This window comes from Saimiri boliviensis, chromosome 15 (assembly GCF_048565385.1).
Source record: "Saimiri boliviensis isolate mSaiBol1 chromosome 15, mSaiBol1.pri, whole genome shotgun sequence".
Classification (NCBI taxonomy): domain Eukaryota; kingdom Metazoa; phylum Chordata; class Mammalia; order Primates; family Cebidae; genus Saimiri; species Saimiri boliviensis.
This window is the reverse complement of record NC_133463.1, coordinates 9,746,347-9,881,976: the sequence shown is the minus strand read 5'-3', so window position 1 is coordinate 9,881,976 and position 135,630 is coordinate 9,746,347. Positions and strand designations below refer to the sequence as shown.

At 40.3% G+C, this 135,630-nt stretch overlaps 2 protein-coding genes, 1 non-coding gene and 1 pseudogene across 6 annotated transcripts; 3 read left to right on the top strand and 1 right to left on the bottom strand.

The window, feature by feature from the left end:
- Positions 1–37,065: 37,065 nt before the first annotated feature.
- Positions 37,066–43,119, bottom strand: CHCHD7 (coiled-coil-helix-coiled-coil-helix domain containing 7). Of its 2 annotated transcripts, none has more exons than XM_010346032.3 (4): positions 43,016–43,119; positions 39,848–39,917; positions 38,034–38,132; positions 37,066–37,245 (listed from the first exon to the last, which is right to left on the bottom strand). In XM_010346032.3, exons 2-4 carry the CDS (start codon positions 39,887–39,889, stop codon positions 37,141–37,143), a joined length of 246 nt encoding a protein of 81 aa, XP_010344334.1. In that variant the 5' UTR covers positions 39,890–39,917; positions 43,016–43,119; the 3' UTR covers positions 37,066–37,140. The 2 variants fall into 2 exon arrangements, with proteins under 2 accessions (XP_010344334.1, XP_074242764.1); XM_074386663.1 differs by lacking the exon at positions 43,016–43,119 and adding an exon at positions 41,949–42,372.
- A 431-nt stretch (positions 43,120–43,550) lies between these two features.
- Positions 43,551–93,982, top strand: PLAG1 (PLAG1 zinc finger). 3 transcript variants are annotated; one of them, XM_003935503.4, is made up of 5 exons: positions 43,551–43,731; positions 76,105–76,208; positions 85,960–86,058; positions 88,872–89,230; positions 89,755–93,982. In XM_003935503.4, exons 4-5 carry the CDS (start codon positions 88,989–88,991, stop codon positions 91,013–91,015), a joined length of 1,503 nt encoding a protein of 500 aa, XP_003935552.2. In that variant the 5' UTR covers positions 43,551–43,731; positions 76,105–76,208; positions 85,960–86,058; positions 88,872–88,988; the 3' UTR covers positions 91,016–93,982. The 3 variants fall into 3 exon arrangements, with proteins under 3 accessions (XP_003935552.2, XP_003935553.2, XP_010344333.2); XM_003935504.4 differs by lacking the exon at positions 76,105–76,208; XM_010346031.3 differs by lacking the exons at positions 76,105–76,208; positions 88,872–89,230.
- Positions 93,983–107,958: 13,976 nt separating this feature from the next.
- Positions 107,959–109,221, top strand: LOC101028642 (nucleosome assembly protein 1-like 1 pseudogene; annotated as a pseudogene).
- An 18,252-nt stretch (positions 109,222–127,473) lies between these two features.
- On the top strand, positions 127,474–127,584 carry LOC120362430 (small nucleolar RNA SNORA3/SNORA45 family). Its single transcript, XR_005578337.1, has one exon. It is a non-coding gene; the product is annotated as a small nucleolar RNA SNORA3/SNORA45 family (small nucleolar RNA).
- The last annotated feature ends 8,046 nt before the right edge of the window (positions 127,585–135,630 follow it).

Here is a 135,630-nt window from a genome sequence, read left to right as displayed (position 1 = left end):
TGTGAGGCCCAGAAAAAGCAGCTCAGTAGCAATGAATATTCCAAGTTCCCGGAATGTGGTCTTAAAATACCATTCACCTAGTTACTAAAGGAAACAAGGGTTTCTTGAAGCTGATTGCAAGACTGGAACATGAAATACACAATATGTGCCTGGAAAAGTTATCATACCAGATAGCAAGGAAGCTATCTATCAAAGACTGCTAGAGTTGTGTCAAAGGACTTGGGTGACAACTTGAAGAGGTTCCCACTGGCCAGATTGAATTTGAGCCTTTTGAAGCTCAAATTTATCAAATAAAAATTTATCAATTAATAATTCATCAATAATTTATCAATTAATAACTAATAGTTTAAACCCATAGGTTGATGATAACTTTTTTCAAATATATCATTTCTCTAAGAACAACACATTTATTCAAAAAAAGTTATCATACCCTTTTGTTACCATCCCCAGTTAGCCCATCCCTCTTCCCCATTCCTAGGCAATAACCAATGTACGTTCTATCTCTGTATACGTTCCTATTCTGGACATTTTCATATAAATGGGATCATATCATTCATGGTCATTTGTGACTGGCTTCTTTCCTTTAATATAATGTTTTTAAGTTTCGTATGTGTGGTAGTATGTATCAATACTTCCTTTCTTTTTAAGGCTGCATAGTATTCCACATTTTGCTTATCTGTTCATCATCTGATAGACTTTCAGTTGTTTCCACTTTTCAGCTATTATGAATACTGCTGCTATGAACATTCAGGTACAAGTTTTTATGTAATATATGTTTTTATTTTTCTATTTGGGTATATAGCTATAATAATATTTCTGTGCTGAATTGTAACTCTATGTTTAATCATTTGAGGAAATGCCAGACTGTTTTTCAAATCAGCTGTATCATTTTACATTACGTTTACATTAACAATGTATTACTGTTCCAATTTCTCCACATCCTAACCAACACTTATTACCTCACTTTTTTATTATAGCTACCCCGGTGGGTATGAAGTGGTATTTCACTATGGTTTTTATTTGTATTTTTATTAAGATTAACAACATTGAACATGTTTTCACATGCTTATGGTCATTTGTGTTGTCTCCTCTGGAAAAATATCTATTCAGATCTTTTACCATGTTTTAACTGGATTACTATTTTTCTTGTTATTATTGAATTATAAGAGTTTGTCTTCAGAGCTAGTCCATAAAGAGGAAGTTCTCTATATAATCTAAATGCAGGTTGCTTCTCAGATATATGATTTGCAAATACTTTCCCCCTTTTGTGACTTGTCTTCTCACTTTATTAATAATGCCCTTTGAAATACAGAAGTTTTTCAATTTTGGTGAAGTTTAATTATTTTTCTTTTGTTGTTTGTGTTTTTGATGTCATGTATAAGAATACTTTACCTATTCCAAGGTCACAAAGATTTATGTTTTCTTTTCAGAGTTTTATACTTTTAGTTCGTACATTTAAGTCTTTCATCCATTTTGAATTCGTTTTTGTATTTGGGATGAGATAAGGGTCCAACTTCATTTTCTTGCATTTGGATATCCAATTGTCACAACATTCATTGAACTGATTATTCTTTCCCCCGTTGAATGTTCATAGCGTCCTTGTCTAAAATTAATTGACCATAAACACATATGTTTATTTCTGGACTCTCAATTATTTCAATAATAGATACGCCTATCTTTTATACTATTACCACGTCGCCTTGATTAGCTTTTTGGTAAATTTTGAAATTCGAAATTGTGCATCTTCCAAATTCGTTCTACCTTTTCGGATTGTTTTGGCAATTCTGGAGCCCTTGAGTTATATGGATTTCAATGTCAGCTTGTCAATTTCTATAAAGAATACAAAGAGCCAGAAACGATGGCAGGCAACCGTAATCCTAGCTATTAGGGGCTGAGGTGAGGGAATAACTTGAGGCCAGGAGTTCAAGACTAACCTAAGCAACATAGCAAGACCTCATCTCTACGGAAAAAAAAAAAAAAAGAAAAGAAAAGAAAAGAAAGCAAGAATGCAAGTAGGTTTCTGACAGGGATTGCATTGAATCTACAGATCAACTGGAGATGTATTTCCATCCTGACTATATTGAGTTTTTTGACCTGTTAGCATGAGATAGAGAAATTATAAGAAAATGAAGAAGTTTCTTTTCTACAATGTCTTGCAGCTTTCCTGGTACAAGTGTTGCACTCTTTTGTTAACTCTGTTCCTATTTTATTTATTTTTATGCTATTGCAAATTTTTTAAATTCATTTTTAGATTGTTCATTGCTAGTGTATAGAAATACAATTGATTTTATATCCTTGACTTCTATATTGCAACATTACTGAACTTATTTATAAATTAGTTCTGATAGTTTTTTGTGACTTTTATTCCATTTTCTTGCCGAATTGTCCTCGATAGAACCTTCAGTACAATATTGAATAGAAGCAGTAAGAGTGGGCCTCTTGTCTTGTTCCTGATCTCAGAGGAAACCATCCATTCTTTCACCATTAGGTAAAATGTTAACAGTGAGATTTTTGTAGATGCCCTTCATCAGGTTAAGAATGTTTTGTCTTTTCTGAGTTTGTCGGGCATTTTATCATAAAATGTTGTAGGCTCATCTATGGCGCAAGGCAGCATTCACTGTCCTTCACATAGTTCTTCCTGCTGTTGCAGCTGTGGAGCCAAAGGAAGTTGGGGAGGCTGGGGTACCTCCACAGAGGCCCGGAGAGGCATCCTTTCAAACTGGAAGGAAAAGCCACCCACAGCAGCCTGGCACGCTTCAGAAGTGATGCAGGTTTCAAACATGTCTTGACAGGACTGGAGCCCACCAAGGTGGCCCTGGATATGCAGCACTTCCTGGATATGGAGCGCTTCTGGAGTGGGCAGTGGTGCTGGCGGACACTGTGGTCGCCAGTGCAGATGCTATCAGGAGGTGGCAGTGACGCATTCAGAGTAGTTTCACATAGAATGGCAGGTGTGGACACACCCCAGGACAGCTGCACTGGTGTTGATGATGGTTCCTGAGTGTTGACCTATGGACCGCTCAAGTAGCTCACCGTGTTGACCAACAACAAAGCCCCAGGTAAGAGTACTGGGTAGCCAGAGCAGGTGGGGCTGCTGCTGGAGTGTGAGGCCCAGAAGCTAATCCTGGTGCTTGGGAGCCGGGTCTCTATGGTCCGCATGCTACAGATCTCCAGGGTCCAATGGTGTCTGCCTTTGCTCTTTAGGATGGAGAGCTGTTGACCCATTCAGGGCTCGAGGCATCCGAGGACCTCTAGTATGTCCATGACTGGAGTCCCTAATCATGCTCATTTATAAACGAACTCATTTATAAATTAGTTCTGATGGTTTTGGTTTGGTGGACCCTTCATTGTATTGAAGGTTCTATAGATACATAAATTAGTTCTAATCACGCTCTTGACCAGCCACCTTTTGAAAGTGTCAGAAGCCTTTTTACTTTTTCCCCAAGCAACCTCTAGCTCCACAATCCAGTGTCAGGTCCTCTGTGCAATATACTAGTCATCTCCCTCTCTACCACCCTGTGAAATTAGGGGTATAGCCAGGCCCTCCTTCCGTCGTTTCCCAACTGCTGCCAATTTCCTAGGCTATGATGAGTGTATCTTCCCTGATGTGCTTCCTTCGGTTCCTCTGCCCAGGCCTTTCTCAGAGCGTGTTCAGTCCTGGGGTCTTATCCTCCATCTTTATTTGAATTTATTCATTACTGTGATATCTCTTCCACCTTTTGTCCGCATGTAACTTGCTTGTTCTTGGAGCTTTACCAAATCTAGCAGTTTGTCAATTTGTTGATAGTTTCAAAGATCCAACTTTTGGTCTCGTTAATTGTGATTTTATTGGATAAATGTTTCTTCAGTTGTAGTATACCCTTAGGATCATTTTAAGAGATTGTAGTTGGAGTTTTTATTACAATTTTCATTCGTTTCACTGGAAAGTTGGTCTACAGAGCTCCTCACGCTGTCATGCCAGAAGCAGACGTCCCTCAGTCTATTCATGACTTAATATTGAAGTGATGTGCTGTTTTGCCATATTGCCGTACTCGTACTCATAGAAGTAAGTCACTAAGTCCAGCTCACACTTAAGGAGAAGGGATTACACAAGGGTATGAATACGAGGTGGGGGTTATTGGGAGCTATCTTAGAGGCTGGGGAACTTACATAAATTTTGAGTATCACGAAACATTTCTGAAAATTTTCCACCAGCTACACCATAAATTTAAGATTCAACATATTTCAAAAGATTGGGTCTTACATAAATCATATTCTCGAACCCAAGGTAATTAGGTTAGAGATAATAACAGAAACATTGCAAGGAAAACTTTGTTTGAAAATTATAAAACATATTTATAAATAATATGTGGGTCAAAGACAATTATAATAGGAATAAGAAACTGTCTATACCTGAATATTAATGAAAATATAAATATTGCAACCTATATATGTAACCAGAGCAAGTCCTGGATGGAAATGCATAGACATGTGTAATTATAATAGAAAAGAGAAAAATTAATAAGATAATTCTCTAACTTAACAAGTTAGAAAATAATTTATAGAATAATCCTAAAAACAGCAAAGGAAGAAAATTATAAGGATAAAAGCAGAAATTCAAGAAACAGAAAACAAAATTGAGAGGATAAAAAGTGCCAGGAGTTGGTTATTCAGAAAGTCTAGTACAAAGTGGAATATAACTGCCAGGTCCTGCAAAGACATATGAATTACTCAGAGAATATTTTGAGCAACCTTATGCCAATAAACTTGAAAACTTAGATGAGACAGCCAAACAATTAGGAAAACATAACTTGCCAAACTGTACTTCAAGATAAAATAGAAATCTTAAATGTACCTAGAACCCTTAAGGGAAATAAATGAGCTAAAAATTTGCCCATAAAGCAAACATTAAGCACGCATGGTTTCACAGGTGAGCTTGACTCATCATTCAAGAAATATAAAAGGAAAGAATATTCCATAACTCATTCTTGAGGTTAACATAACTTTTGTAACAAAACTGACAAGTACAGTTTGAAAAAGAAAAATTATAGGCCATTATCACCGATTAGCGTAGATGCAAAAATCCTAAATAAAATGATGGCAAACTGCATCCAGCAATACATATTTCAAAAAAGGAGAAGAATCAATCAAGACCAATGTTAGCTTCCCAGGAAAGAAAATTTAAAGGATTTAAAATTATATGGTTGTCTCAATCTATGCAGAAAAAGTATTTAATGATAATAAAATATCAAAGAAACTCAGCAAACTATGGACAAAATCATTTGTCATATTTCTGTTTCCTCCAAACAAGTTTAGAGCTCTTTAAAGGCAAAGACCATAATTCATGCATCTTTACATCCTCTGAGCTTTACAGAGCCTAGAATATAGTAGGTACTGATTGAATGATTGTTGGTTGATTATTATGTTGCCGTTACTTTTAATAGTAAAAACTGCAATCACTTTTGCACCAACCTAATAAATGAATGAATGAAAAAGTGAATGGCTTGATCTTCTTGATAAAATAGTAGATGGGTCGTCTGTCTCGAGTAAGAGATCTAGTGAGTTAGCATGCTGGAAATAAGAGAATATTTAGGAATGCGGCTGCAAGTCATCAAGGGATAGATGAAAGAATCAAATTTCGCAAATGCTAAAGTGAAATACAGGGGTAAACCTCTTTACTGTAGTTGAAATATTGACTTACCCATGAAATTCATTGTTTGTGCAAGGTATGGTAGGTGCTGTTTAGGGCTGCAATTAATTAACTAACTACCAAAAAGGATTTAGTAACTGTTTTAATGGATTATCAACCCTTTACACCTTAGTGTAAATAAAAGCTCTGAAGGTAGGGGAAGGGTGCCATCTACTGAGAAAATGGAGCATAACAGAGCAGTGAAAGCTGAAATTTCCGATTTTTACATTGTTTCTAGGAGTTGTCCTATGTAAATTCTTCCTCTTTCCACCATATATTTTATTAAGTAGTTATTTCAGATTATTTTAAAGCATTAATGTTTAAGAAGACTTTACATCTCTTCAATATTTCATGCCCATTTGCAAATACTTCATACTTTGTTTATATCTTAAAATTTGTAAAGTGCTTTGTCTAGATATCTTTAATTAAAATTTCAAAAATAAAAACCAGTGGATAATGCATCTCCAAAGTGCAGACTATTGTTTATTAACAAACAAAACTACCACGTGTTTTGTTAATAAATTCAGAAAAGTTTTTGTTAATGCAAGGAAAAAAACTGTGATTATGATTTTGCCGTTACTTTTAATAGCAAAAAAAAAAAAAAAAAAAAAAAAAAAGTGAGCCGAAAAGCAAGCAAGGTGCAATTATTAACAAACGCAGAGGTGGAGGCTGTGACAAGCAGGCATCTCTGGCATTGCACTAGACACAGGAAAGCAGATGAAATCACCAGATCAGATCAATGAGTTGTCAGTCTGAACAGACAAATAAAGAATGCCACCTAAAACACAGTTTCATTCTTGAGGGCGCAATACTCTCTGTAAGTCGCGTGAGATATTTTGTCAAGATCCTTCCGTATACACAGCAACTCTGTTATTATTCAGCTAGGGCTGAGCCAAACACACGGACTTGGCTCTGTGGCATTCCTGCTGAGTTCCCATGAACGTCCAAACCTAGCAGAAATGACGTGTCTTGAGCACTTCCTATAAGCCAGTCACTCCGCTTTTTGCCTTGTATATGGTGTGTCATTTACTCACGCCGCCATATGAGGCAGGTTTTACATTGAATTTGATGATGAAGAGACTCAAAGAAACTGAAGAAACTTATCCAGTTCTTACATTTAGAAAATGGGTGAAATTCCAAAGCCAACCTCTTTGATTCTAAAACCTCTAACATTTTTTTTTTGCACTTGTCCAAGCTGCTTAATAAGAGAAAAGTAGACCATCTAGCTGAGAAAAGTACAGTGGGCAGCATCAAAGTAGACACTCTTAATTCTTACATTGAAGAGATAGCTGAGTGAATCCCCATTCACTGGAACTCTGCAATCCGTACAAGGTAGTGTTTCTCAAAGAGTTTGCATTGAAATGCTAATCCCTCACGGTGCCCCATGAAAAAGGGATTCTGCATGTGCATCTGGTTATCCCCTCTTAAGGAACCAAAGTGGGGCTATACTGGGCACACAGCCTGTGGGGTAGCTCTGCTCTGTGAGGAGCAGTACAAAAAGAAAACAGCCAAATGTACTTTCGTATATTAAGAGGTCCGAGAGGTAGAGAACTCTGTCTAAATGGGTTTACGCAAAGTTTCATGCAGAATTTCCTGCGGCACATCTAACATCCCAGTGATCACCAAATAGAAAATGCTGCCCTGGCCAGAAAGGAGTCACCGATGAGTTGAAAGTAGGAGAGTGCCAAGGTTAGATGTGCATATTTTCTTAAGAGACAGGTTTTTACTCTGTCTCCCAAGCTGGAGTGCAGTGGCACAACCATAGCTCAATGCAGCCTCGAATTCCCAGGCTCAAGCAGTCCTCTCACCCAAGCCTCCCAAGCAGCTGCGACCACAGGTGCACACTATCATGGCCAGCCTAGCTTTTCATGTTTGACATAGGATTCTGGCAGCTGGGGTTTGAGGATAGAAGAGATTGAGTGTGAAGGGAAGCCAGCACCTGAAATAGGAATATTTAAGGGAACAGGGACAGGGAGACAGGGACTAATGAAGAAATACTTAAGAGGTGGCATCAATAGCCCTTGGAGATGGATCAGATGTAAGAGAGAAAGCAATGCATTCACAGCTTTCTAGACTGGGCGACTGAATACATGTTGTAATATATGAAATAGAGAAATTGGTTAACTTTTTTTTTTAGATGGAGTTTTGCTCTGTCGCCAAGGCTGGAGTGCAGCGGGGCAATCTTGGCTCACGGAAACCTCCATCTCCCGGGTTCAAGTGATTCTCCTGTGTCACCCACTCAAGTTAGCTGGGATTACAGGCACCTGCCACCACATCCAGCTAATTTTTGTATTATTTGCAGAGACGGGGTTTTCATCATGTTAGCCAGGCTGATCTCGACCTCCTGACCTCAGGTGATCCGCCCACCTCGGCCTCCCAAAGTCCTGAGGTTACAACCATGAACCACCACGCCCAGCCTGCTTTAACTTTTTAAACCCATTGTTTTCCAAATGTATTTATCCCTTTTTTTCCATCAGACATCCCATGGAACTAGTATTCTATTGAATACACTTCTGGAAGCACTGCTGTGGGAGAAGCATGCATCAGAAAGCCGAATGCACGATATCATCCAACTCCTACTGGGAAAGTCCTAAGAAAAACTGTGTGGCGACAAAGGAATTTTGCTATGAAAGGAACGATGTAAACTTGATTTAAAGGGATATATACAGCCATCCCTTAGTATTCGTGAAGGATTGGGTCCAGGACTGCCCAAGATAACAAAATTTCTACATACTCAAGTCCTAAGGTGGAACTTAAGTACATAAAGTATCTATACGCAGGTTTCAGATCCTACAAATGCTGTTATTTTACATCCACAACATTTGGTTGTGGATGTGGAACTCACTGATAAGAAGGGCCAACTTTATTTGTTGAAAACAATCCATATATAAGTAGGCCCTTGTGGTTAAAACCCCTGTCGTTCAAGAACCAACTGTACATCTAACTTAAAAACTTTCTTTTTTTTTTTTTTTTTTTTTTGAGACAGAGTCTCACTCTGATACCCAGACTGAAGTGCAGTCGTGTGATCATAGTTCACTGCTGCCTCAAATCCTTCGTCAGCCTCTCAAATAGCTGGGACTACAGGTGGGCACCACCATATCTAGCTAATTTTTTATTTTTGTGTTTTAGAGATGAGGTCTCACTATGTTACCCAGGCTGGTCTCAAACTCCTACTCTCAAGCCATCTTCCCACCTCAGCCTCCCAAAGTGCTGGAATTACAGGTGTGAGCTACCACACCCAACCCTAACTTTGTATGTGTGTGTGTTTGTGTCATTATAAGATAGATCTGGAGCAAAGGGTTGGCAAAATGTAGTTCTCGCACCAAATCCAGGATGAGGGCTGTTTTTTGTCTGCTTTTGACTGTACATATTGTCTGTGGTTGCTTTCACGGAGCAATGACAGTGTTGAGTGGCTGAGGCAGAGAACGAATGGCCAGCAGAGCCCAAAGTATTTACTGTCTAGTCTTTTATAGAAAAAGTTTGCCAAACCCTGATCTAGTGAACTGTTAAGCACACAGTGGATTCTTGTAAAGAAATCAGCTGACCGGGCGTGGTGGCTCACGCCTGTAATCTCAACATTTTAGGAGGCCGAGGCGGGTAGATCACCTGAGGTCAGAAGTTCGAGACCAGCCTGGCCAATATGGTGAGACCCCTGTCTCTACTAAAAATACAAAAATTAGCCAGGCGTGGTGGCATATCCCTATAGTCCCAGCTACTTGGGAGGCTGAGGCAGGAGAATCCCTTGAACCCAGGAGGCGGAGATTGCATTGAGCTGAGATTGTGCCACTGCACTCCAGCCTGAGTGATGAGACTCCGTCTCAAAAGAAAAAAATGAGCTAATTGATATATTAAAATTTATAAATGTGAATATTAAAAAATTTGCAACCCAAGTTTTCTCAGGCTACACCAGCTGATGAGTACAAAGAAATCCCAACAACAACAAAACCCAGCGTGTAAATCTCGGGTTCAGCCTCCCACTCCATTTGCAGAAACTATGAAGTCCATCCCTATTAATCCTACTGAAGTTTCTAATTATGGCCCTTCTGGTGGCTAATTCTCAATTCTCCCCACTACCACTTCCAACGTTGCCTCCCGAATCCCCAAAGTCGGCTAGTCCAACACCACCCTGGTGTTCATCAGCAACCACTTAGGTTTCTCAGTGCCTTCATGAGTTAGAAATGCATTCAGTGGCAAATATCAGAAATTCCTACTGAAGATGCTTAAACAAAATAGGTGTTTGTTTATCCATTCAAAAAGAAGTCTAGTCATAGGTGTCCAGGGATGGTTCCAAGCAGGAAGGATAAAGAAGGAAGGGCAAAGTGGTGAAGGAAGCATTCCAGCCGAAGCTGCCTTTTTTCAAAAACTTCCCTGGTAGCCCAATCTAATGGCTTCCACTTCAACCTCGTTGTCCAGAACCAGCTCACATGGCAACCTCGGTCTGCAAGAGCATCTGGAAAAGTGGGTGTGTGAGCTTTCCAGACCCCCAGTAGAGGATGGGGAAGGACATTGGAAATGGCTTTTGACACAGCCAAATTGGAATACGTGCCTCAGAGCCTTTGCTGCGTTCTCCGCTATGCCCTCACCATTGCGTGGCCACGTGAAGACAACGCCTCCAACCCTCGTTGCTTCCCCACTTGGATATGGACCCCATCTAGCCCTGTTGGCTGTGTTCCGTGGCTCAGTGAGATGTGGAGGCTGTGGACTCGTGTGTGTCACAGCCTCGATTCATCTCAGAGCTAGACATGGGACATAGCACACTATGGCATACTTGAAGCAATGCCACCTTACCAGACCAACTTTGCCATGCTCTCTCTCCTCTCTTATTCGGGAGCTGGTCATTGAAATGAAGTCTGTAGGTATGCCAGGTATCTTAAAGAAAATTACTTCCCATGCATTTCGTGTTAGTTCATGTCTGAGAGGTCTTCTGTATCTCTCCAGAAGCGCCTGCAGAGTGCTTCCAGCTTGGGATCCCACTCTGGAATCTTCACAAATTTAAAAGCGGGAAAAAAGTGGAAGGAAATAGGGTTTCAGAAATGCCAGTGCTCAGGGCTTAGGTGGGGCCACAGAAGGGAGTACTGATGGAGCACCTACCCTTGCCACAAGCTTAAATTCTACATTATAATTACAAATGTGGTGTCTAGTTATAAAACAGATCCAAAAAAAATTCCTGGAAATACAGTGACTAGTACAACATTATGTTCATAAGTTTCATAAGAATTGATATTTGATTGGTTAGATATTGGTTTGTTGGTTGACTATTATTTTTACTTAAATTATATACTAAGAAATAAAATAAAATATGTAATTTTTATTGAGTATTCTAGAAATAGCCTCACTTTAAAATCAATCATACAGAGTTCTGTTTTCCAAATCAGAGAACTTGTACCCAACTCAAATGTATCATAAAAAGAATACTTACCTGTCTACTGAATATATTAAATTGGTCATGTGTGAATATTAACTAGGAATATAGTCAACATTATTGCATAGTAATGATTTAGGTGCAAAACATCCAAATCTAATTCACGTGCATTCTCATTTGACTTTTACAATCACTAACTCATTCTAATTTTTCTAGATTTGTCAGCTACCTCAGAAAAGTGACTGCCTTAATTATAGACAGATTTTAAGGGGCACTGGTTGAGGGCCCCACATATCACAAAAATATTTTTGCAACCTTCTCACTAAGAGATAAACTTTCATTCCACAATTAGAAGTAAGACCAAACAAAATTGCCATGGGCTCAACCATATATTATTCAGTGTCACACGGAGGTCCAAAGACAATGTAGTGATAAGGAATTCAAGCTCTAGAGAGACCAGACAGTCATCATCACCGGCTCAACTATTATTAACTATGTAAATTGAAAAATAATTCTCTCTTCTGTTTCCAGGATGGAAGAAAATAATATTTAGAAAGCACTCAGTGACTCTGACAGCCAGGTGGATTCAATAAATGTTAGTCATTTCTTGTTTTTCTTTTTGTTTTTTCTTTTTGTTGTTGCTGCTGTTATTGTTTGATGGTGAACGATGATACAAAAGGCACCAAGTTATCTGAAGGGAAGGGGATTAGATTCCACAGAGGAGGAGAGAAAAGGACACCGAAAGAGAAGGGAAACTCCCGTGGCTCATCATAAACCAGCAACCCAAACTTCCAGTTTTTCTCTTTGGTCCACAGGGGCCAGCCAAGAGCCCATGAGCTGGAGGCTAGGACTCGCTGGGGGAGGCAATGCAGCAGTATACCACCAGATGGCAGCATGGAGCCACTGCTGTTTCACTCTTCCGCAGCATTGCTGCTTCATCACGCTGAATTCCACAAGATTCCAAGGAATTGGTGGTTCACAGTAATGGTGATAGCAAACGTCCCAGCCAAATGTCCCAGACGGTCCCTTGCACCGTCTAAGCCCTCAATATTGGTGTTCCTGAAATGCTATTTCCATCCACTTTCCATCACTCAATCTTCTTGTTCGTGGGAATGTAAAATGTCTGGTAAATCTGATTTACTGCACGCTATCTTAAAAGAGAATCATTTCACACCGAAAGGAAAGAATTGCAAGGTCCACTCTGCGGCAAGCGTTTGGTCTGTTTCTTTGGAATCCATAGTGGTTCCGTTATGGCTAAAATGTTATTAAAACAAAAAAGTTCACATGCTTACAGGCAAATCACACTTTGACATGATTAGTTCAAAAGCAAAGATGCCAGAGAGATCCAATGGCCTTGTTGTAGAAAAATCAAGCATTAGCCTATCAACATCTTCGAAGACAAATTTTCAGATACTGAGTAGCTTATAAATGGATTCATACAAATAAAGTATATTTCTTCCAAAAACTCAAAAGGTTTTGTGAAATTTCAGCATGAATCTAAAGAAATTGATCATTTTTCTTTATAGTTACCAATAGGAATGACTATGAAGTGATCCATTATACATTGAAGTAGTATAGAATCATTTTGAATATATTCTTTTGTAACTTTTTAATTTAATATTTTTAATTGATAGATAATAATTGTACATATTCTTGGGGTACCTAGTGATGTTTTGAGACATATAATGTATTGTGCTCAGATGAAGGGATTTTGCATATCCATCACTTCAAAGATTCATCATTTCTTTGTGTTAAGAACACTCAATATCCTCCTTTCAGCTCTTGAAACTATATAATTAACACAATATTATTTACAACAATCACCCTACAGTGGTACAGAACACTAGAATTTATTCCTCCTATCTAGCTGTAATTTTATAACCTTTAACAAATCTCTCCCTATCCTTCCCTTCCTTCTACCCTTCTCAGCCTTTAGCATCCTCTGTTCTACTTTTCACTTCTGTGAGATCAACCATTCTTTGGTTTCCACATATAAATGAGAACATGAAATATTCAACTTTCCACTCTTGGCTTATTTCACTTAAAATGACGTTATCCAGGCTCATCCTTGTTGCTGCAGAAGGCAGGATTCATTCTTTGTATGGCTGAATGGTATTCCATGGCATATATGTCCATATTTTCCTTATCCATTTATCTGTTGGTGGACATCTAGGTTGATTCTTTATCTTGGCTATTGTGAATAGTGCTGCAATAAACATAGAAATACAGATGTTTCTTCAATATACAGATTTCCTTTTCTTTGGATAAGTTTCCAGTAGTGAGATGGCTGGATCATATGGTAGTCCCATTTGTAGTTTTTTGAGGAACCTTCATATTGTTCTTCATAGTGACTGTACTAGTTTGCATCCCCGTCAACAGTGGATAAGAGTTCCCTTTTCTTTGCATCCTTGCCGAAGTTTGTTATTTCTTGTCTTTTTTATTAGGAGAAGGTTGAAAGCGTACATAATGTCCCCGAATGCTACAACTTACATTTGGCTCAGAGATTTAGTCAACAGATGAGAAAAACATGCAAATAACTCCCTAGAAAATAAGCATATCCAGAATCTGAAAACAAGTTATCCAGCTTATGTCAGCATTGACTTATACTTGACCTGCTTTTGTATTTTAATAACCTGGTCTGACATAGCAATTATGTGCACACCCCTTTTCTCTGGAGGTATGTATAACGTAACGTGGAGTAAATGTGAGCCCACATTAATTTAAATAAGTAATTTAAAAACTACTCTGAGCCAAAGAAAACAAAAAGAATCTACCATTTAAAATATGTAGTCTTACCTTAAAATTAGTACCACCAGTAATTATCGGTGATATTAACAAACCACATCATGTGCCTGTGCATACAATGCACTGGGAAGGACACGACAGCACTTAGATAGTACCATGGCCAAAAAGTCCATATTAAATAACTCTAGATCCAATAACGAGGAAATCACAGATAAACTCAAATTAACAGAAATTCTACAAATAAATGGCCTGTATGCTGCAGAATTGCCAGACATAAAATAAAAATAAAAAAAAAAAATAAAATAAAAAAAGAGAAACTGATCCAGATTAAAGGAAATGAAAGAGACATGAAAACTAAATGTAACATGTGATCCTGAACTAGCTCTTTGACCATAAAAACAAAGAAGGTTATACAGGACATTATTGAGACAGCTGGCAAAATTCTCATAAAGACTATATTTAGACAATACTAATGTATTAATGCAAAAATTTCTGATTTTGCCAATTGTACATAGTCACAGAAGCCAAGTGTCCTAAGAAATATATGCTTAAAGTATTTAGGCCTAAAAGGCAATGTACTCTCAAGTGGTCCAGAAAAAATAGATAATTATATGTGTAGGAGGAGAGGAAAAAAAGAAAAAGAATGTGCAAATGTAACAAAATGTTAACAACTGGTGGATCACAGCAGAGCATTTATGAAAGTCCTCTGCACTAGTCTTGCAACCTTTCTATAAATTTAAAATTATTTCAAAACAGAAAATAATCCATTAAAAAATGGTAGCAAGATCATCATTCCAGGTAAAACCCAGTTATTACTTTATTAACAAAACACAATTGTGCACAAAAAAAAAACAAGGAAATTTTTAAAAGGAAGTGAAATCACCCATAATCTTCCTCCCTGTTCTCCGGGTGTCACCTGTTTACGGGTTTCTTCCCTTATCTCTAAGTCACATGTCTTTTGCACCCTCTGCTCCAAGCCTCCATCATCTCTGGACCACAGACCGGGTTCTCCGGTTTTTCTTGTCCCCTCCCCATCTGATCTTGGCAGATGTGTTCCCCTTGTGCTTGGCACTTGGTAGGGGCTCAACAAACACTTGCTGAATGAATGACTGAATGAATCATAGTAAAAACGTTCTGTCATTTGCTTTTTTAGGTAAAGTAAATTGAAATGATGTTGTATACGTTCACATTTTTTTTAAATAACAGAAGTAGAGAGGTGGGTAAAATGCATCCTAAAGTGCCTGCCTGAATATTTTAGCATTTGCAAAACATCCAAATATTTAATCTCAGTTAAATTCCTTCTACTGTAGCTCATTCCTAGAGTAACAAAGTCCCCCGACTTTACCTTTACGCTCCCTTTTCTACACCATCTTTAGGGGGCTGCCCACATTCTGTTAACACTGTGATTCTCTACCTGGGCCTTATAAGTTCAGCTGACTATATCCAAATCTCTCAAATCACACTAGATTGGGTTTGCCTTCTGGTTAAGCCAGAACCTCCCGGGCCTCACTGAAATTGTGAGGTTATGGAAATCTGCAGGCATTTCCATAACCTGAAGGGTTGGGCACCTGATCGTGAGCATGACTCCATCACTCACCAGCTGTAAGCCTTTCTAAATTTTTTAATCTTTCCTGTTCTCAATTTTCAATTGAGAAGAAGGGAGGTGAGATTGAACAACATCTAAAATCACCTTTAGTTCTGAAACACTATTGATTCTATGATTCTAACGCCAGGAAAAGTAGAAATCAGGTCACAGAAAATCGGGAGTGGAAAACTGTTTAAACTCAACAGAATGTAAGTAAGATAATCATGATTTATTTTAGGGTTTAGATGCAGAGGACAAAAGAATGAGACTCCCTTCACACAAACTGGTGGAATAGAATTAGGTAATTACAGACTGGTAGTTACTGACGACGACAAATGACTTAATAAAACAGTTGACCATGACTCTTAATAGCTATGGTTGAATGATACATCCCCAAATGCTATAATTAAATTCCTCTGTAACCAAATTCTAGCAGTGAGTAAGCTTTTCTTTCTTTATACTTTCAATGGCTTGGGAAGTTAAATACGGTCAGTTTTTTTTTTAGGCTGCTAGATCAATGGTTCCCAAAGCATAGTTCCACAAATCTATTTGATAGACTAGAACAGAGATCAGAGCACTTCAGAGTGAGTCGGGAAAGGTTGATGAACAAGTCCCACTTAGAAAAGTAAGGGCCAGACTAGTTAAGTGGCTTGTCAAAGGTCACGTGAAATGACACAATAGACTCACTTCCTGGATGTCTGATTGGGTAAATCACCACCATGCATCTCATCCATAAAACGCTTCTAACCAGTCATTCATGAGCTGATGTCTGGTGCTCTTATTGAAGCCATGGGCATATTTCACTTCTGACATTGATTCACACACTTCATCTTTGTTCATACCTCTGAGGCTGCCTGTCAGCTTAGGTAGGTCTTGTACAATAAGTCCTGGAATCATTGCACCACCCTGGATCGGGAGCCAAAATGCTCCCCTGATGTGCATCCCTCCCTAAAGTGCCTGGTGAATACAATCTCAGATAACAATTCAGGCACAATCATTCTATTCAACTGTTTTTGCAATGGTAGTAGGAGAACAGGACTACATATTCTTCTGGGGGCTTATAGCTCCAGAAGAGTTTCTGGAAATTTGGAGAGTTAAAAAGCCATTCCATTATAGCACCTTGCACATGTTTTGAATTCAAACTAATACGTTAAATTAAAAAGCCAGTTCTTTTCTGTGGACACTCAGCATATCTCTTCTCTAGAGTTGCCCAGATATAGAAGATGGAATTAAGGGGTACTCTCATGATGGAAAATAATTTTCTTCATTGTAACTATTGGCAAGAATAAAGATCACCTTTGCTATCTGACACGGTGATAGTAGTTTGCACTTTACCATGCAGTGGAGCAGAATGAACATATAATCATACCTGTGCCAGCCTTGCAGTGAGCCACCTTCAGCACCTAGCTAATCCCTATGCCCTGCCAAAGCTAGAAGAGAGTCAGCTCTTGCAGGTCCTCCCTGCTCTGTATAGAGACGCCTCTCTTCAAAGGCTTGGGATCCAGGCAGACAGCAACAGAATCAGTCACAGAGCCCTTTGCTGTATTTTCTCAAAACAACAATATGAGGTTTCTACAATCAGGTCTGAAGCATCCTTAGGACAAACAAGAATGTGATTTCCTGAATCTCGTGGTCTCAGGTCTCTGCACCATAAGCCTTCCGTAACCACTGGGAAGTTTCCATATATGTGGCTCCAGCCTTTCCAGGTCTCTCAAGCTCTTCTATCCTTCTTAATAGTCCCATGAAATGAAAGTGATTCCTTGTCGGCTCAAAAGTTTGAGCATTCCTGAACAGGAAATTCGGATTTGGGACGATATAATGTCTGAGTCACTTTTTCTTGAGAATTGAAACCTGTAATTTAATTTGTGAAATCATTCACAGGAAGGGGAAGTGATTGAATTGTGGGGTTCCACTCCCCCTTTTTAAGAACCAGACTGTATGACTCTGTATCCCTATTCATTGTTGTTGGTTTTATTCACATAAAGAAAATGTTCTTTTCTTCATCTTTCCAGTGGATGGAGAAGAAAAAGAATTTCCAGAAAACGTAAAATTACCAATAGGCTCCCACTATCAACATTTCCCTAAAAATTAATAGCCAATAATTCACATTAAATGTTCCCAAATTATTAAAAAGCATATCCCCTCTAGAGAAATGTATTTACAAAGCATTCTTACAGATATAGTTCTAAAGAACATATGTTCATAATCAAAAGATACGAAACGCAAACAGAACAGAACACCACTGCATGCAAAACATATGAAACAACAGGCAAGAGAATATGATCTGCAGAAATACTAGATACTGGGACCGTCATACATGGAATCACATATATAATATATGTGTGACTCATAGATTTAAATAAAGATCTATGTGATGTTCTATCTAAACAGTGGTCCTCGACCTTTACGGCACTAGGAATCGGTTTCATGGAAGACAATTTTTCCATGCACCAGGGTAGGGGATGGTCTCAGAATGATCCAAGCACATTACATTTATTGTGAACTTTATTTATATCATTATTACATTGTAATATATAACGAAATAATTATACAACTCACCATTATGTAGAAGTAGGGGAACCCCGAGCTTGTTTTCCTGCAACTAGACAATCCCATCTGGGGGTGATGGAAGACAGTGACAGATCATCCGCCATTAGATTCTTACAAGGAGTGTACAACCGAGATCCCTCGCATAGGCAGCACTCCTATGAGAATCTAATGCCGCCGCTGACCTGACAGGAGGCGGAGCTCAGGAAGTAACGCAAGTGATGGAGAGCAGCTGTAAATAAAGATGAAGCTCTGCCCACTCTCCCTCTACTCACCTCCTGCTGTGTGGCCCAGTTTCTAACAAGGCACGGACCAGTACCAGCCGATGGCACAGAGATTAAGGACCCCGATATACAGAATTGAACATATGAATAAAGAATGGGAGATTATGAAATAATCAAGAATATCAAGCAAAGAATAAAGAAAACTTCTAGTAATTAAAATGTGGAATAATTACAAGTAATACTTAAATGGACAATTCAAAACGCAGATTAGCCACAGATGAAGAAAGAAGCAAATCAGAACGTAAAGTTGAAGAAATACCAAGACTGCATCTCAAGAGAAATATGAGAGGTTAAAACAATTGAAGATACAGAACTTTCTACATTTCTAGAAGCAAAATAAAGACTGAATGAGGGATGGACAATATCTTAAGGGATAACAATGAAGGTTAATTTTTGAAAATGGATGAAAGATATACATTTTCGAATTCAATAAGCCTAAAGAAATACGTACCTAGACAAATTAACATGAAACTAAAAACCCAAAATATATTTTAAAAAAGAGCCTAAATACATCCCAAGAAATAATACAGGCTACCCAAGAAGGAACATCAGCTAGACAGACAAATTTCTCCTAAACAAGAAGAGCAAAATTCCTAAACTACTGAATACCAACTTCACAGTACCAAAACAATAACAAAAACAAAAAGACCTTCAACGTAGAATGATTTATGCAGAATAAGCAGCTTATAAAGAGGAGGATCCCAAAAAAGGGTAATTTTATATAGGTAAAAATGAAGATAATTTCTAAAAATTATAACTAAAGAAAATTATAATGAAAATTCTTTAGAAATACAAAAGATGCAAGAAGAAATTATCATGTTTAAGTACATTCATTTTGTTTTAAAAAATAGATATTAATGTTATATTAAAATATAGAGTTAACAAGATGAATGAAAGACTTAAACATAAGATCTGAAATTATAAAATCCTAGGAAAAAATTTTCTGGACATTAGCCTAAGCAAAGAAGGTATGATGAAGACGCCAAAAGCAAATGCAGCAGAGACAAAAATAGAGAAACGGGACTTCATTAAACTAAAAAGCCTCTGCACGGCAAAAGAAATAACAGAGTAAACAGACAATCTATAGAATGGGAGAAAATATTTGCAGGCTGGACGTGATGGCTCATGTCTGAAATCCCAGCACTTTGGGAGGCCAAGACAGGCAGATCGCTTGAGGTCAAGAGTTCAAGACCAACCTGGCCAACATGGTGAAACTTCACATCTACTAAAAATACAAAAATCAGTTGGGCCTGGTGGCACATGCCTGTAATCCCAGCTACTCTGGGGGCTGAGGCAGGAGAATCGCTTGAACTTGGGAAGAGGAAGTTGCAGTGAGCTGAGATTGCACCACTGAACTCCCGCCTGGGTGACACAGTGAAACCCCCATCTCAAAAAAAAAAAAAAAAAAAGAAAGAAAGAAAGAAAGAAAAAGAAAATATTTGCAAATTATGCCTCTGACAAAAGACTAATATCCAGACTCTACAAAAAACTTAAACAACTCAACAAGAAAAAAACAACTTCATTAAAAATGATGCAAAGAACATGAACAGACATTTCTCATGAGAAGAAATTCAGGCACCCAACAATCATATAAAAAAAATGCTCAACATCATCAGAGAAATGCAAATTAAAACCCAGCAATCCCACTACCTTGTATCTAACCAAAGGAAAAGAAATCACTGTACCAAAGACATCTGTACTCGTATGTTCATCACAGTACTATTCACAAAACGAAGTCATGGAACCAACTTTAGTGTTTATCGTGGTTGGCTGGATGAAGAAAATGTGTATATACATATCATGGAATACTATGCAGCCATAAAAAAGAATTAAATCATGTCCTTTGCTGCGACATGGATCAAGCTGGAGGTCGTTATCTTAAATGAAGTAACTCAGAAATAGCCAAATACTGCACGTTCTCACTTGTAAGTGGGGGCTCAACAATGAGCATGGACCTAAAGATGGAAATAATAGACACTGGGGACTCAAAAAGTGGGGAGGGTGAAAGGAGGTTGAGGGTTGAACAATTACCTGCTGGGTACAATCTTCCCTATTTGAGTAATGGGTATACCAGAAGCCAATTTTGCAATATGCTCATGTAACAAACATACACACATACCCTCAAATATAATTTTTAATAAAATATAGTGTTAAGATACCATATAACAATCATTAAAATTGAATGGTGGATAAAGTATTCTAAATGAATCCCTATTTTCTAACTTATTAGCCATGTGAACTTGAGCAAGTCATTTCACCTCTTCAAATCTCCTTTAGTTTATTTCTGAAAACAAGTTTGATAGCCAGTTTGACAATAAACAATCAATACGTTTCAGCTATTATCATGAGTTCTGCTGGGAAGGTAATGTCACGTTACATTTATGCTTGTGGGTTCTAGAATCATCTTGTTTTGAGTTCAAAGCTTGGCTCCATCCCATACTACTTGTGTGACTCTGGGCAAATTATTTGACCTCTAGTCACAGGTTTTTCTCCTGTAATATGACAATGTGAGTTGTCAAGAAGAATAAATGAGAAGGAAAAGCAATGTATCCACAGAAAGTGGATGACATGATGCTTAATGCATACTAAGCATTTTTTAAATATTGGTAATTGTGGGCAGGTGCAGTGGCTCATACCTGCAATCCCAGCACTTTGGGAGGCCAAGGCCAGTGGATCGCTTGAGTCCAGCCTGACCAACATGGTGAAATCCCATCTCTACTAGAAGTACAAGCCAGGTGTGGTGGCACACGCCTGTAATCCCAGCTGCTTGGGAGGCTGAGGCAGGAGAATCTCTTGAACCCAAGAGATGGAGATAGCAGTGAGCTGAAATCACACCATCACACTCCAGCCTGAGCAACAAGAGTAAAACTGTCTCAGATAGATTAGATAGATAGATAGATAGATAGATAGATAGATAGATAGATAGATAGATAGATTATCAGTAATATTAATGTAGCAGCAGCAGCAACAGTCGTGGTAGCAATATTTCTCTATTTGAGAGACAACTTATAATGATTAACTGTGGAGTATCTTTGAAAAATGTTTTTGGCAGAAGTAATGTTCCCATTCCTGACAGGAGCTCATTATAAATACCCATCTTCCCTGAACAGCGCAAGGACCTTTGAAAAAATGTTCTGAGTGAATTACAAGTGCTCAGCATCCAGGAACATTCTAGATGGGGAAACAATTTTTCCCCCTTGAGGTTCTACTTAATTTATTTAAAATCTTTCTTGTGCTATTTAAACTGACAATTGGGATAATTGAAAACAACAAAACAATAATTCCTGCCAATATTTCTAACATAAAAATTTTCACTGGCCTAATATTATGAATGTTAAAGTATTTTACTTGCAGTGACTTTACTTTTTTTTTTTTTTTTTGAGACAGACTCTCACTCTCTCGCCCAGGCTGAAATGCAGTGATGTGATCGACTCACTGCAACCTCTGCCTCCAAGGTTTAAGCAATTCTCCTGCCTCAGCCTCCCGAGCAGCTGGGATTACAGGTGCCTGCCACCACCAGCTAGTTTTTGTACTCTTAGTAGAGACGGGGTTTCACCATGTTGGCCAGGCTGGTATCAAACTCTTGACCTCATGATCAGCCCACCTGGGCCTTGCCAAGAGTTGAGATTACAGGTGTGACCCACCACCTGGCCGTGAATTTACTTTCAAGAGCTTTTATTTTTTATTTTATTTTTATTTTTATTTTTTATTTTTTATTTGAGACGGAGTTTCACTCTTGTTGCTCAGGCTGGAGTGCAATGGTGTGATCTCTGCTCACCGCAACCTCCACCTCCCAGGTTCAAGCGATTCTCCTGCCACAGCCTCCCAAGTAGCTGGGATTACAGGCATGTGCCACCACACCCAGCTAATTTTTTATATTTTTAGTAGAGATGGGGAAGAGGCTTTATATTATATAATGGATGTGCCCTGGATTTGAAGTTAAAACAAAACCAAACATGCATATTAAATACTCCTTCATCTACTGTATTAGGTAGAATATTGTGGCCCTGGACATTGCTGAATAATATTTAATCTCAATTTTCCTCATCTGTGAAAATAGAAACTTTAGAATCTGCTCTGTTTTACAAAGTTGTTATTGGAGATCAGCTGAGAAAAACTTGGATTAAGTTGTAATTGAAGTCATTGTACAAATTTAAGTTATTCTTATTTCAGAATGTGAGCTCACTCACCCACCCACACAGAGGCTGGTTCTTGAATTTTGTTTGTACTAACTGGACAACAACTTACGTGGTTGGTTAACACATCTACCCCACTGGGGCCTGAATTCAGCTCCCTTTTAGGAGGGGCAGTTTCAGAATGTGCTGTGAGGTGTCTGGGATGTATATCCATGCTCTCTGCAAACAGGAAGCTGCACCTCTGGAGCTGGGTCCTTTTACAGACTCCTTTAAGGAATTTCAACAGGCTTCCGCAGAGCTGTGCACCCTCCAGAATATATATTGACATGATAAACCACAATAGATTTAAGTGTTTGAAGTCAAAAATTCACTTTTAAAAATAAGTTTTTCAGTTGGCCTATGGAGCAGTAATACCTGGATGCTGAATTGAACTTGTTTAGAACCAACCACAGAGTAAACTTTTTCATTTTAGCATTTTGCACTGGAGTAAGGAAAGCCAAAGGGGAAAATACAATTCCATGAAACCCTTCCTTCTTTCTACAATACGAAACAATTGCAACTTGTAGCTGAGTTACGCAGCCAAGCCAACAAACCCTAAAGTCTCCGTAAAAATGTTCAGATTCGAATTAAAATTAAAAATGCTTTCTGTGCCTCCGGCTCTGTCTGCTTCTTTTTGTCTTTCACTTGCTTTTTACATCTCCTGTAATCTCTTTCTGGGGCCCAGAAAATCTGCTGCAAAAGAATCCCCCAAGTTTGAAAAAAAAAAAAAATCGCAAAAACATTCAGGTGCCTATTTTTCACTTATTTATCCTGTATTTGCCTATCAGTGTTAAGAAACTTTCTCATCCTTTGTTTAAGTACAGTTCCTGTTATCATCATCTAGCTGTTTCCATTGTTTTAATTTGGGTGGAATATTGTGCAACATTTTGATGTAAGCAGCTTCTTGTGTGGCTAGGTTGCCCAGGGTGAACGCTAGCGTTCTGTAGTGTGGAGGTGATTTTGTCTCATTCATTCTATTCATTCAGACATCATTGCCCCCAGCATATCCTGAGAAGTGATATATTGTTTTATTATTTTGTAAACATTCAAGCCCCAACTTGGAGCATGAGAGGCTAAAAACCCTGTTTAACTAGATAGGTGGTTCAGAGAATGCTTGCCCCATATCGTTTCTTCCAATCTGTGTAGTGTTCAGAAACCAGGGCCTGAGCTCACCCTGGGGGTCGCGCTGGGAAGGTCTGAGAAATTGGTACAAGGGCCCTTGCTCCTCTCTTTCTCCTGATTTGATTCTCTAATCAAGAGGTGGGAACTGGAGAACAGTACCCCCACTGTGGCAAAAATTTATAACAGAGGAGAGGTTGGCAAATTCTCCCTGTGGCTTAGAGGGACCCTCCACATTTTGAAACATGGACTCATTGTGTTTGCCTCTGTCAGAAATAAGGGTCTTCTAAGCAATGTGATTAGGATAGTGTGGCTTCCAGCAGCCAGGACAACAAATGAAACACTTCCTAAAAGAGGGGAAAGTGTTTCTTCCTTCTACCTAAGATTGCACTACTGCAATCTCACACTAGTATCCTATACCAGACCCTGAGCACAGCTCCAGGCTTGACTCAGGACACAGTGCAATGTCCTGGAGAAGTAAGAAATTGAGGCAATCATCTAGGAGCTTGGCATTAGAACAGCAGAGGACTAACTGAATTTTCTACCTAGGACCTTAGAATCTAGGTCTAAATTTTCCACCTAGGACCGAGGACCTGCGCTAAGGGATTTTACTTCAAAGATGTTTGGCATACTTTTTTTTTTTTTTTTTTTAACCTTGCAAGGATGCAACAGACAACACAACAGAGAAGGAGCTATCTGCCAAAGGTGTTTGGCAGTCTATGCATTCAAAATTCAAAGTAGTTTTGAACTGCACACATAGCCTATATTTATTTTATATACGACAATACACAGACTCACTACCTGCTGTCTGCGGATTCCAAGTTCACTGCACTGTTTTTCTCCAGCCATCCTTAGAGTCCTTCGCTGCCTGAACCTTGGAAAGCTTTGACCCTACTAGTCACTGCTGCATTTTCATTACCCCAATAAACGTTATTTCCAGGTTCCTTAAATGCCCACTCCTGCTCTCACAGGGACACTCCTATGACCTTTCTTATTTGCACCTTCTAAAACCCAGGAGAGTTTCATTAGAAAAACAAAGTCATATAGGATAGCAAGAAGCCAAGTCAGCCATTTGGATGGTGGCCAGGAAGGAACAAGCTTTGCTGCCCCTGCCCCTTGTCATGTTCAGTACAGTCACACTCGCTCCACCCCGCATTCCCCGCCCCTAACCCTCTAGGCACCCACCCCTGGCCTCTCTTATCTTGCCTTAAGGATCCTTTCACTCACAGCGTTTATAACTTCCTGATATTCTATCTAGTTCATTTATTGGGCTTATTGAAAATTGTGTATTTTTATCCACTCTCATATAGGTTCCGTGAGGGAAGGGATTTTTGTCTATTTTGTTCAGTAATGAACCTTCAGTTCCAAGGACAGTGTAACAGGTGCCAAGTACTCAATATTTGTCGTACAAATAAATGAATGCTTAAAAGACAGCTATGTCTTTAATGCTCAAATAATTATACATACCATACTCATCTCTAAATCTTTTCCTTGCTTGCTTTCCTCATTTCTAGGTGCAAAGTCTTGGGGAAAAAAATTTTTTTTGAGACGGAGTCTCACTCTGTTGCCCAAGTTGGAGTGCAGTGGCCTGATCTCAGCTCACGGCAACCACTGCCCCCCAAGTTCAAGCGATACTCCTACTTGGCAAAATTTCAAATTAAACTTTGTCCATGTCATTCATTCTTCAATCTCTCTCTCTCTATCTCTCTCTCTCTCTTGCTTTTTTGAGACAGAGTCTTGCTCTGTCGCCCAGGCTGGAGTGCAATGGCATGATCTCTGCTCACTGCAACCTCCACTTCCTGGGTTCAAGCGATTCTCCTTCCTCAGCCTCCTGAGTAGCTGGGATTACAGGCACCTACACCATACCAAGCTATTTTTTGTATTTTTAGTAGTTATGGGGTTTCACCACGTTGGTCAGGCCGGCCTCGAACACCTGATCTTGTGATCTGCCTGCCTCGGCCTCCCAAAGTGCTGGGATTACAGGCGCAAGCCACTGCGCCCGGCCTCTTCTCCGTTTTGTTACCTTCTTCCCACATTCCCCATTGCCCAGAACTTTTATTTAATCTAAGTACATCCTTTCCTCGTCCCACTCTAGCCCATATTCTTCAAAGTGCCCAATGTTTCATTATACAATGCATTCCCTCTCTTGGTTATTCACCCCTCCTGAGAAAATTTATCCCATCATTTATTTTGTAGTTTGGAGGAGAATCTCCGGGCCATAAACATATCAGGAGGAAGATCTCTATTCCAATTAATTACTATAATATGCTCTGGCTATCTTTGGAAATATGTTACCGTCTTCTTGAAGACTAATGACTTGCCAAACCATACAGTTTTATCCAGCTTGCCCTTTCCCTTAGAGATACCCAGATACAACAACTATAATTAGTTTTGTAATCACTCAGCAAACGAATTCTTACTCAAGACTGGGATGCAATTTTGAGAACATGAGCAGCTCAACAGCACAGCGATTAGGGAGTATTGATCTATTATTTCAGCAGATAAAAAATAAAATGTAACCCCATTGTTTCGATGGGGATTTCATAAGCGTCTTTTTACTTTTCGTTCTATTCAAAAGGTAGCAATAAATAATAAAAGTAGCCAATATTTATTGGTGCCTCCTATAAGCCAGTCAGGGTGCTAAGCTTTTTACAGACATCATCTTACTCAGTATCCATAGTTACTCTCTGAGGTTGACATTTTACAATTACAGAACATGAGACTTTTAAGTCTAAGAATTTATCCAAAGCTCCCGGTTAAAAATAAGTAAGGGGAATTATAAATCCAGCCAGGGAAACAGCAGAGACCACGCCTCTAGTCACCAGTGACACACCTCCCATCCTATATTCTCTTGCCTTACCTTTTCATATCTTTTCTTCCATCCCCATACAACAGCTAAAAATAAATAAGCAAGTGAGAAATGAGACTTTTAAAAGGAAACATAGGCAACTGACCCAAACTCTAGTCTAACATCCTTGTACTATAGGCATGGGAAGTCATAACGCTGAGAAGGCTGGAGAGGTACAGCCTCGGCTTAGCAGGACTGCGGGAGCATTCACCAGCCTGGGTTTTCTGTTGCACTGCTGGTTCTTTGGTTTTGTTTTCCAGAGAGGTAGACAAATGCAGTCTATTAAAGTTATGAACGACGTTCTCCAAAAGTAGGAATTAAATACAGAAGCTGTCAAGGGTTTGGAATTCTCTTCTACAAGATGACATATATGTATCATGAAGTGAAAGAAACAGGAGATGAGAAGATGTTCTGGTTGCCGAGGGTGTGTACCATAAACCCAAAACACCCCACGCCTGTCCACAACTCCCAAATCTTTAAGGAGTCCACGTATGTGTCCGGAAACTCCAGGACAAGAAAATGACAAAACCAGCCTCCTTATCCAGGGGGGAGAAGTCCACTTTGCAGATGATCAAGGCTTTTTGCCTTATTCTTCCTTTCTACGTTATGACAAAGGGCGTGTTATCATCTCTTACCGATGTCATCTCTCACTGCTATCAGAAGATAACAGTGGATGGAGTAAGGATGGGATGAGGCTGACAGGATACACATAATCAAACATTTTGAAAGACTTCTTAGAGTTCATGAGAAAGTTTAGTAGAGAATCAGTTATCCAATCAATGGTATTGATTAATTTACAATTTTCTCCTACAGTATAAATGTCCTCCTTCACTTTTACATCTTTTACAGAAGCATTTTTTGTGTGTGTACCAGCCAGTAAGTATGAAATGATGAAATGAATAGTCATTTAAATAACAGTCACAGTCAGGAGCTGCAAAGGAAATGAAGGACACTGAGCAGGTGGAGTTCACCACAGGACAAACGGGACAGGGGGCAACATAGAACCCCATTCAGTAGGCAGGTCACCTAAACTTTGTGAGTTTCCACCTCGCATCTACAAAGCAGGACAAATACTGACTTCACAGAGTTGTACTGCCTTAAAGGTGATCATGTTTCTGACAATAAACTGAAAGGGCTGTACAAATACGAAGTACCCCAGTGGTCTCTGCTTCTGCATTTTCATGCAGGACGTGACAGGTAAAACCTATGTGTACAATGCGGATAAAATGACAGGCACCAACATATAATCATGAACAGAGCCACCTAGATCTGTACTCAGCACTACAGGTCATAGGGAAGGTGGAGAGTGGGGAAGCTGCAGGTGAAGCTGAAGAGGTGCTTCAGGAACCAGACGAGGAGAGGCAGAATTGGCGCACAGATTTCAGTGGAAGTGAGAAGAGACTAGAGCAGTTCTTGAAAGAAATGCAGCACAGCTTTGGAAGGAAAAGAAAGGAGAGGACTTTTGGTTACGGGTAGTGGGACAATTTAGCTGCCAGCTTTACCTATGTATGTCATGCTCTAAATGTTGATGGACGCTAATAAGTTTCTTCTCAGTGATTTGGTATATAGGTCCAATTCCTTTTATAATCTCCCCGCTTCCCCCCAAGAAAATGTTTTTGTACTCCTTGCTTATTGGAGACTCCAGGTGTACATTAAGGAACTAGGATCATGGTCGGATGTGAGGGAGAAGAAAATTATCAGGAAGAGAACATCCTGGACCAAGCCATATGATAAAACTAAAAGTAAAGGAGTGAAATAAAATAACAAACAATTTGGCTCTTTGTAACTTTTCCTAGGAGATGTGGAGGAGTTTCTAAATTGTCATTTTGGATTTTTGGGGGGGTGGGTGAGGGAGAGGTCTGAGAGGTGACTGAGTAAGAAAATTATAGTAGTCAATATTATGGCTTTTACCAGAGTCGACCAAGAATGAGCTGAGGCTTTTATTTATTACAAACACATCCAGTATCTATGTAGATGCATTTCAAATATTAATAATGTCTACTTGCACAACACATGGAAACCTTCTTCGGGTTTCACAACAGCCCATAGGTTGTTATTTTTTTAAATATATATTTGATAGAAGGAAAGGTGCTGAAGATGAAGCAATCTACTCAAGACCATCCAGGCGGTAAGAGGCAGGGCCAGAACTCACACCCAGATATTTGGACTCTGAGTGCAACGTTCTTTCCACACCCTGCTGTGTTTGACTTCTGTGTGTGCAGCTGGATTTGTGGTTGAGATTCTGGCATGAGGACCTTCATGTTCAGGGTGGATGATCTTTTATTTTCAGGTCTCACTGCGATCCACAGCCCCCGTTCTGCACTCAGTGACCCACTCTCTTCTTCTCACTAGTGCCTCTCTAGTCCCTACCATTTCTTCTCATCCTTCTTAAACTTCCTTATATTATAACTGGCCCCATTTCCCTCAGCCCACCAATCCTGAAGTACAACGCTTTGAAGGGAACCCGATTTTCCTTCAGTTTCCTCAGGAGTCCTACCAGGACGGGTGGGAGGAATCTGAGTCTATCTCAAGCCTATTTATTTGTGGTCACTAAACAATGACAAAAGAAGCAGAAAAACCGAGTGCACAGTCACCTAAAGTTTTTGTAGATGAACAGTTTTTTAAATGAAGTTTAAGAATTTTCCTGGAAAGAAGCCTGTGTTCTGAAACAGACTTTGCATTTCATTGTGCAATAGCACCATCCAGTTGTCAGAGGAAAAGCCCAGCAGCTCTGAGAGAAACCGTGGGCTCTGAACGGGGCAGGCAGCCTGGCTTCAGACCTCATCAACACCACACCTTACACTTGCAGGGGTGTCACGTGCTGACCGACAGAAGCAATGACAGACACCACTCATAATACGGAAGAGGATCAGTGAAACTCGTGTTTGCATTTATAACCGAAAAGCAAAACAAGTCTGTCTCTTTTAGACTCCTTTTCAGAATAAAGCAATTGATGCTTACACTACATTTTGTTCTATTTTTCCTCTGCAGAATAAAAACTGAAGGTGAAAAAATTAGAGTGCATTTTACGTGACTTGATTTGCCTAATTTTACAAATTAATGGTCATGTACATTTAGTAACGTACCCAGCTACCTAGAGTACACAAAGTGAATGTCACAGCAGAGATGAGGGGGAATTAAGAGGAGGCGAGAAGAATTCTGATCGGGCATACCAGGAAGGCTTTAGAGAGACTACACGTGAGCTGAGCCTGAACAGACAGGTGAGATTTTAACTGAAGCAGTCAAGAGATGGTCGTTCAAGTTCAGAAAATAGGATACACTGGGAATGGTAAGTGTGCATGGAAGGAATGTACAGGTTGAGCATCTCGAATTTGAAAATTTGAAATCTAAAATGCGCTGAAATCCCATATGCTCATAGGATATGCTAATTAGAGCATACCGATTTTGTGTTTGCGCTTATAACCGAAAAGCAAAACAAGTCTGTCTCTTTTAGACTTTTTCAGATTTGGGATGCTTAACTGGTAAGTATAACACAAATACTCCAAAATCCAAGAAAATCAAAATAAAAAATATTTCTGGTCCTAAGTATCTCAGATAAGAGATGCTCAGCCATGTAGTTAGAAATTTTCATGTCTGTCTCGCTCACTAAAATCTAAGGTCATTGAGGACAGGGGCTGAGTCTTATGTGTCCAAAACCAAATAACTTTCCAACTTCCCCAAGCTGCTCCCTTCATAAATATGCCAGCTCTCAGAGGATTGTGTAAACCAAGGGAAGAAATGTGAACGTGTGCCTGAGGTGGTGAGCAGATCTTGAGAATTTTTTTTCTTGCAAGCAGAGGAGTTATTTTGTGTTTCAGAAAGATTTGCCTGATCATAGTATAAAGAAGGAATGGCAGTAGAGGGTCAGGAGCAAGAATCGATGAGAAAAAACTGCTGTAGTATGACATGATTCCCAATCACTGTAATAACCTGTCTGTCTCAATGCCTCCAGATTTTTCTAAATACAAACTAGATTTGATCCTCTCTGTCTCAAAACCCTTCATAGCTTTCTTGAACATACAGAATAAGATCTAAAATACCAAGCACAACATTCAAGGCCCCTCATAATCTACACCCACTTTACCTTTCTAGACTTTTTTCTTGCTACCTCCCTTCACATACCCTGGCCCCCATAAGAACTTCTCCTCCAACACGCCATGTGTTTATTGCCACTTTGTGTTTGTTGAGGCTCCCCTCTTAGAAGTTTGCTCGTATTCTAACTATGGTGCTTGCTTCATTCCCCCTTGCAGGAGAGTGGAATTCTTTGAGGGCCAGGATGGTGTTATTCATCCATGCTCCTCCACAATGTTAGCATAGCATTTTGCACATTATAGATACCTGGCAAACATTCGTTGAGTAGAATTGAAAGGTAACAGCAGTATTTGTACTTGGATTCATTTAATATTTATTGAGCTCCAGAAATCATAATCAAAAAATCGATCCACTTAATTATACCAAAATGTAAAACGCTGTACAGAAATATCTTTACAAGCCAAAAATAAAGTTAAAGACAGGCTAGGGAAAACACATAGAATACATAATGACAAAAAGGTTATTTCTTTGATATACCAAGGGTCCCCAAATCATTCACACCAACATTTTTTAAATGGGCAAAGGAAAACCAACACACCTGGAGTTCCATTTTTCACGGATTAGATTGGTAAGGATGAAAGAGTTTAAAAGTATCCAGTGGGACTGAGGGTGTCAGGAAGGAACCACTCACAGGCTTTGTTTATGAGCGTATAAATTGGTGTGGTCCTTTTTTGGAGGGCCATTGATTTGCAGTATCTACAAATTTTCAAATGCAGAAAGCTTTAATCTAGAAATTCCACTCTTAGAAATTTTACAGATAAAAACACGCACAGGCAAAGACCCAAGAACAAAGATGGTTGCTGCAATCTTGTTTATAATAAACATACTCATTGATAGGAAACTGGTTCAATAATGGTATACCATGAAACAGAAACTGAAGCCACTGAAAGAAATAAAGTAAACCTATAATCACAGATAGAAAATTATTCCAAACTATATCATTAAGTGAAAAAGGCAAATATCCTGATAGTCCATGTACTACGATGTTCTTTTTATGTAAAACAAATATATATATAGATAAGCTTTTATATGCATGGAAAACCTTGAAACTTCTTGACACTGGCTACTTCTGGGGAAGATTTATTGTACACTGTATGCCCTTTTGCATTGTTTGAACCGTTGTTTTTCAATGTGGTCAATTTTAAGAGCCACCGCCTCCCCAAACACACATTTGTTGATCATTTATTACAGATTAGAAGCAGGCCAGGCATTATGGCTATAACCGTGAATGATATTATGTCCTCCAGGAGCTTACAAATACCAGATATGATGATCCTCAAAAAGAAAAAAAAATGCTTTTCCATATTCCGGACACAGTACACCATCCTCCTCAAACCACTGAGAATCTGTAACTAGATGGTTCGTACAGGACGCAGATGCACATGAACACAGTAGAATACCTTCTCCACATTTTGTTAGTTGATAATTGATATCAAAGGCTTGCCTGATGCCAAAATTTCTCATGGCGCCCACTAACATCCTGACACGATTAATCAAGTTAATTAGCTTCACCGCTCCCAAAGTAGAATCTTAGAAAGGGAAATACAATAAAGGCAGATTTAACAGTGATGATGAGAAAAACTGTCACTCAAAAGTGTCGCCATGAGATCTTGAACCATCAGGTTATAAGAAGAGTATACTAAAGTTTTCAGGGTAGGTGTAAAGAGGCAAACTAGGAATCCGGGAATTACTGAAGACACATTTTAAATTGAACAGTTTTGCCTGGGCAGAGTCATTACACATAAGTTAAGAATTTGCTGATCAAAAATCCCAAAACAATTAGTTCATAACTGAAAGCACTTCATACAAAACATGCTTACAGAAACCAATCATAGCTGTGCCATTACTACAAAGCCACAGTAATCAGGGCAGTGTGGTGCTGCCATAAGGTTAGACCTATACAGATCAATGGAATAGAATTTAGGCCAGAAATAAAGTCTCACATGTCAAGTATGCCAAGACAATTCAATGAGGAAAAGAATAGTCTTTGTCAATAAATGGGTGTTGGGAACACTGCATAGCTATATGCAAAAGAATGAAGCCTAACTCCAACCTCATAATACACACAAATTAACTCAAAATATACAAAAACCTAAATGTAAGAGTTAAAACCATAACTCTTACTACAAAAAAAAGGTGGAAATCTTTGTGATCTTGGATTAAGCAACGCTTTCTTAGATGTGACACCAAAAGCAACGAAAAAAATAAATAAATTGGATTTCATCAAAATTGAAGACTTTCGTACTTCAAAGTATACCATAAAGTGAAAATACAACCCACAGAATGGGAGGAAAATTTTGCAAACCATTTATCTGATAAGGAACTTTTATCTGGTATATATATAGAGCTTTAAAAACTCAAGTCGGCCGGGTGCGGTGGCTCAAGCCTGTAATCCCAGCACTTTGGGAGGCCGAGGCGGGTGGATAACGAGGTCAAGAGATCGAGACCATCCTGGTCAACATGGTGAAACCCCATCTCTACTAAAAATACAAAAATATTAGCTGGGCATGGTGGCGCGTGCCTGTAATCCCAGCTACTCAGGAGGCTGAGGCAGGAGAATTGACTGAACCCAGGAAGTGGAGGTTGCGGTGAGCCGGGATCGTGCCATTGCAGTCCAGCCTGGGTAACAAGAGCAAAACTCCGTCTCAAAAAATAAAAAAATAAAAAAAAATAAAAACCTCAATAATTAAAACAACCCAATTTAAAAATGGGAAAGGGAGCCAAATAAACATTTCTCCAAAGAAGATACAAAGTGCCAATGTACACATTAAAATTTGGTCAACATCATTAGCCATCAGGGAAATGCAAATCAAAGCGATAAGGAGATAACAGTTCACACCCACTAGGATGGCTGTAATCCAAAGCAGATAGCAAGTGTTAATGAGTATTGAGAAATTTGGAACTCTCATACATACGCTGCTGATGGGATTGGCAAACAGTGCAGCCACCTTGAAAAACTGTTGGTGCCTCAAAAGTTTAAACAGTTACCACCTGACCCAGCAATTCAACTCCTAGGTATGTATTTAAGGAGAAATTGGTGTCCACATAAAAACTTGTGCAAAATGGTCAGGCACGGTGGCTCATGACTGTAATCTCAGAACTTTGGGAGGCTGAGGCAGGCAAATCACAAGGTCAAAAGATCAAGATCATCCTGGCCAACATGGTGAAACCCTGTCTCTACTAAAAATACAAAAATTAGCTGGGTGTGGTGGCACGTGCCTGTAGTCCAGCTACTCAGGAGGCTGAGGCAGGAGAATCAGTTGAACCCGGGAGGCGGAGGTTGCAGTAAGCCAAGATCATGCCACTGCACTCCAGCCTGGCAACAGAGCGAGACTCCGTCTCAAAACAAAACAAAACAAAACACACACACACACACACACACACACACACACACACACAACTTGTACCAAATGCTCAAAAAACAGGATGACTTATAATAGGCAAGTGGAAATTCAAATGCCCATCAGTGATTAATGGATAAAATGTGGTATATCCATATATAATCAATGCTAAAGTACTGACACATGCAACATACATGAACCTTGAAAACATTAGGTTGTCAAACAGGCCAGTCACAAAAGACCATATATTATATTATTCCATTTATATAAATGTCCATAACAGGCAATAAGATAAACAGAAAGTAGATTACCAGTTGCCTGTGTTGGAGGTTGGCACTAGGAGAAAATGGGAGCCAGTTATGCAGACACAACTCCAGCTACTCCAGAGGCTGAGCCAGGAGGATGGCATGAGGCCAGGAGATCAAGGCTGTAGTGGGCTACAATGATGCCACTGCACTGCAGCCTGGGAAACAGAGTGAGACCTCGTCTCTAAAGAATAAAATGAGCCAGGCACAGTGGTTCATGCCTGTCATCCCAACCCTTTGGGAGGCTGAGGTGGGCAGATCACCTGAGATCAGGAGTTCAAAACAGTCTGGTCAAAGTGATGAAACCCTGTGCCTATAGAAAATACAAAAATTAGCTGGGTGTGGTGGCTCATGCCTGTAATCCTAGATACTCGGGAGTCTGAGACAGGAGAATCTCTTTTTTTTTTTTTTAATAATTTTTTTATTGCATTTTAGGTTTTGGGGTACATGTGAAGAACATGCAAGATTGAACCTGGCAGACAGAGGTTGCAGTAAGTCGAGATTGCACCACTGCACTAAAGCCTAGGCGATAGAGCAAGACTCTGTCTCAAAAATAAAAATAAAAAAAAAAAACAAAATAAAATGGGGAGTGAGTGCTAAGGGGTACAGGGTTTCCGTTTGTTTTGTGGTGATGGCTGCACAACTTCTTGAATACACAAGAACACTGAATTGAATACTTTAGTTTCTATACGACTTATATCTCAATAAGGCTGTTATCTTTTTAAAGTCTTCCAGGGAGTCAGGTAAGAGGCCTGTTGTATAGACTCCATGTGCCACGGTACTAGGAGGGAGGCTCTGGTGGTCACTTGAACCCTGCAGGCTAGTCCTGCCCCCACATCCAGCCTTGGACTGAGCTACCCCTTGGTCCTGAGCGTTAAATGTTTCTTCCCTGGACCAGGTGCAGTGGCTCATGCCTGTAATCCCAGCACCTTAGGAGGCCAAGGCAGGTGGATCACTTGAGGCCAGGAGTTTGAGCCAGCCTGGCAACATGGTGAAACCCCATCTGTATTGAAAAAATTAAAATTACCCGGGTGTGGTGGCGGGCTCCTGTAATCCCAGCTACTTGGGAGGCTGAGGCATGAGAATCGCTTCAACCTGGGAGGCAGAGGTTGCTGTGAGCCAAGATCACACCACTGTACTACAGCCTGGGCAAGAGTGAGACTCAGCTCAAAAAAAAGTTTCTTCCTGCATCTCCAAAACTATAGCTTCCTACAGAGCCACAGGTGAGCCAGCTGCAATTCTTGAACCTACCTCAACCTCAACCCAGAGGCCCAGCAGGTAGGAGGGCCTGGTGGGAAGGCTGTCCATTTCTTTACCTGAAGTGCTCAGCAATAAGACAAAAGGTACCGAAAATAAAGATTCAACAAGAGCTGTGTCAGGACAACTAGTTACAGGATGAATGCTGATATTTGTATGTACGAAGAGGTGGCATTAAAATTCCAAGCTCTTTTAACAAGTTGTGCTTAAAAGTACTAACATGCTTCTCACGCAGGTATGTATTCATTCTTTTCAGGTCCTATTTTAATCCATCATATTTACAGTAGTCAATACAAAAGAATTTTGGAAACGATCCATTTTTTATTCAAATAGAACCACATTTAACATTTAACAATCAAGGTCACGTGGCACAGAAACGAGCTTAGTTTTAGACTCAGATAGTTCATTGCCAGCAGCCATTAAAACAATGTTCTTGACCCAAGACCAGATAGATAAAGAGAAGGGACACAAGCAATCCGTTTTCAAGTACACATTAAATTTTATTCAATAATAGTATGTTTTCATAAAACTACTCTGTGAATGAAACAAACTGGATTTTTTTTTTTTTTTTTTTTTTTTTTTGAGACACAATCTTACTCTGTCGCCCAAGCTAGGGTGCAGTGGCACGATCTCGGCTCGCTGCAACCTCCACCTCCCAGATTCAAGCAATTCTCCTGCCTCAGCCTCCTGAGTAGCTGGGATTACAGGCATGTACCACCATGCCCAGTTAGTTTTTGTATTTTTAGTAGAGACAAGGTTTCACCATGTTGGCCAGGACGGTCTCGATCTCTTGACCTTGTGATCCACCTGCCTTGGCCTCCCAAAGTGCTGGGATTACAGGTGTGAGCCACCACCCCAGCCAAGAAACTGGATTTTAAAAGGCAGTGGGCATAAGGAGGGCTGCTTCAAAATCCACCCCAGTCACCATGCTGAATAATCGTATTCTGTTTATATCATAAAGTGAAGTTCTAGTCTCATCCGTGTTGAGTTCACCTGCTGAACCCTGACTCCTTTCCCTGCCCAACTCATCCTGCAAATAGAAATCCTACTTCCAAGGGAATCCATCTGTCTTTCTTCCCGTTACTGTGGTTCAAGAACTGATATTACAGCTGTAGAAAGCTATCCAATATTTAAGGATTTAAATCACAGAATCCTGTAACTAAGGCTTTCTTCAAAGAAAGAAAACCAGTTCTTTTTTATGCCATTTATTTAGGAAAAAAAACCATTTGCCCCTAGTGAATATACTAACCTTATTTAAACAAAGATAAGTGAGGGAAGTAAGAACTGATTTGAGGAATGAGCCTGGGATCTAAGGCCTGCCACACATCCCTGACCCTCAACTTACCTTTCCAGTCTTCCCCCACCACTGCTCTACCCACCTGAGATTCTAGGTGGAGCAGTCCACAGGTAACTCTGAATGTGGTTCCGGCTTCCCTTGCCTCACACTCTTGCTTGTAACATTTCCTTTCCTTGGAAACACTGCCTGCATCTCGGCCCCATTCAGTCTTTACTTGTTTACATCAGATTCTTCTTTCAAAACCCAGTGGAAAAGCTCATTTTCTCATGTAGCCTTACCTAACTCCATACCTCTAGAAAGTCATGCAAACTCATGCCACAGCACAGCTAGCAGCAACATAGGGTTGGCACGGCACTGAGAGCCAGCACAAAGGACACAGGGCCACTTCGCTGTCTCCACTTGAAGAACGTAAGGTTTGTATGGGTGAGGGCTACACAGACTTAACTATTATAGCAACCATTTATTAAAAGTACTCATCTGCTTCTAAGTTCTATAAACAATTTTAATGCAAACATTCAATAAGGCATCTTTCCCATTTCTCCCAAGATTTCATCTCTCTCTGCTGCGGTAGGCATACATGGCTTCACTCCGTTCTGTCTTCTCTGGATCATGATAGAATGCTGTGTATAGGCATTAAAATAAAAAAGAAGAAACCAAAATCAGTCATGTATTAAATGCTAATCGTTTGCCAGTAATTTGCTATTGCTTCCTCAAAGAGGTAATTCTAAAAACCAAGTTTAAAAAAAATCCAAAACCTAATACTAGGACTCCAGATAAACGTTTTAAAAATATTAACAATTAAATAGAAGTAGTCATTCCCATAGGAATGCATTAACAGCAATTGGGATGGGAATATACAAAGTACAAAACACAGAAGCATATACAGTCCATCGAGAGGAGCTACTGAATAACTGTGAAATAAAACCAACAGTCATTTAGCAAAGGTAAAGGAAATAGCTGGATCCAGTGGTTCAAGGAAACAGAAATTATACACCAATGTCTTCAGAAAAATGGACCATTTTAACTACCATGGGTGGCACTGAGAGAGAAAAAGGCAGAAATGGAAGCCTAACATGATGTGTTATGATGAGGGAAGTTCAACATTCTGTTCATCTCCAAGAACACTAAATTTATAATAAAGACATTGTTTTAGGGCTACAGACACTTAAAAGCCTAGGAAGACCCACCTATATTAAAACTGCATTCTTACAGCTTAGTGGATGAGGAGGCAGCTAACAAGAGGTCTCAAGGATCTTTTTGGGCTAAAGCAGCACACAGAGGATAACGCTGAAGTTAGGTTTCCCTGCAGCCATCAGTGAGAAAGCATTGTGGATACTGACTAATTTTCGGCTTCAGTTTCAAGCCCAGGAGATGGGTTTTCACACAAAACTAACCAATCTAGGCTCACCCAGAATTTCCGGCAGTTTCGGTACTTCAGGAAGTAAGTAGAACACTTTTCCTTGTCATAGTTATTCGCATCCAGACATCTGATAGAAGCATCCGATTCCTTACAGACGTAAGAGAGGCATCATTTAAAAGGTAGAATGGGATCTAAATGCAAACAAACAAAAAAAGCTGCTTCCCCAGAAGCAAATAACGTGGGATAGTTCGTTTGTGTTTATTTTTATGGGTAGACCCTAATAAAAACTGGACAATCCCAGTATGCACTGTGCTCAGGCTAACACTTTCCTTTTTTAAATCTGCGCCAGTTTTCTGAATGCATGGTCACAGGAATTTGAGCCAAATAACTGTGATCAATTAATCCAGTAACCATTTTAGTAAGAAACCGAGGCAAGGTGCAATGCGTTAAATCACTACTGCACAGCTAGAATCAGAACCCGTCTCCTGACTCACGGTGCATCTCTCCTGCTTTTCCAGATTTTCACTTCGGCTTGAAAGTTTGATCATAACGTTGGTTTCAAGATTCCAAGGAAATCACTAATAACTGGTCGACATCAAGACAACCTAAATTAACACCATTCATCTCAAATGTATTTTTGGCTACCATTTACTCCATTACACAAAGACGCTATTACATAAGCAATTTTAATAGATATCACTTCAAAACTAAAGTCAACAACACAGGGCTATAAGTTCAAAGGAAAGTAGATGCCACATGGGGATTAAATTTAAGCTGTGTGAACTGGAAGTACATTGGATAACAAACTTAAAAGTGAAAGGCATGATTCTGTGAAGTCATGTAAAGCACGGGTCCCCAACCCCCAGGCCACAAAGGGGTACTGGCCTGTGGCCTGTTAGGAACCTGCCCAGATAGCAGGAGATGAGCAGTGGGCAAGTGAGCCTTACTGCCTGAGCTCCCCTTCCTGTCACATCATGGCAGCATTAGATTCTCAAAGGAGGGTGAACCCTGTTGTGAACTGCATGCGTGTGAGTTGACCTAGGTTGCAAGCCCCTTATGAGAATCTAATGCCTGTTGACACCCGCCCCCTTCCCCATCTGTGGAAAAATTGTCTTCCACAAAACCGGTCCTTGGTGCCAAAAAGGTTGGGGACCACAGATCTAAAGGAAAGCTTTAACTATATGGGTAAATAAATTGCATCACAGATCTAAGAAACATGTTCTACCTAAACAGAACAAAACTAAATTGCTATGCCAAATATTTAATGAATGTATATATTTGGAAAATGTATGTAACAAAAGAGTATAATTTTCATTGTACCAGTATGATAACTACATTATTCAAAGGTAGTGAATCCACAAGTATTGCAAATCATACCAAATAAATGCCAATAAAAGCTTACCCTTAAAACATTTTATGAGATACCTTTGTGAAAACCTTTAGGCTTTAAATAGGCTAATTCTATTATCAGCGCATTACCCTCAGCCAGATTGTCAAGGACATGATGATATTATTACTAGTGAAACAATAAATGTCAGTGACAGTTTAAAAATATCATACCTTCCAGTTTTCCATGTTTGGACTAAATATTCTCAGTGGTACATATTCCTGTCTGGTTTTACAGTGACAACCAAATGCTTGTAAATTATACAAATAAGGAAAACTAAAGAAAAGATGAATGTTTGTTAGAGAAATTATAAACATCTAAAAATGCTCTAGTACAATAGGATATGCTAGCCAGCAATATTTTTTGTAGAAAAAATAACTTTATTCAACAACTGCAGAAAACAAATGCCCACAAAACTAGAAGCCGCCTGTTTTTCCAACTTAACCCTCATGAAAATTAAAGCAAACCATCCTACCAACATGCAAGGATTTATGTCAGGATCTCTCAGTCTCAGCATTTCCAAGGGTATCCTAATAGTCTTCTCACTGAGGATAGACAGAAAAAAATAATTACACAGTAGATGACAGAAAATAAATCAATACCTCTCAACAGCCCTAAAAGTACCTGAAATTTTGATTTTGGCACAATGATCATTTAGTGAGGAATTTCATGTATCCCCTGTATTTTGTGAATAAAAACTTGAACACGTTTTTCCTTTGTATTGCTATGACTTAACACAAAGGCCATATATTGGATTGAAATGTATCAATGGTCCGGGCGTGGTGTCGCGTGCCTGTAATCCCAGCACTTTGCGAGGTGGGGGTGTGAGGGCTGCTTAAGCTCAGGAGTTCGAGATCAACCTGGGCAACACAGCAAAACCCCATCTCCACCAAAAATACAAAAATTAGTTGGGAGTCGTGCCATGTGCCTGTGGTCCCAGCTACTGGGAAGGCTAAGGTGGAAGGATCACTATAGCATGGGAAGTCAAGGCTGCAGTGAGCTGTGATTGCACCAGTGCACTCCAGCCTGGGTGACCTGTCCAAAACAACAAAAAAAGAAAGTTAATTCTATTATAATTCAGTTGTGGCTTACTCTTACTCTTAAGTTTAAGCAACTAAATGTATAATAAAACTGAAGAATACAGTATGCATTCCAACAATTACTTCCTTATTACATACCAATTAGCGTACAAAATAAGAATGGAGTGCAGTACCGTTCAACTTTAAAAAGCATTCATCAACTAAAGTACCAGAGTGCCTATTTCATGGCCAATACTAGGGTAGCCAACACACCAAAAAGTCAAGTTATCCCTTAGCTGACAATTGAAAAGCAATAGTGTTTTAAAAACAAACAAGTTGAAATTTTACTTCCAGTGGCATCTTTTTAAGTGACTATTTCCCTGGGTTGCAGGACATCAGTGATCTTCCAATTCAATTCCTAGAGACACAGCTTTGCAAAAGTCTTTACTGATTAAAGATGAATGTCCGGCCGGGCGCGGTGGCTCAAGCCTGTAATCCCAGCACTTTGGGAGGCCGAGGCGGGTGGATCACGAGGTCGAGAGATCGAGACCATCCTGGGCAACATGGTGAAACCCCGTCTCTACTAAAAATACAAAAATTAGCTGGGCATGGTGGCGCGTGCCTGTAATCCCAGCTACTCAGGAGGCTGAGGCAGGAGAATTGCCTGAACCCAGGAGGCAGAGGTTGCGGTGAGCTGAGATCGTGCCATTGCACTCCAGCCTGGGTAACAAGAACGAAACTCCGTCTCACAAAAAAAAAAAAAAAAAAAAAAAAAAAAAGATGATACCATTCCCTCAGAGCCAATTCATTATTCCAAGTCAAGTCATATACTCATGTAACAGGTATGTCAACTATATCCCAGGATATAGTTGCTTTCTATAATGGAATTCAATTGAAATTGGTATTCCTATTATCTTCGAAGAAATGTTATAGAAAGAAGAAAATTCAAGAACCAATAGTCATAATCATTTCAAAGTGATTTCAGTCATGTAAAAAGAATTGAAGCATATTCAGGAAAAACAAACCCCATATACTCCTGAAAAGTGGAAGTAGACTCAATCAAGAGTAACCCAGCCCAGTTCTACAATGGACATCAGGATGTGACGCCAAAGGAGACCAGCCTTTACAAAAAAAGAATGGGAAAGGGTTTGGTTATTTTGGGGTCCTTTAAGTAATCACTGAATAATAATTTTACAATTTTCACTGAGCAATACAAGAAAATATCCAGTCAACAGAAACAGCTTGGCAAAAAAGAAACCAAGATGCTGTTCAATTATATCTACAAGCCTCTTTCTCTCCTGAAGACAAGTTTTTTTTTTTAGGCTTGACTTCTTCCTAAGAGAGATGATGGTACTAAGTAAATTCATAGCTTTCTTTTTTTACATCTATCCTATGATGTGAGAACACAGAACTCTTCTTAGCTGTTCATACACCTTAGATGCTATAATCTCAACAAGGATCAGACAGACAACCTTTCATTAAAGTTTCGTGCCTTACATGAAAGTATCCTACTCTGTATTTTATTGTCATCAGTCAGAAATTTTTAAAAAATAATACCTAGGTAACATCACATATACCCAGTTCAACTTTGCTGCATGAGTTTCATTTCATTTCCTTTTCCTTCCGGATTCTAAACACAAGACACTCTAAGTTTGGATTTCCGAAAGTCCCCTCCTTGGCTTGAGTTCCTCACGTATTAACTGGAATTGAAGAGGAAATGTCAATTTACAGTGAGGAGCGGGGCTGAAGTGCAAGATCGAGTGCTCCGCTAAAGAGGCCTTATCTATTACTTTTTGAATGTACTAAACAAATGTTACAAGGCTCTACTGCTTGCAGAGGATAGCCAGAAAGAAAAACCAAGCAAAGATTTGAAGGAGGGGCCACAAAACCACAGCACATTCGGGGAATAATTCTAAAATCCACTCCAAAGGGCAAACCGCTTAATAAAGCAGTTCTTGATTTCCCATCCAGTGGTTCACGTCCCCCCTCTCCAAGTAGCTTTGAAAGGACGGGGGGAAGGGAACATTTCTGAACACGTTCATGCCCACACGCCCCGTGGTTGGAGCCCGGGAAGGGGCCGTGGCTCTGCGAAACCCGGAAGCTGCACACGCCGTGCCGGTAACCCACTGCCAGGTGCAGAGGGGCAAGGGCAAGAAGTCAAGGGTGGCCTGCCAGAGGTGGGCAGGCAGGGCGAGGAGAAACGAGGGGCGAACCCGAAGCCTCGGCGCCTTCCGTGGTGCAGCCCGTCAGCGTCTGAGCCTGACCGGCGCGCACAGGTGAACACACCTTGCTGTGCCCTGCGACAGTGCCCAGAGGGGCAGGGGGCGAGGAAAACGCAGGGAACCGGGGGTGGGGCCGGCAACTGCGCTACAAAGGCTGCGGAGGACAGCGGAGGAGGAGCTGGGGTTGCCCGGACTAGGCAGGGGTCACCTTCCTCGCCCCCCGGAGCGAACTGACCAGTGCTGCGGAAGGAAGAGCAACGGGAGGAGGTTCGCCCTGCGGCGGGGCCTGGAGGAGCGCCTCCGCGCCGCAGAAGTGGATTTGGGCCCCGCGACGACCCAGGGGCACCCCTCTCTTTCCGCTTTACTGAGGCCGCCGCGGAGGTAGGGCGGGGGACCACTCACCTCGGGCCTCCGCTTCGCCAGCACCCAGGCCGTCTCCAACTCCAAACACGTCAATGGCTCACGCAGCAGGACCTTAAGTAGAGCGCATCCGAACTTGCTGCCCCCGCTCCCCGGCGACCAACCGCCCAATTGGCGCGCGCCGCCGCCAGACTGACAGCCGCGCCGGGCCCTGTGCCGCAGGGGCGGGCGGGCCTCGCCCCGCCCCCGGCTGGCGAAAGGAGGGCCCAGGCGGGAGGAGTGGGCGGGGCGGCGCGCGCGACCCCGCCCTCTTTCCCCCGCCCCGCCGCGCCCCCAGCCGCGGCCGGTCCCTTAACAACTCCGCTTGACGGGCGGTGCCGCAGCCCAATAGGCGAGACGGCTCCCGGCAGCGACGGCGCCGAGTGGCCGGCCTCGGGGGCGGAGCGCGCGCGAGGGGCGGGGACAGTGGCGGGCGGGGATCGGGGGCGGGCCGACGGGAGGCGGGGGCGGTGGCCTAACAGGCCGGGGGAGGCGGCGGTGGGCGCGACGTCGGCGGCGGCGGCGGCGGCGGCGGCGGCAGCTGCAAGTTGGGCTGCAGGGGCAGCGCATACACTACAATGGCTGCTGGAAAGAGGCGTAAGGAAACAATTTCCAGGCCCGCCGCGTCCAGCCCGAAATATGAGAAAAAAATTATTAGAAATTCCGCGGGCGGTGTAGAGGCGGCGGACGGGCCGGAGGGAGGATGTTAAAGCCCCGCGGTGAGTTCTCCGGGGGTCCGGGGCGGCGGCGAGGCGTTTAGCGGGAGAAATATCAGGGTTATTTAAATTATGGGACTAGCCGAGGGGGCAGAGGAGCAGCGGCGGCGGCAGGAGGAGGAAAAGTTTGTGCTACTCTCAGCCCCTGCTCAGGACCCCAGAGAGAAAAATAATAATAAAAAATAAAATAAAATAATTACGCGGGGCTGCGAGGACTCCCGAAGTCGCTTCTGACAGGGCAGGGGGCGATGCGGCTGGGGACCCGAAGGTGAGGTCGGTGGGAAAAAAAAAAACCCCTTTATTCAGGGTCTGGAAAGTTTGAAAAGTTTTCCTCCTCCTCCTCCTCCTCCTCTCTGGTGCTGTGAATATTGTGACAGCGGCAGCGGCAGCAGCGAGAGCGGAAGACATTAGAGACCCGAAAAATAAGGGAAAAATTAATATAAATTCAGTTTTGAGAGTAAACTCTCCGCATTTTCCACCAAAACATCCCGGGGGAAGGTCCCTTCCCAAAGGGCCTGGCGGAAACCCGCAGTCGGCAATATTTGGGGGGCACTTTGAGTGACTTGGGGTAACTTTGCCCCTTTTTCAAAAGAGGTTTTTCTTTTCTGGAGAAATGAATTTGTTTTTGCCCTTTCCTCAGGTGGGCAAGCCGGAGTCGGGGTGCGGGGTCTGCGGGGAGGTGTGAGCCTGGGGTGTGTGGCTGCGAGGGGGGGTAGGGGGAGGGGGTGCTAAATGAAAGCAGGAGATCGGCACAGAGCAGGGACAGCTTGTTGTCAGTATCATAAACAACCAAAATGGAGGGAGAACTCAGGCATATAACCAAATAAAAATTTTTAAAAAATCGCAAAAAATCCCTAAAAATCCGGGATGCTCCCCCTTTTCTCGCTAAAGGTAAAAGTATGTACCGCCTTTCCCCTGAAGTCCATTTTGACTTTGCAGGGACCAAGGAGTTAATATTTATTTATTTTTTAAAACTTTCGAAGGGCAAAAGCCTTTTATAACTCAACCGACAATGAGAAAACGTGAAAATCCGATGCAAGAGAAGCAGGGGGAGCGAGGGGGGAGGTGGTAGGGCAGAAACTGCTAAACTTATTGGTAATGTGGACTGATCTGAGATAAGATAAACACTATATTTGCTATTTTATAACTCTCTTTTAATGATCTTTGCGGGGTTTTTTTGGGTGGAAAAAAAGTGATGCCATTTTCTTAATAGAGTTAATATGTGTGATTGGAAGAAGAAACCTTTCCGGCTTTAGATTACATTTTCGTCGCATTTATGCTTCAGGTTTTGTTAGTGGCTCCCTCCTTTCTTTAAACTGGGCTCTGCAGAGGAGGGGTAGAGAGGTGATGGTGCTCAGAGAGGCTGGAGTGCAAAGCTGGAGTACCTTTTGGGGAGGGGTGTGGAGTTGCTTGGTTTCCCCCTTCCTGACACGTTTGCTTCACCTGTTTGTCCTTCCTAAAGAATGTTAAGCTGAGGTTTTCTGGTTTTATATATATAAAAGGATGATGTCTCTTGCATCACATTGATGTTAATGGGAAAGTGCTGCTGATGTTGGTTCCACGTGGGATATGGGACAGAGCAGGGCATTTTAAAGGGATAGCTTCTCTTTTCTTATGGTTTTCATCACTTACACAGAATCACTGTCTGAGGACCAAAAGCAGAGGTGCTGGGTGGGTGTGGTGATGGAAGAGCCTTCACTTTCTGTTACTCCAGTGCACCCACCCATAAGAGTGATGGAGGGGCAGGAGGGATAAACAGCCTCAACCGAAGATGGATATGTGTGTAGTTTGTATCCAAGCTGTTCTTTTGTGTAACAAGCCTTCCCAGGAACTTTTCATGTTACATTGCTTTGCTTTGGAAGCTGATTTTGGAAGGAATTGTGGAAAAATGGAAATAGTTTAAGGTGTGTGGTGTAATGGTATAGCATTATTGAACAGTTATGAATTCTGTGCAGTGAGATCAAAGAGCTGTGTATGCCCATAATGTGATTTTACAGCCATTTTGTGAAAGCTGTAAAATACCTGATATTCAATTTGGCTTAAGGTACATTGAGGACTTCTGGTTGAAAATTACAGAGTGGTGAAGATTCTTTAAAACTGTAAGCAGTAGGCATTTCTTTAGGGGAAAAGCGCACACACCAACACCATGGAAAAGTTTACATACCCATTTTTAAAGCCCATCCTGTACATGGGGTGTAACTTTGCGCCTTTGAAGTGAAAAGATTTTTTAAATCCTGATACCTATGAGTTTTCATCTTCTGAATTGGATTTATTTGTGTTATTTAACAAAAAATGTTTACTGACCATAAACTACCATCGGCTCTTATGTTTTAGATTTCCACCATATTTCCAAAATTCAAATTATGTAAATTGTTAGCTGTACTATAATGGGAATTAAGGTTAATCTTCAGTAGAAATTACTTGTGTTCCATTTTCTACAGGTATATGGAGTTTCTCAAATAAATCCCTATTTCCTCCTGTTTTTATGATTTATAGACATGGATTAAAATTAGAGCTGAATATTTAGGCTTTTTATATAGAATGTTTTTTCTTGCCATACTATATAAACAAGTTATTATTTTTGTAATCTATTGTATGTTAACTTGTGTTTACAACTGAATTATTCCAACTTTCTGTAAACACCTCCATAACAACATCACATTGGTAATGTGTTTGAGTACATCATCTTGTGGTTTCTGATTTTGGAAGCAGTTACAGCTTTCTAAGAACTCATTAAAAAATTAATCCCATCACCCACAGTTAAATCAAAATTGATTGGAAAGGGATTAAGCTATCAATAGAGAAGGGAAACTCCCCCCTGCCTGGTGATCTTCTGTCCAGAGGTTTTGGATTGCCATTAATACTTACAAAGCCTTTTCAGTTTATCTTACGTTTTCATTGTATTTTGGCTCAAGACACTTACATTGACTATAAGTAGTCAGAATTATGCTGTGCATTTAAAGTAAATGAGACTTAGATCTTGAATAATTGCCACTTTGACAAACCAGATACTAATATCAATAAATTCAATCTCTATTTAAAAACTGAAGGAATTCAAGTTATATTAGATCATCATGTTATTCAGGTTGTGAGACACTTTAAGTTTAATGATTGTTTTATTGTCAATCTAAACAAAAGTGATGGTATTGTGATTTTTTTTCTTCCTTTCATACAGGGTGGTGTAAAACTTTCTTCATGTTTGTGTTTTATGCAACTAGCTACTTTGTCTAATTTAGAAAATGCACTCAAGAGTGTACAAATCCAAAATCTGTAATCCCTTAGAGAGTCTTATGTAGATGGGGCACAGCACAATATTTAATTTAAATTGATTATACTGAGCTTTTTTGATGCCTTAGAAATAGAACTTGTTGAACATCTTTTTCTGAGGCTGCTATTACATTATACAAATATACCGAAATAATGTGATGATATTGTGTACTCAAAATCTTTATTTCAGTTGGAATCAGAGAAACCTCAGAGATTGATAGCCTTATTTAAAAGTTATATGTCTGATTTTGCTACTTGAAATTCTATAAAGAAGTCAGATGCTGTGGAAGATTTATAAGTGTGGGCTAATATTGACACATTCTATATCTGTGTATTATTACCAAAATATTTTAGTAAATAGTAAATAGACATTTACAGCTAAATAAATTAGTGAATTTGCTTTTATCAATGTGGTTTTAAAATTTGAGGGGTATTATTTGGGTTTTAATATCATGCACAGGTGGGGGTTATTCCTTCATTTTTAATGTAATCCTGGTTGTCACTATGTACATTATGGTTTGGTATTCTTCAAATTTTCCTTTCTAAGGATTAAATTTGTTGTTTCCTAAATTAAATGTAATGCTCCTGTCTTAAGTGAGATTTGAAAAGCCAGATAACTAAAACATATATCTATAGCTATCTTTGAAGTTTTGTTTCAGTAATCATTTGCCTCTTGAGCTGTGTAGTCAAAATGATAATTTAATCTAAGAATGTTTTAATATTTTTTTCTTTAGAATTCTGTTCTTTGGAAAATTAAGATATGTAAAAATTTATCAGTTACACACACCCCCAAGGAAAAAAAAGTTTTACAGAAGAAATTTACTTACATTTCTTGGAATACATATTCTTTTTGGTGTGTTTACAAGTGTATAAGAAATAAATACTAATTTTTCTCTTTATATTGATAACATCTTAGATTCCTTAATTATTTGAGTAAAGAAAGAGTTTCAGAAGGAGAAAACTGAATCTGTTCAACAAAATCCAAGGTAGTGAATATGATCAAGATAAAAGGGCTATAAATCATCCCTTGAGCCATTTTTAAATATCTTGAGAACCTGATAAACACTTTTTCTGAAACACTGAATACTTTGAAAGTATATCAGTCACTTCTGAAAAACAAAGGTGAACCTTTAGTTTCTTTAATTTTAGCAGGAATTAATGTAGGCAGCATATTTAACCAATTAGTGTTTAGATAGTCATGGAAAAGTATTTACAAATAAGTAAAATATGAGGGCAGGGTAAATTGGATTGATTAGCTGTAAAGTTAACCTTATTTTAGAATTCATGCATGGGAATTATTTTGTATTTTACTATAAGAATACTTTGGAGGTAACTAATTTTTGCTTTTTTGTATTTATTTTATTGCCTAAGTTTTTTGAAATGCTCAAACCTGAAATCCACTGTTACTACTTTTCATTTATGTTAGGTTAATTTTTATATCCTATTTGCAAATTTCATTGTAAAATATCATTTGAGAAATTAAATTAAGATTTTTAGATTATAACCTTTTATAAAAAGTATTGAGCTATTAACATTTGAAGTTACGAGAAATGTATGTGTATGAAAGCCTAGTAGAAATTAATACAGGGACATAATTTGATTTTGACTTTTAAATTGATTAGCCTGCTGCCCAGAGGTTTGCATTCTACTCAGTGTTTATAGCTGTCCCTGCCTCCTCTTGACAGGATGGTATTGACAAGGGTATGGTGATATGGCACTCCCAAGGGCATTTGGGCATTTTTGTTTTCTGATTTTGCATAGCTATTGGTGTTTGTTGTTAAGAATTTTGCTCTTTTTAAAAAAAATGCTCATCAGAACATTAAAAAACATGATGAAACAGAAATATCTTGTTTTTTAAAAAAGGTGGTGTGATATTGCATTAAAATTGTTAGTATTTAAAAGTCCCTGGATGTCTTGTAAACAGAGTTACTACAGGATCATGGTATTAAAACTAACCACAGTGTATTTTGGGAATTTGAGATGACTACCTAAAAAAATGTGTGTGTAGGTGTAGAATGAATGAACTTATGCAGTTATGTCCCAGGTTAATAGGACAAGAAATTTTCTTAAAATATTTCCTTGCATTTAAAAGTGAAATCTTCTTATTCTAAAAACATAGAAAACCTAGCAAGGTGAAGATGTTAGGAAGCAAATATTTTTTTTGATGCCTTTTAAAAATAAGAATTTTAAACAATGAAAGCATATAACAATAAGTATGGACTAAAATGTCCAAATTTCATGGCAAAGAATTTAGTAGTTAAGGATTTCAGAGTAAAATAACAGTTGTGGTACATTAAAAATTCATCTTATGTGAATAAATAATAACCAGTTACAAGGCAAAGTTGTAATTTTGCTTTAAAAATTAGGAGGATAATTGGAGAGATCTACTAGAGAATATTTTTAATACAAATTGCTGGTTTCATAATGACCTTTTTTTAAAATAGATCCCCAAAGCCTGCCTTCCTTATCTTCTTAGATTTGAATTAAACTAAATTAAATTCTAAGAATAATTTGTAATGGTTATTTAGAATTTTTTAAATAAGAAAAATTACTTTCTGCTATATTTATAAAAGATTTTAAAGATTATTTTAAATGTGTATCTTCGTGAAGTGTCCTGAGAATGTTAGAAATTATTGAAAATCATTTTCTTCATTGTTCATCAGAAAGCTTAAAACTTTAAGTTAATGAAATAAATTTTAAAACCTCAGTCTAAGAATAGTTTGCTTTATGGACTTTTTTAGAGCAATTTAAATAATTTCTTACAGATTTAGTCACATTGCAAAAGCTTTTCACAAGATAATGATAACATTTCACCAACAAAGCTCTTAATTTCTGGAACATTTTTAGGTCTATGCTGCCGATTAAAGGAATTTTTTCTTTCCCATTTATTAATTAGCAATTTCTTTTCTGAAAGAGAATCTAAACTTTTGGTATTATCTTCTGGGATAGAAGTTGCCTTTAGTATTAGAAAATATTTTGAGAGTGAAGGGGACATCTTTTCTTAAAAGGTGACAGAATCCTTTAAAGATTGTGAAGGATGTGCCATTAGAGAGTCTCGAACTCTTTTAAGAATGAGAGCCTCATTTTAGCCTTTCAGTCATTAAATATTTGAATTATTATTGCAAACCAGTGTTGGAATTACACATATTACATTTTATTATTTCTTATCTTGTTGTTTCTGAATATGATAATATTCTCAGAATAAGTGCTACAGGTAAAGGGCTGCCATCTCAGTTTTTTAAAAATATATCTCTTTAACCAATGGTTAGACATTAGAGCCCTTTAACTTTAAAATACATTTTTGGAGACTGTTAAACTAGAAATCAATTAGCAAATGAGGAATTTAGCCCCTTTGGGTCAAAGGCAAAATTGTAAAGTGCCATAATCAGTTTTATTCCTTTGAAGATACATTAGCAAATATTTACTTAATTTTTCTTGATCATGAGAATTTTAAGAAATTGAACCTGGAAACTTCAGATAGTTCAAGTGTACAGGTTCAAAATAGCACTGGTTGAATTTTAGTCTGCTAGATTTTCTCAGTAACTTGTTTTTTTCTTGTATTGCCTTAATGCTGGAATTACATAGAGCTCACATCATTTTTCATCATACCCTAAAACAGTTATAATAAGTAGGTTTTATTTTTTATCAACTTTGGGCAATAAAGGGAAAATGCTGTTTTATTATATATGTGCACTTTCCTTTTCTTAAGCTATTTTCTGTATTTCCTAAACATAATTTATTTAAGTATTGCATTCCATTGTAGAGAAATTAGCTCCATTATTCTATGTCATACATTTGTAACTTATGGAACAATTGTCACTTTACGTATTTGGATTGTTATGACCTTATAACCTATTATAACCTTAAAAACAAATTAATATGACCAGCATATCCGATTACAAGCTACACCTCAAACATGAATTTACTTCCCTTACACCTTTAAAATTGTTTCTAAATTAATCTGAGAAAATGTTCTTCATGTGTTTTGCTGCTTTATTATTGACTGAGGTAATTTAATTGTATAAATTTCAATCTAGATTTTTCTCTTCTAATCTTAGTAGCATATTTGAAGATTACTATTCAATTTCATAGGATTTTAGCAATAGATGTATAATGAAAAGGGTTAATTATACCAAGAGTGGTGAAAGCAGCCCTGCTAGTTATTTGGAAGATTTTTAAACGTTTCAAAGAAGGAAAGTGTCTGTGATGATTAGGCACACAAAACAGGAGTTAGTGACATTTTATGTTTTTCTTTATCTTGCTTCATAAAATCTGAGCATTCTCAGGGCTACTGTCATGCCAACAAATAATTGATTTAACTATGCTCTATGTAAAGCACATTTATCAGGTCTGGTTTTTAATGTAATTTGCTCAGTTTATTTTTAAGAAAAAGGTATAAGACATACTTTTCAGCAATAACTTGGTATATATTACACTTTGAAAGATGCTTTTTGTAAAATATCTTGTCGTATTTGCTTACCCAAATCAAATGAAAGTAAACTATCAAGTAATAGGCTTAATTAGACATAGAATGAAAGCTTTATTTAACTGAATAATTTGATTTACTGCTGAAATACACATTTGAATTGTAATAGTTGTTTTTGTATCTGAATCTATTTTTTATGCCTAGAAGTTTATAAATAAAGTGAATACATATAAAAGTCTGTAGAAGTTTTTAAGCATCTAGCCTTTAACAGTTAATAAAACTATTTTTTTCAAATATATGGTCAAAATTACTTAGATCATGATATATTCAATTATTTTCATTATTTTTCAAAGAAAAGTAGTGACAAATAGGTTAGTACTTGGTTGAATGTCTGTTGTATTTAAATTCTTAATTATCAAGCATTTAATACTTTTAATGGTATTTCAGTTTTTTAAAGTACTGTTTACAGATGTTTATCTTAAAAACCCTTCTTTTTAAAAAGTATACTCTAATGTCTGTATCTCCTATCTCACACAATTGCTATTGAGAGATTACTGGTAGTCAGTTATTTTAAAACTCTGCTTCTGTAGCTACTTTTATTTAATATGTTCTCAATCATGTTTTTCTTAAATTCTTATCTGGGAGCACTTATACTCATAGCCTGGGTTATCTTTTAAATGTATACTAGAGATACAGTTGTTCTGATTAAACATTGGCTCTGATGTGGTGCTTGAATTTAATCATTCTCAGTTCACCTTTTATCTTGTCAGTGCAGGAAAGGTAGAGAGAGCAGTTTGTTGTGAGAGAAGTGCAATTGATCACATTCAGAGGCTGACTCACAGTAGCCTTTCTGCAATGCGTGATACATCTTCCAGAATTAAAAGGAATTTCTTAATGAAAACCAAAATGCCCGTGTGTCTAAACAGTTTTGTCCTAATCAAATTTCAGGCACACTTGTGTGCTTCCATTGGCCCTTCCAAGTGTTCTTGCTGTTTGCATATGTTTGGTTCTCAGTGCTGCCACCCCGTGTATGGCAGTGCCTTTACTACGTGCACTAGTTTTCTGTGCTTTTTAAACGCAAGCAATAACATCCAAAACCACTTCTGGAAAATGAGCATATGTATTAAAATTAATATAAAAGGCATTGTGGTATACTCTGCTTCTGTGTTTAATGCTGTACAAAATCTAGAATTTTTTTTTAAGTTTCACAGTTAAGAAGTGTGGTCTTCAACTGCTAAATAAGAAATTCAGAAAATGTTAAAGATAAGCAACTTTATCTGTTTCATCCATCATTTCGTTGAAATAAAGTAGAATTAGACTAGTATTTTAAATCTGGCTTGATATTGATCAAATAAGAAAGCAGAGGTTCTGATTTTTTAAAGACGAGATGTTACAAGATTTTTTTATTTAGCCAAGTTTTAGTTGGAAGTTTTTCCTAGTAAAAACAAAACAAAAAATGAGCACAAAAAGAAACTGTCTATGTTTAAAAGAAAAAGAAACTTAACTTGATTGGTTGAATTATTCCCGGAATCATTAGCCAACATGTCTTTTAAATTATAACACCCAAAATATTTTGAGTATTATTACTATGCTTCAGTCATAAAATACTTTGGCTACCTATCAGTCTTTGCTTTTACCTATATTACCTCATTTAGTTTTCATAGCAATCTCAGGAGATAGGAAATGCAGGGATTATGTGTATGTAAGGAGCAATAACAATGTTAGAAATTGGAATTCTGTTATTTTTTATAAGTAAATCTTCAGAGTGGACAGACCTGTAGCAGCTAATTATTATATGTTAATTGGGTAACATAAACCTAAATCATGTCCATATTGAAGTTAATATATTTAAGAAAAAGTGCATTCTTAAACAATGAAAATTCCAGGCATAGGGTTGACAGAGTAATTCAAGTTAGAAAATGCTAAATGTCAACTTATCTTTAAGCTATACATAAGGAGTTGGGGAAATTTATCAACTCACTAAGCTAAAGGAGGTTTTTCTAAAATATAAGCATAAACTTTGTCTTATAATAAGGATCTTAAATAGGTAGTTTTATTAATTTTTGCCAAAAGCTGTTTGATTTCAGAATAATGAATAAACATTTTTTCCCAAATTTTTGAATGGTCTTAGTTCAATAAACAATGTAATTCTACATGATGACAATTTAAAATACTGCTTAGCTTGGTTAGTTTTAGATGTTGGGCCTCCAAGCTAGAAATACCACTGGTGATCTTTCCACCCAGGAGAGTTAAAAGAATTTAACACAGTATATGGTATTATCCCAATTACTATAAAATTCCAAGTTTAACATCTCCATTTTGTTAGTCATGTAATTATCTCCATGGGTTTGGGGGAGTTGGGGGTTTCTCTCTTTCTTCCTTTGCATCTCCCCTACAATAAACACATAAATATTCCTTAAATTTGTTGTAAAATGAAAACATAATTAACATGGGAAATGTGGCTAAATGTTGAATCCAGAAGGAAAGAAAAAAAATTAAAATTTCTCTGCTTTTATGCCTTTGGGTGATGAGATAATGCATGAGGAGATCTCAGAGCATTATATTTTAAAATGCTAAATTAATGGTACAGACAGTAAAAACTATAGGTGCTCAAGGGAAGGAGAGGTGGATCTTGAAATGGGCTTTGAAAGAGGTGTGAGTTAGGAATAGGCAGAAAGAAGCAGTACTGCTGAGAGGAGAGGAATGGTTTCAGCAGAGGTTAGGAGACAGAGAAGACCAGTCTGACTGGAGAGGATGGATGGTTTGTAAGGGGACAGTTCAGGAGCAGCTGGAAAGGCGTGTCGAGATCTGATTGTGAAAATCCTTTATTACCAGCCTCAGGAATGTGCACTATGTGCTGTGGAAGGCGTTGTAGCTTTTTGAGCAGGGGAGGGTGAATTAGGAAAGTTAAGTTGATCCAGAGTCCAGAATAAACTGCCCCCATGGATGTAAGACTAGGGTTACAAAAACGTGAACATATCCCACATTGGAAGAGGGGCCCACTGCACGCAGTGGTCTCAGGTCTTTACCACGAGGTTCGTTCTGCTAGCAATTCAGACTTCAGCAATTCTGTGAATGGCTCTACCATTTTTTTAGGCCCCCAGTCATGGAACCCTTTTTTATATTCAGTTGGAACTTCCTTCGTAGGTGTAATACTTGTGTTATAGAGACATCAACAAAGTGGACACATCAAAGAAGTTAATACCACCTGGGGGAATTAGACTCACAGAGGAGGTAGCTGTAGAGCCAAGAATAGTGGGGAGGCCAGGGGACCCAGGGAAGGATACTTGGGCTCAGCATGTGCAACATGCAACCCATTCTCCTATAATTGAGTGTCAGGGTGTCAGGGGCAAGCAGAATGATGGTGGAGAAAGCTAGAAAGGTAGACTGGGGCCAGGAGGCATCAGGCCCTGAAGGCCACACAGGAGGGGTTTTATTCTGTTGAGAGGGCACCCACTGAGGTTCACAGCTGGATCGTCCATGATGTAAACCCACTCTTTTACCTGAGTCCCCTCTCTCTATCCTTTTGCTCATTCCTCTCACCAGCGATTCTCAGCATCTAATGATCTCCTGTAACCAAATGTCTAGCTTAGCTCCCAGAGAAGGCTGGAGCAGTCAGTGCCCTCTCTACCTCTGGATTCCTCTGTAATGGTGCCCAGCCCTCCTATGGGGGAGGATGGGGGGGTGGGGGAGGTACTGCCTAGTGCCAGGAAGGGTTGGTCTAGTTGGGGAGGCTGGGCCCCAGGGCTGTTTGCTGGGGCTGCTGGAGCCAGCTGGTTACTCCGGGCCCTTCGTAGGTCTTTGTATTGCCACTCACCCCTCCCATCTTGGAGTTTCCCATCTCTTCCTCTCCACTTGCAAAATATGCTCAGATCTTCCCGAATCAAAAAAATAAAATGCACCTTTGGCTTCGTCATCCCCATTCCCTAAGTACCTTTGTCCACCTCAGTGCCAAACTTTCTGGAAGAGTGGTCCATGTGCTGTCTGTTTCTTTCATCTCCCCTTACTCTTTAGCCATCCTCCCCCTTCATTTTGAGTCTGTACTTGAAGGGAACATCCATCAGCAGCCTCCCAGGTACCAACTCTGGTGGCATCATTTTGCTTTTGTCCTCGCTCAGCTTTTCCGCGGGATTCCACGTGTTTTGCAAACTCCCGCATCTCTGACTGGCTCTGCAGTTCCTTCTGTGGCACCTCCTTTGCACTTTGCTTGGATGGCACCCATTTTTCTGCCTTTCCGCCACCCAGCCGCATTTTGGCGTTCCCCAGGGTTCGCAGGGATCCCCAGTCTACTTTTCTCAATGGACGCTTTTCCTGAGCACCGGTTCCCACTCCTGCAGCACCTTTAGCTTACAGCTTCATGCTAATGAAGCCTCGGTCTCTACCTCTCTCTAGAGCCTCCATGTCTCTTTTCTGTTTACACTAACATCTCCACATCTATGTACAGGACACCTTTCCTTTTATATCTTTTCATTCCGCAAATTTTACAAAGTACCTGCCACACAAGTCAAGTACCATGCCGGGTACTAAGCCAGACCCCACCATTGTTGAGCAGAGGACACAGAAGTAAGCAGAGTTCCCTCGGGGCGCAGCAGGCAGCATGGAGGAAGTAAGAAGGAGTTCAGAGGTGAGGAGTCCTGGGGGCTGGGGGAAGAGGGACCCTAAGAGACAGTGATCAGGGGAGACCTCTTAATAAAAGGGCCTTTGTATAGAGGCCTGAATGATGAGAAGGGGCAGGCCAGGACTGACCTGGAGGGACACTCCATACAGAGGCCCTGAGTTCGTATCGGAGGAGCCCTACATGTTGGAGGCAGAGGGAGCGAGATAGGGGACCAGGCAGAAAGCCACCTTTTTGGACTGTCTTGTAGCCTCTGTGGGCACCTCTGGCCAGCAGGGCATTAGTACTCCGGAGCTGAGAGGGGGTTGTCCTTTGCAGGGTGGCTGTCACCTCCAGCCTCATCCTCATATGTGCTGCCCTTTGCACGTGGCTATAGGACCCTGGGTGCCCCCTCAACTCCTTCCTCCGCTGCCCCTTTGAGAGCCATGTGGCTGGGGCCGCAGCCTGCCTGCCTCAACTGCGGTGACCCCTCTGTGCCCGCAGAGCACGTCCTTCTCACTGGCCCTGGAGCACTGCTCCATACCATGCGTGTGTAGGCAGCTTCTTCTTAGAGCTAAGCCCTGGAGGGCAAGGACCACACGCTGTCCTCCCTGCTTTCTCTCTCTCAGAATCGGCACACGGTAAATTCCTGGAGATGAGTGCTCTGTTTTCAGGGGCAGTCCAGAGGTTTGATCGTGGTGAACGGAGGCTAGAGGAAGCCCTGAGCAGCAGTTAGAGGCTGTGTGATATGGGTCATCCATTCCAGAAGGTGTCTGGGACAACATTCAGCCCCACAGAAGGCAGTAAGAAGAGGCCTGGGAGCACTTCCTTGGAGACACCCAGCCCCTTGTTAACTGTGAAGTGTGGAACAGCAAGGTTGGGAGATAGGGGGTGGTTCAGCTTGTCTCTGCTGCTCCCTACCCTCTATGTTCCCTGCTCCCTCCGTGGCTGAACCCTGCCCAGCAAGTACCGACAGACCCTCTGAACGCCACCAGACCAGCCGTCACCGCAGCAAGCCTTGTTACTGTGGGGGCTGCAGAGACAACTACAAATCCCCAAAGAAAGACAGACACAGACACACAGACACATGAGGGGAGAGGATGCACACCCCCCTAGAATACCCAGAGCAGGGGAGTCCCAAAATCCCAGAGAGAGAGAGACCTACATGGACCTAACCACAGTGGGCATGGGAGGCTGTTTCTGTCTGTGCAGGTATGTGTAAATTATGTTTATATTTATGTTTCAGAAGAGAGCCAGTGGGAGAAAGGCAAGCACAGAGAAAGAAGAGAAGCACACCCAGCTCACACCCAGAGAGGGGAAAGAGATGCCCCAGCAACTCTGACTCTGTCTTTCCCCTGCTTAAGGGGAGACCCCAAAGCCGGGAAAGACACTGCACGCTCCCCAGGACAGGCTGGGAAGAGACACTGAGGACAACCGGATTAGGGGAGAGAGTGACACATCCAGAAGGTGGAGGTGGGAAAGACAGATTCCAGGAAGGGCAGGAGAAAGAGTTACACTCACGGCAGGACGTGAGCAGCGACATACTCACTCCCGCGGTGGGAGCAGACACACAGCCCCAGACATGACGGCAGGATACCAGTCCCCCGCACATGCTCAGAAGGGGGAAGACACACAGAAGCATGCAGAGGTGGGGGGGCGACGCAGACACCTGCTCTGCAGCAGGGAGAGAGAAAGACCCCCAGAGAGGGAGAGAGACACACACCCCAAGAGTCAGTGGGAGAGGCAAACACACGCCAGGGTGGGAGGGCCCCAGAGATCCATAAACATACACAGCCCCGGAGGGGAGGGAGGAGCACACACACACGAGGGAGGGAGGGGGTGCCTGCACCGCACATGGGAACGCAAGACCACAGACAGAGCAACTCCAAAGGAACGCGGCGCATGTGTGCACACACATGCACACCCCCATGCGTCTGGATGGGATGAGGGGAGAAAGACACACGCATAAAGGAGGATGCGCATGTGTGTACACATGCCAGGAGGGGAAAGAGAGGTAGGCACGCAGGAGGGAGGCCCATACCCTCGTAGAGGAGTTGAGGCGGGCCAGGCGAAGGATAGCGCACAAAGGGCAGTGAGAGGAGGCACACGGGGTCAAGAGATGTGCACACACTACACATTTATGCCCGTGGTACTTGCACCATCCCCGAGACTCGGGGTGAGAAATGCTCATGGTGCTGCCCAGTTCCAACAGTGACGTGTCCTCATGACCCATTGGGTGTGCCCATAGAGCCAGGTTTGTGACTGGCACTCAGCACTTGGCCCCTGAAAGTACCCGAACCCTGCCTATCTTCCTCAGGTCACCCATATCCAGACAGAAGGTCACACCAACTTCCTTTACCCTGATTAAAATGCCGGAAGTATGCAAGGAGGCATCACACACTCATAGAGCTGATTCTCTTCTCTGAGCATGACGTACATGTGAATCACAGCTGTCTTGAGAGTACAACAGCAGAGTGAAGAAACCCTTGGTTAAACCAACACAGTAAATACTGGTGCATCACCAGGTTCAACAGCGCCTCCCTGGCCAGGCCTGTTTCTTCCATCCCTACCCATGCCTGTCCCCATTCCCTCAGGCTTATTTTCCTGCGGGTGTGAAATTGTTTCATGTCATTTGTATGTTTATGATCATGTGCCTTTGACTCCCCAGCTCCTTCTACTTGAGATTCTCTTTTTTATTTTTATTTTTATTTTTATTTTTATTTTTATTTTTATTTTTATTTTTATTTTTATTTTTATTGAGATGGAGTTTCGCTCTTGTTGCCCAGGCTGGAGTGCAATGGCAGGATCTTGGCTCACCACAACCTCCACCTCCTGGGTTCAAGCAATTCTCCTGTCTCAGCCTCCTGAGTAGCTGGGACTACAGGCATCCGCCACCAGGCCCAGCTAATTTTGTATTTTTTTTTTTTTTTTTTAAGATGGAGTTTCGCTGTTGTTACCCAGACTGGAGTGCAATGGCACGATCTCGGCTCACTGCAACCTCCGCTTCCTGGGTTCAAGCAATTCTCCTGCCTCAGCTTCCCGAGTAGCTGGGGACTACAGGCGTGCACCACCACGCCCGGCTAATTTTTGTATTTTTAGTAGAGACAGGGTTTCACCTTGTTGACCAAGATGGTCTCGATCTCTTGACCTCATGATCCACCTGCCTCGGCCTTCCAAAGTGCTGGGATTATAGGCGTGAGCCACCGCGCCCAGCCTCTAATTTTGTATTTTTTACTAGAGACGGGTTTTACCCATGTTGGCCAGGCTGGTCTTGAACTCCCAACCTCAGGTGATCCACCTGCTTCAGCCTCCCATAGTGCTGGGATTACAGGTGTGAGCCACCGTACCCAGCTGGGATTCCCTTTTTTCCTGCTCCCCAGGCAACACCTTTCCTGCCAACTCTGTGTTTCCAGGGTGCTTCTATGCTCTCCAAAGCCCCCTGTGGTCCCCATGTTAAAGCAGTGAGCACACACGAAGCTGCCTTGCCTTGCAGTTACGTGTGTCCTGCCACACCCCCGGGACTGGGTCGATCATCTTGGTATCACCTCTCACCTGCACACAGCAAGCACTTGGGAGGTTTTGTGAGACAGGTGCCCCGAGCTATTACAGCTCAAAGGAGAGACTCGTTGCCCATCTTGGGCCCTGTCTTCTCACCAACCCAGGGCTCCCTGGCCACTGGCTCCCTCCCTGCTTGCACTGTCTGCTGTTGTCCCACAAGAAGCCAGGCCCCTTGAGCTTCAGGATCTCCTGCTTCCTTGGGGTTGGGTTGAGGTGGCCTCGAGCAAGGGAACCTGCTCAGTGCTGTCTCCAGCTGCTGGCTATGGACTTTATGCCTCCTCGCGCCTGTCTCACCACCTGCAGCCTTCACCAGGCCTGAATGCTGGCTCTCTGGGTCATGGCTCCACCGCCACCCTACCCCAGCCTCTCTGACACTTGTCCCCTGTATGTTCTCCCCTGCTGGCCCAAGGAGGCTGGTTAGCTTCCGTGAAGAGTGCAGGTGGTGGGCCAGCTGGCTGTGTAACTGACCCCGTATGCTGGGAAGTGACTCTTTTGTCTGGAGTAATACTGCGGTCTGACTGAAGTGCTTGCCCTGTGCTGACTGTATGGCACCTACACATGTTGATGCCTTTTATCCTGGTAGTAGCTCCCTAACATGGGTATTGTCCTGATTCCCAATTCACAGAGGAAGAAAATGAGCAGAGAGAATTTAAGTCACCAAGTATTAAATAAAATAATGCATGAAAAAAATTCTCAGCATAATAGCTGGTTCATTCAAGGTCAGATGCATTCTGTTTGTTCTGAACAAGGCTGTTCACTCTATTTCATGAAATTTTAGCTAATAGTGACAATAATAGTCTCTGATAGAACTAGAAATCTCTGAGGCCGGGTGTGGTGGCTCACACCTGTAAATCCCAGCACTTTGGGAGCCCAAGGCACGTAGATTATCTGAGGTCAAGGGTTCGAGACCAGCCCGATCAACATGGAGAAACCCCATCTCTACTAAAAAAATTCAAAATTAGCTGGCTGTGGCAGCACATGCCTATAATCCCTGCTACTTGGGAGGCTGAGACACGAGAATCACTTGAACCCAGGAGGCAGAGGTTGTGTTGAACTAAGATTATGCCATTATACTCCAGCCTAGCCAACAAGGCTCAGGCTCAAAGAAAAAAAAAAAAAAAAAAAACTAGAAATTTCTCGTAGTCATTGGATAACTTTACCCCCCAAGTTCACTGAGAAAATTTAATCTGTCAGATGTGCACCCTCCTCAGCCTCTTCTCTCACCACCCACCTTATTTGCATTCTATCCCTCCTTTTCCTGGCTACAGAGAAGCTCTGTTCTGCCCAAGGCTTATCCACTGTTTCCCTGTCCCATTGACTAAGGGATCACATTTAGTCCCACTGACTCTTTCCCTTCAGCCAGTGGAGGTGGTCAAGATCCTCCAGACCAGAACAGTTCAGAGTCGTCACTTGTCTCTGCCATCTCCATTCGCTTTCTCCTGCAGGCATTCACATCTTTCTCGAACCACACCCAGCAGACTCCTGCCTCACCGCTCCCCCGAAGCAACTTTGGCAAAGGTTTCATGATGGCCCCCTGCTGCACACACATACTGCACCACATACACACATCACACACATATCTCACTTTCTCTCTCTCTCTCTCTCTCTCTCTATCTCTGTCTCTCTCCCTCTCTCCCAGTGCCCAGTCCAGCAAATGCTTTCCTGGTTGCTCCACCTGCCTGCTCCATGACCCAAGTCTCTCCCTCTGTAGTGCACCCACTGCTTCCATGAGCCCCCATTTTCTACCACCTTGGCCTGATACAGCTCCTTGATCTTGCTATGCTCATTTATTCTCCACCTTTATTAGTTAAAAATTACCTAGTCATCATAATGCTGAATAGTTGCTTGCTAATAGCAAAATTTTTTTCTTTTTCTTTTTTTTTTTTTTTGAGACAGTTGTGCTCTGTCACCCACAGTGGCACGATCTCAGCTCACTGCAACCTTCACCTCTTGGGTTCGAGTGATTCTCCTGCCTCTCCCAAGTAGCTGGGACTACAGGCATGCGCCACCACACCCAGCACATTTTTTTGTGTTTTAGTAGAGATGAGATTTTGCTATGTTGGCCAGACTGGTCTCAAACTGCTAGCCTAAAGTGATCCAACAGCCTTAGCTTCTCAAAGTGCTGGGATTACAGGAATATTTATTTCTAAAAAATAGTTTACCTAATGAAAACATTTTATACTGTGTTATATGTACATCTGTCTTGAATGCCTAGAAATAACTGTTTAGCCTCAGTAGAGGAGAATATCAGTCGATTGGTCTGGTGGCCTTCGTAGCAGGGTCAAGGGCGCAAAAATGATCATGTGCATTCCTTAGTTTGCAGAAGATGTAAACATCATAAACTGTAAATCATTTCTGACTTTTCTGACTTGTCAATGTCAACCAGCTTTTATTATGCACCCAGAACTTGTGGTACATGTACGTATAGATTCACTGCACAGGGTGAAGTCTCGTGCTGCCTTTAGAGAATTTGTTTTTAAACTTTTTGTGATAGAATATCTTAAAGATATACAGAAGTACAGAGAACAACAGAATGAATCCTCATACCAGTCACCAGTTTCAAGTTACCACACCTCCGCCCCCAGTCTTCTTTCCTCCGTCCCCTACCCACACCCATTGCCTCTCTTGCAGACTTTTTTGATACAGTTATTTCATATCATTTGTATATTTCTTGGTGTTTCCAAAAAGTATAGACTCTTTTTAAAGGTATAATCACAATGCAGTTTCCACACTCCAAAAGAACAAATAATTCCTTAATATCACTTACTATGTAGTGAGTGTTCAAATCTGCCTAGTTATCTCTTAATTGTTTTTAAAGATTTCCATGATCCAAATCCAGTAAGGTCCATACCTACTGTTAGTTGATATGTCTCTTAAGTCTTTTTTGACCCACAGCTTATTCATTTTTTTTCTTCCTTCAAAGTTATTTGTTGAAGAAATGGTGGTTTTGTTTTGTCTTTTGTTTTTGTATCTGTCTGTGCTGTAGCGTTTCCCCCCGAGTCTGAGTTCTGCAGATTACTTCCCTGTTGTATCCTTTCCATGCTCTGTAAGGTTCGGGTTCTGCTTTTTGCCTTCAAACACATTACTGTCTCTTAAAATGGAAAGTTGGAAAGACTGAATGTGGAAGAAATGCATATTGAATTAAGTACCATAAGCAATCAGGATAACATTGCTACCAATATAGTAAATATAGCTATTTACCATAGCTATAGTATTATGTTATAGAATTAGTGTTCCCATCATTTAAAAAAATGAATTAAATACTCACAAATAATTCCTTCTGGAATGTTCTTCTTCAAAAGTATGTAAAACTTTAAAAAATTGAATTGGGATCTTCTTTGTTTTATATCTTTTAAAAAACCGAAACAATATCAAGATTTTTTCCCTATGTACTTATATGTTACTTCGGTGTATTCCTCGAAAGCTAGACCACTTGAGAATGAATGACCACAGTTTATTTGGCCCAGTTGTTGATGAATAGCTAGTTTCCAGTCCAGTCTTTAAATAATGCTGTAATGAAGGCCTCAGGCATGAATCTTCATGGGTGTCTCAGGTTATTTCTTAAGTGCTTAGGTGTGAAATGAGTGGGCAGAAAGATAGTGCCCACATTTCTTTGGCTTGGCAATTGTATGGCGGGTTTGACCTCCAGGGAAGACTTCCAGTCGCTGTCGCTGGTGGTACACAGGAGTCCCCATTTTCTTCACCTTCCCCACCAGGGGCCACAGCCACTTACAGCAACTTTGTCTCTCTCTACACTTGTTGATTTCTTTTGTCTTGTGTTCTTCCTTCTGATCAGTTGTGTTTTTCCTTCTTAGCAGTCACCTACCTGCTGTCACTGCTTTTCCCTTTGATACCTGGGGTTGATCATCTTCCCCGTTCCAAAAATCCCAGGTAACCCAACTTGTTATGGTTTTGCTTAAAAGACTGTCACTGAGTGAGGGCGAATAGTACCCACTAAAGTGCTTGATATGTGTGGATTTGTAGCATCTACTTTGACTGTTTAGAACCTAGGTTCTGTTTTTTTTTTTTTTTTTTTTTTTGAGACGGAGTTTCGCTCTTGTTACCCAGGCTGGAGTGCAATGGCGCAATCTTGGCTCACCGCAACCTCCGCCTCCTGGGTTCAGTCAATTCTCCTGCCTCAGCCTCCTGAGTAGCTGGGATTACAGGCACGCGCCACCACGCCCAGCTAATTTTTTGTATTTTTAATAGAGACGGGGTTTCACCATGTTGACCAGGATGGTCTCGATCTCTCGACCTCGTGATGCACCCGCCTCGGCCTCCCAAAGTGCTAGGGTTACAGGCTTGAGCCACCGCGCCCGGCCCACCTAGGTTCTGTTTTTTGTTTGTTTGTTCTTCCTGTGTTTTAGATCATTGACGTTGCCAGATAAATGAAAGATCACCCTATGTCAATACCATGGGTTCTGTTAAGGTGGGGCAAAAACACACCTGCCAAACTAATTAGAATTAGTAAGGCAGATCAGTTAAGGGAGTGGTTATTCACATTATCCAATGATTTGCATTTTTTTTAAAAAAGGATTCAAATTGGCACCTCTTTTGGTACCTTTAGTTATTGAGAACCTAAAGTATTAGGACGTTCAAAAGTCACCATCAAGTTGCTCTGAAATTACAGTGCATACTAAAAATACCTCACATTTGCATAATGCTTATAAAGTCGGGTCACTGTCTGGAACTCCCCACCCCTGTGAATTTGAACCCTAAAGTAGCCCTTGCTGACCACAGGCTCGCGTCTTCTGCCTCTGTTTCCTTCCTTGCTCCTGCTGACTTTGTCTCTGCCTCTACAGTGTATGCTTCTGGGCCTCCTTCTCTCTTACTCAGGCCTTATTTGCTCGCTGCTGCCACTGCTAGCTCCTGCTGGTGCTCTAGAATGTTCCACTTCTCCACTGCTCTCTGTCTCACCTGTCTTCTCCCAGCCCTGGGAGAGTCCTCTCCTCTTGCCTTTCCCAGATGACCGAGGACAGTAACATTACTGGGTGATCTGGAAGCAGTGCGTGTAACGCAGGCCTGCCGTGACGGCATGAGTCCGGGACCTGCGGGGTTTTGCCCCTCCTCGGTCACTCTCCAGCCCTGTCATGGGGACATCCCCCCATTCCCTTTATATTCCATGGTGCCAGGCTCCCACGTTCCTCCAGCATGTCAACCCGCATTTCCCATGCGTGCCCTTGCACGTGCCGTTTCCTCTGCTGGAATGTTCTTACCCCTTTAGTCCACTGGACCAACACCTACTTCATCCCTGAAACCTGCGCATGTGTCACCTACTCTATGAAGCAAAATTAATTACCATCTGTGTCCTCCTCCTGTGCCTTGATGCTCTGTGGTTCAGCATCTGCACACGCCTGTCCGCCTCTATCTCCTCTTGTGCCCTGTTTCCCTTCCCCTCTAATTCCATCCTTTCTCTGCCTTTCCCTCTCCACCTGATCCCTCCTGTCATTTAAACATGACAAATCTCCGCCATCTTTTAAGAAAGAAAACAGTGACAGCCCACTCTCCTCTCTACCTTCCCCTTCAGCTGGTAGCATTTCTCCAAAGAGGGATGTGGCCTTAGTGGCCCAAGCTCCTCGTGCAGCACTCCTTCCTCCACCCCAGGCTTCCATTTTGGTGCCCCCGAAGTATCATAGTTCTTTTCAAAATTGCCAAAAACCTGCATGTCATTCAACCAGGAGGAAGATGGGTTTAGTCCTTATTGAAACATTCTCTTCCCTTGGCTTCTGTGACCCTAGAGCTTCCTGGCTTTCCCTGCTACTCAGTGGCATACCTTCGACCTGTTTACTGCTCTCTCCACTCTGTCCATTCTCCAGGTGGTCACTCCATTCCCCTCTCCACACCTTGTGGTGCCATGGTCTCTGCCATATGCCATCTTCCCCCTAGTCCTTTCCCTGCTCTTCAAAACCTTTGCTGGTGTGCCACACTCTAGGTTATGTGCCTTACCCGCACAACAACCCTGTAGGGCTTCATTGTTTCACTTTAGAGCTGAGGAAACTGAAACTGAAGAAAGGTTAAGTCATCTACCCAAGGCCATGAGCTAGTCCACTTGACTTGCAGTCACCAGGCGAGATTGCTTCCACACCGCTGGCTGAGTGACCGTCCTGCCGCGCTTCCGTCTCCAGTTACACTTGCTAAAGCAGTGACTCGCGGGCTCCAGTTGGCTCCAGCCTTGCCTCTCTGCGGCCTTGCTTCCTACTGCTTTCCTTAACATCAGCTCCAGTCACAGAAGGAGTGTTTCTACCCTAGTCTGCACTTTTCTTCTTCCCCCGCTGACCGAGACGCACTAACCACCTCTCCAGCCTCACCTGTGCAGGTCCACATCCTACCTCCCCACCAATCTCAGTGTTCAGTTAGCTCTTTCCTCCCAAATTCCCATCTCCAACGCTTGGAAGGATCTTTTCTTTCTGTGAATTCCCACTGCACCTGATCTATACTCACCTTGTGGCATCTTCTACCTTCTGTTTTATGTTATCAATAATTCTAAATTATGATTATCTTTTTGGGATACCTCCCTTACCAGACCACAGGCTCCCCGATGGTAGAACTGGTGACTGATTAATCTTAGTGTTCACCATGATTCCTTGATAGTTAAATTAAATGATAAGGATTTATTTATCTGTAAGTTCTTAGAGCCCTTTCTCAGAGCTCTGTGCAGATAGGGGGACTATACTGGGAAGACGAACTTTCTAGACATGACCACAAGATGGCAACAGTGACTGCAGTGTCCTGGTATCTGTAGCAGATGGGTCAAGTCAAGAAAGAAAACAATGTCTTCTTGATTGCAGGAGACTCAAGGGAAATCCAAGAGAATGTTCAGATTTAAAGCATCCTGTCAATTCCCAGTTATTCACAAAGGTGAGCAAATAGATTGGACAACCGTTTTCTTCCGTGGGTTCATTTGGCCAACGGCGTGGAAAGCTCTCCTCCTGTCCTTCGTCTCATCTTCCTTCTTTTCATTCAGCACATACTTGAGTATCCCTGTATGCATCCACTGTTGTAGGTACTATACATACCTACAACAGTGAAAAATAGGATCCTATTCTGATGGAGCTTATATTCTGCGGTCTTCACTGGGACCCAGTGGAAGATACTGGAGACAGAACCAAGAGTTTCTTTGCTGGTTTTGCTGTTGTTGTTACTTCTGGCGTCATCTTTTCCCCTTTCCCCAAGCATGAATCAATCCATAGTGTTATATTATCCACACAGGTTTCATTTCAACAAGCAAAGGGACCACTGGTCAGCAAATCGCAGTGACTAATTTTGTTTTAGCCGTGATTATTGGTGGCCTTCTCCCCTGCTTCCCAGTTACCCAGTGAATCAAGAATCAACTGTGTTCTTCTTACAGTTAAAAATATGCAAGTTAAAGAAAGGCAAAAAGAATCATGTCTAATGTTGCACAGGTAGGGACATGAAAAAGGACATTCTCAGGTCTTGGTATCACTCATTCCTTTATGATCAATGCCAGTAAAGATTTTTAAAGCAAAAGAAAGCAAACGGGTCCAGCATTGTGATGGGTGCCTGTCGACGAATTTGACATACACTGTGTCACTGATAAGGTGGACCTAATGTAAGTTTACTTAAAGTTGCATCTTGTGTTTAGAAACATTTCTTCTTCTTCAATTGCTTTTTGGCATTTTGGCTAATACCAAGTGTAGAAACATTTCTTCTTCAAGAGGTAAACAGAGTATAAGAACATGTAATATGTTCTTTATGACATGGGGTAAACAGAGTATAAGAACATGTAATAATGTTCTATATTCTACATTATTACACATGTAATAATGTAGAATCATCACTATCACACATTGCTTGTTTTGAGACTGCGAAGTTACTCCCGCCAGAGCAGCCTCCACGTCATGAATCTTAGCTGAGTATTCATTGTTTTCGCAGTATCAGATCCCTGGCGCCTCCCTCCATCTTCCCTGCATACCAGATGGCTCTGCAAGACGGCATTCAGTTCCACACAACCTCTTGCCAACCCTTGCCTTCATTTGAGGAGGACAAGAGAGGGGGATGACTTTGAGAGGCTATGTGAAAGACGCATCCTGTGTTGTAGAACTCACAGTATGGAATTTTGGTTCATATGAACCTCAATTGAGTAGATTTTTTTCTGATATATAGCTATTTTTTCTGATTTTTAGTAATTATATTTTCACAGGTACATTATCGCCTTTTACCAGCCAAAGTTAAGCCATATACAGGGGTCAGTCCGTTGTTAGATAGTCAATAATGACATTATTACCCAAATGACTTTTCAATTTAACATGCAGTGACTGCTGGCTTCCCATGGATCAGTTTTATTTTAGCTGTGATTTGGGTTTATGTATGACCATGGCCACCATAAAATTTAAGATGAGAAGATCAGAAGTATGCCACTTCACCAAGTACCGCTTGTAATACAAATCTCGTATGTGAGCCTTTTTCTCAGGAAATATACCCCTCGTTTGTCCTTCAAAGATTCCGTTGACTATGATTCTGTATAAGAGCCTGTGCCAAAACAAAAACAAACCCTTATTTTTTAAATCCGTATCAGGCCAGGGCAGCACTTACTTCCGAGTAACACTCTTGAGTACAGTAGCTTTGCATTTTGAGCCCTCAGAACTATGCTAAAGACTTTAGATACATCACTTTAACTTACACAGTACTGCAAGTTAAGTATTTATTCCCATCCTACAGAGGAAAATACTGAAGAGAGACTAAATAAGTCATTGAAAGTTACGTAGATAGTGAGGGTCAGACAGGATTCAAGCCTAGTTCTGATTCTTGCCTTCGCCTCTCTGCTCCTCTTCCCCTGCGCTGCTTTAGGCTCTGAATCAGGGCAAGGATTTGTGTTTGGGCCCTCTCGGAGTCAGAGTTTTAAAGTAGCAGTGCAAAGGTAATTTCCAGAACTATACTGTCTGAAGTGATGGAAAGACCTTCTCTATGTACCACATCTCTGTATCACAGTAGGGAAGGAGACCAGGGGAATGGGAGCAAACTGAGGAGTGTGTTGTCATGAAGTGTACGGGCCACCCCAGATCCTGGTCCTGAAGCTTCAAGAAAGAGGAGCCTAGGACTTTGCACTGATGGGTTTGAACCCCATTTTCTTAATTAACTGTCAGCAAACACTGCAAAGGCTTAAGTGAGTTTATAACTTAGGAAGGTCAGGCTGGGCACAGTGGCTCATTCCTATAATCACAGCACTTTGGGAGGCCGAGGCGGGCAGATTACCTGAGGTCAGGAGTTCAAGACCAGCCTGAGGAACATGGTGAAACCCCATCTCTACTAAAAAAACAAAATTAGCTGGGCATGGTAGTGCACGCCCGTAATCCTAGATACTCAGGAGGCTGAGGCAGGAGAATGGCTTGAATCTGGGTGGCAGAGGTTTCAGTGAGCTGAGATCACACCGTTGCACTCCAGCCTGGGCAACAAGAGCAAAACTCCATCTCAAAATAATAATAATAATAATTTGGGAAGGTCACGTTTTATTTTTTAAAAAGTGCTAAGCAGCTGGGCATGGTGGCTCATGCCTGTAATCCCAGCACTTTAGGAAGCCAAGACTGGCAGATCGTTTGAGGTCAGTAGTTCAAGACCAGCCTGGGCAACATGGCGAGACCCCGTCTCTACCAAAAATACAAAAAATTAGCTGGGCGTGGTGGCATGCACCTGTGGTCCCACCTACTCGGGAGGTTGAGGTAGGCGGATCACTTGAGCCCAGGAGGCAGAGGTTTCAGTGAGCCAAGATTGCACCGCTGCACTCCAGCCTGGGTGACAGAGTGAGATCCCATCTCAAAAAAAAAAAAAAAAAAAAAAGCATAATGCATAATTAGAAACTGAAAGGAGAGACCACTTAATTATTTCGGAGAGCAACAAAGGCACACAAAGATTGGTTGCTTTCTGAAGAATCTAAAAATGGCAAGAATCTAAAAATGGGGAAGCAAGTTGTATAGGCACCTACACTTAAGGTAATTTGTAAATTATACAAATAATTTTTAAAGGTTAAGGCCCTGATGACAAGACACATACATGGTCCCTTCACCCTGCTTATCTCCTGCAGAGCCCCAGTCTGTCTCTCTTGCTCTTAGCTCCAAAAACAGTGAATCTCCTGGAGTTACCTAAACCTTCTGGACAGTTTGTGACTCCCTTTACCAGGAGTACCTGCCCATGCTTGGCTGATACTTGTTATTTTGTTATCTTGGATTCTGTGTTACTTCATTTGTTTCATTGAATGAATCAAAGGGGAACCTATCAATTAGCATGGCACTTCTTTCTTTTAAGGCAACTGCTGATGGACATTTTTTAAAAGTGTCTGCAGAGGCTGACTTGAAACACTTCAGTGGGTACTTCCTTTGGTATTTGATAAATGGAACTTATCCCAGAACTGTTTATCATCTGTAGGTCTCAGTTCCAGTTAGATTTATTCTTGGAGCCTTTAAATCATGTAGTGTGATATGCCAGCCCATAACGCAACAGGTGAACTGAATTGGCTTCCTCCAAGTTTGACAGCTGAGAATGTGGCTCTAAAACCTGTGTAGATACATATCCTTTTCTAGTAAGGAATGAATGCAACTCACATTCAAGCCAATATTCCTTTCCTCTCTTTTTCCTCCCTCTGAATGTGATGGAAAGATTTTAGTCATTTCAAGTCATTGCCCTTGAAGGATTTTAGTTTATCAGTTTGCGGAAAGTTTTATTTTCATACCTCTGTAAATTTATATGATGATAAGTTTCTCATCATTAATTTTGTTTTTTAGAATATGAAAACTGCCATTTTGTTGGTTTTAACAGTTTTGCAGAGTATAATTGATATCGTACAAACCGTCCATATGTAAAGTGTGCTTGCACAGTTTTTTTTTTTTTTTTGAGACGGAGTTTCGCTCTTGTTGCCCAGGCTGGAGTGCAATGGCGTGATCTCGGCTCACCGCAACCTCCGCCTCCTGGGTTCAGGCAATTCTCCTGCCTCAGCGTCCTGAGTAGCTGGGATTACAGGCATGTGCCACCATGCCCAGCTAATTTTTTTGTATTTTTAGTAGAGATGGGGTTTCACCATGTTGACCAGGATGGTCTCGATCTCTCGACCTCGTGATCCACCCGCCTCCGCCTCCCAAAGTGCTGGGATTACAGGCTTGAGCCACCGCGCCCGGCTAGTTTTGAATATATATGCATACATCCCTGAAACCATCGCCATTATCACCGTAGTGAGCATATCCGTCATTCCTAAAAGTTTGTTCGTGCCTTTTTGTGATGGATCCCTCCCTATCCTCCCTCCTGTCCCCAGATAACCACTGATCTGCTTCCTGTCCCTATGGAGAAGCTTGCATTTCCTAGCCGTTTTGGATGGAATTGTGCAGTATGTACTTTTTGTTTTGCTTAACTTCTTTCATTCAGCATACTTATTTTGAGGTTCATCCATGTTACTGTGTATATCAATAGCTTATTCATTTTTCTTGCTGATTATAGGAATCTACAACTTATTTTTGTTTTGGGGTGTTTTGTTGTTGTTGTTGTTGTTGTTGTTGTTTGAGACAGAGTCTTGCTCTATCATCCAGGCTGAAGTGCAGTGGTGTGATCTCAGTTCACTGCAATCTCCGCCTCCCAGGTTCACGCCTCCCAGGTTCAAGCGATTCTCCTGCCTCAGCCTCCTGAGTAGCTGAGATTACAGGCACATGCCACCACACCCAGCTAGTTTTTGTATTTTCAGTAGAAATGGAGTCTCACAATGTTGCCCAGGCTGGTCTCGAACTCCTGACCTCAAGTGATCCACTTACCTTGGCCTACCAGAGTGCTGGGATTACAGACATGAACCATTGCACCCAGCTACAACTTGATTTTATCCATTCACATAAGGATAAACCTTTGGGTTGCATCTAGTTTTGACTATTATAAACAAAGCTGCTGTGAATATTCATGAACAAGTCTTTGTGAAGACTTATGTTTTCAGATCTCTTGAGTAAATAGATGTGAAATGACTGTGTCACAGGGTAGACACATGTACAACTTTTAAATAAATTGCCAAACTGTTTTTTAAAGCAGTGTACCATTTTTACCTTCCTATCCATGGTAGACAGGAATTGTATTTGCTTTGCATTCTCAGCAGTATTTGATACTGTCCAGTGTTTTTAATTTTGGTCATTCTAATGGGTAGATAGCATTATCTCACTGTGGTATTAATTTGCATTTCCCTAATGATCAGTGATTTTTCGTGTGCTCCTTTGCCATTCATTATCTTTTCACTGTGAAATATCTGGTCAGATCTTTTTAACTGAGTTTTATTTTATTGTGGAGTTTCAGAAGTTCTTTATACATTCTGGATATAAGTAATTTATCAAGTACATGCTTTGCAGAGATGTTGTTCTAATCTTTTTTTGTTTTTTTTTTTTTTTGGAGACAGTTTTACTCTGTTGCCCAGGCTGCCATGCAGTGGCGTGATCTCGGCTCACTGCAACCTCTGCCTCCCAGGTTCAAGCGACTCTCCTGCCTCAGCCTCCCATGTAGCTGGGATTACAGGCATGTGCCACCACACCCAGCTAATTTTGTATTTTTAGTAGAGATGGGGTTTCACCATGTTGGCCAGGCTGGTCTTGAACTCCTGACCTCAGGTGATCTCCCAAAGTGCTGGGATTACAGGCGCAAGCCACCGCACCCAGCCCATTGTTCTAATCTTCTTATGGTTTATCCTTTTTATTCTCTTAACATTGTCTTTTGAGGGGAAGTTTTAAATTTTGATGAAGTGTATCAGTGTGTTTATTTTATGGGTTGTGCTTCTGGTGTTATGACCAAGGAATTTTTAGCTAAATAAATGCTACAGACATTTTTCTGTTTTCTTCCAGAAGTTTTATAGTTTTAGGTTTGCCATTTAGGTTCATGATCCATTTAGGGTTAAGTTTTCTATATGGTGTGAGATATGATTCCAAGTTCATTTTCTTGTGTAGATATCAAACTTTTCCAGCAGCATTTATTTAAAAACATTATTTTGGTGAAATAATTTTTTGTGATTATAAAGACATTTGTAAAGATTGTAGAGACATTGCAAAGATTATAAAGCTTTTAAAGACATTTGTATAATGTAGAAAAGTATAAAGCTTATATCTTCCTAATCTTCCATTTATAACTTAGCTACGTACATTTAATAGTATTGGGAAAGGGAGAGCTCATTTGAAGTGCATACTTTTAAAAAATTAGAATCATAATGTATATATTTATTGTGTGTCCCACTTTCTACAATTTTAACATTATAACTTTCCCCATGTGATTTACTATTCTTTAACTGCTCTTTCCTGGGAGATTTAGTATTCTTTAACTGCATGGCTTTTAATGGCTGCATAGCTGTTCTATCACATGTATGTCACACTTCACCCCTTTTATTTGACATTATCAATTTTTAATGTTAAAATATACTTTGAACATTTTTTTTTTTTTTGAGATGGAGTTTCAATTTTGTCGCCCAGGATGGAGTATAATGGCACAATCTGAGCTCACTGCAGCCTCCACCTCCTGGGTTCAAGTAATTCTCCTGCCTCAGCCTCCTTAATAGCTGGGATTACAGGTGCCCACCACCACGCCAGGCTAATTTTTTTTGTATTTTTAGTGAAGACAGGGTTTCACCATGTTGGCCAGGATGGTCTCGAACTCCTAACCTCAGGTGGTCCACTCGCCTCAACCTCCCAAAATGCTGGGATTACAGGCCTGCAGCACCATGCCTGGCTGAACATCTTTAAACTCAAATATTTTATATTTTTGCTTTAATTTTTCTAAATAAATTATCAGGCTTTTAAATGGCTTTGATTACATCGTTGCACAATATAGTCCAGAAAAGTTTCAACAATTTACACTCCCATCGGTTGTACCTAAGTAGTTTAATCCCTTATCACAGGTTTTGTTTGTTTGTTTTTGTAAAACCCTCAAGAATACCCTGAACACTCCTCTGCTTCTCTCAAAGGCAAATATTTTTGCTAGCCAAGTGCCATTCTCCTTTCGCCTTCCTTCCAGACATAGGCCCCTTCCACTCAGCACTGGCCGAGGTGAGCAAACTCCATGCATTTCCTGCCTTTGCTACCAAAAAACTTGGCAGGATGCATATCCCTCCCTCCTAAGTCTAGTTTGATTTTTATTTATTTATTTATTTATTTTAGAAAGCCTCATTTCTTATCCAGGGCAAAAGCCTCTCCCTCTTCTCTTGATCCCAGTCTACTCTGATTCTTCCAAGAATGCCCCACTTTCTTCCCCACCTCTTTATCTTCTGCATGGATGCATTCTCTAGTCTCTCCCTGGAATCTAGAGTTCCCCCTTAGTTACCCCCTACCTTGTTCTTCTCTTCTCTTTAGGTGCAAAGCTCCTAGAAGGAAAACATCCTCTTGTTGAATGTCATTTCCTTATCACCAAGGAGCTATCCTTATTTACACATTCTCATTCTCATTCTCCCTCCCCCCATTCTCTGACTCCCTTCCGCCCAATAACTTTTCTTGCCTAAGTGGGGAACCTATGGGTCAGTTCTGTAGTTCTTAGCAGTTTTATTTTTTTGTGGTTTCTTCCACATTTTTCTTCCTTCTCCTTAAAGTTCAAGCTGGGCACAGTGGCTCACGCCTGTAATCCCAGCACTTTGGGAGACTGAGGTAGGCGGATCACCTGAGGTCAGGAGTTTGAGACCATCCTGACCAAGATGGAGAAACCCCATCTCTACTAAAAATAGAAAATTAGCCAGGCGTGATGGTACATGCCTGTAATCCCAGCTACTCGGGAGGCTGAGGCAGGAGAATCGCTTGAATCTGGGAGGCAGAGATTGCAGTGAGCCGAGATTGTGCCATTGCACTCCATCCTGGGCAACAAGAGCAAAACTCTGTCTCAAAAACCAAAAAGTTCTATCTTTGCTCTTTCTCCCCTTAAATTACCTGATTTTGCCTCATAGAGGTGATCTTTAGGCTCTATCAATAATTAATCTGTAATTTGGCTTGAATCTGTCTCTGTAAGAGTTGGCTGTACAACTATTATTGTCTTTTTTCCTCATATCTTTTTTTATGAATACTGTTAGGCACATAAGCGGACTTCCGGTAAATCTTGTTTTTGGTGGTTTTCATCTTTGCTTTGGGTAACTCCAACACATATCTTCCGCGTCTCATTCAAACCAGCACTTCCTTTCTCCCCTCTCTGGTCCTACCTCCCCAGGTATTTGCTATTCTCAGTGCTTTCAATCCATTCAGTGTTTTACGGTTGCCAGACGTCCTGTAAGGAGTACATGAGTGTGAGCAGTGCAGCCCATTGGGCACTTCTCTTATCTGAATCTGTAAAGCATGTATAAACTATGCTACATGGCAGCCACAAGGTCTTCTTAGAACCCAGTCATCTATGGTTCTAATCTCTGACTTCTTTTGGCAAGTCATGCCCACCCCTATAACGACACACACACTTTTTTTATTTTACCTCTCTTAGTTGTACATTTTTTTGAGGCAAAAATCAAATATCCTTAATATTATTTTCTTTTCCGATCTACTGTGGTACTTTTTTATACCATATAATACTATTTTTAAATGTTGATTTGTCACTCTGATACCACCTTATGGCAGATTGTATTTAACATTTCTATTTCTTAACTTGACAAAAAGTATATGTTCTGTAGCCACAACTAGCTTGTGTGCTCCTACAGAACGAGAATCATGTCTATCTGCACCCATGGTAAGTCAGATTGGTACCATACATAATGCGTATTGGTAATGTTTATTCCATCAGTATCAGATATTCGTCTTAGTAGAGCAGTAACCATGTATAATTGAGCCTTGACCCTCTGGTGTAGAGAAATGAAGCAGGTGATTTTCTGCATCGAACTTCTGGCTTCCTTTTCTCTCTTAGTTAATGTCCCTAGAGGTCGGTCTCCATAACCTGCACCAACAGAAAGATGCTGAAGATAACCCAAAACATTGAATACTTCAGAATACATTTTGCATTTTCTTTGTATGTTGTCGAAGATGGACATGACCTGGGAATTCAGTTGAAACCAAGCAATAATCACATCATAAAGACTAATTCAAGAGCTCAGAAATTGTCCCTGGCTCCTTATTCCGCCTCTGCTTTAGAGTGCTCAGTGGCTTGCGCTCTTCTCTGTGGACAGATGGCCTGGTCTCGGACTGAGGAAAGCACTCAAGAGGCAAGATTTCTCCCGTAGCGATTGTTAAGGACAAGCTAGACACCACTAAAGGTTTTTCTGAAAACTGTGTTGCAGAGAAGATAATGGGTGTGTTTAGAACATAAAGAAAATAAGCAGCAGTTTTGAGAAATGACAGTAAACTTGAAATAATGTATCCAAATGAAAATGTGAATAATCTAGATAACTGTGATTCAGGGGAAAATATATAAATCTAGGGATATGAATTTTTATACTTTTCATTTTTCAATGCACTTATAAATGTTTTTAATAGGATTTAAGATCGATTTTTTTCAGTAAAAGTGGAAAGAATGTGAATAAGCGATAATGGATTGAAAGCAGTTTGGCTCATATGCCATTAACTAGATTGGCCTGACTTTTGGAATTTCACACTAACTCTTCTTTTCTTTTTAGGTTGCCTCTTGGTGCTGCCTTGGCCGTATTTGCACCCAGAATGCTTCATTCTGTGACGGTCTATTAATAAGGTTGCCTTGCTAGAGTTTGGAGCAGGGCCTCAGGTAGGTGGCTTTTATCATTATATGGCATGACTTTCAAAGTGATCAATTATTCCAGTTCCTAAATACTGTAAGATATGATACTAAAAGCTTTGAAAAGCATGCCACATAATAAGCATGCCACTTACAATCTTAGGGTCTATCAGTATGTACTGTGATCAGCAGGACTTCAGTAATAATTACGGTCGAATGGGAGGCTTGGAACACTAGAGAGGAGCAATCTTCCTTACTCTTTGCACAAAAACACATAGCTGCTGTAAAAACTTATTTGTTCCTGTTCCCCAGATAGCCCACAGATGAACTTTTAAGCTCTTCTTTCTCTAAATCTGGCTCAGTGATACACTATCCCATGTTGCCCTTATATCTTTTTTTAATTATTATTTATTTATGTATTTATGTATTTATGTATTTATTTATTTATTTATTTATGTCTCCTGGGAAAGATCTATTACCTATGGGCAGGTGGAAAGGAGCATTAGACTTGCTCACAAGGATGTGGCAGATACTAGAATAAGGAACCCAGTGCAACAAGAGCAATTTGCCAGCATTGTTGGGAAGAGGACACACACAAGTATCTAGATTTCCCAACCTGTAGGTGCAGCTCAGTGTCACAGAATCAAGGTGTAGCGATACTCGGAAATGCAGGCACACATGGATTTGGTACCAGGTAAGTCTGTCAGCACAACCTTCAAGATAGGGTAGAGGTTGAGCGGCCGGGGCCCCCAGCTCTAGGATAGGGAGAATAGGAATAAAACAACCGTGGCTGTGCCAGATACCAGGGGATGGGCTCCTGAGCTCTTCACTGAGGGCAGATGGGGGAAGGCGGCCTTGAGCAGGGTTTCACAAGATACATGAACAGAGCTTGACAATCGAACTAAAGGTGCACGAATTAATCTGGCTACAGTTTTCTATAAAAAACAACATTCTATGGAGTTCAAGCATCCACATCAACTTAGCATTAAAATTTTAGATGTCTGTATACTATAATAATTTTTTTCAATAAAGTAAAAGATATCAATGGTTCTTTAGTGTTAAGAGTTACAGATTTTTTTTTTTCTTTTTAGACTTTACTATAGTTTGAACTTGTTTTAATGAAGTTGTTTTTTAGTAGCTGGGAAAAAAAGTGATTACTTTTATTTACCCAAACTATATTTGTGCAGATTTTCTTCTTTTTTATTCTCCTAATCTGCAATCGGTTGAAACTCGTCTCTGATATTTTAAACATGATCCGCACATTTTATTTTCACATGAAGAATATCCTCTTTTAAAGATTTTGAATTCGACTTTGTTCCTTTTTCCTTCCTGTAGAACTTCACTGGCTATTTCTAAATGATAAGTCATGATCAATACAGGTTCCATGTGCTTAAGGAGCTATGGAACAGGACATTTAAAGCAGAAGTGTTCTGAACATTCAGGCTTGCTAAGTGCTGCCAGGTTTGTCTCTATGCTTGGTGGGCTCTGGGTAGCACATGCCCGAGACTCCCTGGCTTTTGAGGTCTGCCGAAGCAGGTGATGCCTCTCCTGGGGACATAGAAGCAGTACGGACTCCCAAGCAGTGGCGTTGCTTTCCCTAAGTTCTTACCTCTCTGCCAAAACAAACTAACCATGTATTTCTATGGGGCTTGTCTTCTGAGCTTGCTTTATAACCAGTTTGAAATTCTAGGAGACCTGAAACATATTTACCTGCTAGCTTTGATTCCTGAAATTACCTTAAAGGGACCACAGTTCCGTTCAACAAGTGTCTATCAAATGTCTGCTACATGCTAGGGCACTGACCGGTGCTGAGGATACAGGGATGAGTAATAGCCTCCCTGCAGATGAATTTACTGTTGCTGGGGGAGAGCCATGTCAGACATTTCAAGAAGAGCTTTCCAGTCCATATTAAGGGTAAAGGGTTCAGAGAAGTAAGGCTTTCAAGGTCATTCTTGATCAAATAGAAATGGTCAAGGAATATAGATAATAAATCTCTTCTAATTGTTGTAGCCCAGGGTGTACGTGGGGTCCTCTGGAGGCAGAGGAGAAAGCAGCTGCCCCTGATTACAGTTTTGCCTAGGACTGATCCATTTTACCCTTAACTGTGTGGAAATAAATAGAAATGGTTGTTTCTAGAAGTGATTTTATCCTGGACATCCACATGGGCATAAGTTACAGAGGACAGATGGATGGCATGTGCAGACCAGAAGCAGGCTGAGAATTCTGTTTTCATTACATTTTGTAGTGCTACTCAAGCATCAGCACACACACATTTATGCCACAGCGCAAGCCCATCTTTAAAGTGCATTTTACTTTGAGATGGCTTAAAACTAATTTTCTGCTTGAGCTTTTATAGCTGAGTAAAACTTAAATTTATAGCTAAGTAAAACTTTCTTTCTTTAGTGCTTTTCTTATAAAGAGTCTGATGTCTACCTTTGTGTTTGAATTTATAGATAGATTCAATATGGGTGCTTGACAGTTCAAACATGATATCTGGATTATTCTGTATTTGCAATTTTAATAGCATTAGGCAATTAACCATACATGAATGGAGGCATGTTCTCCAGACATTTAGGGTCCTTCATTGTGAACATTTTTATAGTTGGTATCAAACATTTTTTGTTGTACCCCTCAGAAACTAAAGGGGTTAATGGTAAGATTTAAGAATTTACGCCGGGCGCGGTGGCTCAAGCCTGTAATCCCAGCACTTTGGGAGGCCGAGGCGGGTGGATCACAAGGTCAAGAGATCGAGACCATCCTGGTCAACATGGTGAAACCCCATCTCTACTAAAAAATACAAAAAATTAGCTGGGCATGGTGGTGTGTGCCTGTAATCCCAGCTACTCAGGAAGCTGAGGCAGGAGAATTGCCTGAACCCAGGAGTTGGAGGTTGCGGTGAGCCGAGATCGTGCCATTGCACTCCAGCCTGGGTAACAAGAGCGAAACTCCCCCTCAAAAAAAAAAAAAAAAAAAAAAGAACTTACCACAACTTGGGATACATGTAGTTTTCAGATTGAGCTGACCTGTGGGCTACCTATTTTGTCATCAGACACAGATCACCAATATTTTGGTAATATTTTATTTAAAAAAAAAAGCACAGGAAATTCTCTAAAAATAAAGTATTGATTAAGCAATCGTACTTTGCTTTCAGATATCATTGCCCTTCTTTGCTGTCTCTAAGGCATCATTGCTTCCCTTTTGCACAATTTCTTTTTCATTTCCTCTTTGCAAATACTAATGGCCCTATGCGAAGAAAATGAAAATATCTCAGTGTTGTACCACCCACTGTATTTTTAAGTCTTTTTATTTTGATAAAAATACATAATCATAGGGAATCCCCCCACCACCATCCCACATAGCAGTGAAGATGAAGGGCTTCTAAGTTATAGATCATTGGAAGGGAGCTTTTGGTTGGGCGAGTGGCTCACGCTTGTAATCCCAGCACTTTGGGAGGCCAAAGCAGGCGAATCACTTGAGGCCAGCAGTTTGAGACCAGCCTGGCCAATGTAGCAAAACCTCCATCTCTACTAAAGATACAAAAATTTAGCCAGGTGTGATGGTGTATGCTGTAATCCCAGCTGCTGCTGAGACTAAGACATGAGAATCGCTTAAACCTGGGAGTTGGGGGTTTCAGTGAGCCGAGATTATACCACTGTCCTCCAGCCTGGGTGACAAAGCAAAACCCTGTCTCCAAAAAGAATGAAAGGTAGATTTCAAAAGAGAAAAAGAACTTTTTAACTTAATGTGGTATTTTTGCTCTATAAAATAAATAAGGAAAATATGTCTGTATTGGGAGATAAAATTCATTTGATACTCCTTTGTTTGGTTATCTATTCATTCTCTCTGGGTACTCTAGAAAATGAGTGGCCTGAAAAGGAACATCCTACTTGTACGGATAAGAGAACTGATGTTGGGGTTTCCTGGTTCCACTTTGGAATTCATTGACTTTTTCCTGTTGGTTCTTATAGACAGGCCATTGCCCCTCACTTCTCAGTTAGTTTTTATTATCTGTATACTAAATATAAAACATTTCTAAACATCAGTAAGGCTACTTTTTATGGTAAATTTCAAAAAGATGTTCTAGAGCTATATTTTAGTGAATTGCTCAAAATGAGTTAAAAATATAAAACACGGCCGGGCGCGGTGGCTCAAGCTTGTAATCCCAGCACTTTGGGAGGCCGAGGCGGGTGGATCACGAGGTCAAGAGATCGAGACCATCCTGGTCAACATGGTGAAACCCCGTCTCTACTAAAAATACAAAAAATTAGCTGGGCATGGTGGCGCGCGCCTGTAATCCCAGCTACTCAGGAGGCTGAGGCAGGAGAATTGCCCGAACCCAGGAGGCGGAGGTAGCGGTGAGCCGAGATCGCGCCATTGCACTCCAGCCTGGGTAACAAGAGCGAAACTCCGTCTCAAAAAAAAAAAATAATAGCCGGGCGCGGTGGCTCAAGCCTGTAATCCCAGCACTTTGGGAGGCCGAGGCGGGTGGATCACGAGGTCAAGAGATCGAGACCATCCCGGTCAACATGGTGAAACCCCATCTCTACTAAAAATACAAAAAATTAGCTGGGCATGGTGGCACGTGCCTGTAATCCCAGCTACTCAGGAGGCTGAGGCAGGAGAATTGCCTGAACCCAGGAGGCGGAGGTTGCGGTGAGCCGAGATCGCGCCATTGCACTCCAGCCTGGGTAACAAGAGCGAAACTCCATCTCAAAAAATAATAATAATAATAATAATAATAATAATAATAAATAAAACACACGAATTCAGAAAGGGCCTCCTTATTTTTTATTAACTTTAGTTAACCATGACATCTAATTCAGGAAAGCAAATACTGTAGTTTTCCACATTCTAGTTACAAAATGCATTTTTGGGGACCTGCTACGACTCGGGCGAGTTAGGCGCATGTCTTGGCTATGTCTCCTGCTTCTCAGTAGTTGCTCTGGCTCCTTTCTGTTCCCCTCTGTAGGGACCAGCAGCCCATCTGAGAGTCTCGTCCTTTCCTCCTCTATCAGGGACTAATGCAGTCACCAGGCATGTTTTCACTTTGGAAATTTCTATTAGAAATGGGAGTCAAATTAATGTGATCTACTTGTATTATTTGATTTCTTAGTATTAACATTAGAGAATGTGAATGCTTGTTTTCTGAGGCAAAACAAGTGTTTTTGAAAACCTTTTATTATAATTGCTATTGTTTTAAGATTTTTTCAAATAGCTGCTTAGTTTCAAAATACCGTTCTATTAGCTTATTCAATTTGTTAGACCACATTGTGTTCATACGACATTATGTTTGACTTGAATATAGATATATACAGTTGTCCTTTGATATCCATGAGAGATTAGTTCAAGGACTTCCCTGGGATACCAAAATTCACAGATGCTCAAGTCCCTGATATAAAATAGCATAGTATTTGCATATAACCTATGCACACCCTCTCATGAACTCTTCAAATCATCTCTAAATTACTTATAATACTTAACACAATGTAAATACTATGTAAATAGTTGTTGTGCTGTACTGTGTAAGGAGTAATTACCCAAGAAAGTCTGTACATGTTCAGTACACGTGCAGTTTTTTAAAAATATTTTCAGTCTGTGGTTGGCCGAGTCCGTGGATGCAAAACCCACAAATACAGAGGGCCAACTATAAATTCTGTCTTATGTCTATTACGGGGACTAAGCGAGCCTGTAGGTCATTGTGGTGCTGGTAAGCACTTGCCCTGTTTTAATTTTTTTCATTCATTCAACAGTTATTTTAACTGCCTTTTATGAGAAACAGTGAGTAAAACTGGCATAACCTCTCTGCCCTTGTACTGTCTACAGTTATTTTTTGTTCTTAGATTATTTTAACATAGTTTTTTCCTGTTACTTCTCACAAATAATTGATTTTACAAACCTATGGAAAGTGAATGCTATAAAAATTTAGAAATTATACAGAAACACTGAAGTTGTTTCTTAAAATTGTTCTAAGTATACTGTTGCCCTTACTTCAGAATTGACTGCCTTCAGTTGTTATCTTAGTAATAGATTCTTTCACATCATTCAAAACTCTTTTGTGTTGCTTACATGTCAATTACCGTATTAAGAACTGGTAAGTTTCCTTTTGCAACCTACTTTATTTACTCTATATAAAAAACCTGATTTAAGGAAATTTTTGACATTTTCTGTGTTGCTTACTAAAGGCATCTTATTAGCATAAAGGAGAATAAAACTTTGATGTTGATGGTATTTGTCCTTAATTAGCTAAATCTTTGACTTTTAAATATGAAAGAATTATTGATGCAGGTAAGTGAAAAATTCACATCTCTTAGCCAAATGTTTATCAGAACTATGGAAGCAGTTTCAATACAGGCCTGTTCTTTTGCTGGTATCTCATAGGAGTTGATTTTAGTAGATGTTCTGATATATGACTCATTTTTGCTTGTTAATTTTCTATATGAGTCACTGTTTTAGAATAATGTAAAACATCTGAAGGTAAATCTGTGTGTGTGTGTGCACAAACACACCATACTCTCTCTAACCATTGTTTATGTAAAGCTGCCCTGGGAAAAAAAATGCCTCTTCCGGTACCAACAAAAACTAGAAGGGTATTCTAAACTGCTGTTCATCTTAGAGCACTTTGAAATGGGTATATGTATTTTCTACTTTGGTTCACAGTTCTTCAGACCAAGGCAAAGAAAAATTTTCATCACTCGAAAAGCACAATAACCTTGGCCGGGCGCGGTGGCTCACGCTTGTAATCTCAGCACTTTGGGAGGCCGAGGCGGGTGGATCACCTGAGGTTGGGAGTTCAAGACCAACCTGACCAACATGGAGAAACCCCGTCTCTACTAAAAATACAAAATTAGCCAGGCGTGGTGGCGCATGCCTATAATCTCAGCTACACGGGAGGCTGAGGCAGGAGAATCACTTGAACCCGGGAGGCGGAGGTTGCGGTGAGCCGAGATCACACCATTGCACTCCAGCCTGGAGAAACAAGAGTGAAACTTCATCTCAAAAAATAAAAAAGAAAGAAAAGCACAATAACCAATCTTTGATGAGTTTTGTTTTTGTTTTTGTTTTTAAGTAGAAAGGAAAAACAGGTATAAAACCAAGTTTTGCTGCACTTTTCAGAATAGTGCTCCTAGTGCTTTTTAAGTTTTTCTTAATACTATGCAGGAGAACATACAGATAATTTTATCTAACTTTCCAGATATGTTTACATAAATACAAACTGTATATTTGTATTATATCCATCCAAATAATTATTTCTAACCAGTCCCGATTTCTCTTTTGGGGGGAAATATTTAACAGAACTTTGAAATTATATGGCAACTCATAAGAACTCAAAATAGGTTCAATTTAAGGAAATTAAGAACTTTGAGATTATATTTTGGAATAACAAAGTAAAATGACTGGTGTGTTATTTTAGATTGTAAAATATATAGCATGGGTAATTTCTAGACTATTGGAATATATCACATGATACATAATTTTAAACTGTGTTGAAATACTTAGATGCTAAAGTTTTTATTGTAAAATGCCATTGAACAATAAGCATAAATAAAGATTTTATGAATGTATTTGAGATGCAATAAAATATATATGGACTGGAGAAAATATATATAAACTTAGTGTTTACTAGTTAACTTGGGTTTTCTGCTTGTTTCTACCCAAATCATTATCCACTCAGAGGTATTAGCTATTATTTTACATTATAGTTATTTCAATTATTTAAAACTGACTTAATAAACTGTCTTTTAAATTTTTAAGTTCTAAATTTAATTCCTTTTGGACATTTGGCCTATTTGGCAACTCTAGAAGAGAAAATAGGCACGATCCCCTCTTCTGGTCTTTTAAGTAGAGTGACAGGATTTATCCACTTGCAAATTGGTTTGCTAACCTGCCTTGTCATAGAAAACAGTAGGATAAAAAAAGTAAAGTCATGGTTTTAGGGCATTCATCCCTTCTTTACCACACATACGCTGTCAAGTTGTTCATCTTCTGTGGGCCGCTCACCTTAAAATGACAGTGATGGTGAACACGTCCACCTCTCAGATTCATTGAATTCCAGGGAGATAATAGAGATGAAAACACTCCACACGTGTCAGGTATTTATATTCTTAAAATAACAATACCCACAAAATGGTCTTTCATATCCTTAATTAACCTACAAAAAAACTCAGTATGTGCTCTGGGCAAGTAAGTATTTATAAAGTTAATTTTATTATTTTGTAATTTTGCTGTGCAGAATTTCGTTCTTCCATTTATGCATGTCCTGTGCTTTACAAAAGAATGGAGCTTTTGCTTTAATGTTTAAAATATATTTTATAGGTCTAAATTTTTGGTGTTTCTTATCTTTTAAACTGTAAAAATAATGAGGTTTTCAGATATACTCTTAGTATTTTTATAATGATGCTTGAATGCCTTCTATTAAATAATTTATTTAGACATCATCAAATTCTTCAATATCAAAATTTTATTGCAGGGGACATTTTTAGATTGGTGTTAAGAACTTGAAAGTTATTTTTATTTAACCTGTCACTAACATATCCTTTTGTTATTATACTTTAATTTTCTCTTTATAATCATGATTTCTCAATGTTCATCTTTAAAATATTCTGAGTTTACTGATCTCTTGTGCCTGTCCTCTCTACAATAGATAATTCTAGATTATTCTGCCTTTTGACCATTATTCTCTTCATAATTACTTGTACGATCATGAATTATTAACAGAATTTTTCCTATATATTATCTCAGTCTACTAATGATCATGATACTAATACACATTTTAAGCTTTTTTTTTTTTTTTTTTTTTTGAGACGGAGTTTCACTCTTGTTACCCAGGCTGGAGTGCAATGGCGCGATCTCGGCTCACCGCAACCTCCGCCTCCTGGGTTCAGGCAATTCTCCTGCCTCAGCCTCCTGAGTAGCTGGGATTACAGGCGCGCGCCACCATGCCCAGCTAATGTTTTGTATTTTTAGTAGAGACGGGGTTTCACCATGTTGACCAGGATGGTCTCGATCTCTCGACCTCGTGATCCACCCGCCTCGGCCTCCCAAAGTGCTGGGATTACAGGCTTGAGCCACCGCGCCCGGCCCATTTTAAGCTTTTTTAAGTGTTTTCAACAATGACCTCTTAAACCAAATGATACTTTCTTCCTAACACCCCCTTCGTCTGCAGCAAATCTGTATTTAACTTCTCTTGCATGGCTTTTGAAATCTAAAGAGTTGTTGCTACATTTCAGCCATCCTTGCAGCATTCTGAAAAATAAAATGGCAGGTGTTGCCGATAGCAAAAGTGGGACTCAGAAGCCCGAGTTGTGCTAGTGTCCACAGTATGGGTGTGAGTGCTTTCACCGGGAGCCTGTTGTTCTTTGGGTGGCTCCAGATGGACCCTCCAAAAGGGGCCTAAGTTTGTCACTTCCATAACGTTCATAAACTTAATAAAATTTTGATCATTTGGTATATAAGCAGTAACTCTAATACCCATTCCGTCGGTAAGTTAGATTTTAAAAATAAATAAATAAATTTGGGAAAGAAGTGGGGAGTCATTCAGCATCACAAATTGCTATTTATCTAGGTAATACTATTTTACTTTTTATCTATGCATTTGTTTGGTCATGTAAATGTGCTTAGACCTAATAGACATCATAGTTGGTGAAAATTAATGCATGACTCATAAGCAGAGTACGGAATGTAAGCATGTGCCACGAAACCGCAATTCTTTTGTTCTGTACTTTCCATCATTTACACACTGGGTCCGTTTAGAGGATAGTCCATTTTCACTTTTTTTTCATAGATTGGCCAAAATGGGAAGGATTGGATTCCACTCTCTTCCACGAAGAGTCAATGGGACTGGCTAAGATCAAAGTCTGAGGCTTTTTCCATCTGTAATCAGGTATGCATTAAACTAAAAATCACTATAATTCTATGCATGCACCTTTAAAGTATTTGACTGATATGCATATTATGAATGTTATCTTTTATTAGATACTGAGTTCATAACCTTATCCTATAGTTCGAAATGCACCTGTAATAATTAATTTGAGTTTTGTAATATACTAAAAGTTATTATCAGCCATGAAAAAAATTTCAGCTGGTCTTAGAAAAGTGTAATATTTGAAATCAGTGCAATCTTCATTGCTCAGTATGTACATCCAAAGATAACAGAATGTATTTGTTACTCTACATTGATTATCACCAATTTTAGTACAATCAAATGTTCGTATATTGCATATTGGTGCACTTCTAATAATTTTTTTAATAACTTATAAGTTGTTTTTCTTAACTGGAATTCTCTGCCCATTATAGTTGAATTTTATAACACAATGGCAAATATGACCAGTCTTTGAAGTATTTTCAAATATTAGTTATATACAGGGATTTAGATACGTTGCATTCCATGTAGATTTTACAATTGGAAAATGATCAACTTGTTTCCCATGATGTTTTAAATAGGTGCATAAAAGTATCATGTTAGGAAATCAAATAATGAAAATTAAAGTTTGTTTCTTGCCTTGGTAGAATGCTTTATACCAGTTTGTAGCGTCATTACTGGTTACAGCAGAATAGCTGTATAATAGATATTTCTGAGGGAGGCAGAGGAGCTAGCTTTTAAATGAGAATATAACAGAAAAAGAGCAAGAAGTCCTTGAGATCCAGAAAATCTAAAACAAAAGGAGCATATGTTAGTGTTAGTAATGTCAGTTGCATTGTGTTAATGTCACTTTTAAACTGCAAGTTGGATTTTTAGACAGTTTGAATAGCACAAAGACCTTGCCAGTATCTACCTAATAAAGAAAGACACTTGAAGCAAATACTGATTAACTTACCCATATCAAGTGAGTGGATAATTGCTGTATTTTGCCTGTTTAGGAACAGCCTTTCCATTAAAATACAGCAAGACCTATTGTAACATACAGTTAATTTTACAAAAATGTAGCTATTTAGAGCTCCTGTGAAAGTATGACTAGAATCCGTGAACGTCAGCCTAATATACTTAGCTTATATGGCAAGTGTCAGCGTCACACAGTCTGATGTCAAAACACAGATGATATAAGGAAGTTGGTTTTCTTTTTTTAAACATGTAATAGGATGGAAAATTCAATTGATTAGTAGTTGCTAACAGCCATTTAGTCATATTCAGGTTTTCAATTAAAAAATCAGACATTTTTTAAAGAGGTTGCAAGTATTATTTCTACAGTCTCTTAAAGGTACATCCCAGGCCAAGTGCAGTGGCTCACACATGTAATCCCAGCACGTTGGGAGGCTGAGACTGGAGGACTGCTTGAGCCTGGGAGTTTAAGACCAGCCTGGGCAACATACTGAGACCCTGTACCTACAAAAAAATTAAAAATAATTAGCCAGGCATAATGGCATGCACCTGTAGTCCCAGCTACTCAAGAGGCTGAGGCACTTGAAGGTAGCTTGAGCCGGGGAAGTCAAGGCTGCAGTGAGCTGTGATTGCCCCACTGCACTCCAGCCTTGACGACAGAGTCAGACACTGTCTCAAAAAAAAAAAAAAAAAAAAAAAAAAAAAAAAATGTACATCACTCAACTAGTCTTCACAAACATTGAAGAACTGGAACTTTGAGGAGTTGGTTTTCTCACCCTAAGAAATAGAGTCTATAATATTTATTATGTTTTGTTAGATTTTTAAAGGTTTTAATTCATTTTTGAATTTTTTATTTAAAAAGAAACACTCCTTGCTGTACAATATGTACATTTCCTTCCTTTTTGCAGCACCAATAGCAAATTGAAATTCTGACACACCTTTTTACCAGCCTGAAACACCTCTTTGAGGATGTGTGGTGTGCTAAGTCAGAGGCCCACACAGGTCTGCTGCACAGGGGTTGCAGGTGTGTCCAAAGGCCGATGCCCTCAGCTCTCAGGGATGCCTGCTGACTCCGGTTTACCTACTAACTTCAGTGTGCCTAAAATTTCGGTGATGTGAAAAATGATGAGGAAAATTACATTCGCCACGTCTTTCTCCCAAAATGACCAAGTGCCATGCTCTTCACTTAATAAAACATCAAAAAGTTTTACTGTTTGAAGAATTCATATTTGTTAGGAAGATGAATCATTTCTACTCTTGACTCAGGAATCCCTCAGAGTATGACGACACGGGTACAACGGTTAAATTTTTACTTTGGGTGGTGCATCCAACTCTTTCAGGCCTCTAGAGTTTCTGCTGAAGTACTTCTTCCACAGACTCGATGGTTCTTAAGATGCCTAAAAGAGTTTCCAGTTGTTTATTTATCTCTGTTTTCCTATAATGCAGTCTGACTAGAGCTGATGTGTACAGATCAAACTGATTTTTAGAGACTGAAATATTGGCTGAAACATTTTTAGTCCGATTTATGTTCTCTCATCTTTTGTAAAAACCGAAGCTCAATAATACCACTTTTAGAGTCATGTTTTGATGCTTCATGAGAGTTCCTGAAATCACTACTGCTATGCCTAAGTATAACATGTGTCAAGTGGAATTTCAGGGTATGTATGAACTGTTCATTCTGAGCAATGCATTTCTATGTATTTTGACAAATATAAAGAAACCTATGGGGTTTCTAATGTAATGTAATGATATTACATTAGACCAGCTGAATCCATTTTATTGGTTTCTTTTTTAATTCAAAAGCATCACATAGCAAATAAAATTTTTAAAAATTGAGTTTAGTTACAAACTAGTTGTTTCTTATTTTTTTTTTCCAGTCCCTTTTTGCTTTCTTTTACGACCACATGAAACTTGAGAAGCCACCTAAAGCTATATCATTTAGTGGAGTTGGGCAGTTCCCAAGTGTCCAACAAGAAGGCCTGGTTTAGGCTGCGATGGCCACTGTCATTCCTGGTGATTTGTCAGAAGTAAGAGATACCCAGAAAGTCCCTTCAGGGAAACGTAAGCGTGGTGAAACCAAACCAAGAAAAAACTTTCCTTGCCAACTGTGTGACAAGGCCTTTAACAGTGTTGAGAAATTAAAGGTTCACTCCTACTCTCACACAGGAGAGAGGCCCTACAAGTGCACACAACAAGACTGCACCAAGGCCTTTGTTTCTAAGTACAAATTACAAAGGTATTAAACTCTATTTGTCTTTCAGATTATATTTTCTCTTATGTTGGCTGTTTGAAGCCATTGTAAGCGTATGTATTTGTATACACATTTTTCAGCTGATTTGCAGAGAGGAAATGTTAAGTAGATTAGACATTGGTTAGTTTTTAGTATTCTAAAGCACATACTTTTATGTGTTAGTGTCTTTGGACTTCTTAAGATAAAATGCTTAATGAGTAGAATTTCCATTTGTAGAGAGAAATTACGACAAGGAAAGGGTATGGACGTTTACGTGAGTATATTCAGTCTTGCTCATTTGCTTTTGTAACGATAGCGGAAAACCAGCAAAAACTAAAGTGGCAACTTAAATGGCTCAAGTTTTGCAGTAATTAGGTATATTAACTATCCTTGTGGTATATATTAAGTTAAAACAGTTTCCATTACTGAGGGAATTCTGTGTTAGCGTAGCAGTTTAGTTTCCATTTGAAAAGTGAATACATGCCATTTTTGTCATGATAATTACTTATAGACCGTATCTGTGTTTAAAGGCACATGGCTACTCACTCTCCTGAGAAAACCCACAAGTGTAATTATTGTGAGAAAATGTTTCACCGGAAAGATCATCTGAAGAATCACCTCCATACACACGACCCTAACAAAGAGACGTTTAAGTGCGAAGAATGTGGCAAGAACTACAATACCAAGCTTGGGTTTAAACGTCACTTGGCCTTGCATGCCGCCACGAGTGGTGACCTCACCTGCAAGGTATGTTTGCAAACTTTTGAAAGCACGGGAGTGCTTCTGGAGCACCTTAAATCCCATGCAGGCAAGTCGTCTGGTGGGGTTAAAGAAAAAAAGCACCAGTGCGAGCATTGTGATCGCCGATTCTACACCCGAAAGGATGTGCGGAGACACATGGTGGTGCACACTGGAAGAAAGGACTTCCTCTGTCAGTATTGTGCACAGAGATTTGGACGCAAGGATCACCTGACTCGACATATGAAGAAGAGTCACAATCAAGAGCTTCTGAAGGTCAAAACAGAACCAGTGGATTTCCTTGACCCATTTACCTGCAATGTATCTGTGCCTATAAAAGACGAGCTCCTTCCGGTGATGTCCTTACCTTCCAGTGAACTGTTATCAAAGCCATTCACAAACACTTTGCAGTTAAACCTCTACAACACTCCGTTTCAGTCCATGCAGAGCTCGGGATCTGCCCACCAAATGATCACAACTTTACCTTTGGGAATGACATGCCCGATAGATATGGACACTGTTCATCCCTCTCACCACCTTTCTTTCAAATATCCGTTCAGTTCTACCTCATACGCAATTTCTATTCCTGAAAAAGAACAGCCATTAAAGGGGGAAATTGAGAGTTATCTGATGGAGTTACAAGGTGGTGTGCCCTCTTCATCCCAAGATTCTCAAGCATCATCATCATCTAAGCTAGGGTTGGATCCTCAGGTTGGGTCCCTAGATGATGGTGCAGGGGACCTCTCCCTATCCAAAAGCTCTATCTCCATCAGTGACCCCCTAAACACACCAGCATTGGATTTTTCTCAGTTGTTTAATTTCATACCTTTAAATGGTCCTCCCTATAATCCTATATCAGTGGGGAGCCTTGGAATGAGCTATTCCCAGGAAGAAGCACATGCTTCTGTTTCCCAGCTCCCCCCACAAACACAGGATCTTCAGGATCCTGCGAACACTATAGGGCTTGGGTCTCTGCACTCACTGTCAGCAGCTTTCACCAGCAGTTTAAGCACAAGCACCACGCTCCCGCGTTTCCATCAAGCTTTTCAGTAGGATTCTGGGACGTGGATTTATTACAGAAATATATGTATAGCCGTGCCCTGGATGACCATTTTTATTTTAGTGCCTACTTTAAAACAGTATAAAAATTTCTGCTTTTGTATAATACAAATTTTCATTAAGCCAGTATAATAGAAACTAGCATTTAAAACGAGCTTTGGAACCATTTGTGTCCAGTTATGTTTACCTGGGTATTTTGTCCTGATTCACTGCCAATTGTCATATTTTAAGAGGTTTTTTTTTTTTTTCACATAGGAAAGCCATTATTAGTGGTAAACTTTTACAAATACCATTTTCAAATCACTTTTAGATCTTATAATTGTCATTTTTGTCTAATAACAACGGCTCCACCTTTTGACATCTGGCTCATTAAAAAATTTAGCAATAGAATGTAAATTGTATAAAATGCATGTGAATAACTCAAGGTTTAAATTTTTTTACTAGCTTCTAAATGGCATTAATAATCAAGTGCTTCAAATGAATTAAGAGTCCAGTTTAGGGGAGATAACAAATGTTTCTTAGATACACCATAATTTCAGATCAGTATATTTTGAAGACTCACTATTGTCTGGCTCAAATATTTGCCATCTCTATTATGAGCCTTTAAGGAAAACAACCCCTAAATACAAAGCACCAGTATTTACATCAAAAAGAGATTCTTTATAAGGTGACATGGCATTTCGTGTCCCTTAAGAGTTGGTCCTAAATTAGTATCCAGGATATTTTGCTGTGTTTCATCCTTCTTCACATGCCATCTTTTCATTTAATAATAGTAACCATGTATGGCATTGGAGTCTTCAGAGTCCGTATCTCTTTCGTCTTTTCCACCTTTCCCAGCCAAGTGGTGGGTCAAGTGCAGCCAGCAGTTTTTTGGATTATTGATCCACCGTTAGTCCATAATCTAGGGCCATTGTGGAACTGCAGCCATGAGGTGTGTTCATCCCAGGGTGGACTGACTCAGCCTCTGTGGGTGACAGACTCCTAAGCAGGAAGACAGACGGGAAGCACATGGTTACATCTGGGAACTATCTAGGGATCATGGCCCCTGTAGCCAGGATTAAAAACTGGACTTTTCAGAAGTAAAGTAAAAGCATATTGCTTGTATCACTTCTTGCTAAATTTGATACATTTTTCTTTCCCTTAAGAACCAAAAGCAGAAAACAGAAACAACGGTCCTACCGCCAACTTATCTTTCTGATTCAATGTGAATCCATCATCTTTCCTTGCAATTTTTTTAGATGGAGAATTTGAAGTTAAATGCATTAGAAAACTACCTGAGGAACTACCACAAAGTTTTAAGTGACTAGAAATACGTGCAGTTAAATCCCACTTTCATGCATCTGTGGCAATGGTAGGAGTGTTGCAAATAAGTTGAAATTTGTAGAGGGGAACAAAGTAAAGTAGAACAAGACTATCTTGGTTAACATAATCGAGAACATTATCTTCACTGAATAATTATTATAGGCTTTCTTCACGTTAGACCACCAACAAAGTCTTCTTAAAGGTCTAATTATTGTATTTTTCTAAGGGTCAGTTGGGACATTAACCTAAGAAACATATCTAATAAGCACTTGTTAACACCTTATTTTGGGACCCTCTCCGTTGGGGGCAGGGCAAGGGGGGGAGGTTTATAGAAGAGTATATATCTCTTTAAAAAAACAAAAGAAAGAAAGAAAAATATTTCTGAGCACTCATTAGCCCTATATGGAAGCTTCTTTCCTTTTTGTAGGGCCAGTTATTACTGCAGATTGCAATGTTTACCAAGAATTTTTAAAAATGAGTGCAGATTACTGAATATAATACATTATTTAAAATATTGGGGAGTAGTATAATTTGTGGAGAAATGTAAATTGTAATAATGTAAATGGGGGCTTCAATATATATATATAATACACACACACACATATCGCACTTCATAGAATCAAAGTTGCTCTCTGAAGGAGCTTTGGCTCCTGATATTTTATCATGCTCCTATATTTTTTTAATCCTAGGAGCAGTAGTTTTTATACTTATGTATTTAAATTTTATTATGAAAAATTACATTTATTAAAAAAGTGTGTTCCAAAGGCATTAAAATTATATATGTTAATAAGGAAGTACATTTTTAAATTTTTCAAGTGGCTCCTAGCTTTTGGTTAGGAGAATATTTGCTCTGAAAGTAGGCCCTTCGCTCTGCTTCATTACTGCTTCCTTTAGTTTCTATGAAACAGATTGCTTACCTAAATCTTTAGTTGAATGATTAGTGTTCAATATTGCTTTAATCACCATATGAAAGGAAAAAAATTGGTGACAGAGCACAGATAGAAAACCTATTTTTAATAGAAATCACAAATAGCAAGTGTGGAAGCACTACTTTTATTCTGTTTAAAATTTACTTAACAAGTCATCCAATTAGTGACCTGAGACATTGGCCTTACTAGGCTGTATTCACTGCTAACTTAAAAAAGGGAGTACCAGGATTTATTAAATGAAGCATTTTGGAAATGGGGAATAGCGCCATATATGTATGTGTATATATACCTAAATCTCGCCCTGCATGGAATTCATATACATGGAGGCACATCTTTCAGGGCACCAGTGTTAAAATTGTGGAGTCTTAATTTTCAAATGTACACCTCTTTGCCTGTTGCCGCCCCCACAGACTTGAAATAACACTTCAGAATAAGAGGGAATTCAGCAAATTTGTTTTTTAAATTGACTGTAGTGGTCACTAAACCCTTTTTGAGAGAATTTCTATTGAAGATGAGGCAGACTTGCTTATTTGAATTGCACAATGTTCTAATAAGGCTGTAACACAGAATTGGCTCTTTTTTTTCCTAGAAAAAGATTGTTTATTTCTATGTCAACTAGATATGATTAAAAATAAGTATTGCCAATGCTTATTCATCCTCCAGCAGCCAGAATCTTTATCCTTGAAATTTCTGGTAGTGCCTTAGCTTGGTTTAAAAAAAAAAAAAAAGGGATTAACATTAAATAAAAGTAGCTTAGAATTTGGACCTCAGACAAGATATTGAACCTCATTCAGTTTCACTTCCACATGTGTGTACAAATTAGGTCACCAAACACGAAAGTGTGAGTGTGGAAGGATCTTGGCACTGTAAGCAATGCTATCCATTGATGTATACAAGTACTTTATAGTATACTGATCACTGTTAAAACTTTCATTTTAAAATCATTACAAGTTCAGTTTTTAAAAACTTCAGTTGTCCTGGCTGATCATGCATCACTCTTCGTGCAACTTGCTAATTTCATTTAGTGTTCCTTTCAAGCTGTGTATTTTGGCCTATTTGTTGCTTGTGCTTTATTTTTCTTAGGTATTTGTGGAATATAGTGATATATTGTGTTAATTTGGACAGTAGCGGTTTTTAAAAACCATATACTGACTGAAACATGAGCCAGAGCTGATTGCTTTATTAAGCTAATAATGAATGTTAAAGAGTACATATTTTCAGGATCGTTCATCTAGTGAGCAATACACATATTATAGGCCAATATTTTTTTAAAAAATAGAGCTTGGTCAACCTCTATACTACACATATTACAAGATATAGCACTTTCAAAATGAATCTAAACCTTTACAGAAACTTTCTTATAGGTTATGCCTTTTATTTTAAGACTTATTATAATTTGTTTCAAGTGCCATTAGATGATATATATCTTAGGCCTTTGATATATAATGCTTTGTGTACAAAAATGGTAGATGGTATTTTAAACAGGTACATTTTTACAGTGTTTTCTTATCAATTTGCTATATTGCACAGAATCAGTGTGTGTCTTTTCATAAGGTTTTACAATGGTTTATTTTTTTACAAGGTTTACGTGTCTCAAAGCACACTGTCTTCCCAGTACGTAAGTTAAAAAATACCAGTTCACCCAAGTTGCTTCTAGCCTACTGAGATCCATGTGACATTGGAGGAGATCTTTTAAATGTCAAGTATTCGTCATTAGCAATGGCTGACTGTTAGTTCTGGTAAACGTGTGCCTAAGTTGAATTTGTCTTGTTTTTTCACACTGTCAGCGGCCACGTCGACAACACAGATGATCTGTTGTGATCACACAGATCTACATACGCTGTATAGTTTTGGGCTAAAAACCCATAGAGGGTTCCTTCAGGATCATGGAAGAGAAGATTATGCGACGAGCATTGGTGAAGGCACACCCAGATCACACTTAGGGCCTCTCTATGATGTCGTCAACCCTCTGAGGATGGCAGGCAGTGTCTTTTTGATGTTATCTAGACTAGAAATGACACAGAACTATTGCTAATGTATAAAACACTTCATTGTATAAGCTTCAGTGGTACAGATGAACCAGAATGAATGTTTTATCTTCTCAGAAACACTCCTTCAATATTATGTTGGATCATGCTGCTAATGTAACTTGGGCTACAACTCTTCATGGTGCTACAAACTTCTCTGTCTCGTTCAGTCATATTTTTTTATCCATAGAAAAAGGACTACATTCGGTGTAAAAGTGTACAATATATTTTTATACTGTGACTTAATTTGTCATTAACAAACTTTTACACCACCACAATTATTCACGTGCACTTGCAAAAGGAGATCTTGGACACGCAGATGTTACCAGAACAAACCCAGCTTTTGTCCACAAGATGACTGTCACTCAGAATGGAAAGTGGGCTTTATAATAGAGTGTGGAGTGAAGAACATGCTGTATGTTACTAACAGCCCTTTGAATTTAACAAAAACTGGGAATCCATTAGGAACCGGATTGCATCATACCTGAACATAAGCTGGACTGCTGAAATTGTATTTTTAGCTAATGAAAAAGTGTTTGGACTAGTACTCTAAAAATGTTCTAATGATAAAGTTTTGAGTCAAAATAGAAAAGAAAAGTATCTGCATTCCAGGCTGAATTTTGTATATTTTTATTGCATTTGAAATTGCTATTCTGTGATATTGGGAAATCAAGTGGCTTATCATGTATATCATGTACTTAAAATGTATTCACAAACTACTGTTGTATTTGTATAAAATATAGACAAAGATCATATTTTTTTGTGTGTGTATAAGCTCTGTAAAATAACAATCACATTATGAAGCTGCAGTGATACTACATTTTAAACATTCACATCCAAAGAAGCAGGCTATTTATTGTCCATATACCCAGATATAAAATATTAATTTGCTGCTAATTAAACAATAGTACTGCAGCTTCTTGTGGCCTACAGTGTTATGTTTGCTGTAAGAATAAGATATGTGAATTCCACAAAATATATGAATAAAATTATAGATTGTCTTTAGATAATATAGATCTTCCTGAAATTTTAATAGATGATACTTTTCTATTTGCTATCACATTTTTTCTTCAAATTATAAGTATTTTCTCATTTGATAAATATAATATTCTAATAGCTGGCTCTAGGACAGTACTTTATTGTTGAAATGAAATGTAAATTCTAGGTTTTTGGTTTTAAAACTTTTGTATTTTTAGAGGAAGGATAGATACTGTAAATTTTAAAAAGTCCGAAGACTGTGCATCAAAACTTTAATTTAGGTGAGTTTAGAATTCAAAAAAGGATATGAGTTGCTTGTTCCTGGGAGATAAAACTGGCATTTAGCATTTCTTTAACACTTATTGTCAGTACGATAAATTATTCTTTCAGTTTCCTTTGGGCTCTTTGCCTAAAATTTTGCTGAAGAAAACTCCCTTGACAATTCATGTGGACTAAAATGGCGATTACACACATATCATTTCAGCTAAAACTCGTCTGCTAAATGGTCAGTGACACACCTTCCGAGACAGATACTAATTCTAAAAATTCAGTTAATACCTGTCCGGGAACCAACTGTAGAAATAATTTGTTACGTATCTCATAGCACCTCTTTCAGTATAATAGGAAAAATTCTTCCATTACCTTTTCAGCTTTCCTACTTTCAGAGGGGTAAAGAAAATGAACATAATTCCAGTTTGGCAATTCCTTCCTCTTTTTCCTTGTTTAATTTCTGCAAATTAACACACTTCTATATTCTTAGAATTAACACAATATGTTTTAAATTCATATGAAATAGTTCAAGGACATCACGGAAATAATATACTTTTGCTCTTTTGCCTTACTTTTTCTTTTTTTTTTTTTTTTGAGACGGAGTTTCGCTCTTGTTACCCAGGCTGGAGTGCAATGGCGCGATCTCGGCTCACCGCAACCTCCGCCTCCTGGGTTCAGGCAATTCTCCCACCTCAGCCTCCTGAGTAGCTGGGATTACAGGCACGCACCACCATGCCCAGCTAATTTTTTGTATTTTTAGTAGAGGCAGGGTTTCACCATGTTGACCAGGATGGTCTCGATCTCTTGACGTCGTGATCCACCCGCCTCGGCCTCCCAAAGTGCTGGGATTATAGGCGTGAGCCACTGCGCCAGGCCCCGCCTTACTTTTTCAGAATATGTCACTGCCATTCTTGGGAGGAGCCAGTTTTACCTTAAAGGAAATGAAAACACCATTTCTCCCTGATAAACTGTTAACAGCATAGCACATAAATTCCCAGGTTCTGTCTGCTTTAGAAAAGGAATGGAAAAAGAGCACGGTGCTTGATGGAGACTATATCCATGAAGAAGTGCACAGAATATCTTCTTTACTGTAGTCTTTGGCTGCCATTATTGCAGATGAGAGTGAACAGTTTTTTTAAATGTAAATAGGTTCGCTTTGTTTTACTCAATAGATAGATACTTTAGGCCTGGCACGGTGGCTCACACATGTATGCCCAGCACTTTGGGAGCCCGAGGCAGGTGGATCATCTGAGGTCAGGAGTTCAATACCAGCCTGGCCAACATGGTGAAACTCCATCTCTACTAAAAAATTAGCCGAGCATGGCGGCAGGCGCCTGTTATTCCAGCTACTTGGGAGACTGAGGCAGGAGAATTGCTTGAACTCAGGAGGTGGTGGTTGCAGTGAGCCAAGATCACGCCATTGCACTCCAGCCTGGGCAACAAGAGTGAAACTCCATCTGAAAACAAACAAACAAACAAACAAAGATAATAGATACTTTAAATGGAACCCAATGTGTATTATAAGTGCACAAGTGGAAAATTCTATACCTTTGGATCTCTTTTTTTGAAAACAGGCACATAGTCCATTTAAAGTAAAACCCCAATCAAGGTCCCAGGATTTGGAGGGAATGAGAGGGGGATGTGTAAAGACCCCTGGAATAAGGTTTTCTGCTCTATGGTATTAGAATTTTTAGAAAAGTATTACTTTTGATTATCCCATTTGTCTTTAGAGAACTTTATTGAGGCTCCTTTCAAAGTGTGGCTAGTGTCGCTAGTAGTCTTACTGGATTAATGTTAGTAAACTGCTGTTTCTAAAAATACATAATCGATCTGTTATTAGCATTCACACACACCTCATATTTTTAAGCAAGTTCCTGTAAACAGATTCTCGTGACCTAGGAATTTTGATTGTGTAAAGAGGTTAATAACCTAAGCCATGATGCCCTATTTCAAGATTTTTAAGTTATGTCGGCTTTTTCCACCCCAGAATTAATGGTAATCAGTGGCTGTAGCAAACATTAACCCTGTAAATGTCTTGAAGACTATAATGTCTAAAAACTTCCAGCCGGTAAATTCAACTCATCCCCAGCTGAGTTCATTTTTTTTTTTTTTCTGCAATGGTACCAGCAGGTGCTACTTCTGTATTTTGTCTTAAACTATTTTATGTGCTATGCCTATTTTTATTCCTATGTGCTAGCTTTATTTAGTCAGTGACCCTGAAAATGTTCTCCCATCCTTAACAGCACTTGGCCATTTCCTTCTCTGCCTTTTTCCATGATTTTCATGTGGAATTACTCATTGTTCCTTACACTGGAGCCTGTGCTGTCTGTCCCTCTGCCTCCAGTTGTCCGCCCTCCCCGGAATGCTGGGTTTGTCCTCCTGCACAGGAATTCTACATGCCGAAATCTTACCCATTACCCATCCTCCGTCCCTTTTTTAATTCTCTCTCTTCCACAAAGCCTTCCGGTCTCGTTCACTGAACAGTAATTTATTTGCCCTGTGAACATATATTCCAGTTGATTAGATCATCTCAGGAAAATACATTTTTTAGTACATGAGAGCAAAACCCTATCCACATGGTTCCAAGCACAGGGCAGCTAATCAAGTATTTGCTGGATGAATTACAAACATTTTCCCTGAAAGACTAGGCCATCTTAATATTTAAGAGACATTTTTTAAGAAACCTTTTAAAAATTTGACACTAGAAATTAATAAAGTAATTTTGACATGGGGTATCTCTGTTCTATGGAAAAGTTTATTTTATACCCTGAAGAGTGTGTAATCATCCTTAAACTTCCTTTTGTTCTGGTTTTCTGCATCAACGTGAGGAGATGTACTGTCTCTTCACAATTACATCATCACTAAATGCTTTCCCTACAATGGACCAAAACTAGAGAGCCATTGAGGATTCTAATTCTCCTAACTTCGTACTTCCAAGGCTCTAATCATGGAGGCTTTAAGCTCTGAATTAGACAGATAAAGAGAAAAAAATACACAGGTCCCAGAGACCTACAATTTGAAACAGCATAAGACTTACCTGAAACACTGAAAGAAGTCCCTGAAGCCAGGTGTTGAAGTTATCAACCAGGTGTTGAAGCAAAAGGCAGAGTTCTGATAGGTAAGGATTCAGAAAGTATACTTTGTATTTTTTAATTACAAATAACCCAGGGAAGCAAAAATCGAATCAATATGGACATCTCCAGAAAGCAGAAGATAAACGTGGTGATAAGGAGTTACCAATAACTTGGTTAAATCTAAATTATTGATAATTTGCAAGTGAATAAGTATTTTTGAAAGCGATTGATGCTAATGTAATACAAATGTCCTCAATGGCTATTTGATAATCATAAAAGTGCCTAGGGTTGACATATCAAATTCCTCTCTCCCCACCCTCTTCCCCGAACCCCTCCCCACCACACACACACACACACACACACACACACACACACGAATAAAAGATCTCTGTTAACCCTTTGGAGACATACATGGAACCACAGAACAAGGTGCTCTGGAGTTCGAGTTGGAAAATCCAGTTTGGGAAGCAAGTTAGAGCAAAAGTAATACAGTATTTTCTAATGTCCGTGTCAGTTATTTCATGTTTTTGTTTTTATTACATTTACTAAAACCTCCAAGAAAATATTAATAATGGTGATAGACACTGGTGTCTCATTCCTGATGTTAACTGAAATGAATTTTTTAAATATAGTTGAGATACTCCCTTACAGTTTGGGGAAATTCCAGGCGTCCCCCCTACAACTTTGTTTCTCGAAGAACCAACCTTATATTCTGAAAGCACCGCGCACGCAAAAGCGGGGCTTACCAGCAAGGAGTGCCAGGACCTGCCGCGCGGATGCCGGGCCAGGGCCTCCGAGTCTGCGGCAGCTGGACCCTCGTCCCTCGGAGGGTTGGGCCGGGTAGCCACGCTCGGGGTCCCGGAGACCGCGGGGCCGCGGGCGGGGCGAGGGGCGGAGCAAGGCGGCCTGGGACCCGCGCAGCAGCCCTCCGCGGTGCGCGGCTCGTCCTGCCTGAGCCTCTGGGCCCAAGGCAGCCTGTCCCCACCAACCTTCTCGGCTTCCCCGGGCGCGCGGGTCTGGGCCGCACCTGGCTGCGGGCGGTGCCGGGCCTGCGGCTCTGGGGCTGCCAGGACGGACGGCCGAGGTCTCCGACCTGGGGCGCGGTGGATGTGACGCCTGCATCCGGCCCCTCCTGCTGAGAAGGCCCCTCCGAGCGGAGCAGACGGCCGCCTTTATCCCATGCAAGAATTACCAAGTTTGGCTGCCGACTTTTCAGCATCTGTTGATGCGTCCATATAGGTTTTCTGCTTTCGTTTATTGGCGTTTTCATCTTTTTTTGAAACACGTTGGCATTCCGGGAACAATGTGCTTGTTGTCGACACGTTGCTGGATTCTTTACGCTAAAACTTTGTTTAAACTTTTGACCCCATATTAATATGTGAAATTGATACCTAGTTTCCTTTTTACTGAACTTATTAGCCTTTGGAACTCAAATTATTCTGGCTTCAGAAAGACGGGTTGGTTGGGGAGGAGGATTGAGGATGGGGCTCATTTTCTTGCCCTTCTGGAAGAGCTTATTAACGATCGGAAATTCAGCCTGCTCTCTAAAAGGCGGATGGTGCTTGAGCCGCCCTTTCCTGTAGCCAGTTCCTCCTTCCCATCTTTACTCAGGCGATTGCTCACTTCAAATGCTCCAGTTGTTCTTGGATCCATTTGGGGACTTGGAATTGCCAGGAAATCACCCATCCCCTGCAGAGGAATTGCCAGGAAATCACCCATTCCATCACCTTTGCTGCCACAGGTCTTGCATGCTGGGAGCTTTTCACCTCCACTGAAAGGAAACTCCCTTCTGACTGTCGCCCTTCCAGTCTGACCTCACCAAGCTAACACTCAAAAAAATCTCACTATCCATTTGTGATGTGGTCACCTTTTGCTTTAATTTTGTGTGTGTGATACCTTACTATTAGTTTTTAATTTGTCACCTAATCTAACAGTCTTTGTTTTTAATGAGTTTATTCAGTTCATTCAGAGTTAAGACTGTTTGATTTTATTCCTCTTTGTGCTTATTACTTGAAGAATGGTTTCTCTTTTTCATTTACCTTATTTTTCTGAGTTTGATAGAGTTAATCATTCATTCCACTTCTTCCACTTGTTAACTTTGATGATTCTTTGCATGTTTTCGTCTCTTTAATCACTACAGCTCCTTTTCCTTTGCGTTTTATTTTTGTTTTGTTTTTGTGTTTTTGAGATGGAGCCTCGCTCTGTTGCCCAGGCCGGAGTGCAGTGGCATAATCTTGGCTCACTGCAACCTTCCCCTCCCAGGGTCAAGCTATTCTCCTGTCCCAGCCTCCCAAGTAACTGATATTACTGGCACCCACCACCATACCGGGCTAATTTTTTGTATTTTTGGTAGAGATGGGGTTTCACCATGTTGGCCAGGCTGGTCTCGAACTCCTGACCTCAGGTAATCCGCTCACCTCCTCGTCCCAAAATTCTGGGATTACAGGCGTGAGCTACCACTTCCGGTCTTCCCCTGCCTCCTAAATCTTATCACACATGACCTTTTATTTGTAGAAGAAAATACCAACTATTTTCCTTCATTGAGAACACGCCATAACACACTAATTGTTCCCTACTCCTTTCCTGTACCCTGTTCCACACAAAGTACCCATTTACCTCCCCCTACCTACACACACCCCCATGGCACTTCTTGGACAACTCCAATACTTTGCAAGCAAACTTTAGCGTTATTTTTATTTTCCATAACACTGGATGACCATCTCATTAAATGTATTCTGATGGCAGATTAAGTGCTAAAATCTTTAGTTGGTTTACTATCATTTCTCTTTCTCTACTGAGATTTCCTATATGTTCACTCAGTGAACATGTACTTTTATGGCTTTCAACGTCGTGTTCAAATCCTTTTCTGCTGATCCCAGCCACTGCTTCTTCCCAGGATCTTCCCACGGATCGCCTTTTCTCTTGTCTGTGGCTCATATATTCCTGTTTTTCTGTATTTCTAGGTTTTTGTTGTTGTTGTTGTTGTTTGCTTGTTGTTGTTTGCTTGCTTGCTTTTGTTTTGTTTTGTTTTGTTTTGTTTTTTAGACGGATCTTGCTCCCATCACCCAGGCTGAAGTGCAGTGGCACAATCTCAGCTCACTGCAACATCCGCCTCTCGTGTTCAAGTGATTCTCCTGCCTCAGCCTCCCGAGTAGCTGGGACTACAGGCACGTGCCACACAATTTTTTGTATTTTTAGTAGAGACGGCGTTTCACCATGTTGGGCAGGCTGGTCTCGAACTCCTGACCTCAGAAGATCCACCCACCTCTGCCTCCCAAAGTGCTTGGGATTACAGGCATGAGCCACCTCGCCCAGCCTCTGATATGGAGATTCTTTCAATCTAAATTTGGCCCGTTGGGGTCTGCCCATCGCATGGGTACAAGAGTCAGACTGAAATGTGAGCAAAGTTTAGACATAGAATTTGGCTCCTGTTCTGGGTCTCTCTGCTTTCTGGAATTCCCACCTCCTTCTTAACTTTCCAGCTGCTGTTTTCCCCCCAGTCTCTATTGTCTGATTTTTCAAGTCAGTAAGACTACAAGGTTCTATCTGAGATTTAGTTGCACCTGGAAATGTAATACACTTGGAAAGTGAATTTTATTTGCTTGGCGTATAGTACCTGCATCTGAAAAAGGTATGAAATGTGTTAAGTATCAGAAAAAAATCTCAATTTTTAGGGGTTTGTTTATGGCCTTTACATACAATGGGAATGAAGGATTCTTTTTTTCTTTCTTTTTTTCCTGTGTAATCTTCATAGGTAGCGAAAATTCTGTGTGATGCTGAGGTCATATAAGTCTGTTTCTAACTTTACAACAAACTTTCATATTGTCTTCCAAAATGGCTGTACCAGTTTTTTATTCCCATGAATAATGAATGAGAATTTCTGTTGCCTGCATCCTCAAGGTATTTTGATATTGATCTTACGGGGTTTTAGCTCTTTGCTGTTTTAATTTACATTTCCTAATGACAGATGATGTTGAGAATCTTTATATGTTTATTTTCCAACTGCACAAAACATTTTTAGTAAAATATCTATTCAGATCCTTTGTCTGTTTTTATTAGATTAATTTTGTGTTAGGTTGACTTTTTAATTGTTGAGTTTTAATAATTCCTTATGCATTCTAGATATGAATGCTTTATCAGATATATGATTTGCAAACATTTTCTCCCAGTCTGTGGCTGGTCTTTTTATTGTTTTAACAGTATCAAAAAAAGCAAATTTTTGTGAAGTCCAATTTATATATTTTTTCTTTTGTGGACTGGGCTTTTGAAATTATATCTAAAAATTTATAAACAAAACTAAGATTGTGAAAATATTCTAGATTTTTTTTCTATAGATTGTGTAGTGTTATGTTTTACAAGTAGGCCTATGATCCATTTTGATTTAATTTTTGCATAAGATGTGAAGTATGTGTTGAGGTTTGAGGTTTGTTTGTGTTTTTTTGGTTTTTTTGTTTTGTTTTGTTTTGGCAACTGGATAAACTGGATGTTCATTGATTCAGCACCAGTAAGTTGTTTATTTCTGGCTCTCTATTCTGTTCTATTGATGTGTGTATTTATCATTTCACTAGTCTCACACTATCATAATTACTGTAATAATCTTGAAATCAGGACCCATGCATCTTCCAAGTATATTTTCCTTTTTAAGAGTTGTCTTTGCTATTCCTTTCGTTTTATGTACATTACATAGATTGCATATATTTTAGAATCTACATATTGATACCTATTAAAAAGTTTGTTTGGCTTTTTATTGGAGTTGTATTGCATATATAATTTGCAAAACACGGACATCTTTCAAATATGAAGTCTCGCAATCCATGAACTTAGTATCTTTTTTCAGTCATATAAATCTTCTTTGATTTGTTTTATTGATATTACATAGTTTTCTACATACAAGTGTTGCACATGAATGAACTCCCATTTACAATTGCTACAAACAGAGTAAAATACGTACAAATATACCTAACAAGGGAAGTGAAGAACCTCTTCAAGTAGGATGACAAACCACTGCTCAAGGAAATCAGAGAGGGCACACACAAAAAATGGAAAAACATTTCATGCTCATGGATAGGAAGAATTAATATCATTAAAATGGCCATAGTGCCCAAAGTAACATATCGATTCAATGCTATTCCCATTTATCTACCATTGACATTTTTCACTGAATTAGAAAACAACTATTTTTAAATTCATTTGAAATCAAAAAAGAGCCTGTATATTCAGGACAATCCTAAACAAAAAAACAAAGCTGGGGACATCACTCTACCTGACTTCAAATTATACTACACGGCTATAGTAACTGAAGCAGCATGGTACTGGTACAAAAACAGACAAATAGATCAATGGAACAGAATAAAACACTCAGAAATAAGACTGCATACGTACAACCGTCTGATCTTTGACAAACCTGACAAAAACAAGCAATGGGGAAATTATTCCCTATTTAATAAATGGTGCTGGGTGAACTATCTAGCCATATGCAGAAAATTGAAACTGGAACCTCTCCTTATACCTTTTACAAAAATTCACTCAAGATGGATTAAAACCTAAATGTAAAACCCAAAGCAATAAAAACCCTAGAAGAAAATCTAGGCAATACCATTCAGGACATAGGCTTGGGCAAAGATTTCATGACAAAAACACCGAAAGCAATTACAACAAAAGCGAAAATTGACAAATAAGATCTAATTCAGCTAAAGAGCTTCTGCACAGCAAAAGAAACTATCATCAGAGTAAACAGACAACCTACAGAATGGGAGAAAATTTTTGCGATCTATCAATCTGACAAAGGTCTAACATAGAGAGTCTACAAGGAACTTAAACAAATTTACAAGAAAAAAACAAACAACCCCATTAAGAAATGGGCAAAGGACATGAACAGACACTTCTCAAAAGAAGGCATTCATGCAGCCAACAAATATGAAAAAAGCTAAACATCACTGATCATTAGAGAAACGCAAATCAAAACCACAATGAGATACCATCTCACACCAGTCCAAATGATGATTATTAAAAAGTCAAACAACAGATGGTGGTGAGGTTGCAGAGAAAAAGGAAAGCTTTTACGTTGTTAGTAGGGACATAAATTACTCCAACCATTGTGGAAGACAGTGTGGTGATTCCTCAAAGTTCTAGAAGCAGAAATACCATTTAACCCAGCAATCCCATTACTAGATATATACCCAAAGGAATATAAATCATTCTATTATAACAATACATGCACATGTATGCTTATTGCAGCACTATTTACAATAGCAAAGACATGGTATCAACCCAAATGCCCATCAATGATAGACTGGATAAAGAAAATGTGGTACATATACACCATGGAATACTATGCAGCCATTAAAAGGAATGAGATCATGTCCTTCACAGGGACATGACTGGAGCTGGAAGCCATTATCCTCAGCAAATTAGCAAAGGAACAGAAAACTAAACACTGCATATTCTCACTTATAAGTGGGAGCTGAACGATGAGAACACATGGACATATGGGGAGGATACAGCATACACTGAGCCCTATCAGGAGGCAGGGTAAGGGATACCATTAGGAAGAATAGCTAATCGATACTGGGCTTAATACCTAGGTGATGGGTTGATCTGTGCAGCCAATTACCATGGCATACATTTACCTATGTAACAAACCTGCACATCCCACACATGTACCCCAGAACTTAAAATAAACATTGATAAAAAGGAAACATGCTGGCTCCCCACCTCAGCCCCCAACCAGAGTATTTCTTATTTGATGTTTCACAGTAGCTTATTTTCTTGAAACACTGCATATGTTTTTAAATAACAATAGTAAGAAAATAAACACTTTCCACTCAATACTTTATGAGTTCCAAAATAGTAATGGTATAAATATTCTACCTGGTATTGGCAATGAAAATAGGCAGGTTATGCTGTTAGTAGGGACGTAAATTACTCCAACCATTGTGGAAGACTGTGTGGTGATTCCTCAAAGATCTAGAAGCAGAAATACCATTTAAACCAGCAATCCCATTACTAGATATATGCCCAAAGGAATATAAATCATTCTATTATAACAATACATGCACAGTTATGTTAGAATAGTAGACACAGTCCACTACTAATGATTAAATTGGTTAGAATCATAACCTAGATAGATAGATAGATAGATAGATAGATAGATAGATAGATAGATAATGGATAGATTGGAGACAGATAATTAATAGATAGATAATTGATGTGTTCTGCCCATAAATGTATAATTGAAGTCAGAGAGCAACAACTTAGGCAGATCCATAGACCTAGTAGCAGAATGAACCATATTTCTAATATGTGTCGTTCCTTATGATTTACACTCTCCAGCCATTATCTTCTTTCAGCCTTATAAAAGACAGAGCATATTTTATCCTTATATACCTTCTCTAGTAAGGCTTTTTTTTTTTTTTCCTTTTTCTCTTACTAGAGAAGCATGCTTAGGAAAAAAGTGAACACTAAAATTAATATTAACAAAAAGACATCACAACTGACATTAACCTCAGAAAACATAGACAAGATTAAGTATTCAAAAAGAAACAAATAACACTAAATAAACAATGTTCAAAGAAAATACTGGCCGGGCGCGGTGGCTCAAGCCTGTAATCCCAGCACTTTGGGAGGCCGAGGCGGGTGGATCATGAGGTCAAGAGATCGAGATCATCCTGGTCAACATGGTGAAACCCCGTCTCTACTAAAAATACAAAAAATTAGCTGGGCATGGTGGCACGTGCCTGTAATCCCAGCTACTCGGGAGGCTGAGGCAGGAGAATTGCCTGAGCCCAGGAGGCGGAGGTTGCGGTGAGCCGAGATCGTGCCATTGCACTCCAGCCTGGGTAACAAGAGCGAAACTCCGTCTCAAAAAAAAAAAAAAGAAAAGAAAAAAGAAAATACTGTATAATACACTTGGCAAGGCACAATGGCTCACACCTGTAATCCTCGAACTTTGGGAGGCTGAGGCAGGTGAATCACTTGAGCTCAGGAGTTCGAGACCAACCTTGGCAATATGGTGAAACCCCGTCTCTACAAAAAAAAAAAAAAATACAAAAGCTAGCTGGATGTGTGCCTGTAGTTTCAGCTAGGTGGGGAGCTGAGGCAGAAGGATCCCTCGAACCCAGGAGGTCAAGGCTGAAGTGAGATGAGATCACACCACTGTCCAGCCTGGGGAACAAAATGAGGCCCTGTCTCAATAAATAAATATATAAATAGGAAAATATAATAAACTTAAATTTAAAAACATAACAAGGCTTTTTTAGCACCATCTGCTGCCTCCTGCTCCCCTGCTGCTGCCGCCCTGAGTCACTGCGTGCACAGCTCCAGCCTCCTGGCTCCCCATACTAGCTGCATATATTTGGAGTTCTTACAACATGGCAGACATTGACAGCAAACAGTCTGAACTTGATCAGGATTTGGATGATGTTGAAAGAAGTAAAAGAAGAGGAAACTGGTGAAGAAACAAAAATCAAACACGTCAGCTAACTGTTCCGATGATGCATAATCCTTAGATTCTTCCAGCTCTCCAAGACAGACTTGATGGTCTGGTAGAAACACCAATAGGATACATTGAAAGCCTGTGTTAGGGTAGTTAAAAGACCAGCGAATGCTCTCAGAAACCTGCAAGTTAAATGTGCACATATAGAAGCCAAATTCTATGAGGAAGTTCACGATCTTGAAAGGAAGTATGCCATTCTCTATCAGCCTCTATTTGATAAGTGATTTGAGATTATTAATGCAATTTATGAACCTACAGAAGGAGAATGTGAATGGAAACCAGATGAAGAGATGAGATGTCAGAGGATTTGAAAGAAAAGGCCAAGATTGAAGATGAGAAAAACGATGAAAAAAAAAGAGAAGACTCCAAAGGAATTCCTGAAATTTGGTTAACTGTTTTTAAGAATGTTGACTTGCTCAGTGATATGGTTCAGGAACATGATGAACCTATTCTGAAGCGCTTGAAAGATATTAAAGTGAAGCCTACAGATGCTGGCCAACCTAAGAGTTTTGTCTTAGACTTTCATTTTGAACCCAGTGATATTTTACAAATGAAGGGCTGACAAAGACACATAGGATGAGGTCAGGACCGGATGATTCTGATCCCTTTTCTTTTGATGGACCAGAAAATATGGGTTGTACAGGGTGCCAGATAGATTGGAAAAAAGGAAAGAATGTCACTTTGAAAACTATTAAGAAGCAGGAGAAACACAAGGGACGTGGGACAGTTCGTACTGTGATTAAAACAGTTTCCGGTGACTCTTTTAACTTTTTTGGCCCTCCTGAAGTTCCTCAGAGTGGAGATCTGGATGATGATGCCAAAGCCACCTTGCTGCCGACTTCAAAATTGGTCACTTCATATGTGAGTGTATAATCCCAAGATTAGTGTTATACTTTACTGGAGAAGCTATTGAAGATGGTGATGATGATTATGATGAAGAAGGTGAAGCAGTGGATGAGGAAGGCGAAGAAGAAGGAGATGAGGAAAATGATCCAGACTATGACCCAAAGAAGGATGAAAACCCAGCAGACTGCAAGCAGCAGTGAAGCAGGATGTATGTGGCCTTGGGGGTAACCTGTACTAGTCTATCTTCTGCTTCCCTGGAAAGGATGAATTTACATCATTTGACAAGCCTGTTTTCACGTTATTTGTTGACAGGTAAATATATAAATGGAAATTATTAGAAAGGTAAAAACAATTATTAGAATGAAGGAGTTTAATAAATCTTTCAGTTAGATATAAAAGACAAAAATAAGAAATGACATAATGTAATCAAGCTTGTGTGTGGTTATTAGGTAAATCTTTGTGGTTTGAAAAAGGAATACATACACACACCTATGTGTGTCCGGGTATTACAAAATTCCTTATTCATTTGGTCCTAAACATATTTGTAAAAGTATGCATTTTAGGGACACATTCTCCTAACAAATAGAAATAAATAATTAAAATGTGACTTTCAAAAATACATATTTGAAAACTAAGAAATATCCTCCAAAATATTCCTTAAAGAAGAAATCCAAAGTGAAATTGCAAACTACCTAAAAAGAACACAATGAAACGGAGGCTGTGTCACACCAGGAACTCTGAGTCTAAGTTTAAGTTATTATGGGAAAAAAAAGGATTATTTGACATTTCTTCATTATTCAGGAAGAAAGACAGAAAATATGGGCATTTCATGTTTATCTAAGGAGGAAATGGTAGCTATCCTCCAAACCGCATTCTCTCCTTTTACCACAGTGAAAGAATAGTAGGTGGGCCGTGGTGTGTGTAGCTGATGCCCGACTACACTGCTTTACCCAGACTCCTTTGCAGCCAGATGTGGCCATGTGACTTAGTTTCACCAGTAAAATGTGAGTGGAAGGCTGTGTACCACCTCTTGGTACTGTGGACGTGGCTTCTCCACATTTCCTTTTCCCTCCCCACAAGCTGAAACCAGCCAGGACATGCTGGTGATCCAGTTTTGATCATGCAGACTGGACACTGCTTTAGAGCAGCCTCAGCAAGCTCTTTCCAAAGAAGGCCAGAAGGAAAATAATTCAGGTTTTGTAGGCCATCTGGTCTCTGCCATAATTACTCAACTCTGCCACTGCAGATCAAAAGCAGCTACAGGCAATAGGTAAACAAATTAGCATGGTTGCATTGCAATAAAACTTTATTTGCCAAACAAGCCACAGGTAGAATTTAGCCACGTGCTGTAGTGTGCTGATCCCTACCTTAGAGAGTGGAAGCATTACACTGTTTGTCTGCGTTCCTGAAACATATTTGTGGAATAGATCACCTACCCCTCCCGTACTGTTCCATGAAAGAGAAATAAAGAGGTTTTGGGATCCCCTGGCTGCAGCAATTTAGTCTTAATTCTAAATAATTCAATCACATTAAGAAATTAGGGGGAAAAGACAATAAAATAAATCTGAACAAAATAAATAGACAAAAATAAAGGGAATTCAATGAGGTAAAAATACAACAAAAATAAATGCAATATTAATCCATTAAACAAAAAAAAATGATAAAGTGGAAAACTTGTGGTGATTCTTATTAAAAAAATAGATTTAAAAAGAAAGAAAATGAATCACAAGAGACTACTAAATCTATGGAAATTATTTTGAAAATGTAGAGGAAATTGATAGTTTTCGAGGAAAGCATTAATTACCCAAGGAGCAGAAAATTGCTAGCCGGGCGTGGTGGTGCACGTCTGTACGCTCAGCTACTCGGGAGGCTGAGGCAGGATAAGGCTTCAACCCAGGAGGCAGAGGTTGCCGGGAGTCAAGATCGCACCACTGCACTCCAGCCTGGGTGACAGAGCCAGACTCCAGCTCAAAAATAAAAATAAAAAATAAATTTAAAAACAAAGAAAATCGAGCTAAATTACTATAGACAAGAAAGGAAAAGTGATTTTAAAATCATTATTTTAAAAGACCAGGACCGCGGCCAGGCGCGGTGGCTCACGCCTGTAATCCCAACACTTCAGGAGACTTTTAGCACGGTGAAAACCCAATTCTACTGAAAATGCAAAAAATTAGCCTGGCACAGCAGCACGTGCCTGTAGTCCCAGCTACTCAGGAGGCTGAGACAGGAGAATCACTTGAACCCGGGAGAAGGAGGTTGCAGTGAGCCGAGATCGTGCCACTACACTCCAGCCTGGAGACAAGTGAGACTCCGTCTCAAACAAACAAACAAAAAAAACAAAACAAAAACAAAAACAAACAAACATAAAGACCAGGACCCCCTGGATAAAACTCATAGCTGAGTTCCATCTAAACTTGCAAGGCCATGTATTCATTCATTCCACAAATACTACTGAGTGGTTACCACCAACCAGGCACAATTCCGGTCCTGGTGAAAAAGCAGTGACCAAAACCCAGGGTTCCCATCCACATAGAGATTACATTTTACTTGAAAAGGACAGACAATAAAGAAACAAATAAATACATGATACATACTGCGATGATAAATGCTGTAGACAAAGGCAAAGCAAGGTGTGAGGGATAGTAAATATTCCTAATGATAGTGATTTCTCCAATAACACAGCTTTGCATGTGATTGTCATCTGTAGATCCTCATCTATGAAATGTCTCTTTTTGTTTTTAGCCTATTTAGATTGAGGTTTTTTTTTTAACTACTGAGCCTTGAGAGTTCTTAATATATTCCACAGACCAGTTCATTGTTGGATATGTGGTTTGAAAATGTGTGGTTTGGCTGGGCGCGGTGGCTCAAGCCTGTAATCCCAGCACTTTGGGAGGCCGAGGCGGGTGGATCACAAGGTCGAGAGATCGAGACCATCCTGGTCAACATGGTGAAACCCCGTCTCTACTAAAATTACAAAAAATTAGCTGGGCATGGTGGCGCGTGCCTGTAATCCCAGCTACTCAGGAGGCTGAGGCAGGAGAATTGCCTGAGCCCAGGAGGCGGAGGTTGCGGTGAGCCGAGATCACGCCATTGCACTCCAGCCTGGGTAACAAGAGCGAAACTCCGTCTCAAAAAAAAAAAAAAAAAAAGAAAAGAAAATGTGTGGTTTGTGGATATGTGTTTTCTCCCAGTCTGTAGCTTACATTTTCATCCTCTTAACAAGGTCTTTTGTAGACCAAAGGTTTTAAGTTTTTATGAATTCTAATTTATTAATATTTTCTTTTGTGAATCATGTTTTTGGTGTCCAGTCTAAGAACTTTTGGTAGAACATTCGTTCTTGCAGATTTCTCTATGACGTTTTCCCCTAAAAGTTTTATAGTTTTACATTTTATATTAAATTCTTGATTCATCTTGTTAATTTTTCCATAAACTGTAAAGATTAGAGAAAGGTTTACTTTTTTGCCTATAGATGTCCAGTTGCTCCAGCAATCATTCAGTGAAAAAAGCAGTCTTTCCTGTTTTTCTTGTTTGTTTGTTTTTTGGTTTTGGTTTTGTTTTGAAATGGGGTTTTGCTCTTGTTTCCCTGGCTAGAGGGTATTGGCGCAACTTCAGCTCATTGCAACCTCTGCCTCCCAGGTTCAAGTGATTCTCTGGCCTCAGCCTCTTGAGTAGCTGGGATTACAGGCATGTGCCACCACACCCGGCTAATTTTGTGCTTTTAGTAGAAACAAGGATTCACCATGTTGGTCAGGCTGGTCTGGAACTCCTGACCTCAGGTGATCTCCCAAAGTGCTGGGATTACAGGTGTGAACCATGGCATTCCGCCATCTTTCCTGTTTTAAATTACTTGTGAATCTTTATCAAAAATCATTTGGGAACATTTCTATGGATATCTTTCTGGATTTCCTATTCTGTTTTATTGATCTATGTGTTTATCCCTCTGCCAATACTACACAGTCTTAACTGGTATAGCTAGACACACAGTCATGAAATGGAGTAGACAAATTCGTCTCAATCTCATTCTTCCCTTTCAGAATTGTCTTAGCCCTTCTGCTTTCTTTGCAGTCTCATCTAAATTTACAAATGCTTGTCTATATCGGCAAAAAAGTCTTGCTGGAGTTATGTTACACCTGAATATCCATTTGGAAATTGAAATATTTACTATATTGAGTCTGCTAATCCATGAAACATAGTATGTCTCATTATTTATTTAGGTCTTCTCTGATCTCTTTCATCAGTGATTTGTAGTTTCGTAGTATACAATATACAAGTTCTGTACTTTTTTTTAGATTTACACTTTAGTACTTATTAAATGATTTTAAGTGGGGCCATATTTTTAATTCTGGTGTGCGTATCTCCTTGGTAGTATACCAATGAACAATTAAAGTACAATTGATTGTTTTGTTTATCTTGTATCATGTGGACTTGCTGAACTCACTTATTATTTCTAGGGTTTGTCTATTTATTTATTTATTGGAGGTTCGAGGGGATTTCTACATATATAAGTAGGTCATTAGCAAATAGGAACAATTCTGGGTTTTCCTTTTTGATCTTTTTGACTACTTTTCTTGCTTTACTGTGCTGGCTACAACTTTTCACGCTATATTGAATAACAGTGGTAAGAGCAGACATCCTTGATCTTTCTCACAGGGGAACATAGTCAGCCTTTATCATTAAGTATGCCATTCAGTGTATAGGTTTTTATAAATACCCTATAACAATTTGAGGATATTCCCCTCTATTGCTAGTCTTTTTTTTTTCTTTTTTCTTTTTTCTTTTTTTGAGACGGAGTTTCTCTCTTGTTACCCAGGCTGGAGTGTAATGGTGCGTTCTCGGCTCACCGCAACCTCCACCTCCTGGGTTCAAGCAATTCTCCTGCCTCAGCCTCCTGAGTAGCTGAGACTACAGGCATGCGCCACCATGCTCAGCTAATTTTTGTATTTTTAGTAGAGACGGGGTTTCACCATGTTGACCAAGATGATCTCCATCTCTTGACCTTGTGATACACCCGCCTTGGCCTCCCAAAGTGCTGGGATTATAGGCGTGAGCCACTGCACCTGGCCTCTATTGCTAGTTTTTAAGGAGTTTATCATGTCTCTAGAGGGACAGGATTAAGAAAAATAAAAAAAAATTTAAAAAGAGTTTATCATGAATGGGCGTTGGATTTTTCAAATAGTTCTTCTATATCAATTGCTATGCTGATTATGCACTTGTACCAGCTAAATCTATTTTTTAAGTGGTCTATTAATGATATGACATGTAAAATTGAGAGACCTTATCCATTCTCCTCACCCTGCACTGTAGTGATCAGGAAGAAATCAGGAAGTGACTGTGCATAGACTCCTGCATTCAGAAGAAGGGCCTGAAATAGATGAGTCCATTGTCCGGAAGCACACAATGCGTTGGCCAGCTTGCTGGTTCTCATACTGGACTCAGTGAGTAGCACAATCACACACATGGGGTTGAGGAGGGCAAAGCTAGAGCTGCCCTCATGTTTCCAAAGCTGCCTAAATGTGCCCCCTTCATTTAAATTTCAAATGAATGTCCCGAGATATTTCTGGGGCACCTGTCAAATTCCAGCAGTTAATGGAAAAATGATTGGGGCGATTAGCTATCTAGAATTGTTGGTTTGTTAGATGAAAACAAATTTTGGCACAGTAAGTCCAAACACTAAGCAGCTCAATCCCTGCGAGTGGGAGAAGAGAGTGTACATTTGTCTCCAGAAAACAGCAATTCTAACGTCTATGAAACACATGGGTGTGGCCGGGCACGGTGGCTCACACTTGTAATCCCAGCACTTTGGAAGACCCAGGCGGGCAGGTCACTAGGTCAGGAGTTCGAGACTAGCCTGATCAATGTGGTAAAAACCCCGTCTGTACTAAAAATACAAAAATTAGCTGGGTGTGGTGGCACACATCTATAATCCCAGCTACTCGGAAAGCTGAGACAGGAGAATCGCTTGAACCTGGGAGGTAGAGGTTGCAGTGAGCCAAGATCATGCTACTGCACCCTAGCCTGGATGACAGAGTAAGACTCCATCTCAAAAATAAATTAATTAAATAACGAACAAAAAAAACCCACGTGGGTGTTAGTGCTATTCCATTAACTGAAAGCTGACCCCCCCAAAAATGTCATGGTTACCAGTTGCTCCTGAGTTCTATTAATTACAGGAAATTTATTATTTAATAGCTATTATAAGAGATTCCATTCAATGAGGGGATGGTGGCAGCAAACCACTACGGCATATGTATACCTTTGTAACAATCCTGCAAGATCTGCACGTGTCCCAGAACTTAAAGTTAAATGAACGAATAAATAAATAAAAAGAGAATAAGACACAGTAGAAATGTAAAAGAGAGAGAGAGAGAGAGAGATTTAAAAGGATTTTCCAACTCTTAAACCTCTCAACAACTTCACTTAGGTCATCACAGGAAGGCTTCGAAGACTATAAACACAGCAGTGCACACTCCTGGGGACCACCTCTGCTTCCCACTGTGGTCTCCTGGACCCTCTGGAGTAAGATGGGGAAGGGATCCTGCAGACACTCAGGGCACTGTCTGTTGAGTGCAAGTCCCAGATTTAGCCTCCCTTACTCTGTAAGTGCTTATTCTCCATAAAGACGTCAGCTTTAAGGGGTTCTATAGGAGCTGTTCTGAACTGAGGTGACGGAGAATGAAGAGAAACTGCATTAACCCAATTAGAATTGTGAAGCTCCCAAACGAGACTTCCTGTCCTGTTGTTGATGTTGTTGTTGTTGGAGACAGGGTCTCACTCCATCACCTAGGCTGCAGGGCAGTGGTGTGATCATAGCTCACTGCAGCCTCAAACTCCTGGGCTCAAGCAATCCATGTACCTCAGCCTCCAGAAGCCTACACGTGTGTGCCAACATGCTTGGCTAATTTATTTTACTTCTTTTTTTTTGAGATGGGGTCTCACTCTGTCACCCAGGCTGGAGTGCAGTGGCACAATCTCAGCTACTGCAATCTCCACCTTCCCGGCACAAGCAATCCTCCCACCTCAGCCGCCCAAGTAGCTGGGACCACAGGCACACGCCACCACACCCAGCTCACTTTTGTAATTTTTGTAGAGACAAGGTTTCACTCTGTTGGCCAGGCTGGTCTTGAACTCCTGACCTCAAGTGATCTGCCTGCCTCAGCCAATTTTTCTTTTCTTTTCTTTTTTGTAGAGCCAGGGTCTCACTGCCCTACTCAGGCTGGTCTCAAACCCCTGGTTTCAAGTGATCCTCCCACCTCAGCCTCCCAAGTGTTGGAATTATAGATGTGAGCCACCATGCCCAGCAGAATACCTAATATTTTGAGGGCCATTACCCATCTATTCCCAGTTGTGTGAGATTATGTATCACCATGGAAGGTAAGTAACAGGATAGCTAACTAACTTTGACTTAAGCAATAACGGCAATTAATTATTTCTTTTTTCTTTTTTCTTTTTTTTCTTTTTTTTTTTTTTTGAGACGGAGTTTCGCTCTTGTTACCCAGGCTGGAGTGCAATGGCGCAATCTCGGCTCACCGCAACCTCCGCCTCCTGGGTTCAGGCAATTCTCCTGCCTCAGCCTCCTGAGTAGCTGGGATTACAGGCACGCGCCACCATGCCCAGCTAATTTTTGTATTTTTAGTAGAGACGGGGTTTCACCATGTTGACCAGGATGGTCTCGATTTCTTGACCTTGTGATCCACCCTCCTCGGCCTCCCAAAGTGCTGGGATTACAGGCTTGAGCCACCACGCCCGGCTAATTATTTCTTATAACGAGAAATATCAACGTAGGGGGTCAGAGCTGTTAGAATACTTGTCTCCTTCGTGTGCCACTTCCCGGTTGGAAGGTTTCCGCAGCTTCGGGCAACACATGTACATCCAGGACAGGAAGCTGGAGGGTGCAGCTGTCCCAAAAGTGGCCTGGAAGATTATCCTACATCTCTCTCATTTGCCACAAATGGGTCTTTTGACTATCATTAGCTGTAAGGGTAGCTGCAAAATAAATAAATTTAAAAAAATGAAAACGTAGCTTTTTTCAGCTCCTAGACAGAGGCAGACAAGAGGGTTGGAAATGAGTGTGTGTTTGTGCAGCCCAGAGTGCCTGTCTTTCGGTGCATTTTGAAGTGTAGACCTAGAGGTGTGTAGTTTTTAGAGTGCAGATGTTGCACACATTTTGTTAAATGCATCTTTACGTTCACGCTTTCTGATGCTATTACAGATTAATTGCTAGTATACTGCCCTTGTATTTTGCTCCCCTGCTACCCTCATTTATTATTTCTAACAGATCTTTTGTAGATTCTGTAGGATTGTTTATACACGTGATTATGTTTCCAGGAATAAAGGAAGTTTGACTTCTTTCTTTCCAATCTCTATGCCTCTTTTTTTTTCTTTGCCTTATTTTGCGCTGCATAGGCGCTCCAGTATTATGTTGATTTAAAGACTGAAAGCAGACATTTTTGCCTTGTCCTCAATCTTTGAGTGAAGTAATTCAGTCTTTTACTATTAAGTATGATGCGAGCTCCAGGTGTTTTGTAGATACCCTTTATCAGATTGAGGAAGTTCCGTTCTATTTTACTAGTTTGCTTAGGCATCATAAATGAATTTAAATATCATGTGCTTTTTTTGCATCTATTAAAATGACAATAGAGTTCATCCTCTTTATTCATTAACTTGGTGACATAATTAGTTGACTTTTTAAAGTTAATTCAACCTTGGATTTCTAGAATAAACCCTATTTGATTATAACGTAGTCTCTTTTGTATCTATTACTAAATTTAATTTGTTAATACTTTTTTAAAAACTGTTTATGCCAGGTGTGGTGGCTCACACCTGTAATCCCAGAACTTTGGGAGGCCAAGGCGGGTGGATCATCTGAGGTCAAGAGTTCAAGACCAGCCTGGCCAACATGGTGAAACCCTGTCTCTACTAAAAATACAAAAATTAGCCAGGCGTGGGGGCATGTGCCTATAATCTCAGCTACTTGGGAGCTGAGGCAGGAGAATCACTTGAACCCAGCGGGCAGAGGTTGCAGTGAGCCGAGATCCTGCCACTTCACTCCAGCCTGGATGAAAGAGTGAAACTCTGTTTCAAAAAAGAAGAGGAGGAGGAGGAAGAAGAAGAGAAGGAGGAGGAGAAGGAGAGGAGGAGAAGGAAAAGGAAATTGTGTTTCTATTCCTGAGATATATTGCTCTGTAACTGCCTTCCTTCTTCTCCGTCTCCCTCCTTCCCTGCCTTCATTTTTTCCCTAAGTGTTTAATACGGTTAACTCTGTTGCCCAGGCTGGAGTGCAGTGGCACGATCTTGGCTCACTGCAACCTCCAACTCCCTGGTTCAAGTGATTCTCATGCCTCAGCCTCCCGAATAGCTGGGATTACAGGCATGTGTCACCACACCCGGCTAATTGTTTTGTAATTTTTAGTAGAGATAGGGTTTCGCCATGTTGGTCAGACTGGTCTCAAACTCCTGACCTCAGGTGATCCTCCCGCCTCAGCCTCCCAAAGTACTGGGATTACAGGAGTGAGCTACTGCGCCCAGCCCAGATTTGATTTTTTTTCTAAAGCAATGTGTCCATTTTACTTAAGTAGTCAAATACATTGGCATAAAGTTGTTCATACTATTTATTTAATATCCTTTTAAGGTCTTTAGGCTCTATAGTGATATGCTTTCATTTATTCCAAACATTCATAATTTGTGTCTACTCTCAACTTTTCTTGATCAGTCTAGCTAGAAGTTGATCAATTGCACTAATTTTTAAAAATAAACCAACTCCTTTGTTTCATTTACTTTGTCTGTTGGTTACCTTCCATTTTATTACTTACTTCTATTTCTAGCTTAAGATGAGCATTTACATTAATTAATTTAGACTTCTTTTTCTAATGTAGACTTAAAGCTATAAGCTCTTCTCTAGGCATTGCTTTAGCTGCTTACCAAAAATTTTGATATATCGAGTTTCCATTTTTACTCAGTTAAAAATACGTTATTTGTGATTTCTTCTTAAATTCATGGATTCTTTGGAAGTATATGATCTAATTGCCACATATTTAGGGAGCTTCCAGATATCTTCTTCTTAATAAATTTAACTTCACTGTGATGTGAGGATGCGCTCTGTTTGATATTAATCCTTTTAAATTTAGTGACACTGGTTTTATAGTTTGTCTTGGTAAATGTTCCATGCAAACTTGAAAAGAACATGTAGTTTGTCAGTTTTTTGGGTCAAGTTTGATGAGAGTTGTGATGATTAACTTTATGTATGATATCTTGGCTTGGTTGGACCACGGAGTCCAGATATTTGGTCAAATGTTAGCCTGGGTGCTTCTATGGGAAACATCACTTTTGTTTTCTATGAAATCAACATTTAAATCAGTAGACTTTGAATAATGCAGATCACCCTTCATAATATGAGTGGGCTGATGTATCCAGTTAGTTGAAGCCCTTAATAGAACAAAGACTAGCCTCCTCCAAGCAAGAAAGTTTTGCCAGGAGACTGTCTGTGTACCTGAACTACAACTCTTCCCTGAGTCTCCAGCCTACCAGCCTACTCTACAAATTTTGGACTTGCCAAGCCCCTACAGTCACAAGTCAATTCTTTAAATTCTGATAGATGATAGATAGGTAGGCAGGTAGGTAGGTAGGTAGGTAGATAGATAGATAGATAGATAGATAAATAGATCCTGTTGGTTCTATTTCTCTGGAGAACTCTGATATAAGCGTTGTTCCCTTTTTCTGTATAATTGACATTTTTTGTCTGCTTGTTTTGCCAATCGCTGCGGGAAGAATGTTTATCTTCAACTATAATTATAGACAGTCTCTTTCAGTTTTGCCTTTCTTGCTTTATTAATTTTGAAGCTCTCTCATACCCATTTAGGATTATTAACGTTCCTTGATTCCTTTACCATTCTGAAGTATTCTTCTTAACTCCTAGTAAAAGTTCTATTTTAAATTACACTTTTTCTTGCTGTTAATATCTCAACTTTCTTTTCACTAGTCTTTAACTAGTATTTTCTCATTTTCTATCCTTTTACTTTTGCTTTATGGGAATATTTATATTTAACTTAGTTTTCTTATAGACAAAATACAGTTGGGTTTAGCTCTTTTTATCCTTTCCAACAATCTCTGCCTTTTACTTGGACTTTTTAGACCACTTGTGTTTAATTTGATTATTGACAGGTTTGGCTTTAAATTATTATCTAACTACTACTTTTCTGTCTATTATATAGATATCTTGTTCCTTTTTCCCCGTCCTCTTTTGGGTTTATTAAATTTTGGGATTTTTTTTTTAACCTCCACTCTTGGGTTATTTACCTATAACTCTTAGTTTTACTGTTTTAATGGTTCTTCTAAGGTTTCAATATACATCGTTAACTTGCCATAGTCTACCTTCATAAAATATTACGTCACTTCCGTTACAATGTGAACTTCCGAACAACAGGCTTCCATCTCCTCTTCCTTTCCTTTGTGCCATTGCCATCATGCTTTCTACATAGGCTCTAAATCCAACAATGCATTATTACTACTACCACTGCTACTTCTATTTTAAATATTCATTTGTCTTTTAGAGACAATTGAAAAATAAAAAGAATCTTTCACCTTAGCCTATGTTTACCATTTCCAATATTCTTTTTTTTTTTTTTTTTTTTTTTTTTTTTTTTGAGACAGAGTTTCGCTCTTGTTACCCAGGCTGGAGTGCAATGGCGCGATCTCGGCTCACCGCAACCTCCGCCTCCTGGGTTCAGGCAATTCTCCTGCCTCAGCCTCCTGAGAAGCTGGGATTACAGGCACGCGCCACCATGCCCAGCTAATTTTTAGTATTTTTAGTAGAGACGGGGTTTCACCGTGTTGACCAGGTTGGTCTCGATCTCTCGACCTCGTGATCCACCCGCCTCGGCCTCCCAAAGTGCTGGGATTACAGGCTTGAGCCACCGCGCCGGCCCCAATATTCTTTTTTTTTTTTTTTTGAGGCGGAGTCTTGTTCTGTCGCCAGGCTGGAGTGCAGTGGCACAATCCCGGCTCACTGCAGCTTCCACTTCCTGGGTTCAAGTGATTCTTCCGCCTCAGCCTCCTGAGTAGCTGGGACCACAGGCGCGCGCCACCACGCCCGGCTAATTTTTGTATTTTTAGTAGAGACGGGGTTTCACCGTGTTGGCCAGAATGGTCTCGATCTCTTGACCTTGTGATCCATCTGCCTCGGCTTCCCAAAGTGCTGGGATTACAGGCATGAGCCACTGCGCCCAGCCACCATTTCCAATATTCTTTTTTTTTTTTTTTTTTTTTTTTTTTTTTTGAGACAGAGTTTCGCTCTTGTTACCCAGGCTGGAGTGCAATGGCGGGATCTCGGCTCACCGCAACCTCCGCCTCCTGGGTTCAGGCAATTCTCCCGCCTCAGCCTCCTGAGTAGCTGGGATTACAGGCGCGCTCCACCATGCCCAGCTGATTTTTTGTATTTTTAGTAGAGACGGGGTTTCACCATGTTGACCAGGTTGGTCTCGATCTCTCGACCTTGTGATCCACCCGCCTCGGCCTCCCAAAGTGCTGGGATTACAGGCTTGAGCCACCGCGCCCGGCCATTTCCAATATTCTTAAGTGCTCTTTATGTGTCCAGGTTTCTAACTGATATGATTTATCTTTTTGCCTTGTTGATGGTATAGGCGACAAATTCTCTCAGCTTCCATTTGCCTGAAAAAGTCTTTCTTCTTCATTTTTAACAATACTTTTGCTAGATAAAGAACGGTAGGTCGATGCTTATTTTTTCTCTCTCAGCAGTTTAAATATTATTTCATTATCTCCAGCTTGATGAGAAGTCTGTGAAAGCAGAAGAAAATTATATTAATTATAACAAACCTCACTGCAGCCCCAGTGGAAACCCTGATTGCAGTGTTTTGAGACTCCCTGAGCCAGAGGGCCCAAAATTGCACCTAGATTCCTGATCAAATGGAAACAATGAGATAATAAATGTTAAATCAAACCCACTAAGTTTAGGGATAATTTGTTTTGCCACAATAGATATCTAGTTCAGAGAATATCCTAAAAACTTCCATAAAGAAAAAATTAGTTACATGCAGAGTACCAGGAGGAAAGCATTAGACTTCTCTATAGATGTTCTCAAAATTGTGAGAGAAAATTAATTTCAATATACAATTTGGACTAGATAAATTGTTAATCAAATGTCAGAGTAAAATATCAGACATGTGTGGACTGAAACAAATGATCTCCCATGTATTCTATTTCAGGTATAGATCTCCCATATATGACCTCCCATGTATTCTTATTTTGGTGAAATACTGAAGGATGCATTTCACCAAAATAAGAAAATAGGCTGGGCATACTGGATCATGTCTGTAATCTCAGTACTTTGGGAAGCTGAGGTGAGCAGATGGCTTGAGCTCAAGAGCCTGGTATCAGCCTGGGCAACATAGTGAGACCCATATCTACAAAAAATAAAAAATTAGCTGGGTGTGATGGCAAGAGCATGTAGTCCCAGCTACTCAGGAGGCTGAGGTGGGAGAATCACTAGAGCCTGGGAGGTTGAGGATGCAGTCAGCCAAGTTCACACCACTACATTCCAGCCTGAGTAACAGAGTGAGATCCTGTAATAAATAAATAAATATTTAAATATATAAATTAATTAATTAATTAATTAATCAGATAAGAGGAAGGCATAGGATTTAGGACAAAGTGAATCCAAACCAAGAGAATTCTAGGAATTCTAGGTAAAGGGAGGCAGAGCACAATGACTCATGCCTGTAATCCCAGAACTTTGGGAGGCCCAAGTGGGCAGGTTACTTGAGGTCAGAAGTTCGAGCACAGCCTGACCAACATGGTGAAACCCCATCTCTACTATATATACAAAAACTAGCTGGGCGTTGTGACATGCATCTGTAATCCCAGCTACTTGGGAGACTGAGTGGGAGAATTACTTGAACCTGGGAGTCGGAGCTTGCAGTGAGCCGAGATAGTGCCACTACACTCCAGGGTGGGTGACAGAGCGAGACTCCATCTCAAAAAAAAAAATAAATAAATAAATAAAAGTTAATAAAACAAAATTTTTAAAAAGTAAAGGGAAAACTCAAGATGGTAACTAAGTAGTAGGCAGGACAGCCATCCACCTTGGAATAGGAGAGCTACAAAAGCGTATGCGAAAACAAAAGGTAAATACTCAAACATCCAGCTCAGAACTTTGAAAGTAATTGCTGCTGGGTGACAAGAGCTAGGTGAGGAAGGGAGATGGCGGTGAGCAGGGGATTCCTACTCATCAACCTATGGGGCAATTCTATCTTAATCCCTGTCAGGACTTCCCCACACTCATTATTTCTCCAAAGACAATTTCTTTCCTGGATCACAGAACTGATGTGTCCATAAAGAGCAGTAACTTCATGCAGAATTAGTCCTAAGAGTTCAGACATTGTTTGTTCTGCCTTATTTCACATTCACTTTATTCTCAGATAAGCATACTACTAAAGGCACTGATGCTTCATTGCTGTAGAAAATTCCTGCAGCGGAGACGCACTGCACCAATCAGGATAACCAAGAGAAAGAGAATATGATGATCAGCCAGGTCTGGAGACCCGAAGAAGGGAAAAGAACCTGCGTAGGCACTGGAACTCAGGGAGCCATGAGTGTGCACGCTGACTACATTGTGAGGACACTCCAAGCATGCCACACAGGCCTGGTGCATTACCTGTCATCACAGGGTCACTCTCTCCTTCCCAAGAATGGTGTAAAGACTGATTTATTGCCGGGCGCGGTGGCTCAAGCCTGTAATCCCAGTACTTTGGGAGGCCGAGGCGGGTGGATCACAAGGTCAAGAGATCGAGACCATCCTGGTCAACATGGTGAAACCCCGTCTCTACTAAAAATACTAAAAATTAGCTGGGCGTGGTGGCGCGTGCCTGTAATCCCAGCTACTCGGGATGCTGAGGCAGGAGAATTGCCTGAACCCAGGAGGCAGAGGTTGCAGTGAGCCGAGATCGTGCCATTGCACTCCAGCCTGGGTAACAAGAGTGAAACTCCATCTCAAAAAAAAAAAAAAAAAGACTGATTTATTATAGTCCTGAGGGGGGAAGAAATTATCCTTGAATGTGTGGAGAGTACATTTTGGGAGAGACTGTAACTGGGTTATTCAAAACTAGGGTTTTTGAAATCCTCTATTCTTTTTTTTTTCTTGAAACAGGGTCTCACTTTGTCACCCAGGCTGGAGTACGGCGGCAAGATCTCAGCTCACTGCAGCCTCGAACTCTTGGGCTCAAGAAACCCTCCTGCCTGAATCTCCTTAGTAACTGGGACTACAGGTGTGTGCCACCATGCCGGGCTAGTTTTTTGTTTTTGTTTTTTTAAATTTTAGTAGAGACAGATTGTTTGTTGCCCAGGCTGGTCTCAAATTCTGGGGCTCAAGTGATCCTACCACCTCAGCCTCCCAGAGTTTTGTGATTACAGACATGAGCCACGGTGCCCAGCCAGAATCCTTTATTGTAACTTAAACAATGAGCATGAAATAGTTTAGGGGGCTTAGAGCACCATCACAGCTGAATGCAGGAATTAGGTACTCTGGGGTAGCTTAAATCTCGACTCCCTCTACTGCTCTGGTCTTTGCCAGAGGTGGGTCCGCTGGTAAACGCATAGGACATTTGTTGCCTTTGGCTACACATTTAGAGAAATTACTTCCCCCCAAATGTTCATGGTCTGGTTGAAATAGTATATCTAGTGCCTGCCTCCCAACAAAGGAGGCAAAATGGTCGTGTTCTATCTATCAGTATACCGATAACAGCCAGGAAGCCAGCAAATGAACAAAATTGGCCCGTGGGTTGCTTCATTTGCAGACTAAAGCAATGGCTGAGGAATCAGTCCAGTGGTGGTACTCTAGCCCTAGCTTTCAAACGGGACCGTTACAGCAGCTCCTGCTTCCTCGTTCTCTAGGAACTAACTTCTTGCCTACTTTGGAGCATGGTTCTTTTTTTTTTTTTTTTTTTTTTTTTTTTTTGAGTTGAAGTTTCACTCTTGTTACCCAGGCTGGAGTGCAATGGCACAATCTTGGATCACCGCAACCTCCGCCAACTGGGTTCAGCCTCCTGAGTAGCTGGGATTACAGGCACGCACCACCATGCCCAGCTGATATTTTGTATTTTTTTTTTTTTTTTAAGTAGAGACAGGATTTCACCATGTTGACCAGGATGGTCTCAATCTCTTGACCTCGTGATCCACCCACCTCGGCCTCCCAAAGTGCTGGGATTACAGGCGTGAGCCACCGCACCCGGCCCTTGGAGCATGGTTCTTAAGGTTCCCATTGGGTCTGTAATCCTGCAAAATCTTTCTGATGAATTTATTTGCTTAAGTTGAGTTCTGCTTCTTCCTGGAACCTAAGAACCCTGACTAATACAGTGGTTAACTGTGCGCTGTGGTAAATTGAATACGCCTGTTCCTGTTCTGTCACTGCTATGCCTGATTTTGTTTCTAAATTGAAAAACTATCATAAATAACCCCCAGTTTTCATGAGCTCTCTAAGGAATCTGGCCAATACAGTCTTCTCTCTCTCTCTGTTAACAGCACTGGCAATGATATTTTGATGTATCTGCTACCCAGCTTGATGTCGTAATGTAGTGTAATGGAATTTAAACCGATGACCTAAACTAGAAACAAATATTATAATTACCCATTACATTGGTAATATATTGATTAGGAAGAATAGGAACATGGAAGACAAGGTGTGGGTTAGGTAAATAAAACCAACCAAGGAATCGAGAAATGTAAGTTAGAAGCACAGGAAACAGAATTAACAAGGGACAATACAACCTAAAACCCAAGTTATTCAAAATGGTGACTAATTTTGAATAATTTCCTCTATTTCTTCTAGTGTTTCCCTGCCCCTCCTGCTTCTGACACTGGCTGCTGTTAAAATCTGGAGTCGAAATCCTACTCCACCTGGATTAACGAGGATGCTAAATGCATGAACTCAACACTGATCCTGTTGGTGGAAAAATGACCCAAGCTGCAATGTCTGCTATCTCCTGTGGGGCCACCTGGGGCAAACTGTTGTACACCCCTTTCCCCACCATGCTAGGGTTGGGCTGAATGGGAGGACCAGTATGGACTCAAGTTATTATAACATCTGGTTATATAATAGGACATAGTCAATAGCCAAGAGCTTTGTCCACACTCAATGGTGGAAGAGACTGAGCCATTCTGTTTTGGTAACTGGCAACTCACTTTTTCTGAAAATAAAGTGTCAATGATAATTGGGATATATAAACCTCAAGTCAACCGCCTGCTGACTGTTCCACGGTTAGTTACGAATTACACTGTGGTGAGCTAACAAATACAAAAGCCTAAAGCAATTGTTTCTGTGAGCAACAGGGAGACATTTAGTAAGTGTCCACTGGTCTCCCGAGCAGAGGAGCAAGGATTTCACGTGATGATTATCCCAATCCACACACACTTCACGGCTTCCCAGGGTTCCCCCGGCACACAGAGAAAAGCAATTCTCAGATATGTTCTGGGTTACTCAGTAAACGGGTTGTGAAAGTTGTTAAATTAATTTCTCGTATTTGTGACATACACACTCAAAGATATCAACAGAGCAAACAAAACTTGAAGATTCTAAGAGAGCTGGGGAGTTGAGCCGCTGGTGTGTGCGTGCTTCTCTATTTCCTCTTCCTGTGTGCAGATTAGCAGGATGTGATGGAGTCTTGATTTAAAGTTTGAAACTGTGATCCTCATTTCTTCAAGAATTTGGAGCAGGGGGGAAACCTGAGCTCAGCAAAGGAGGCTGCGGACTAACCTCCCGTCTTTGGTGAGCCTCTTATCTTCCTGTGGACTTCACCTCCTCACCTGCCTTTGCTATCCTGGGTTACCACGTTTAGACTCAACTCTAGTTCAGGATCCTCCGTTCTTGGGTAGGTGTCAAAAATTAAATCTTTTTTCTAGCCTTAGTTTCACAAATCCATCCCTTATATCTTTCCTATAACATCCAGGAAGAGGATATCCTTCTTTCCTCCCTAGGCCAGTGCCCAGTGGGCACCACCATGTCTAAATGTCAGCAGGGCATTTCCAGCCTTCCTTTATTTATAATGGACCATTATAGTGTATGGTCTTTTAAATGGGCGATAGGTACACTGGGGGTGAGCCCAAATTTAAATTTCCCCGTTAAGGATCCTGGAACTATGATCTCCTGAAACATCTAAAGGAGGACCAGGAAAGTCATTAGATTGTTGCCAACTAGATTGTTTCATGTACACATGGAAAGATTAGTTCTGACACAGGTTGCCAAGAAGGTAGCCGAAACCTCACTAAAGATGTCGAGAGAACCACTGAGAAGTCCTGTCAATTTCCTCTCCAAGTGTGACCCACTAAGCCATACCCCACCCCCCATCCCACAACAGCTAAAGACCGAATATTTGACTTCCTCCTCCTCCTCTGTCCCCAGAGTCACCTAAAATTGCCTTGAGTGGAGTTCCAACAAGTGTCCTGATGTTCTACTTTCAAAGATGCCAACCGGAGATGCCTGGAGCTTTGCTATAAAGTACCCTCTTAATCTCATGTAAAATTCAGCCTCACCAAGACTTGACTCATATTCTGAGTATCCAGGTGTGCTAGAGCACTTGCAGAGAATCCACTGGTCTTGAATCACTGGTGGGGGTAATCGCTGCCCAGGTTAGAAACACGCCCTGCCTGGAGTTTTAGAAAGTGTGCTGGCAGTCACCTTTCCTCACACCCATCAGGCAGTTGTTACCTGCCATGTTGTATTGTGAAGTTTTAAAAAATAAAAAACAACAAAGAAAAATTTAGCCTCAGAGCATTAGTACTGCAATTCTCAAGCCATTAAGATGGCCCATCCTAGAAATAATCAGAATATTTTCTGTCTAGGAAAGCAGAATATGACTGGGCCTGGTGGCTCACGCCTGTAATCCTAGTACTTTGGGAGGCTGAGGTAGATGGATCACTTGAGTTCAGGAGTTCGAGACCAGCCTGATCAACATGGTAAAACTCCACCTCTACTAAAAATTAGCCAAGCATAGTGGTGCATGCTTGTAATCCCAGCTACTTGGGAGGCTGAGGCAGGAGAATCACTTGAATCCAGGAGGCAGAGTTTGTAGTGAGCCAAGATCATGCCATTGCCCTGCATCCTAGGCAACAAGAGTGAAGTTCCATCTAAAAAAAAAAAAAAGAAGAAGAAAGAAAGAAAGAAAAAGAAAGAAAGAAAGAAAGAAAGAAGGAAAGAAAGAAAGAAAGAAAGAAAAGAAAGGCGGGGCCGGGCGCAGTGGCTCACGCCTGTAATCCCAGCACTTTGGGAGGCCGAGGCAGGTGGATTACGAAGTCAAGAGATCGAGACCATCCTGGTCAACATGGTGAAACCCCGTCTCTACTAAAAATACAAAAAATTAGCTGGGCATGGTGGCGCGTGCCTGTAGTCCCAGCTACTCAGGAGGCTGAGGCAGGAGAATTGCCTGAACCCAGGAGGCGGAGGTTGCGGTGAGCCGAGATTGCGCCATTGCACTCCAGCCTGGGTAACAAGAGCGAAACTCCATCTCAAAAAAAAAAAGAAAAGAAAAGAAAAGAAAAGAAAAGAAAGGCATGACGTGGTGGCTCACGCCTGTAATCCCAACACTTTGGGAGGCTGAGGTGGGTGGATCATGAGGTCAGGAGTTTGAGACCAGCCTGGCCAACATGGTGAAACCCCACCTCTGCTAAAAATACAAAATTTAGCCAGGCATGGTGGTGCACACTTGTAATCCCAGCTACTCAGGAGGCTGAGGCAGGAGAATCGCTTGAACCAGGGAGACAGGGGTTGCGATGAGCCGAGATCAAGCCACTGCACTCCAGCCTGAGTGACAGAGCAAGGCTCTGTCTCAAAAATAAAGAAGGAAGAAAAGGAAGGAAGGAAGGAAGGAAGGAAGGAAGGAAAGAAAGAAAGAAAGAAAGAAAGAAAGAAAGAAAGAAAGAAAGAAAGAAAGAAAGAAAGAAAGAGAAAGAAAGAAAGAAAGAAAGGCAGAATATTCGTATATTTTAGAATGGCTGGAAATGTAGTTGAGTCTATTTTCAGATTAGTAAGTCTAGACTGCAGAAGACCAGGTGAGAAAGGAATTGTCTGTATTTCAAGAAACAACTTTAGTCAACTAAGAGGCATTAAGAAGATGCATTCTATATACATAAACAGAAACTAGAGAAAGAGGAAATTTAAAGATTTGGGGACTAGATTATGATAAAAATCAATTTAGAGAATCACCTGGGGCCAGGCGTGGTGGCTCACACCTGTAATCCCAGCACTTTGAGAGGCCAAAGTGGGCAAATCACCTGAGGTCAAGAGTTTGAGACCAGCCTGACCAACATGATGAAACCCATCTCTACCAAAAATACAAAAATTAGCCGGGTATGGTGGTGCACACCTGTAATCCCAGCTACTTGAGAGGCTGAGGCAGAATAATTGCTTGAACTCGGGAAGTGGAGGTTGCAGTGAGCCAAGATCATGCCACGATACTCCAGCTTGGGTGAAAGAGTGGGACTCCATCTCAAAAAAAAAGAAAAAGAAAAAGAAAAAAGAAATCACTTGGATTTATGCATTGTAAATTTTGGTATAATGTAATAATATTACGTTGGTAGGAAAATGTTTTGTATTTAAAAAGGAAGCTCAAAGAAGAGAGAGAATAAATTTTAAAGGCTTTAATAGCATGACTATTTACTAAATTAAATTGTAATGAAATGCATGAAGCTATGTGCGTTCTAATATTGCCAGAAATTGAATAGTAGAAGATAGAATTCGGTGCCATCCAGAACTTGTGCATATGAATCTTCTGCATGTAATGGTGCACTTGGCCACTACGTAAGGACCAGATGATGGTTAAATGAAATTTTCATACAAAACTGGGGAACTTCATTTGCTTGATTTTCCCTTCGCCCATCATCTCATAAGGTAGACTCTGAGAACAGTTTTCTACCATACCCAAAGGTTTATTATCACAGAAGGAAAAAACTCCTTGGCTGAAAACTGCCACCTTCTAGGAAAACTGCCAGCTAGTTATACTGACAACCTCCCAGCACTGAAAACAAATTAATCATACATGATTTATATAGAACAAAGCCTCACAGAATGAGCTATGAGGAGTGACTGTACGAGAAAATAATTTGATTACACATCTTAGTGGCATACAGTATAAGGAAAAAAATAACTGCAAAGAAATCTTAGATTTTATTTAATAATTTTATCAGATAAATTAATAATTAGATTAATTTTGTTTGGGATCAAGCTTTCAAGTATAAGGAAAAAGGAGGAAAATAATAAAATTGAAATGCTTTAATTGGGAATCAGACTGTTAGAACTGAATTGGAAATATCAATAGGAACCCATGCTTTTTAAAAGAAAAAAAGTATCTGTTTTCGAATTCTGTCAGCTAAAATGAACTAGTAACAAGCGCTTAAGAAATGAACCTAATTTACTGCTAAGATTATGGCATCTTTCCAGGATATCCTGGAGAAATGGTTGGTTCCAGGAGTCATTATGAGCCTGAGGCAACTCACTGTATGTACCAAGAGACAAGAAATAATTCAGATTAATGGGACTGCGTCAAAAGAACACAACAGGGCCCCCCACTGGCCAAAGTGTGTCAATTTGAGCAGCAAAACTAATAATTATTGCAGTTAATTAAATCACATTGAATCTATGAGAGGCCACGAGTCCATAGCGATACACACAAGAAAATTTTGCTTAAAATTGAGTAAAGATGGTGAATTGAATAGAGTATATCACTTTCGGATCCTTTATTGAAGCATCCTATTATTTTGACACATTTATCTGTGAAAAATACAGAATTTAGTAAATATCAAACACATAATTAGAAAGCATTTTCTGAAACCAGGCCTGGCGGCTCACACCTGTAATCTCAGCACTTTGAGAGGCGGAGGTGGGAGGAAAGCTTGAGCGCAGGGAGTTGGAGGCTGTAGTGAACTGTGATCGTCCCACTCCACTCCAGCCTGGGAAACAGAGTGAGAGACGCTGTCAAAACAAACAAAAACACGCAAGCAAAACAAGCAAGCAAACAGTCTGGCTTGAAGGAGGATGCCAGTATATGATCCTAAATTGGACAAATCTTACTCAAGACAGCCGAATTTCAATCAGATACAATTTCAAATATCCATAGGTATTTTATGTTCTTAAGAAATGAGAAAATTACAAGATACCATTAAATTCAAAGGCTTCTAAAACTAGTTTGAAATACATTTGCATGTCTTAAAACCTTTTGTGAAGTTTAGCTGTACTTAGACAAGTAAAAATGTATTTACATATCTCTAGAGTCGAAATACAAAATCCAAGCCATCAGGGCAAAATGGAAGCAACCAGCCCCAACCTCCCTCTATGGAAACAGATAGTGTGCGCTGGTTGCATCCAGGAACATGCTCCATGCAATCCCACAAACTTAAATCTGCCCCTGACCATATTATATTGACCATACAAAAATTAAAGTAGCTCTATATGTACTTTACTGACATAGAAACTATGTTACATTGCTAAGTATAAAATTCAAATTTCAGAATAATATCAATAGTATAATCCCACTGGAAAAAAAATTGATATTTTTTTTCAGGTTTCACTCTATAATCTTTGTATGGGAATTTTTAGTAAAGCTTATGTATTCATCTGCAGCTTAACTTTTTAGTCTTAAAAAAGGCAAAAGTGAAATTCTGACCACGAAATTCATGTCTGAAACCAGCAATACCACACTTGCACTATTGCAATCCTCGTGCTCCTTCGCACTGCAACCTCTGGAATCCGCTGTAACCCGAGATCGCTGAACGGTGCGGTCCCCTGCAGGCACTCTGGGGGCCGTCACCGGAGCGCAGGCGCAAGCGCGGCCGCCGTCGGGGATGTTCTGTGTGCTGTTGAGACTCCTGCTGAGTTTCACGGCCTCTTAAGACTGTCTTCCAAAAGACGACGTGATGACTCCCAACTGAAATGAAAAAGTGTTCTGTACGCAGAAGGGCAGGCTGGGCGCACGCTGGGCTTCTTTCGGGGACTGAGGACCTCGCCCACGTGCTTCGGGGCACCCGCGCGCCGAAAGCGCGCGCGCGAGGAGAAGCACAAACCCCCAGCTGGCGAGGTCGTGGGCAGCCAGGAGGCGGCGAGGGCGGCTTGTCTTCCAGAGACTGGGGAATCAAGAAAGGCAGAGCCACCTTCTCGGCCCCAGCGCAGCATGGGCAGGTGGCGGGGAGGCCGCAGCGCCCCGCAATCCCGGGTACCCGCAGAAGTCGGTGCGCGCCCCGGGAGCAGGGGAGGCCCAGGTCCAGCGTGCCCAGAAACGCAACGGCGTTGATCAGGAGGACGCTCTCCCACGATCCGCGATCCTCAGGCTCTGATTAAAGTCGAATTAAGTGAGCTATCCGTTCTGGTATCTGTTGTTACTCTTGTGATAAATATGATGTTTGATACGGAAGTATCTTAATAATCATGCTGCCAGTCAAAGAACAAAACACGTAAAGCCTGTGCGCTAAGAACGCGAGAGCATCTCTCTCCTCAGGAGGTGCGGTTTCTCTTTATTGTCTCTCCTTTGTTTCTGTGTAATTCCAAGCAGAATTCCGTGATCAACACATTTTGCTCTTTCCCTTTGTTAGGGGATGACATAGGCTCATTGCATTTGATCAGATTAGTGTTAAACCCCCACCCACGTTTTTACTATATACCGTACCAGTAATACAGCAGGCTTTTATATCTTTAACTTCAAATTCAAGAACATAGAAATACTCAAATTTTACATTAGTTTAACTTGAAAACGAGTTACTTCAGCCCTGATGGGATACTTTTAAACCCATACTATCTAACAAATCTGCTTCTTATTGATATAAGCCCATGCACATAGTTTTTAAAATTAGTTTTATAACTAATAATTAGCACTGAGGCCCTGATCGAAGTATTTCAAACTCTCACTGAGATGGTAAGAAACCCCGGCCATCTGGCCGCTAGGAGCCCTTTACCACCATGCTAAAGCTTTACCCATTTTCAAATCCAGAGTATTATACCGTGCACACATATGTGGTAACCAAATCAGGATTAAACATTAAACTGAAGGCTGAACATGGTGCTGTGTAATCCCAGTACTTTGGGAAGCTGAGGCGTGCAGATCGCTTGACGTCAGGAGTTCAAGACCAGCCTGGACAACATGGCGAAACCCCATCTCTACAAAAAAATACAAAATTTAGCTGGGTGTGGTGGTGCGTGCCTGTGGTCCCAGCTACTCTGGAGGCTGAGGTAGGAGGATTGCTTGAGGTGAGGAGGCAGAGATTGCAGTGAGCAGAGATCACACCACTGCACTCCAGCCTCAGTGACATAGGGAGGCACTGTCTCAAAAAGAAAAAAAAAAAAAAAGTTAAAGTAAGAACATAAGAAATGTGCTTGGCACTGTGTTACTCACAGAGGAGAAAAAATCAATAGGGAGATGGATCCTGCTTTCAGGATAAATGAAATTTGCTGAGTAAAAGAAGTATTTTAAGATACCTTAAAAAAGGAAACAAAGGCTATTGTAAATTGGATATTCAATTAAATTCTTTTAGGCAGATTGGCAGATGATAAATCTAATGAGCTTGGGGTTTATAAATACACAGATTGCCACATTTTCACTAATACCTTATGATTTGTGTAAAGAGTAAAATCAACTTTGAAAATGAATTGTTTGTGCAATTATCTTAAAAATAAAGATTATAGGGGGTGCGGAGTTGGGGAGAGATAGCATGGGGAAAAATGCCAGATATAGGTGAGGGGACGGAAGGCAGCAAATCACACTGCCACATGTGTACCTATGCAACAATCTTGCATGTTCTTCACATGTACCCCAAACCTAAAATGCAATAAAAAAATAAAGATTATATAATAATTTACATTATCTTGTATTATCTAAAATATCTAGGGGGTTAAGGCACTCTTATTTTGCTAACATTCACAGCACTCCTATTATATAATCGTTTCAGAGTCCTGAATTATAATCCCAACTGTGTGACAGTTACTGAGTAAATTTTGCAACATAGATTTATTATAGAATATAATTGTATTACTTTATTTTCTCTATTGATGGCCATCCTTTTATATTTGGGTTTTGGTACAAATGCACACAATCTTTCTACTAAAATATTCCATAGTTGGCTGGATGCGGTAGCTCATGCCTGTAATCCTAACACTTTGGGAGGCTGAGGCTGGTGGATCACACGAGGTCAGGAGTTCAAGACCAGCCTAGCCAACATGGTGAAACCTTGTCTCTACTAAAATACAAAAATTAGCTGGGTGTGGTGGTGGGCTCCTGTAATCCCAGCTACTCGGAGGCTGAGGTGAGACAATCGCTTGAACCTGGGTAGTGGAAGTTGCAGTAAGCTGAGATCTTGCCATTGCACTCCAGCCTGGGCAACAAGAGTGAAACTCTACTCCGTCTCAAAAAAAAAAAAAAAAAAAAAAAAAAATTGAGGCTCAAGCAGGTTAAATATTACACACACACAAGATCACACACTAAGCTACACCAGTATTATAGACTAGAAATCCTATTCCAGGGCTTCACGGACCTCAAATTGCTTCTGTAAATGGTTTATGTTTATTAACTTACCTTCTCAAAGTCAGTATACTTCAGAAACATACAACTGCTATCATTAAAATGTGGTTACACATAACCTAGCACACAGGTGCTTTAGAGGAAGAGAATTTTACTATTTGATTTTTAAAAATATAGATCCTAACACTTGTGTGTGTGTGTGTGTGTGTGTGTGTGTTTCTCATGAATAGGGTAATATTTTTGGTCTTTTTTCTAAAGATATGGTGTGAAAATTATTTTTTTTTCCTTAGAGTCAGGGTCTTGCTCTGTCATCCAAGCTAGTGTGCAGTGGCACAATCATAGCTCACTTCAACCTCAAACTCCTCATGCCCCAGCCTTCAAAGCAGCTAGGACTACAGGAGTGCAGCACCACACCCAGCTAACTTTATTATTATTTTTTGTAGAGGCAGGTCTTGAATTCCTGGCCTCAGGTGATCCCTCCACCCCAGCCTCCCAAAGCACTGGGATTACAGGCATGAATCACTGCGCATGGTAGAAAATTAATTTTCATTATAAAAATCAGAAAGGAAGAACTTATTGTTTGGATGCCAGAACTCTGAATTTCATTTCAACTTCTGTTTTTCTACATTATATGTAGGTACCAGTGATTTTATGCCATTTTTTTCTTTCAGATTTTTCCTCTTCTACAATTCTCCCATATGTGTTATTATTCGAAGCCCTGATCACAGTTCTGAATTATTTTTGTTCTTTTTTCTCCCCTAACTCTGCTTCAAAACTTCTGTAACTCATTTGCTACAAAATCTAGAATCTCTCTTGCAAATGAGCTGACCGGGTGGGACAAATCGCCTTGAAAGGGAAGGATTGTTAGGAAGTCAGTATGTTGCTAAGACATCTTGCTAATTTGCTGTGTAAGCCGCAGAAAGCGTCAGGGAATTCTCCTTTCCACTGATGAATTCAGGTGTGTGTTATGACCTGTATCAGTGATTCTATTTGGATTGATTAAGGCTGTAATTTTTTATCCACATGAATGTTGCACCTAGTTTTTCCCCTGTAATTGGTTAAACAAATGTCTGCTGTTTGTATTTCAGCTCTCAGCCAATAACTGCTGGAAGTGATTTAATGCAGCTGGAGAATAACACTAACAATCATTATGGCCTGCAAAGTGTGAAACAACTTGATTGTGCTTTGTG

Coding starts and splice junctions, on each gene's coding strand:
- CHCHD7 (XM_074386663.1), bottom strand. Junction 38,133..39,847: donor ACATAAATCCTTGCATGTTG/GTAGGATGGTTT, acceptor TACGTCTGTAAG/GAATCGGATGCTTCTATCAG. Junction 37,246..38,033: donor GAAACTGCCGGAAATTCTGG/GTGAGCCTAGAT, acceptor GCCTATACACAG/CATTCTATCATGATCCAGAG.
- PLAG1 (XM_003935504.4), top strand. CDS start 88,989: ATGGCCACTGTCATTCCTGGTGATTTGTCAGAAGTAAGAGATACCCAG. Junction 89,231..89,754: donor TCTAAGTACAAATTACAAAG/GTATTAAACTCT, acceptor CTGTGTTTAAAG/GCACATGGCTACTCACTCTC.